The sequence below is a fragment of the Phyllostomus hastatus genome, unplaced genomic scaffold, assembly GCF_019186645.2.
Source record: "Phyllostomus hastatus isolate PE091 unplaced genomic scaffold, TTU_PhHast_1.1 phas_scaffold_760, whole genome shotgun sequence".
NCBI lineage: Eukaryota > Metazoa > Chordata > Mammalia > Chiroptera > Phyllostomidae > Phyllostomus > Phyllostomus hastatus.
In genome coordinates, this window is record NW_025334040.1 from 934,950 (window position 1) to 1,077,489 (window position 142,540).

Here is a 142,540-nt window from a genome sequence, read left to right on the forward strand (position 1 = left end):
CTCCCACCTCCGCCATTTGCCTTCTTTGCTTCAACTACAGCGGGTTCCTTCTGGCTCCCAAAACTGCATGTGCTCTTCCCTACCCTGCAACACTGTCCTCTTGGCACTGGCCTGGCATTTCAACAATGTCATTAATTTTTCGGTTGGCAAAGATCAGCATATTTCTAATACATTTTTTCAGTTTCTTGGGTCCAATTTCCTTGCAACAAAGAAAAAGGAATTCATGGCACGGTCTCTTGTAGGACACCATTCCCGTCAGGTGCGGGTTCCTCCTTACCCCCGTGCCCAAAATAATCTAAACAGGGGAAGATTTAGACACGCTGACCATCAGCTGAATGCAGACAACCAGATACGTCCAAGGGCAAACTCCCGTTTTCAACGACTGCCTGGAGGACACTTTGCCAACAAGGAGCAGCATCTTCAGGAGAAATGGTTTTGGACCCACGGAGTCACCACAGGCTGTGTCAGTAACCCCCTGCCGTCTGTGGACGCTCGGCACCCTGGCTGCCCTGCGAGTTCAGATGCCGGGACTGTGATTTCATATCCCGTGACCATGTTTGTGCCCAGGCTGTTCAAAGGGCAGATGGTGCCTTGGGACCTCTTCTCACACTGTAACTGTGTCAGCCACTACTACAGAGTCATAGGCAGTACCACTCCAACCTTGTCCCCTGGGTATGCCCCCAAGAGGGTCCACGTAGCTTTGTTGCCCAGGAGGGTCCCTGAGGTCAAAGGTGGGGGTCTCGGTGTCCAGAATTGCTTCTTGTTTGTATCATAAATCAATGAATGTCCTGGGCGCTTGGCCAGTCTTCTGCTGGCACCTGTGTGAATAGTGACTGCTGGTAAGTGCTCCAGTGCTAGAGCCACAGGTGAGAGTGACTGTCCCTCCTGGGGACACAGTCTGAGAGGGTTCCTGAGACTCACAGTCTGACAATTAGACCCTGAAATAAGTAGCATCACGTGTCAGGAATGAAGAATAAAGACAGAGGGACCCTTCCAAAGGCTGGTCTCTGAAATGTCCACAGACCTGGACAGAGGGTGAGGAGGGGGAGCACAAGGAAAGGAGCCCAGGTCATCGTGGACACTTTCCAAATCCCCTGGCCTCGGGCTGGGGCTGCTCTCTGCGTGTCCTTTTATCTCCTCCTCATCTCCCCTGTTGAAGGGCGTTTTTGGTTGTGCCTTATACAAAATGAGCTCACATTGCCATCCAACCCTGGGTCCTGGGCCCAGTTTGTAGCTTCACCTTCAGGAGGAGGCTGGGGTGGTTCTGAGCTCTGAGTCTCTCCCTTTGGAGGAAGCGCCTGCTTCCTCTGACTTGGGAAGCACCTCTAACTTGGGCCATGAGCATCAGCTCAAACTCCATTTAATCAGAACCATTGGAGTTTGATTCAGCCATTGTAGGCCTGAGAAGATCCACAGCGCCCCCTGCTGACATTGTCTTCAGAATAATTATGATGATGTGAGTGATTTCCACCACCAATCTATCAACACATAACAGAAAAATACATAAAATAACAAATAAGCATTCCATGTTCTTGCTCCCTCCAGACAGTTGTCTTTTTAAATGACATCGATTACATTTTCTGTTCTACATTTTCATCTGGTTTCTCTTTATGACTCCCCATCTACTGTGAGGTTCTCTCCTTTCCTGACCTACCCGGCCTCCGTCTTCACCCAGCACCTCGAATCTTGGGACGTGGTGCCAGAGATGCAGTTATCCTGGGCCCACCTGAGCGAAGGAGCTTCGAGCTCCAGGAACGTCTCTGCACTGACCCCCGAAGAGCAGAGCCTGTGCTGTGGGGGACAGTCCAGTAGACACACTGTGCATCAGCATCGCTTCCAAGGAGGGTTTGTGTGCATGCAGTTGGCCTTTAAAGGATTCAATCATCTTGAACAAGACTCCAAAAAAGCTTAATTTTTAAAAATAGTTCATTTGTTATTGTGTTTTCTCCATTTTCATTTGTCCCTCTACACCCTCTTCTACCTCCACCCACAGTCACCCTGGGCAGGACGAGGTTTTTGTCCTGCTTCCCCCTCTGTGTGTGTCACTGTGAGGAGCATTATTGTGACTGATCGCACAGTGATAGTCGGCCTCGTCCTCAGGCTGCAGCCCAGAGATGGTCAGGAGCCATGCATTGGCGGAGGCGTCTTTGGATCCAGAGAAGCGGCTGGGAACTCCAGAGCCCAGACCTGTGTCTGAGTCTGTGTGGTAAGTTCAGCAGATACCGGGGAGCGCTCCCTGGCTTCTGCTGGAACCAGCGTATCCTGTATCCACCAACACTGATGTCACTTTTCAGGGTGCAGGTGAGTCTGGCTGTGGCTCCCAGAGATGCAGAGAGGGAGGGCGGCTGAGTCAGCACCGCCTGGGAGAGGGAACCTGCAGACACACAGACACTCATGGCTCCTGGAGTCGGCATAAAGTTTTAGCCACTTAGGGATCTAAGCCTCGGGGGCTGACAGAGGATTGGTGGACACCCTGGGGATCTGAAGACTCACCGTACCTGTGCAGTGAGAGAGAAGCACGAACAGGAGAGGGGTCCAGGCCATGGTGCAGGCAGCTTCCTGGGGCCCCAGATGAGGTCTGAGGTGGGCCGGGCCTCTTTTATCTCCCCCGTTGGCTGGGAAGAGGAGGAGCTGTTCACTCTTATTTGTTTCCCCCAATGATGATGAACCTTTTCTACCCAGAGAACCAGCCAAGTCTGAGCCTAGCTGATTGGACAGAGAACCTGATGGGTGAAACTGGGTTTGACCCCTGGGAGGGTCCTGGGTGGAAGCAGCTGCTGGGACCTTACACAGACCAGTGAGCAGGAGGCTCTGCCCAGCCCAGTGGGGACACACTGCAGGGTCCCATCAGTAACCACAGGCCCCAAGCCACAGCGGGAGGCACCCATTGCCTGGCCCTGGAGGGCCCACAGCACCCCTGCTCTCACTGCTCAGAATTCATCTGTGGATGGAAACCTCTGGTCACTGTCGGTCCACAGACATCCGCAGGCACACCACATGCTACCTCCCAGGCCTCTGACAGAAAGAAACCACCTTTTCCAGTGATGGGTTCTCCTGGAGTACGAGGGGAATGAGATGTGGATCAGCACCACCATCGTATGTGGTGAAAGCAGTAGGAGGGAGAGAGCAGACGGCTCTCAGGAGCCACCCCTGAGCTGCCAGTTCAAACAGGGCCCCAGGTTGGGGCTGGGGATCAGGGTTTAGACTGCACAGTGGGGTTTTCCTGGAGAACAAAGCATTTCAAGAATACTGGCAGGTTTGTGAGACGGTGTACCAGGCTTGGCAAATACTCAGACGCATGAGAACATGAGGCACTGAGGCAGAGCCTGCAGACTGAGCGTCGCAGTGTTGGAGGGCAATGCACTGGCTGGATGAGGGAGCACATGGGGATCCAGGTTGCAAAGAACCTTCTCTGTCCTAATGAATAATAGTCAAATATGCACGACTGCTTAGGGAGGCATATTTGAGAGGCAATCAACTGCACATATTTAATGTGCACCATTTCATAAATTTGGCAATTATGTAAACGTGAGAAATCACAACCAATTGATCAAGACAATGAATGTACCTGTCAACCTCACAAGCATATCCATATCCTGTGAAATTCCTTTCTTTTCGAACTCTCTCCCCAGTTCCAAAGCCCGAATTGATGGGCATTTTCGCCACATTCAATCTCCTATTTTAGCATTGCATAAATTTGAAATAATACACTATGCCCTGTCTTTATATTTCATCTGGCACTTTGAAACTGAACCCACGCTACATCATACATCCATGTCTTTTTGTTGCTAACAGTGCCCAGTCTGTGGATATTGCACAGGGCCTTTCAACACCCGCCCACGGAGAGATGGGGGTCATTTCCGGTTTGCGGAGATTGGAAGGAAAGCTGCTCTGAGTGTTTGTATGGCCCCAGGGTAAGCACGTGCAGTGTGTGCGCCTTGCTCTCCGTACACGGCAGTGGGACGTGCTAGGAGGCCCGTCTGTAACGTTTGAGGAAGTACCAGACCGTCTTGTGAAGCGATTCCATCACTCTTGCTCCCACCAGCGGGGCCTGAGGGCGGGTCCTGTGCCGCTTCCCACTCGGCAGGATCACTCACGGGACCTTCAGACGCTCTCAGGAGTGTGGCGCCATCTCCTGTGGCTTCATCCGCACATCACTGACGCCTTCTGAGGCCGAGCATTTCTCCCCGTGCTTATTTCCCATCTTCATATTATACTCGGTGGGGCCTCTTTTGAAATAAACTTTTCAGCACTAAGTGATCTACATAATTTCTTTTTGTTTAAATCCGATAAATGACTTGCAAATGGTCTGTGGCTGAGGTGGCCATTCTGTGCACATTGTTTGTCAAAGAGCACAGTATTTACAACCTGGTAAAGCACAGTGGATTAGTCCCTGGTTTTTCTTCTGCTGTTCTAGCTCAGAACGTTTTTTCCAGCTTGAGATTTTGTAAACATTTCCTGGTGGAACTGTGTTTTCATCTTTAAATGTTAGCAGTTCTATTTCTAGCGCACACAATGTTTTTCTTATTTATAGCGATAATGCGTTCCCCTCCTTTACTCCTGGGTTACCACACGAGCTGGGGTTTAAAACCTGTCTCTCCTGACCCACAGATGAAGGAGTCAAAGGAGCCAGTGAGAAGAGAGGAATCCTCAGGGATTTTGTCACAGAGGCCGCAGCTGCTGGGTTCCACCCTGGGCACGTGAACAGGGGCTCTGCCGACCCTGGGGTGAGGCAGAGCTGCTCACACCTCAGCACCAGCTCCAGGACCATGGGGGTTCCCCAGACTCCACGTCAGCGGGGCCCCCTGGGTGTGAGCTCACCGGGTAAGAAGAGAAGAATTCTGGGAAGATGGTCCAAGGGGGCAGGGCCTGTCCAGAATGAGCTCCCACGCTGGGCTACGGCCTGGACGCACGGACTCCCTAAGTCACATCTCCTCTGGGCCTCTGCCCACCTCAGGTGGCTTCCTTCTCCCTCCGCATCTTCTGGACAGTTCTCTGCTGTCAGCAGGTGATGATACCTGTGAAGGTTTACCTGACTGTAAGCATGTTAGGGGGCTTCCTTGGACCCTCGTATCCAGGAAAGAGCCTCCCCGACTCAGGGAAGGGGGATGGGAGTGACAGCAGAGTCACAGACACAGACAGACAGGGACAGGAAGGGCTGGGCTGGGAGCAAGGTGGCAGGTCTGTCTGGTTCCCAGGGACCTTGAGGAGGAGCAGGAGGAGCTTCCCTCCTGGAAGGTTAGGGTTGGAAGGACTCCAGGCATCTTCACTGCATGGACCTCGCATACCTGACTCTAGGGGGCAGCAAAGCACCAATTTCCCCATCAACCCCCTGAGTCCTGGCTGACCATCTCCTGTGCACAGCATACAAAAAGGACTGATTCTGAAGATTTTTACTTTAGGGAAGACCTGCAAGACTAGCAGCTCTGAGAGAGCCATGGCCATAACTGAGACATCTTTTGAACAAAAGCTGCCTTAAAATTAGAACAGGCAAACAAACCAAAATAAACTAACAAAAAAAGTTTGCATGTGATTGCTCCATATGAATACAAAGCCCTTTGTAACACTCTTCATTGGGAACTGAGACTCTGCAAGGTACCCCCACCCCGCCCCTGGGAGGGTTAGTCATAGAGCTGAGCTTGCAGTGGCTGTACAAAAATGTTTTTATTCTGCTGCTTATAATGGGTGTTGGGAGAATCCGTGGGATACGCATGAAACCTCAAATTGGTGAGCTTGGTGTCAAGTTCAGGTATAACATCCCAATAAAAGGCCATATTTGCATCTTTTTAAATATATCTTTGAATTAATAAAATAATAGTGTAACTGTACTAGTCAAACCCACTGTTACCATTGTTCTTGTTTCCTGGGGAGCACAAATCTTATAATAAACAAAGTTGAGGCTTCTGAAGTGATGGGAATTTTTGGTTGTCACCAAAGTGATTATAAGTTCACCCCCTTTTTTGGTGGGGGAGTAGAAACCAGAGCCTATAATTCCCAGTGACCAGCATGTTATAGCTTAAGCACCTGGTACAGTCTAATCCAAAGTTGCCCATAGAAAAAGGCATTAAGCATTAGTCGGAGAACTTTCCACAAAGCTTTTAAGATTGCCTTCATTTCACCTAAAATGAGCTGTTGCATGAAATTCTAAATGGGTCCATGATGTTCTAACACTCATGCACAGCTCCATGGAACAGTGCAGACCTGAGTGTGGAGGCATGCCTAACCTGCCTCTTAGAAATCCAGGGGACTTGTCATTTCCATATTTTGTACAATTATATTAAATCATAATGTAATATTTACATCTGTGTGTGTGTGCATGTGTTCCTGCCCTACTTCCTGAAGCACAAATCCTGAAACACTTGAAAAGCCCTGGGTGGCATGAGTGACCATTTCCCTGACATGGTGACTCTGGGAGGGCTCCTGCATGGGGCTTGGTCACCATAGAGATCAACCCCGATTAGAAGGTTGGAATTTTCAGCTCCACTCCAACTCTCTTCACAACAGAGGAGGGCAGAGAGACCAGTTAATAATTAACCATGTCTATGACGTGAAAACCCCATACAATTCCCCAATGTATGAGCTTGTGGAGCTTCTGGTTTGACCAAGGAATCCACAGCAGGAGGTTGACACATGCCAGCATCACAGGGACAGGACCTTTTGTGCTCAGGACCTTCCCAGACCTCGTCACCCACACACCTCTTCATCTGCCTGTTCCTCTCTGTCCTTTACCCCACTCTCTAACAATGTGGTAGAGTAAGTGCTCCCCTGAGTTCCACGAGATGCTCTAGCAAACTAATCACACCCAAAGGCAGGATCATGGGAACCTCCCAATGCAGCCAAATCTCACAGAAACTGGGGGCAGTCTGCAGACGTCCTGTTGGTGATTGGCATCTGAATGGGGACAGTCTTGTGGGGCAGAGCCCTGACCTGTGCATCTCACACAGGCTCCAGGCAGATAGTGTTAGCACTGAGGTAAATCACGGGAAATACAGCTGATGTCTGAGAGAATCTCTTGCTGTGATGAAGAATTCCCTCACGTTTCATGGCCATGAGCATCAGAAGTGAAGTTTTCTACTTGAGCAGTAAATGAGTGAGACCTGGAGGATAAAACTGAGTTTCTAGTTTAAAAAATATTTCTTGTTGTTAATTTACTCCAGACAATGTGGGCCTGTGACCTCGGGCTCTGTGATCCCCCGTGGGTGTTCCTGGGATGCCCCGTGCTGGCTTAGGTGACAGCCCTAAGCTGTGGGCTATGCTTTCCCCCTCAAGGACAGGTGTTGCCACAGAGAAGCCTCCCCTGCAGGGCCATCACTGAAAGGGAAGCTCAAAGCCAAATTCTGTGGGCCCAGGGGTTTTTCTCTCACTTCCTCCTCATCTGAGCTGCTGTGAGTAACTGTAGCTGCTACCACTGCCATGATCTGTAGCACAGCAATAATAGTCGGCCTCGTCCTCAGGCTGCAACACAGAGATGGTCAGGAGCCCTGCATTGGCCGAGGTGTCTTTGGATCCAGAGAAGCGGCTGGGGACCCCGGAGCCCTGGTGCTTGTCTGAGTCTGTGTAGTAGTTAAGCAGAAACCCAGGAGAGCTTCCTGGCTCCTTCTGGTAGCAATATATCCTGTATCCTCCAACAGTGAAGCTACTGCTGAAGGTTCAGGTAAGTCTGGCTGTTGCTCCCGGAGATGCAGAGAAGGAGGGAAGCTGAGTCAGCACAGGCTGGGAGAGGGAACCTGCAGAAACAGACACATGTCAGTGATGAGGCAGAACCAGGGGAATTTTCTCAAGAGATGAAGCAGGAAGGGAATAAACTTGGAAACTAAGCTCAAGTCCCCGATGCCTGTCCCTACCTGTGCAGTGACAAAGGAGCAGGAGGAGGAGAGGAGTCCAGGCCATGGTGCACACAGCCCCTGAGCCCACAGTGGGGCTGGGCTACCCAGGCCTCCTTTTCTTCCCCACCCTCTGCCAGGGGAGGGGCTGTCCATGCAAATGTGTGTCCATCCAGGGGCTGCCCAGCACCTCCCTGAGCCCTGGTGCTGGAGCTCAGCTCACACCTCAGACAGTGGAGGATGGAAGTTTCCTTCACTCTTGAAGAATCACAGGGATCAGACAAGGTCGGGTGCATTCAGGGTAGCATGTCCTTGCAGAGCATCTGAATGAACCTCAATCACTAATTTGAAAGAACATAAGCACCATATGTTCATTGCCCCATTACTTACACTCACCAAGATATGGAAGCAGCCTAAGTGTCCATCAGCAGATGAGTGGATAAACAACTATGGGGCATTTATACAATGGAATACTGCTCAGCAGTAAAAAATGAAGAAAATTTTACCCTTTACAACAGTATGGATGGACCTGGAAAATATTATGCTGTGTCAAATAAGCCAGTCAGAGAAAGACAAATACCTTATGATTTCACTCACATGTGGAATCCAATGAACACCCTGAACTCAAAAAGAAAATAGACACAGACTCTTAGATAGAGACCAGGGTGACTGCTAAGGGGGGAGGGTCAGAGGGTGGAGGGACTGAGCAAAAAGGAAACAGGACTCAAGGTCAAGGACAATAGTAGGGTGATTGTAGGGGGAGGGGTGACTAAGGGGGACTGCATGGTAATGGAAAAAACTTAATTAAAGAAAGAAAAAGTCTCCAGAGGAAGCACCTGCTGAGAGAGCACAAAGGTCCTTGCTCAGAGGCTCTGCCAGCCCACAGAGGACCCATCTGCAGAGTAACAATCAGTTTGTTCTGGCCCCTCCCCCAGCCCCAGGCTACATTGAGTAAAGGGCCCTAGCTGAGAAGCTGAGTAGAGGCCACAGGACAGTCCCACAGCGCCCCCTGCTGGTCACAGTGCACACTCCTCACCATGGTCTTAAGCCCCAAGAGCCCTGCTGGTCTCTGCAGCTCAGCAGGTTGCACATGGTTCCTTGGGCTTCATTCCTAAAACTAGAACGACTTTATGATCCAGAATTCCACCTATGGGTATTTATCTGAAGAAAACTAAAACATCTCTAAAAGACATGTGCAATCCCAGACCCAGAACAGCATTCTTATACAACAGCCGACATATGGAAATCACCTAAGTATCCATTGATGGGTGAATGGCTAATGATCATGTCGTACATAATATATAATGTTAAATCAGTGTATAAACGAACCTTTGAGAGAAATGGAATCTTGTCATCTGACGCAACATGAACAAAAACTTGGGGACATTATGGCATGTAAATAAGTCAAACAGAAGGACAGACACCATGATCTCACTTATATGTGTAATCTGATCAACAACAACAAAAAAAAACGTAATAAACAAAAGATACAGAGAACAGATTGGTGGTTGCCAGAGGCTGAGGTGGGTAGGACTGAAATGAGAAGTTCAAAGGTACAAATTTGCAGTTGTAGCATAAATCAGGACCTGGCCAAGAAGCTCAGTGGGTTAGAACATGTCTTGATAAGGCAAGGCTGTGGGTTTGACCTGTAGTCAGGGCACATACAGGAAGCAACCAGTGAATGTGCAAACAAGTGGAACAACAACATCCACATCTGAGTGTGTCTCTCTCACTCTTTCTCTCCTTCTCTTTCTCCCTGTCTCTCTCCCACCCCCTTCCTGCCTCTCTCTCTAAAGTCATTTCTCCTAAGAAGCCATCATTATTTTTTTAGAATGTTATAAAAACCAATATCTGGGAAAAAACAGACGCATGACATTGGACACCATCATGTGCAATTCCACTCAATGGACAGGACAATAAAATATTTAGAGTAAACTAATGCAGTTACAGGCACATTTGTAAATATTTCCAACTGCAATCCTACATGCCCATGAACCAAACCTGAGTTCATTCTTGTATCTGCAACTCTAACAGGTCACTGCCGGGAGCATCACGCCTCCTCCCCCTGGGGATAAGTGTCAGTTTCCATCACTGGGGTGAGCAGTCTGCCTCCCACCCGTGCCCACCCACCCACGTGATTATGTAACAGCAGTGCACAGCACAGCCACACCTGCCCTGTTACCTGTATCCCCCGGGAACCCAGTTTATCACCTGGAGCACAGTTTTCTTCGCAGTTTCTTTTGCTGTGGGTGTGACAGGTGCCATCGCTGTCACAGGTACTTTGGTCAATAGATTTCCTTCCCCCACCCCAGAGAAGTGGCTCGTGCCTTCACAGTGCAAACTGATGGGCTCTTGTCACCTTCCGCATTCCACCAGGGGATCCTCAACCTCCGAAACTGCATGTCATGTGCACACGTTAAGGTTCTGTCACTGTGCTGTAGAGTTCTGAGTGCATTTCACAAGGTTGTAGTGCCATTTAGGTGACATTACATTGTCATGTAGAATAATTCAGTTGCTCCTTCTTTGTTTTCACATAGAAAAATTTACAGCAGATACTCATACTCTCTCAAGAGTTTTGCCCCTTCCGAAATGTGACGTGATTAGAATCATTTTAAAAATGACATCGCCTTTAACAAGAAGCCCCTTGTTGGAGGACCCCACTGCTGCCCCCAGCTTGGGGTGAGCCCACACACAGCTGTAATACACACCCACGCACGGCCTGTCGGTTGCTCTTAAGTTGGGGAGACTGTTAATAAAGACACTTTAAACTTTCACATGCAGGTGTTTCTGTGAACAGAAATTCTAATTTATTTTATAATTTCACTTTATTTACTGTAACGTTTTAATTGAGATATAATTGATATACAATATTATATTCCTTTCGCTACACAACATCACCATTCCATGTTGATAAATATTGCAAATTCATCACCAAGATGAATTTATTTAACTTCCACCGCTACACATGGTAACAATGTTTATTATTTCTTGTGCTGCGAATATTTGGGTTCTGCTGGTTTAGCTGCGTCCACACACTCATGATCCAGCATCTCCGCCCCAGTCCCCGTGCTGTCCACGATGTCCCCAGACCATTCATTTCACAACTGGGAGTTGATCCATTTCACTGCCTTTACCCACGTGGCCACCCCCTTCACCCCAGACCTGTGGAAACCACCGTTTGTTATAATTTTATACTTGTCAGTGGTCATATTTTGTACTGAAATCAGAAAACAAAACAGCAGGTCAGCAGGGAGTACACTGAAGGACATTATAAGATGAGATGCAAACGGCTGACTCATCCTTCACACACAGCACACACAGTGCTCAGGCTCCAAGGTAGGGTCAGGAGTCCAACACAATGTCACATTTTTGTTCTCATTACACAAAATAATAAATACAAACCAGTCTGAAAGTCAACTGTCCCCAGCTGGAGGGAGTTGGCCTTTCAGTTTTGTTTAGACCCTTAGTCTGGGAAAGTGCTGCTGTGAGTGACATTAAAGACAGAAGGGAGAGAAGCAACTTTCCCTCCCAGCATCCCTGGGGGAACCTGGGTCCAGGTCAGCAGCCAGAGAATGAGCAGAAGTCACAGGGCACAGGCCAAACCTGAGCTGCAGCAGCTGCAGTGTTCACCCAGCTCCCAGATGACACAGGGGTTCTTGTCTCACTTCCTCACAGGCCTGCAGCACTGTGCGAGCATTGAGATTGTCATCATAGGTCTGGCAGTGATAATCGGCCTCGTCCTCAGCCTGGAGCCCAGTGATGGTCAGGGTGGCTGAGCTGCCAGACTTGGAGCCAGAGAATCGATCAGGGACTCCAGACTCACGATTGCTATCACCATATATGAATAGTTTGGGGGCCTTTCCTGGGAGCTGTTGGAACCATTGCACATCATTATCCCCGATGTTGGAGCTGCTTCCAGTGCAGGAGATGGTGACCCTCTGTCCTGGGTTCCCCGACACTGAGGGCGGCTGAGTCAGCACAGACTGGGCCCAGGAACCTGGGGAAGAGAGACACATAGAGATGGTGATTCTGGGTCTAGAGACAAAGAAGAAAGTACAGCATGAGTTTTCTCAGGGTCCATCCCCTGCCCCCACATGCAGTCACCTGTGCAGTGAGCCAGGAGGCTGAGCAGGGGAGGGGACCAGGCCATGGTGGAGACCATCCTTGAGTCCTGCCTTCTGTGGCCCCACAGCTGAAGCAGAGCTTTCCCCAAACCCCTCCCTTCCCCTCTTCATACTCTGACAGAGGGAGGGCCCACTCATGCAAATGAGAACTGCTCCCCACCCCCTTCTCAGCTGTTTGATTCCTCCCTGGGCCCAAACCAGGTGCCTTGGCTTGAGGATGCCATGAGTGTCTGCAGGGGTGGGGCAGTGTGAGACCTGTGCATTAGGGAAGTCACAGCTCTAAGCCACAACTGAGCCCAGGTCTCTAGGCATTGGCAGGAGGCTGGTCCCAGCTCCAATCACCCCAGTTTCCTCAGGAACAACACCCGAGCGCCCTCTAGTGCCCAGCCCCAGACTCGCCGTTGCCTGTGGGGACCAGAACCTCTCAGACACAGCATCTGACTTCCACTTTCTGTCCACTGAAAACTCCCTTAGGGCCAGGCCAAGTGTCCCATCTTGTGGTCTTCCCATGACTGCAGGGAACATCAGTGTTGTCCTCAGAGTCCTCAGGGTGAGCTTCTCCACACCTCCCTGGGCTGTCAGTGTCCGTGCTCAGGAATATCATGGTGTCTCTTACATAAACCCTTAGACCAGTATCAAGTCCAGAGCAGTGACCGGCCCTAGGCAGGCATGTCCCCTTCTGTGCAAGACACGGGTTTGTTGCTGCCTGGTGTAAGATGTCTCCTTCCCTGTGGGTCCCCAGCAGAACTGAGGAGAAAGGGCCCCTTCTCTCTAGGGACGGGGCGGTTATGGGGAGAAAGCCCCCCTGCTCATCCCTAGTGTGGGACACTGTGTGACCCTTTGTCATTATCCCACCTGCAGGGGACCCTCGGTCCCCACACACAGTGAGCAGCGATCCCTCCTGGGAGTCAGCTCTCACTCTCACAGTGGACAGTTGGCCGGGACCTTGCCCTATGGCATTGTGTGTGGCAGGTCTCTAAGAGGAAAGGGCAAACCTGCAGAAATATCTAGGGAAAAACCTGTATTGCTGCCATAGGATTTTACTAATACAGTTTACCCAACTTAACTACAAGTATGTTATTGGATATACAAGTCACATCAATAAGGTTTAAAAATTCAGTGATGATAAATACTGATGGAAACTGTGTTCAGATACCCATAGTACACCACTGGAAATGCTGATCTTGGTTGAAACGGTGGCTCTGAGACAGATGTCCCAGGTCGCCCACTCCAGGGCTGCTGCTGTCCCCAGGCCACACTGTCCACCTCTGTGGTGCTGCTATAGGTGACCTTGTTCCTGAGACCTGTCCCCGCAGGGCGGGCGCATGTGCCAGCACAGCCCGAAAGCAGGAGCCTGAACGATATAACACACAGAGGAGCTGAGGTTTGTGGAACGGGGCTCACTTTGCCCACAGCTCAGTTCACTGGAGGAGTCAGAGCACAGAGGCCGGGATTGGCAGAGAGGCTGGGAAGTGAGCTTAGTGACCGAGGGATTTCTGAAAGGAGAGAGTCCCCTGTGAGGGAGCTCAAACCCCTCACAAACCCAGAGGAAGCCCTGTGTGAGGTGGGGGTGGGAAGATGTGAGCAATGAGTTACAAACCCTTCCTCAAGTTCTCACTTGATAAAATGATAAACTATTCTGCAAATGCAACAGTAATGGTAAGAATTGCCCGTCTCCCTAGCGCTGCTCAGGGGAGAAAGGCTGTGGGAGCCCCGGAGGCGGACTCACATTCCCCTGGGGCTGGGGCCCGGGAGGAGGACGGGGACACTGGGGTGTGCGGGTCGGAACGTTCAGCACATCCTCAGCTGTCGGCAGGGGCATCTGCTGTGGGTGACATGGGCACCTAGCAGAGCACCAACAACCCAAGGATGTGGTTGCCTCAGTGGGCCCGGAGTTTTCATGAGGCATCACCAGGGCCCACGTACCAATACCGCACCATGGCACCCAGTGCCGCTGCCTCTTCCTGGGCCCCAGGCCCTGAAGGAGGCTGGGTGAGCAGGGACAGATGCAGGGACCTGTGTGCACAGGGCAGGGACCTCACGGCAGGGAGGGGCCAGCGCTGGGCGGGACGCCTGCCTGAGCGTGAGCATCGGGAGCTTCACTTGCGTCGTGTGTAATGTCAGGGAAGGGGAGTCCCTCCCGTGGGCAGACAGTCTGAATCCCTGCCCCTTAGCCCTGGAGCCCAGGCCCAGCAGCCTCCCACCTGCAGTCCCATTCCACAGCCAGAGGAGAGGGAGGGGCCTGGGGCGCTTAATGCTCTGTCAGCGTCCACACCGAACTTTACTCTGGTGGTTTCTGTGAACATGTCTGAAGTGTGTTACTCCTGCAGCCATTAGGCTGAAGAACGCAGATTACCGTCTACAATGTGAGAGGGCCTCGGCCAGTCAGTGGAAGGGTGGATACAGCCAAGACGGACCTTCCCCAGGAAGACGGAGCTCTGCCAGCAGACGGCCTCAGAGCCAACCCACACGTGTCCTCGTCCTCCCCAGACCTCCGACCGGCCAGCCCACACCGAGGGCTTGGGGTTTGCGAGTGTCTCCAGCCATGTGAAGCAATCCCTTAAAATTATTTTCTTGAGATTATGTATAAATGTATGTTTGTACATATGTATATGTGTATATATACATTTATTCCTTTGAGATTTTGTGTGCATGTGTGTGTGTGTGTATATGGTTGTGTGTATGTATATGTGTGTGTGTATATGTATGTGTATAGGTGTGTGTATAGGGGTGTGTGTATTTGCGTGTATATGTATATGGGTGTGTGTATATACGTAAAGAGAGAGAGACAGGTCTTTGCCCAATCACTCCAGCCCTGCAGGAACACTAAGTCACACACAGCCCTTTATTCAAGTCTCTGTCCTACTTGACCTTTTTCTGAGGCCTCAGTCGACCCTGTTCCGTGGAACCACCTCTGATACGTGACACAGGGTGGCACAAATGGACCGCTGTGCTCTGGGTCCTGCAAAGGCCTGAGGGGTCGCAGTCACGTGGACCACAGGTTCCGGCACACGAGATTCCCACCATGCACATCAGCCGTCGCGACCCTGCCCATCGCCCCCCAGACCAGGCTGCACACACCTGGTCCGTCACAGGGCACGTCACTCAATCCAGTGACAGGCACAGGCAGCTCTGGAAGTGAAATGTGATTTGAGAGGAAGATCTTGGGAATTTTCCCTCCAGGGTCACAGATGCGGGTTGCGTGGGCAAGCCCTGGAAATTCGGAGGGAGACACCAGATTCCTTTATCAAGTGATAAAGTGGGCTTTATCACTTGAGTGAATCCTGCTGGGGAAGCACTTGTGAAACAACATAAGTTCCCAGCTCTGGGGACCATATAAGTCCTGAGAGGACACAGCTGCAGAGTCCCCATCACTAAACACTGGGCCCAGCCCCCAGGCCAAGGCTCCTGTTACTAAATGGTCCTTAATGAGCTCCTGGGGAAGCTGAACAGGGCAGCCCCACAGCGCCCCCTGATGGTCAGACAGCACACATGTCTCCCTGAAGCAAAACCCAGAGAGCACAGCTGGTTTCTGTAGCTCAGCAGGTCACTGGCTCTATTCATTCACACATCCAGGGTCTGGTTCCCAGATACTGTCACTCTGAAACACTGTACTGGTTCTTGATGCATCTCACTCCCAGAAATTCTCAACGGTGGGAGATGCAAACTTCTACCTAAAAGAAAAATTAATTTCGATTTACCGCCAGTGATGTTACTGCAAAAGTAAATGCACAGAGACTTTCATGTCCAATGTCACAGATGAGGGGACCTCTCTTTTGCTTGGAAGGGTCATAATGGCTGCTCAGAAAATTTGCCAGGAGCTCATGCAGGCGCACGTGCAGAGGAGGCCTATTCAGCACACATCTCAAGTCACCTGATGCACGCCCAGTTTTCACAGATCTGATGTGATTAAGTGATGGGCAACAATAATGGCTGTTGAAGGCTTCACACTTACCAGCGGAAATGTGGCATGCTTCTCCATTTCAGAAGTGGCCTTTTGACCTTATTTGGTGGAGTTCTGTGTACCTGTGTCACATGTTTCTTGTTAAGGTTTTGTCATAGGTAACCTAACATTTGTTTCTGTCACAAACAAATCTCTACCTACCTGTGTTCTCTTAGTGATTATCTTATTTTTGTAGCAAGATAAATCTGAGATGGAAGTATTTTTTATGTCAACTATTGTGTTTTTCAGTTCTTCCATTTCCATTGGGCTTCTTTTCATGATATTATTTCAACTCTGAGTTTTTTCTTTTTTGCCCATTTGAAACAAGCAGGCTTTATGATTGCTCATCAAATGGGTGTTGGGACTGTTCTATAAAAATACCAGTCACAACATTTCCTCACCTGAGTCAGCTCAGTGTCAGCATGAATAGATTCTCTTTCCCATTCAAGTTAATTTTTTTTTTAAACATCAATGATCTTTAATTTTTTTTAAGATTTTATTTATTTATTTTTAGAGAGGGAAAGGAGGGAGATAGAGAGAGAGAGAGAGTGAGACATCAATGTGCGGTTGCTGGGGGTTACAGCCTGCAACCCAGGCATGTACCCTGGCTGGGAATCGAACCTGGGACACTTTGGTTCCCAGCCCACGCTCAATCCACTGAGCTACGCCAGCCAGGGTCAAGTTAATTTTTCTTAACATGACAAGCCATGTATTTACCCTGGATTCAGGATCTCAGGGAGATGCCACTCAGAGGAGCTTAGCAGAAAGAGAGTGAGGCTTGGACTTCAGTCCTGCCCGGCACCCCACCCACCCACACTGGGCAGGGGCTCCTCGTCCCCCAGGCTCCTCCCTGTGCCGCAGGTGTCCCCGCACCTCACTCCTTCCTCTAAGGGGTGACCTCCCCTGTATGCTGACTTCCTCCTGCTCCTCCTACCACTTAGATAATTACATTGCTGGGACCATACAGGTGCCTGAGCCCTCAACTGAACATGTGCTCCACTCAGAGAACAGATGTCTGAGGGCATGGAGACCCCTTGCACACCCTCTGTTTCAGGGCCTGGGGTGATCGGCTCCTCTATCTCTCCTCATGCTTTACTTCCCACTGTGTCATCCCAGTGCCATAAACCTCATCAATTGTCCCATCGTCACCAGCAATGGGACCTGTGTCCACTTATAACCAGTCATAGGGGGACATCTATAGGAAGACACCAGAATCATTCAGAAGTGAGATCTGCTCTCTTGTTGTTTGCCCCCCTGTGACAGCATCCTCATCAGATGGTCACAGCACTTCCCCCCTAGGATGCAGCCAGGTCCCCCACAACCATGGACAGGTGCCTCCTATGCAACACACTGAGCTGATGTGCCCTGTGCCTTATTCAGAGGAGGCATCAGGCCGTCACAGGAGTACAATATGCACTCGTGGAGTCGGTGAGAGTGGAGTGGGACTGGATAAAAAAGTAAGTATGTGTACACACACACACACACACACACACAACCACAGGAATGTAGTAGATTACGGCACTAAGGGCATAATCGTGCTAACATTCTGTACATGAGTGGAAGACAAGTCTAACACACAGTGGAGTCAGGAGAAGGTGTGTTGAGTGAACACAGAGCCACTGTGGACAGTGAGGGAGGCTCTAGCGGGCCGCGGGGACATCAGGGTCATCATACAGATCACTCTCCCTGAACTTCAGCGCTTCTTTGACAGCCGTATTGCTACCATTTGCAGTTCAATGGTCACATTCAGTCTCGTCCTCGGGCTGCAGGCTGCTGATGGTCAGAGGGGCCGTGCTGCTGGCCCTGGAGCCAGAGAACTGAGTTGGGATCCCTGAGTGCAGAGAACTTCTGAGCATCACAGCTTTGAGGGCAGCACCAGGAGCCCGTTGGTACCAGCCTGCACCGAGGATCCCAACACTGTCGCTGTCTCCAGGGCAGGAGAGGTTAACCTTCTGTCCCCCTCATTTTATTCTCAATGCAGGTAGAGAGTGAGCATGACACCCCCATTTTCCTGGTGCCCTTCCTGCTTCACTTACCAACTGCCTGGCCCACAGCAACTTCCCTCATTTATCTGAATGATCCCTATCTTTTCCTTTGCATTCTTACTTGTTATTAGAACATTCTGGGCCCCACCCCATACATCCATACCACTCTTACTTATTCTGCCAATTCCAAACTGAAGACCAGTGTATTGATTAGGCCTGGTTGGCCCATCTCCCCGCCCACCCTCAGGCCCAAACCCACCCACATAAGCGTCTCCCATGTAGGTGCTTTCTTCCACCCTTTACACTTTCCCTCACAGCACAGCTTAGGGGCTGAGAGGAAGCAGATAGAGAGCTGAAAATACACAGCTGGCATAGTTTTGGTTTCAGTGGTAATTAAGAACAGATTTATAAGTCCTTCAGATAAAAATTCACTTTTATCTCATCCCTGGAACATCCAATGTGTATCCCAGCATGAATTCGAACTCCTCCCGCTTAGGACAACCCCACAGCGCCCCCTGCAGGGTCCATGTCTCAATCCTTCCAGGTCCTGTGACCCACCTGAGGAATGCAAGACAGTGTGCGTGATTTTGGATGATTTTACTAATCACTCTAAATCTCACTGGTTAGTGGTCCTGGAATTTTGGTCCACACAGAGAAGAGTAGAGACTGTTCTGTCTTCTGTAGGATACACCTTATGTGATCTCTGCAAAACATTTAGTTTGTGAGCAGGCTGAAAAGATAGTAACAATGGATTCACAAAATTTGTAACTACAGACAATAAGGAAAAAATTGCATATCCACAGGCCCTAGGAAAAGAGAAGCCAACTGAAGAAGCAACAAGAAATGCTACCCTCAGTTACACTTGGTCCCAGGCACCTCAGGGGTGACAGCCACAGGCAGAAAGAGCACAGGGAGGTTTCAGTCTCACTTCCCCATGACTCTGGAGCACCGTGTAAGTGTCAATGCTGCTGTCCCATGCACCGCAGTAGTAGTCAGCCTGATCCTCAGGCTGCAGCCCCGAGATGAGCAGGAGCCCTGCATTGGCTGAGGCATGTTTGGATCCAGAGAAACGGCTGGGGACCCCGGAGCCCTGGTGCTTCTCTGAGTCTGATTTATAACCCAGGAGGTACCAGGGAGGTCTCCCTGGCTTCTGCTGGAACCAGAATATATAGTAGGAGCCAACAACAAAGCCACTGCTCAGGGTGCAGGTGAGTGCAGCTATTGCTCCCGGAGACACAGAGATGGACGGCGGCTGAGTCAGCACAGGCTGGGAGAGGGAACCTGCAGAAACACAGACGCCCATTATACCCTGGAGGAACAACGAGACAGAAGAACATTTTCAGCTTGTGGGGAAAGGGATTCCAGGGAGGTGGGGTGTCAGGACATCCTGACCTGTGCAGTGAAGGAGGAAGATGAGGAGGGAGAGTGGAGTCCAGGCCATGGTGGGGATGCCCCAGTGTTCTGCTGAGGCTGACACCCTGCTGGTCCCTCTTATCCCTTGAGACACAATAGAAAGGGTTCTTTATGCAAATTCATTCCATCCTCTGCCCAATGAAATCCCTCCCAAGGCCCTCTGTGCCCACCAGTGTCCTGGGTGGGCCTGGGCTGGGCCTCGCCTGAGGCTCCCCAGGGGCCCAGTGAGCACAGACACTAGTCACCGCATACCTGCTTTCCCAGCTGACAGCCCACACAGACCACTCACCAGAAAACCTCAGAGCCCCTGCTGCCCCACCCAGGCCCGTCACGCCCATGACCAGGGGGCAGGTGACTGACTGAGACCCTGTCCTCATAACCGCCTTGTCCTCTGCCCACTCCCTGCCCAACGACAGAGCCTGGACCCACTCAGGGGCTGCCTGCTTCCTCCTTCCAGTCTGTTTTCTGTTCGGGCCCCTCCACCTGGAATCACCGAGATTCACTCAACTTTATAAGGAAACTCCGGGCAATGGCGCCTCCTGCACAAGCTGCACGTGACACAGACACACAGGAGCTGAGAACACGGGCAGTTCGGCCACGCAGCCACCGCCCAGGCTGCTCACGAAGGCAGGTTTCTCACCTGCTGCAGGGCCCTCACTACATCGGCTCTGGGGACTCACAGAGCAGGTACGGGGAGGTCTGTGGGGCGTGTCCTGTGTTTGCTCGTGTTCTCCAAGTGACGTGGGCTCTCTCCCAGGCTGACAGCGCTCTGCTTTGGGGGCTTTATGAATAAAGCCTGAGTTTCTTCTTTAATCAGACGACTTGATTCTCCTCCTCCAGACGTCTCCTCGGTTTCTGACTACCTTTGCCTTCCCTTCCTACCTGATACCAATCCGGTCAGTGTAATGATTTTTAAACCTGTATGTAGATATTTTTGGAGAAGGGAGCTTTTAGCTGCACTGTAGACCCGCCGATTCAGAATCCACGTTGCCCAGGCCCCGGAAGGTTCCCGTGCAGAGTGAAGTCGGAGGGGCTCCGGCCTCGCACACACGAGGGCCCTGCAGGGCTCGTGCTGGGCAGCGCTTCCCCTGCTCAGTCTCTCCTCTTCCCGGGCTCAGCCAGCAAACTCACGTCCTGCTTCCCCTGCCAGCGCCTCGCACCCAGACAGACATCCCCAGGCTTCCCCCTGAGAGAGGGTGGCATCGCCCCTTACCTCACAGAACACAGACAGATGACGGAGGGTGCAGATAATGCCAAGACGGGCTCCACTTAAGGACACTAGCAAACAGTGGGACCCATACAATAGCCACAATTTGCATTACTTCCTACAATCAAAATAATAGTAGCAATTGTTATATGTTTGTGTAGGTTTGAGACAGGAGAAATTAAGCTTCAATGAAAGAGTAATTGATAAAAGGTAAAGACGTGAGCACAAATTTGACAATAGTGTGGGAAAATTGAGAATGGAGGTTCTGGAACGTGTGCATGCTGGGGAACATGGTGAAGGTAATTGTTCGACGCTCTGGTTTCCTGGAGATGCCACGACAATGGGCCATTGCCCGGTGGCTCACATTCACAGAAATGTGCTGTCTCATGACCCTGGAGGGTCAAAGTCTGCGTCCTGGATGGTGGGCACCTGTCCCTCTGACACCTGCAGGGGACCCTTCCACGAGCCTCCACAGCTAACGGAGGTTTTCCTGACATGACTGGGGTTCCTCGGCCTGCAGCTGCACAGCTCCAGCCCCTGCCTGCGCCTTCCCACGGCAATCTCCTTCGCTGTCCCCATCATCACTGTGGTCTTCCATGGACACCAGTCATGTCCAACTAGGAGGCCACCCTACCTCACAGAGCCGCATAGTAACTAATTACACCTGCCAAATCATATTTTTAAATAAAAACGCACTTTGAATTAATGGGGGTTGTGATTTCACAGATCTTCTTGGAGTAACCAATTTAATGGCCCACATTTGGGAAGAATCATGCTTCCCCAAACCTTCTATTTTAAAATATTTTAAATGCAATACATACACTGCAATAAAATATTTCCTGAAGAGCAAACTTTGCTAATAAACAAAGGACGGTTTCCCCGGATTCCTGGGGGAACACCACTGGACAGGACCCTTCTGCAGGAAATGTGTTGGACTCCAGCCCTTCGTTCTAACTCAGCAGTCACTGCTCGTCCTGGACTGCGCTGCAGATGGATTCCACTTTCCGGGGCATGTTTGACAGGTTCCACAGCCCCGGGCCCCAGCAGTGGTCTCTGGCGTGGGTAAGGTGGGCGAGGAACAGGGCACAGGGTGAGGGAAACACCAGGGAGACAGGAGTCCAGGTCATGGTGGACATGTCCAAGGTCCCCTGGCCTCAGGTTGGGGCTGCTGTCTGGGTGTCCCTTGATCTCCTCCTCAGCTCCCTGGGTGAGGGGTGTGCCCCTCTTGGTGAGACGTCATGCAAATATGAGCTCACAGCACCATCCTATTCACAGTCCTCAGTCCGGTTTGAACCCTCACTCTCAGGAGGAGTCTGTGAGCTCTGAGTCTGTCCCTTGAGAGGAAGCACCTGCAGTCTCCTCTAACTCACACCAGTGACCATGGGTCAGGGCCATTCAACTGGAACCATTTGGGTTTGATTCAGGCCTTGATGCTCTGAGAAGACCCACAGCGCCCCCTGCTGACGTCCTCTAGCTTATTCATGGTGGTGGGAACTACAGAAGGAATTATCAATATAGGCCTTTATTTTCTGTCAAAAAGTAAAATAAATAAGTAAATAAGTAAGTAAACAAACAAATACATAAAGTATTACCTGATCTTGATTCCCTGTAGATCATTTTCCCTTTTATTTCAACTATTGGATCTTTCAATTCTACAATCTCCATTTGTTTTGTTTTCGTGACTTCCGTTTCGATTCCGAGTTTCTCTCATTTCCTAATGCTCGTAGTTTCCCGTCAAATGTACCTTACGAATGCCGCCTGAACACATCTGTCATTAACGTCGTCCGTCTCATGTCTGTGTTACTGTCAGCAGCTCGTCTTTTCTCTGAGTCTGTGTGAGACGCCAGATGCTTTTTTCTGAGTTCTGGACATTTTGGAAAACACATTAGGGTCCTCTGGGCCCCATCTACTCTCTGTCACCCGGTGACCCCTGTTCAGAGCAGCACCAGGTCAGGGGGCACGTTCGGTTGCCGCTGGCCCCAGCAAAGGTGGAGCCTGACTGCAAGGCCAGCTCTGTGCTGCTCTCACCTCCCTGGGCGCAGTGAAGCGGAGACTCTCCCCAGCAGGTGCCCATCAAGGGGAGTGAGAGACAAGCCCGCTGCCGGATGAGTGAGCTCCTGGGCGGCAGTGGGGGTGGGTGCTCAGCGCCCCACTGAGCCCTTTCCTGTCACCACACCAAGGACAGTCCAGGGCAACACAGTCCCAACTCCCCTGCCTCCCACTTCTCACTTAGTGCTATTAATGCAGGATGGGCTCAAGGTTCATTTCTCAGGGGCCCACATAGTCACCATCAGGGGGCACACGTGTGCAATGTACTGTTGGTCACAGTAGGGACAGGGCAGTGATGGGTCACCGGGGAGAGCTGGGCAGATGTTTCCCTCCCTTCCCCAGGTAATGGAAGCTCTTGGTGGCTTTAGTTTGTACTGAGCCCTGTCACAGTGATAATCAGACTCCTGATTGTGCTGGAGCCCGGAGGTGGGAAAGGAGGTGGTGAGCACCACCAAGGAACCAGAGAAGATGTTGAACCCCTGAGGGTCACTGACCTGTGTCCTAGGTCACAAGGTCAGAGACCTGCCTGGGAGCCCTGAGGACCCATAGGTTCACTGCTCCCTGTGCAGAAGAAGAGATCATGGATCTGGGCTCATCAAGAGCTTCCCAGGGGCAGTGAGCCAGGCACACCCTGGGGATGTCCTGCTCCTGCTGGCCCACAGCCCGGCCCACACCCTGGAGTGCTGGAAAGTTCCAATCACATCTGAGAGGAGAGGGGACATAGTCAGGGCCTTTGGGCTCAGGAAAACCACTCACAAATGTCCCCATGTTCCTGAGTGGTAGCAGGGGTGAAAGCACCTCATCCATGGACCCACTTCTCCCACGTGCCCTGCAGCAACAGGCTCAGCATTTCCCCAGCTGCTGTGGAGCCTGCCCCACCACCTTGGGACACAGAAAAACAGATTTTCTCACCCGGGGCCCCACATTTCCTGGCTGGGATTCCCTTTTCCCCTCAACTTCACAACTGAAAACGGGGGGTACCCAGCAAGTGTCACTGATTACCTGTCCTCTGGCATTTCTCCTGGGCCTCAGTTTCCACCCAGCATCTCGAGTCTGAGTTTCCAGGCCCTGAGACACGGTGCCTGGGCCAAGCCGAGCTCAGGGGCCAGGTGAGAATGGGTCAGTCTCCGCTCTGAGCCCTCACAGCACAGAGTTCGTGCGGTGAGCAACGTCCCCCTGCTGGGATGGCCCTGGGCTCGGACCAAGGAGAAAGGCAGGAAGGGCTGTTACCTCATTTCAAGGGAAGCAGTGCAGTTCCACAGGCTCTGGTTTTATTATTATATGGGCAATGTTTTTGTGTGATCATAAATATTTAGGTTTGGTTTTATTTCTGTTTTCTGGAGACTTCAGAGACAAAGATGGGAAATTGAGAGTAACACATGATGGGTCAAAAACTACTTCCACATATAATTAAAATATATACAAATTATTCAAAAAAGTTCAAATGTCATAAACCAAAAACATAACAGTTCGAGGTTTTTGTCCCACTTCCCCATCTGTGTGTGTCACTGTGAGGAGCATCACTGTGCCAGATCCTACAGTAATAGTCGGCCTCGTCCTCAGGCTGCAGCCCCGAGATGAGCAGGAGCCCTGCATTGGCTGAGGCATCTTTGGATCCAGAGAAGCGGCTGGGGACCCCAGAGCCCTGGTACTTCTCTGAGTCTGATTTATACCACAGGAGATACCGGGGAGGGCTCCCTGGCTTCTGTGGTGCCAGTGTATGTGGTACTCGACAACAGGGATATCCCCTCTCAGGGTGCAGGTGAGTCTGGCTGTGGCTCCCGGAGATGCAGACAGGGAGGGCGGCTGAGTCAGCACAGGCTGGGAGAGGGAATCTGCAAAAAGGGACACTGATGGGTGGTGGGGCATATGGATGCCTGGGTAAAAGTTATCAAGATACTGAGCACAATGGGACTGACATAGGAGGGTGCCAAGGGTGTCCTAATTCTGTCCTTACCTGTGCAGTGAGAGAGGAGCACCAGGAGGAGAGGAGTCCAGGCCATGATGCACACAGCCCCTGAGCCCACAGTGGGGCTGGGCTGCCCATGCCTCCTTTTCTCCCCACCCTCTGCCAGGGGAGGGGTTGTTCATGCAAATGTGTGCCCATCTAGGGGCTGCCCAGCCCCTCCCTGAGCCCTGGTGCTGGAGCTCAGCTCATACCCCAGGCAGGGGGGAATGCAGGTTACCCTCCTCATCTTTCAGTAGAGCCCACCTACACAGGAAGCACCTGTTGAGACAACACAAAGGTTAATGTTCAAGAGACTGAGGTGTGGCCACCTGCCTACAGTGAGCACAGAATACTGTGGATGGTTCATCGAAACACGAGAAAAACATACACAGAGACAACCAGGTCCTGTGGGGGAATAAGAACAGAAGGGCTACTCCTCCTGTGGGGAGCACCTGGGCCACCCTCTCCCCTGGAGGATGCTGCTTGGCTTCCCTCTCTCCTGGAGGGCATCATGGCCACTGCCTCTCGTGGGGAGTGCCTCCTCTCCCTGCACAAGCAGGGTTTTATTCTTGAATACCAATACAGTTTGCAAATTACAAGTACTTAGCTTTTGAAAGGTGCTGGCAGATTTCCTACTGGGATCCTAAGCCAGAGATGTTGGGGTTTTATCCTTTAAAAGGACTGCAGGACTTAAACCTTAGTTGTGTTTCCTGCCCGTGACTTCACATTCTAATTAAAGAGCATTCTCCAGCAAGCAGATTTCACAGGGTCTTTCATATTCTATGTCTTAGGCCTTATTACCCCGGGAGTCCACCTTTTCTGGTCAGGACTGTACAGCCCCTGTTACTTCCAACGGACCTGAATTGGGCAGAGGAGACAAAGGCAGCTGGGAGACTTGGATTTCTCATGGACTCAGGCTTTGGCAAAACTGGTGATTGATGTCGATTACCCCGTTATTTCCACAGCCCCCTGAGTCTTGTCCCTGTCATTCCTTCGTGATCACGTCTGTCTTAGATTCATTCTCTATCCAAGAGAATTGTTACCCATCATTGACTGCCATTCAAGCATGAAAAGGAATGAGGCATATGAACAGGCAGCGGTCATGCCAGGGAAATAAGTTTTGTTTCCTTCGTGGCTCCTGGTCCGGAAGTCTTTCACTCAGCCTAAGTCACAGGAGGTTATAGCTTCCTGAGACCAGGCAGGGTGGTCCTCAACAGGAGAATATGCCAGACTGAGAGGAGACACAGCAGGTGAGTCCCCATCAGGGAGCACAGGGACCAGCCCCCAGGCCCAGGCTCCACTGAGTGTACAGTCCTCACTGAGCCACTGTGTGGGGACCACAGTGCAGCCCCACAGCACCACCTGCTGGTCACAGGGCACACATGTCACCCTGGAACAAAGCCCTGAGAGCCCTGCTGGTTTCTGCAGCTCAGCAGGTCACTGAGTATTCACACATCCAGGGTCTGCTTCCCAGATATTGTGACTCTGATACACTGTAGTGGTTACAGCAGCATCTCACTCCCAGAGGTCCTCTCCTGTGGGAGGTAGAAGCAGGAATTACATGAAGAATTACTTTGGCTTCACCCCCAGTGGAGATGTGGCACAGCACATGCACAGGGAGCTTCCTGTCCCACATGGCAGATGAGGGACAGCTGATCCGGTTTGGAGGGCTCACAGGGGCTGCTCGGGGAAACGACACAGAAGAGGGTTGTCCAGGAAAACATTCAGTGACCTGTTCAGAGCAGAACAATGCAGCAAACGTTTTAATTCATGGGACGCATGTACGGTTTTTATGAAGATCTGATTTAATTTAGTTGAAATTGGTAAAAGGTAATGGCCTTGGTGGGCTTCACAAGTCCCAGTGAAGAATGCAAAATGCCTCTTGGCTTTAGAAATTGACTCAATATTCTGAAGTTTGCAGTATTCTCTTCATCTGTGTCACATGTTTCTTGCCAAAATTTTGTCTAAGGTGTCCTAAAAGTTGTTTACATTTCAAACAAAAGTGTCCTGTATGTTCTTACTCCCCATGTCAGTTTAGTAACAGGCAGATATGAGGCTGTGCTGTGTGTGCAGATGGGCCGGGTGTCTGCGCAGTGGGATGCAGGGGGTCCCCCTTCCCCCCGTGCCCCGGGGGCAGCTCTGCTTTACTGTGTCAGGGCTGCCCGGTCCCCAGACTCCCAGACCCTCAGGCCTTTCAGTGAATGGTTACTTAGGACCAGGAGACCCACTTCCCTAAGGCCCTCCTTGCTCCAGGCACCCGGAGGGAGAGATTTTTCTCCTTATGTCGGGCAGGTGCTCCCTGCTTAAAAAGATCATGAATTCTCTTGCTGCTTCTTGAACAAAATACTGTCTTCTTTGAGGAGAATCCAAAGCAGTTTGGTCACTTCAGCGAGGACGGTCCTGTGCTGGAGGTGCCCAAGGACACAGAGCCTGCGGTCTCGGAGGCCATTTATCCTGAACTGGTACCGTGTGCAGATTTCATGAGGGTGTTGGCCCTGGAGGAGGTGGTTCTGCTGCTTCAGTGCAGTGAGCATTTTGCAGATAATACTCAGAGCCCAGGCAGATATCAAAATGAGCCTTTCTCGTTGAAGAGGATTAGCTCAGGAGGAAGGATCCACCGGCTTCTAGGTCAGACCCTTCAGAGTAGAGGATTCAGCACTTGGCAGATGGGGCCCTGCTGCAAGCTGCATCCCAGAGGCAGGAAAAGCACAAGCAGGGACAGGGGGGGTAGTGACAGCAAGGTCACTCTGTTAGGGTCCAGGATATCAAGTTCCATCTCCCAAAGACCCACTGTTCCTAGAATTCCCTCAGCCCCTTCAGGGGGGCGAGCACCAGAATAGAGGCTGAACCTCATGGTACCCACTGCAGTCTGTGCAGCTTATGGGACTCTGGGGGCTGATGGGCAACAAAGTCTTTACATTTTTGTCCACACAGAGACAGTTTCCTCCTATCTTCCCTCTCAGTTTCCATCTCTGAGGGTCAATGTTAGTATTATGTTTCATGTCTCACAGTGGTGTTGCCTAGGCTGGCCCTGATGCTGTCACTATGGTGGCTCTGGAAGGGGCAGGGGTCCTCCTTGGGGCCCCAGTGGAGTCCCTGAGCCTTAAGATTTCATGATAGGGGGTTGTCCAGGTGCCATTGACCTTCAGGTTGACATGAGAGTGCAAATGCTCTCAGATTTCGGGTGCAGTGAGACCAATATTTTATGGATTTTTAAAGTCTCTTCATATTTATTTGTTAAAATATTGGCAGACTATTTACCATATGATATAGACAAAAAGAATCAAGACTGAGAAATTGAGTTCTCCCAGGTACAAAGAAGATGAAAAAGACCCATAAGAAACAACGTCTCCCCATCGTAATAAACGCAAACGCAGACGAATGCGACATCACCAACAGGAGCTCCAAGTGGCACATCGAGTTCATGTCCACACGGCAGATCAGAGCAACCACAGACTCTGGAGAAGAAATTGATAATGCAGAAAGCTTAAAGGAAATGAGGAATATATGAAAATGAAAAATATATTGAAAGAGATACAATATACATTTTCCCAGGAAGATAAAGGGGTTTCAAAAATGAGTAAAAAGAATACTTTCTCTACAAAATACAACATGTTATAAGAGAAGTATTCCACACAAAAAAGTGTGAGATAAAATTACTTTTGCAAACAACACAAAAAAAGTTTACAACAGGATCTTTCAAAAGTGTCTGCTACATAGACATTTTTCAAACCTTGAAAAACTGGAAGCTTTCTTGATTCCCACAGAGAGCAGGTGTAACAGTGACACCTGCACGGGACAGAACAATTGCAGAAAAGGGTAAATTACAGACGATAATGTGACACATGATCCAAATGTTCTAACTTCAGTATTAACTCAGGTCCAACATCAGGCTAGTAAGTGGATGCACCAGCATCACATTTGATTCACTCCATTATCCAACTTACGTTTCAGTTGATCATCCCTCTCACAGAGCACATCGTGTTACTAGACCAAAGGATAAAGTAAAAACCCCTCGATAGCTTCAGAAGAAGCCTTTGAACAAAGTATAAAAGTAACATAGTAAAAACACACACAGTAGAACAGCAGGTGCATTTGCAGTGCGGGACCTCACACTCCCTCCTCACACACACAAGTGAGCCCCACACTCAGCTCTCAGCTACTGAGGCAGGAGGACAACATTCCCACAAAGATCAGGAACTGGCCACTGTGACTTTACCTGAGTTGTCATTCAACATCACACAGCTAGTACTAACAATGCAGGTAAAGAAGAAGAAATTCATGGTTGGATAATAGCACTGATTACTTTTTACACGTGGTCATTTCCCAGCACCAAAGGTCGGCCACAGCCCGAGGTGCTGAGAGGCTGGTTCAGCCGGGACAGAGTCTTCACCCTGGGAGCTACAGGACAGGGGTTCACAGTGAGGGTCAATGAGAGGGCGGCAGCTCTGGAACATCCAGGAAAGAAGTCAGTGATCACTGACAGAGATGCAGGATGCCCAGTCAGAGTTTGGGTCTGAAGCGACCAGAGATGGTGCCCCCATTCCAGCACCTGGGCTTCAGAGCAGAGTCACTCTCTGTCCCCAGCTGACGGGAGCTGACTTCCTGTTCTGTCTGAGACCTGTTGTCCAGGAGGGGGCTGCGTGATGTGCTGTGAGGACAGGGGGTGGGGAGGCACATCCATTCCCCAGGGGTTGATCTGGAAGAACCTGGCCCAGGGTGGCAGTACTAGAAGCAGAAGCCACAGGTGTCCTGAGTGGCACATGATGGGACATCCCCTTCCTGCAGATGACAACGAGCTTCTACTGGTCACATGCCCCACAGGCTTGCAGCTCTGTGAGAGCACAGAGGACACTGTCACAGGGTGGCTGTGAGAGGCAGGCTTGTCATCAGCTCTCAGCCCAGTGAGGAATACGGACCCTAAGCTGCCTGACCTGGTCCCAGGAATGGATCAGGAACCACACAGGATGGATCTATCCTGAATGATGGGCAGGGTGCAGGCTCAGGGGAGACACGTTGGTGACAGCACACACTCTGGGCCTTCCTCATGTGCAATGATGGGTTCCTTGTCCCTGGTTCTTGCTGACCCAACAGGGACTCGGTTCCCAGCACAGGCTCCCTCTGACATTCAGGAACTTCCCCTCGTTTGAGAAAACTGCACAATGCATTACTGCCATAGACAGGCCTCAGAGGCAGCGTTCAAAGGATGTGACACATGTTCCTGTCACAGTCCCCTGTGGTGGGTCTCAGACCTGAGTTCAGACCAAGCAAACCGAGAAAGCTGCTGTCTTCTCAGAGGAGTGGGGACTGCACCAGGGAACTGCACTGCAGGGGACAGCAGGTTTTTGTCTCACTTCCCCACGGCCCTGCAGCACTGTGGGAGCACTGCTACTGCTGTCATAGGACTGACAGTAATAGTCGGCCTCATCCTCAGCCTGGAGCCCACTGATGGTCAGGGTGCCGACGCTGCCAGACTTGGAACCAGAGAAGCGGTTGGGGATCCCAGAGGGTCTACTGCTAGTATCATAGATGACGGTTTTAGGGGGTTTTCCTGGGACCTGTTGGTGCCAACCCACATAGTAACTGCCGATGTTAGAGCTGCTTCCAGTGCAGGTGATGGTGATGGTCTGTCCTGGGTTTCCCGACACTGAGGGTGGCTGAGTCAGCACAGCCTGGGCCCAGGACCCTGGAAGAGGGAGACACACAGAGATGGTGATTCTGGGTCCAGAGACAGGAGCAGGAAGAAGACCCCCAAGTATCTTCCCAAGGTCTCCTCCCCTGTCCCCTTATCCAGTTACCTATGCAGTGAGCCAGGAGGGAGAGCAGGAGAGGGGACAAGGCCATGGTGGAGTCCATCCTTGAGTCCTGCCTTCTGTGGCCCCACAGCTGAAGCAGAGCTTTCCCCAAACCCCTCCCTTCCCCTCTTCATACTCTGACAGAGGGAGGGCCCACTCATGCAAATGAGAACTGATCCCCACCCCCTTCTCAGCTGTTTGATTCCTCCCTGGGCCCACCCCAGGTGCCTTGGCTTGAGGATGCCAAGGGTGTCTGCAGGGGTGGGGCAGTGTGAGACCTGTGCATTAGGGAAGTCATATCTGTAAGCCACAACTGAGCCCAGGTCTCTAGGCATTGCCAGGAGGCTGGTCCCAGCTCAAATCACCCCAGATCCCTCAAGAACAACACCCGAGCGCCCTCTCGTGCCCAGCCCCAGACTCACCGTTGTCTGTGGGGACCAGAACCTCTCAAACACAGCCTCTGACTTCCACTCTTTGTCCACTGAAAACTCCCTTAGGGCCAGGCCAAGTGTCCGATCTTGTGGTCTTCCCATGACTGCAGGGAACATCAGTGTTGTCCTCACAGTCCTCAGGGTGAGCTTCTCCACACCTCCCTGGGCTGTCAGTGTCCGTGCTCAGGAATAACGTGCTGTCTCTTACATAAACCCTTAGACCAGTATCAAGTCCAGAGCAGTGACCAGCCCCAGGCAGTCATGTCCCCTTCTGTGCAAGACACGGGTTTGTTGCTACCTGGTGTAAGAAGTCTCCTTCCCTGTGGGTCCCCATCAGAACTGAGGAGAAAGGGCCCCTTCTCTCTAGGGACAGGGCGGTTATGGGGAGAAAGCCCCTTGCTCATCCCTAGTGTGGGACACTGTGTGACCCTTTGTCATTATCCCACCTGCAGGGGACCCTCGGTCCCCACACACAGTGAGCAGCGATCCCTCCTGGGAGCCAGCTCTCACTCTCACAGTGGACAGTTGGCCGGGACCTTGCCCTGTGGCATTGTATGTGGCAGGTCTCTAAGAGGAAAGAAGGCAAACCTGCAGAAATATCTAGGAAAAAACCTGTATTGCTGCCATAGGATCTTCTTAACACAGTTTACCCAACTTAACTACAAGTATGTTATTGGATATACAAGTCACCTCAGCAAGGTTTAAAAATTCAGTGATGATAAATACTGATGGAAACAGTGTTCAAATACCCATAGTAAAGCACTGGATATGCTGATCTTGGCTGAAACGGTGGCTCTGAGACAGATGTCCCAGGTCGCCCACTCCAGGGCTGCTGCTGTCCCCAGGCCACACTGTCCACCTCTGCGGTGCTGCTATAAATGACCTTGTCCTGAGACCTGGCCCCGCAGGGTGGGCGCATGTGCCAGCACAGCCTGGAACCAGGAGCCTGAATGATATAACACACAGAGGAGCTGAGGTTTGTGGAACGGGGCTCACTTTGCCCACAGCTCAGTTCACTGGAGGAGTCACAGCACAGAGGCTGGGATTGGCAGAGAGGCTGGGAATGAGCTTAGTGACCGAGGGATTTCTGAAAGGAGAGAGTCGCCTGTGAGGGAGCTCAAACCCCTCACAAACCCAGAGGAAGCCCTGTGTGAGGTGGGGGTGGGAAGATGTGAGCAATGAGTTACAAACCCTTCCTCAAGTTCTCACTTGATAAAATGATAAACTATTCTGCAAACGCAACAGTAATGGTAAGAATTGCCCGTCTCCCTAGCACTGCTCATGGGAGAAAGGCTGTTGGAGCCCGGGAGGCGGACTCACATTCCCCTGGGGCTGGGGCCCGGGAGGAGGACGGGGACACTGGGGTGTGCGGGTTGGAATGTTCAGCTTCATCCTAGATGTCGGCAGGGGCATCTGCTGTGGGTGACATGGGCACCTAGCAGAGCACCAACAACCCAAGGATGTGGTTGCTTCAGGGGCCCGGAGTTTTCATGAGGCATCACCAGGGCCCACGTACCAATACCGCACCATGGCACCCAGTGCCGCTGCCTCTTCCTGGGCCCCCAGGCCCTGAAGGAGGCTGGGTGAGCAGGGACAGATGCAGGGACCTGTGTGCACAGGGCAGGGACCTCACGGCAGGGAGGGGCCAGCGCTGGGCGGGACGCCTGCCTGAGCGTGAGCATCGGGAGCTTCACCTGCGTCGTGTGTAATGTCAGGGAAGGGGAGTCCCTCACGTGGGCAGACAGTCTGAATCCCTGCCCCTTAGCCCCGGAGCCCTGGCCCAGCAGCCTCCCACCCGCAGTCCCGTTCCACAGCCAGAGGAGAGGGAGGGGCCTGGGGCGCTTAATGCTCTGTCAGCGTCCACACCGAACTTTACTCTGGTGGTTTCTGTGAACATGTCTGAAGTGTGTTACTCCTGCAGCCATTAGGCTGAAGGGCGCAGATTACCCTCTACAATGTGAGAGGGCCTCAGCCAGTCAGTGGAAGGGCGGATACAGCCAAGACGGACCTTCCCCAGGAAGACGGAGCTCTGCCAGCAGACGGCCTCAGAGCCAACCCACACGTGCCCTCGTCCTCCCCAGGCCTCCGACCGGCTAGCCTGCACCAAGGGCTTGGGGTTCGCCAGTGTCTCCAACCATGTGAAGCACCCCTTAAAATTATTTTCTTGAGATTATGTATAAACGTATGTTTGTACATATGTATATGTGTATATATACATTTATTACTTTGAGATTTTGTGTGCATGTGTGTGTATGTGTGTGTATATATGGTTGTGTGTATACATGTGTGTGTGTGGGTGTGTATATGTATGTGTATAGGTGTGTGTATAGGGGTGTGTGTATTTGCGTGTATATATATATGGGTGTGTGTATATACATGAAGAGAGAGAGACAGGTCTGCGCCCAATCACTCCAGCCCTGCAGGAACACTAAGTCACACACAGCTCTTTATTCAAGCCCTGTCCTACTTGACCTTTTTCTGAGGCCTCAGATGACCCTGTTCCGTGGAACCACCTCTGATACGTGGACAGAGGGTGACACAAATGGACCATTATGCTCTGGGTCCTGCAAAGGTCCTGAGGGGTGACAGTCACGTGGACCACAGGTTCCGGCACACGAGATTCCCACCATGCACATCAGCTGTCGCGACCCTGCCCATCGCCCCCCACACCAGGCTGCACACACCTGGTCCATCAAAGGGCACGTCACTCAATCCAGCGACAGGCACAGGCAGCTCTGGAAGTGAAATGTGATTCGAGAGGAAGATCTTGGGAATTTTCCCTCCAGGGTCACAGATGCGGGGTGCGTGGGCAATCCGTGGATATATGAAGGGAGACAACAGATTCCTTTATCAAGTGATAAAGTGGGCTTTATCACTTGAGTGAATCCTGCTGGGGAAGCACTTGAGAAACAACATAAGTTCCCAGCTCTGGGGACCATGTAAGTCCTGAGAGGACACAGCTGCAGAGTCCCCATCATTAAACACTGGGCCCAGCCCCCAGGCAAAGGTTCCTGTTAATAAATGGTCCTTAATGAGCTCCTGGGTAAGCTGAACAGGGCAGCCCCACAGCGCCCCCTGATGGTCAGACAGCGCACATGTTTCCCTGAAGCAAAACCCTGACAGCACAGCTGGTTTCTGCAGCTCAGCAGGTCACTGGCTCTATTCATTCACACATCCAGGGTCTGGTTCCCAGATACTGTGACTCTCATACACTGTACGGGTTCCTGGTGCATCTCACTCCCAGAAATTCTCAACTGTGGGAGATGCAAACTTCTACCTAAAAGAAAAATTAATTTGGATTTACCCCCAGTGATGATACTGCAAAAGGAAATGCACAGAGACTTTCATGTCCAATGTCACAGATGAGGGGACCTCTCTTTTGCTTGGAAGGGTCATAATGGCTGCTCAGAAAATTTGCCAGGAGCACATGCACGGGGCACGTGCAGAGGAGGCCTATTCAGCACACATCTCAAGTCACCTGATGCACGCCCAGTTTTCACAGCTCTGATGTGATTAAGTGATGGGCAATAATAATGGCTGTTGAAGGCTTCACACTTACCAGCAGAAATGTAGCATGCTTATCCCTTTCAGAAGTGGCCTTTTGGTCTTAGTTGGTGGAGTTCTGTGTACCTGTGTCACATGTTTCTTGTTAGAGTTTTGTCATGGGTAACCTAACATTTGTTTCTGTCACAAACAAATCTCTACCTACCTGTGTTGTCTTACTGATTGTCTTATTTTTGTAGCAAGATAAATGTGAGATTGAAGTATTTTTTATGTCCACTATTGTGTTTTTTAGTTCTTCCATTTCCATTGGGTTTGTTTTCATGATATTATTTCAACTCTGAGTTTTTCTTTTTGCTCATTTGAAACAAGAAGGCTTTATGATTGCTTATCAAATGGGTGTTGGGACTGTTCTCAAAAAATACTAGTCACAACATTTCCTCGTCTGAGTCAGCTCAGTGTCAGCATGAATAGATTCTCTTTCCCATTCAAGTTATTTTTTGAAAAACATGACAAGCCATGTATTTACCCTGGATTCAGGATCTCGGGGAGATGCCACTCAGAAGAGCTTAGCAGAGAGAGAGTGAGGCTTGGACTTCAGTCGTGCCCGGCACCCCGCCCACCCACACTGGGCAGGGGCTCCTCGCCCCCCAGGCTCCTCCCTGTGCCGCAGGTGTCCCCGCACCTCACTCCTTCCTCTAAGGGGTGACCTCTCCTGCATGCGGAGTTCCTCCTGCTCCTCCTACCACTTAGATAATTACATTGTTGGGACCATACAGGTGCCTGAGCCCTCAACTGAACGTGTCCTCCACTCAGAGAATGGAGGGGCCGAGGGCATGGAGACCCCTGCACACCCTCTATTTCAGGGCCTGGGGTGATCGGCTCCTCTCTCTCCTCACACTTTACTTCCAACTGTGTCATCCCAGTGCCATAAACCTCATCAATTGTCCCATCATCACCAGCAATGGAACGTGTGTCCACTTGTAACCAGTCACAGGGGACTTCTCCAGGAAGAGACCAGAATCATTCAGAAGTGAGATCTGCTCTCTTGTTTGCCCCCCTGTGACAGCATCCTCATGAGATGGTCAAACCGCTTCCCTTCCAGGACGCAGCCAGGTCCCCAAAACCACGGACGGGTGCCTCCTATGCAACACACTGAGCCGATGTGCCCTGTGCCTTATTAAGAGGAGGCGTCAGGCCATCACAGGAGTACAATATGCACTCGAGGAGTCGGTGAGAGTGGAGTGGGACTGGATAAAAAAGTAAGTATGTGTACACACACACACACACATAACCACAGAAATGTAGTAGATTAAGGCACTAAGGGCATAATCGTGCTAACAACCTGTACATGAGTGGAATACAAGTCTAACACACAGTGGAGTGAGGAGAAGGTGTGTTGAGTGAACACAGAGCCACTGTGGACAGTGAGGGAGGCTCTGGCGGGCCCCGGGGACGTCAGGGTCATCATACAGATCACTCTCCCTGAACTTCAGCGCTTCTTTGACAGCCGTATTGCTACCACTTGCAGTTCAATGGTCACATTCAGTCTCGTCCTCGGGCTGCAGGCTGCTGATGGTCAGAGGGGCCGTGCTGCTGGCCCTGGAGCCAGAGAACTGAGTTGGGATCCCTGAGTGCAGAGAACTTCTGAGCATCACAGCTTTGAGGGCGGCACCAGGAACCCATTGGTACCAGCCTGCACCGAGGATCCCAACACTGTCGCTGTCTCCAGGGCAGGAGAGGTTAACCTTCTGTCCCCCTCATTTTATTCTCAATGCAGGTGGAGAGTGAGCATGACACCCCCACTTTCCTGGTGCCCTTCCTGCTTCACTTACCAACTGCCTGGCCCACAGCCACTTCCCTCATTTATCTGAATGATCAGTATCTTTTCCTTTGCATTCTTACTTGTTATTAGAACATTCTGGGCCCCACCCCATACATCCACGCCACTCTTACTTATTCTGCCAATTCCAAACTGAAGACCATTCTATTGGTTAGGCCTGGTTGGCCCATCTCCCCGCCCACCCTCAGGCCCAAACCCACCCACATAAGCGTCTCCCATGTAGGTGCTTTTTTCAACCCTTTACACTTTCCCTCACAGCACAGCTTCAGGGGCTGAGAGGAAGCAGATAGAGAGCTGAAAATACACAGCGGGCATAGTTTTGGTTTCAGTGGTAGTTAAGAACAGATTTATAAGTCCTTCAGATAAAAATTCACTTTTATCTCATCCCTGGAACACCCAATGTGTATCCCAGCATGAATTCGAACTCCTCCGCCTTAGGACAACCCCACAGCGCCCCCTGCAGGGTCCACGTCTCAATCCTTCCAGGTCCTGTGACCCACCTGAGGAATGCAATACAGTATTCGTGATTTTGGATGATTTTAGTAGTCACTCTAAATCTCACTGGTAAGTGGTCCTGGAATTTTGGTCCACATAGAGAAGAGTAGAGACTGTTCTATCTTCTGTAGGATACACCTTATGTGATCTCTGCAAAACATTTAGTTTGTGAGCAGGCTAAAAAGATAGTAACAATGGATTCACAAAATTTGTAACTACAGACAATAAGGAAAAAATTGCACATCCACAGGCCCTAGGAAAAGAGGAGCCAACTGAAGAAGCGACAAGGAATGCTGCCCTCAGTTACACTTGGTCCCAGGCACCTCAGGGGTGACAGCCACAGGCAGAAGGAGCACAGGGAGGTTTCAGTCTCACTTCCCCATGACTCTGGAGCACCGTGTAAGTGTCACTGCTGCTGTCCCATGCACCGCAGTAGTAGGCAGCCTGATCCTCAGGCTGCAGCCCCGAGATGAGCAGGAGCTCTGCATTGGCTGAGGCATGTTTGGATCCAGGGAAACGGCTGGGGACCCCGGAGCCCTGGTGCTTCTCTGAGTCTGATTTATAACCCAGGAGGTACCGGAGAGGGCTCCCGAGCTTCTGCTGGAACCAAAATATATAGTAGGAGTCAACAACAAAGCCACCTGCTCAGGGTGCAGGTGAGTGCAGCTATTGCTCCCGGAGCCACAGAGATGGATGGCGGCTGAGTCAGCACAGGCTGGGAGAGGGAACCTGCAGAAACACAGACACCCATTATACCCTGGAGGAACAATGAGACAGAAGGACATTTTCAGCGAGTGGGGAGAGGGAGTCCAGGGAAGTGGGATGTCAGGATATCCTGACCTGTGCAGTGAAGGAGGAAGATGAGGAGGGAGAGTAGAGTCCAGGCCATGGTGGGGATGCCCCAGTGCTCTGCTGAGGCTGACACCCTGCTGGTCCCCCTTATCCCCTGAGACACAATAGAAAGGGTCTTTATGCAAATTCACTCCATCCTCTGGCAAACCAAATCCCTCCCAAGGCCCTGTGTGCCCCCCAGTGTCCTGGTTCACACCTGGGAGGGGTGGGCCTGGGTTGGGCCTCGCCTGAGGCTCCCCAGGGGCCCAGTGAGCACAGACACCGGTCACCGCATGCCTGGTTTCCCAGCTGACAGCCCACACAGACCACTCACCAGAAAACCTCAGAGCCCCCGCTGCCCCACCCAGGCCCATCACGCCCGTGACCAGGCAGCAGGTGACTGACTGAGACCCTGTCCTCATGACTGCCTTGTCCTCTGCCCACTCCCTGCCCAACGACAGAGCCAGGCCCCCCTCAGGGGCTGCCTGCTTCCTCCTTCCAGTCTGTTTTCCGTTCGGACCCCTCCACCTGGAATCACCGAGACTTCACCCCATTCTCTAAGGAAACTATTGGCAATGGCGCCTCCTGCACGAGCTGCACGTGACACAGACACACAGGAGCTGAGAACACGGACAATTCGACCACACAACCACCGCACAGGCTGCTCACCAAGGCAGGTTTCTCACCTGCCGCGGGGCCCTCACTACATCGGCTCACGGCACTCACAGAGCAGGTACGGGGCGGTCTGTGGGGCGTGTCCTTCTGTGTTTGCTCGTGTTCTCCAAGTGACGTGGGCTCTCTCCCAGGCTGACAGCACTCTGCTTTGGGGGCTTTATGAATAGAGCCCGGGTTTCTTCTTTCATCAGATGACTTGATTCCCCTCCTCCAGACGTCTCCTCGGTTTCTGACTACCTTTGCCTTCCCTTCCTACTTGATACCAATCCGGTCAGTGTAATGATTTTTAAACCTGTATGTAGATATTTTTGGAGAAGGGAGCTTTTATCCCCACTACAGACCCGCCGATTCAGAATCCACGTTGCCCAGTCCCCGGAAGCTTCCTGTGCAGAGTGAAGTCGGTGGGTCTCCGGCCTCGCACACACGAAGGCCCTGCAGACCTCGTTCTGGGCAGCGCTTCCCCTGCTCAGTCTCTCCTCTCCCCGGGCTCAGCCAGCAAACTCATGTCCTGCTTCCCCTGCCAGCCGCTCGCACCCAGACAGACTTCCCCAGGCTTCCCCCTGAGAGTGGGAGGCATCGCCCCTTACCTCACAGAACACAGACTGATGACGGAGGGTGCTGATAATGCCAAGACGGTCTCCACTTAAGGACACTAGCAAACAGTGGGACCGATACAATGGCCACAATTTGCATTACTTCCTACAATCAAAATCATAGTTGCAATTGTTATATGTTTGTGTAGGTTTGAGACAGGAGAAATTAAGCTTCAGTGAAAGAGTAATGGATAAAAGGTAAAGACGTGAGCACAAATGTGACGATAGTGTGGGAAAATTGAGAATGGAGGTTCTGGAACGTGTGCATGCTGGGGAACACGGTGAAGGTAATTGTTCGACGCTCTGGTTTCCTGGAGATGCCACGACAATGGCCCACTGCTCGGTGGCTCACATTCACAGAAATGTGCTGTCTCGTGAACCTGGAGGGTAAAAGTCTGCGTCCTGGATGGTGGGCACCTGTCCCTCTGACACCTGCAGGGGACCCTTCCTTGAGCCTCCACAGCTAACGGAGGTTTTCCTGACGTGTCCGGGGTTCATAGCCTGCAGCTGCACAGCTCCAGCCCCTGCCTGCGCCCTCACACGGCAATCTCCTTCACTGACCCGTCACCACTGCGGTCTTCCATGGACACCAGTCATGTCCAACTAGGAGGCCAGCCTACCTCACATGGCCTCATAGTAACTAATTACACCTGCCAAATCATATTTTTATATAAAAACGCCCTTTGAAGTAATGGGGGTTGTGATTTCACAGATCTTCTTGGAGTAACCAATTTAATGGCCCACATTTGGAAAGAATCATGCTTCCCCAAAACTTCTATTTTAAAATATTTTAAATGCAATACATACACTGCAATAAAATATTTCCTGAAGTGCAAACTTTGCTAATAAACAAAGGACGGTTTCCCCTGATTCCTGGGGGAACACCACTGGACAGGACCCTTCTGCAGGAAATGTGTTGGGCTCTAGCCCTTCGTTCTAACTCAGCAGTTACTGCTCCTCCTGGACTGCACCAGAGATGGATTCCACTTTCCGGGGCATGTTTGACAGGTTCCACACCCCAGGCCCCCAGCAGAGGACACTGGTGAGGGTGAGGTGGGCCAGGATAGGGCACAGGGTGAGGAAAGCACCAGGGAGACAGGAGTCCAGGTCATGGTGGACATGTCCAAGGTCCCCTGGCCTCAGGCTGGGGCTGCTGTCTGAGTGTCCCTTTATCTCCTCCTCAGCTCCCTGGGTGATTAGTGTGCCCCCCTTGGTGAGACATCATGCAAATATGAGCTCACAGCACCATCCAGTTCACAGTCCTCAGTCCAGTTTGAACCCTCACTCTCAGGAGGAGTCTGTGAGCTCTGAGTCTGTCCCTTGAGAGGAAGCACCTGCAGTCTCCTCTAACTCACACCAGTGACCATGGGTCAGGGCCATTCAATTAGAACCATTTGGGTTTGATTCAGGCCTTGAAGCTCTGACAAGACCCACAGCGCCCCCTGCTGACGTCCTCTAGCTTATTCATGGTGGTGGGAACTACAGAAGGAATTATCAATATAGGCCTTTATTTTCTGTCAAAAAGTACAATAAATAAGTAAATAAGTAAGTAAACAAACAAATACATAAAGTATTACCTGATCTTGATTCCCTGTAGATCATTTTCCCTTTTATTTCAACTATTGGATCTTTCAATTCTACAATCTCCATTTGTTTTGTTTTCATGACTTCCATTTCGATTCCGAGTTTCTCTCATTTCCTAATGCTCGTAGTTTCCCATCAAGTGTACCTGATGAATGCCGCCTGAACACATCTGTCATTAACGTCGTCCGTCTCATGTCTGTGTTACTGTCAGCAGCTCATCTTTTCTCTGAGTCTGTGTGAGATGCCAGATGCTTCGTTCTGAGTTCTGGACATTTTGGAAAACACATTAGGGTCCTCTGGGTCCCATCTACTCTCTGTCACCCAGTGACCCTTGTTCAGAGCGGCACCAGGTCAGGGGGCACGTTCGGTTGCCACTGGCCCCAGCAAAGGTGGAGCCTGACTCCAAGGCCAGCTCTGTGCTGCTCTCACCTCCCTGGGCGCAGTGAAGCAGAGACTGTCCCCAGCGGGTGCCCATCAAGGCGGGTGAGAGACAAGCCCACTGCGGGATGAGTGAGCACCTGGGCGGCAGCGGGGGTGAGCGCTCAGCTCCCCGCTGAGCCCTTTCCTGTCACCACACCAGGGACAGTCCAGGGCAACACAGTCCCAACTCCCCTGCCTCCCACTTCTCACTTAGTGCTATTAATGCAGTGTGGGCTCAAGGTTCATTTCTCCAGGGCCCACATAGTCACCATCAGGGGGCGCACATGTGCATTTGGTCACAGTAGGGACAGGGCAGTGATGGGTCACTGGGGAGAGCTGGGCAGATGTTTCCCTCCCTTCCCCAGGTAACGGGAGCCCTTGGTGGCATTAGGTTGTACTGAGCTCTGTCACAGTGATAATCAGACTCCTGACTGGGCTGGAGCCCAGAGGTGGGGAAGGAGGTGGTGAGCACCACCAAGGAGCCAGAGAAGATGCTGAACCCCTGAGGGTCAGTGACCTCTGTCTTAGGTCACAAGGTCAGAGATCTGCCTGGGAGCCCTGAGGATCCGTAGGTTCACTGCTCCCTGTGCAGGAGAAGAGATCGTGATTCTTGGCTCACAAGAGCTTCCCAGGGACAGTGAGCCCACAGTGGGGCTGGGCTGCCCAGGCCTCCTTTTCTCCCCACCCTCTGCCAGGGGAGGGGCCGTCCATGCAAATGTGTGTCAATCCAGGGGCTGCTTAGCGCCTTTCTGAGCCCTGGTGCTAGAGCTCAGCTCACACCCCAGAAGGGGGGAATGGAGGTTATCCTACTCATCCTTCAGTAGAGCCCACCCACACAGGAAGCACCTGTTGAGACACCACGAAGATTAATGCTCAGGAGAATATGCCAGACCCGAGAAGAGACACAGCAGGTGAGTCCCCATCAGGGAGCACAGGGACCAGCTCCCAGGCCCAGGCTCCACTGAGTGAACAGTCCTCTGAGCCACTGTGTGGCGACCACAGTGCAGCCCCACAGCACCACCTGCTGGTCACAGGGCACACATGTCACCCTGGAACAAAGCCCTGAGAGCCCTGCTGGTTTCTGCAGCTCAGCAGGTCACTGACTCTATTCACACATCCAGGGTCTGCTTCCCAGATACTGTGACTCTGATACACTGCACTGGTTACTGCAGCATCTCACTCCCAGGGGTCCTCTTCTGCGGGAGTTAGAAGCAGGAATTACAGACAAATTACTATGGCTTCACCCCCAGTGAAGATGCGGCACAGCGCATGCACAGGGAGCTTCCTGTCCCACATGGCAGATGACGAACAGAGGATCCAGATTGGAGGGCTCACAGGGGCTGCTCGGGGAAACGACACAGAAAAGGGGTTTTCCATGAAAACGATCAGTGATGTGTGCAAAAACAACAGCAACGCAGCAAACATTTTAATTCATCGGATGCATGTACAGTTTTTACGCACATCTGCTTTAATTCAGTTGAAATTGGTAAAAGGTAATGGCCTTGGTGGGCTTCACAAGTCTCAGTAAAAAATGTAAAATGCCTCTTGGCTTTACAAATTGACTTAATATTCTTAAGTTTGCAGTATTCTCTTCATCTGTGTCACATGTTTTGTGTCAAAATTTAAGGTGCCCTAAAAGTTGTTTATATTTCAAACAAAAGTGTCCAGTATTTTCTTACTCCCCATGTCAGTTTAGTAACAGGCAGATATGAAGCTGTGCTGCATGTGCAGATGGGCCGGGTGTCTGCGCAGTGGGATGCAGGAGGTCCCCCTTCCCGCCGTGCCCCGGGGGCAGCTCTGCTTTACTGTGTGAGCGCTGCCCGGTCCCCACACTCCCAGACCCTCAGGCCTCTCAGTGAATGGTTACTTAGGACCAGGAGACCCGCTTCCCTAAGGCCCTCCCTGCTCCAGGCACCAGGAGGGATCTTTGTCTTTATGTCAGGCAGGCGCTCCCTGCTTAAAAAGATCATGAATTCTCTCGCTGCTTCTTGAACAAAACACTGTTTGCTCTAAGGAGAATCCAAAGCAGTTTGGACACTTCAGCAAGGACGGTCCTGTGCTGGAGGTGCCCAAGGACACAGAGCCTGCGGTCTCAGAGGTTATTTATCCCGGACTGGTACCGTGTGCAGATTTCATGAGGGTGTGGGCCCTGGAGGAGGTGGTTCTGCTGCTTCAGTGATGCAGGGGCTGCAGTGCAGTGAGCATTTTGCAGATAATACTCACGCCCCAGGCAGATGTCAAGATGGGCCTTTCTCATCGAAGACGATTAGCTCAGTAGGAAGGATCCACCGCCTTCTAGGGCAGAGCCTTTAGAGTAGAGGATTCAGCACTTGGCAGATGGGGCCCTGTTGCAAGCTGCATTCCAGAGGCAGGGAAAGGACAAGCAGGGACAGGGGAGGTGGTGAGAGCAAGGTCACTCTGTTAGGTCCAGGATATCAAGTTCCATCTCCCAAAGACCCACTGTTCCTAGAATTCTCACAGCCCCTTCATGGGGGCGAGCACCAGAATAGAGGCTGAACCTCATGGTACCTGCAACAGTCTCTGCATCTTATGGGACTCTGGCACTGATGGAGGAGAAAGTCTTTATGTTTCTGTCCACACGGAGATGGTTTCCTCATACTTCCCCTCTCAGTTTCCATCTCTGAGGGTCAATGTCAGTATTATATTTCATGTCCCAGAGTGGTGTTGCCCAGGCTGGCCCTCATGCTGTCACTGCTGTGACCCCGGGGGGGCAGGGGTACTCCTTGGATGCCCAGTGGAGTCCCTGAGCCATACAACTTCATTATAGGGGATCGTTCAGGTGCCATTGACCTTCAGGTTGACATGTGGGTACATGAAGAAAGTGTGCTCAGATGTGGGCTACAGTGAGATTCCACTAGTTTGTGGACTTTTTAAATCTATTCATACTTATTTGTTAAAATACTGGTAGAGTATTTACCACATGATAAGGAGAAAAAGCATCAAGACTGAGAAATTGAGTTCTCCCGGGTACAGAGAAAATGAAAAAGACACATAAGAAACAACGTCTCCCCATCGTAATAAACGCAAACGCAGACGAAGGAGATGTCACCACCAGCAGCTCCAGGGGGCACATCGAGTTCACGTCCACAAGGCAGATCAGAGCAACCACGGACTCTGGGGAAGAAATTGATAATGCAGAAAATTTAAATGAAATGAGGATAATATGAAAATGAAAAATATATTAAAAGAGATGCAATATACATTTTCCTAGGAAGAAAAAAAGAGGTTTCAAAAACTGAGTAAAAAATATACTTTCCTTGGAAAAAAAAGAACATATTATAATGAAAGCATTCCACACAAAAAAATTATAATATAAAGTTACTTTTGCAAACAAGAAGAAAAATCTTGCAATTCGATCTTTCAAAAGAGTCTGCTACATGCACATTTTTCCAACCCTTGAAAAAGCGGAAGCTTTCCTGATTCTCACAGAGAGCAGGTGTAACACTGACACCTGCACCAGACAGAACAAATGCAGAAAAGGGTCAATTACAGACGATAACGTGACACATGATCCAAATGTTCTAACTTAAGCATTAACGCAGATCCAACATCAGGCTAGTAAGTGGACGCACCAGCATCACATTTGCTTCACTCCAATGTCCAACTTACACTTCAGTTGATGAACCCTTTCACAGAGCACATCATATTACTAGAGCAAAAGATAAAATCAAAACCCCTCAATAGCGTCAGAAGAAGCCTTTGAACAAAGTATAAAAGTAATATATAGTAAAAACACACACAGTGTGAACAGCAGGCACATTTGCAGTGTGGGAACTCACACTCCCTCCTCACACACACGACTGAGCCCCACACTCAGCTCTCAGCTACTGAGGCTGGAGGAGGACATTCCCACAAAGATTGGGAACTGGCCAAAGTGACTTCACCTGCATTGTCATTCAACATCACACTGTAACTATTGACAATGCAGTTAAAAAAGAAGAAATCCATGGTTGGTTTTTTGTATTGATGGGAACAGACATGTGGTCATTCCCCAGAACCAAAGGTCAGCCACAGCCCGAGGTGCTGCGGGGCTGGTCCAGCTTGGACAGAGGCCTCTCCCTGGGAGCTACAGGGACAGGAGTTCACAGTGAGGGCCAACGAGAGGATGGCAGCTCTGGAACATCCAGGAAAGAAGTCAGTGGTCACTGACAGAGACGCAGGACGCCCAGTCAGAGTTTGCATCTGAAGTGACGAGAGATGGTGCCCCCATTCCAGCACCTGGGCTTCAGAGCAGAGCCACTCTGTGTCCCCAGCTGTTGGGGGCTGACTTCCTGTTCTGTCTGAGACCTGTTGTCCAGGGAGGGGCTGTGTGAGGTGCTGTGAGGACAGGGGGTGGGGCAAACACACCCACTCCCCAGGGGCAGCCCTGGAAGAACCTGGCCCACGGTGGCAGGACAACAGAAGCAGAAGCCACTGGTGTCCTGAGTGGCACATGCTGGGACATCCACTCCTGGCAGATGAGAAGGTGAGAACCAGCTCCTCCTGGTCTCAGGTCCCACCAGCCTCCAGCTCTGTGTGAGCACAGAGGACACTGTCACAGGGTGGCTGTGAGAGGCAGCCTTGTCCCCAACTCTCAGGCCAGTGAGGGTCAGGGACCCTTAGCTGCCAGAGATGATCCCAGGAATGGATTGGTGGCCACACAGAGTGGATCTATTCTGAGTGATGGGCAGGGTGGAGGCTGAGTAGGGGCATGTTGGGGAAAACACACACTGGGCCTTCCTGATGTGCACTGATGTGGACACAGCTGGTTTCCGTGTCCCTGGTTCTTGCTGACCCATCAGTGACTCTGTTCCGAGCACAGCCTCCCCCTGACACACAGGACCTTCCCCTCGTTTGAGAAAACTGCACTATGTGTAGCTGCCACAGGCAGGCCTCAGAGGCAGCGTTCAAAGGATGTGACAGATGTTCTCATCACAGTCCCCTGTGGTGGGTCTTAGACCTGAGTTCAGGCCAAGCAAACCGAGAAAGCAGCTGTCTTCTCAGAGGAGTGGGGACTGCACCGGGGAACTGCACTGCAGGGGACAGCAGGTTTTTGTCTCACTTCCCCACGGCCCTGCAGCACTGTGGGAGCACTGCTACTGCTGTCCCATGCTGTGCAGTAATAGTTGGCCTCGTCCTCAGCCTGGAGCCCACTGATGGTCAGGGTGGCTGAGCTGCCAGACCTGGATCCAGAGAAGCGGTCGGGGATCCCCGAGGGTCTACTGCTAGTACCATAGATGACGGTTTTGGGGGGTTTTCCAGGGACCTGTTGGTACCAGCCCACACTACTACCACGCCCAATGTTGGTGCTGCTTCCAGTGCAGGAGATGGTGACCGTCTGTCCTAGGTTCCCTGACACTGAGGGCGGCTGAGTCAGCACAGCCTGGGCCCAGGACCCTGGAGAAGGGAGACACACAGAGATGGTGATTCTGGGTCCAGAGACAGGAAGCAGGAAGATGACCTCCAGCTGTCCTCCCAAGGTCTCCTCACTGGTCCCGCTTATCCAGTCACCTGTGCAGTGAGCCAGCAGGCTGAGCAGGAGAGGGGACCAGGCCATAGTGGAGTCCATCCCTGAGTCCTGCCTTCTGTGGCCCCACAGCTGAAGCAGAGCTTCCCCCACACCTCTCCCTTCCCCTCTTCATACTCTGAGAGAGGCAGGGCCCACTCATGCAAATAAGACACCCCACCCCGATTTCTGATCCCTCCCTGGGCCCTCTGTCAGGTACTTGTGCCTGGGGATTTCCGGGGGTTAAGGGTGAGCCTGTGTGAAAGCTCAGGGCGTGGCAAGGTCACAGCTGTGTGCCCTGAGCAGAGGATACCAGGCAGTTCCAAGTCACAGGTTCCAGCTCTGATGACCCCAGACCTTCAGGAACAGTCCCTGAGCGCCCCCTGGTGCCCAGACCTAGACACACCACTGTGTGACATGCTGGCTGAGTCCCAGCACAGACAGCTCCTGCCTCCCCATAGCCCTATTCCCTGACCTGCACCCTTAGGGGTGGTCCCGATGCCCCCTTATGGAGGATCCCAGTCACTCCAGGACACTTTCGTGTCCTACTCAGATTCCTCAGGGTGAGTCTGGTCCACGTGTCCCTTGGCTGGTCTGTGTGGTCAGCACGGCGCTGCTGCTTTCCCTCATGTCGTCTTCCCTGGAGTTGGGTCAGGCCCAGAGCAGTGAGTGTCCCACAGTGGTGTGAGCCCTGTTTTCAGGACACTTTTATTTTTTACTGTGATTCCTCCCTTGTTAGAAATTAACTACTGTTTCTCCAAGGTACAAAAAAGTGTTTCAATGTCTTACCTTTTTTTCAGCAGACATATGTATATTTTCATGCATATAATTTTGCCCAAACTTTACCTATGACCTGGTGTGGGGGAGGTCTGCCTGCAGAGCCCTCCCCTCCACTGCGGATGAGAATGAGTCTGCCAAGGCAAGATCTGCTTGAGGAGGAAAGGTGGACGACCTCTCAAAGGAGAAGTACCCAGGAGCCTGTTCCTCAATGGGCTTTTATTGGGTTTATTTGCACAATAAATACAGGGCCACTACGTGAAGCTCATCAATCATTGTGAGGCAGTAATGATCAAACAAAAGATAACACTCAAAGAACTGCGAGGGCTTATTTGGGGCTTATTTGCGTCAGGGTCATATAGCTAAGGGGTCATAAAACTTTGGGGAAACTCCTTCTATGCTTGGACCCTTATCATTTAAATTGAGGGTATTAGCAAAGTAGGTTTCATGGGATTTTCTGCATTCTTTCTTAGGCCCTATCGACCATGGGAACCAGCTCTTTCCAGCACAGGGCCACACCCACCTCAGGCATTGCTTTCAGCTTAAGTTGGGCAGAGGAAGTATGGCAGCCAAGAAATTCAGAGACTTCTTGCAGACACAACGAGGACTCGGGCTATGTCAAAGCTGAGGAGCAAGGGTCCATCACCCCACTTTTTCTATAGCCCCCAAGTCCTTCCCTAAGGGCCCCTTAGTGACCATGCCTGTCTTAGGTCTTCCCTCCTTTGAGGAATCTTACCCATCATTGGCTACACAGTCATCGGCCTGGGGCCAAGCAGGGAGAAGAAAAAAGGGGCAGAGGTGGTGCCCCTGCCAGGGAGATAAGCTTTCTCTCCTTAATGGTCCCAAAGAGACAAACACTCATAGGACAGAAACTTATGGTCCCAAGGTCCTTTACTCAGCCTTAGCCACTCAGGATTAGAGCTTCTAAAATCAGGCAGGGTGGTTCCCAACAACCTGGTATCTTCATTATGTTATAAATTGACTAAGTAAACACTGGTCCTGTGTATGTTTGACTGAAAGCTGGGTATCGAATTTTTTACAGTCAGGTTCACTTTGATCCCATTTCCCTTGTTGGCTGTTTCCTAACCTGGTCCTGGCAGGACCAGCCCCACAGTGCCCCCTGCTGGTCTCTGATCCGGGGCCCACCAGCCCCCTGACCACACTCCACACTCCTGGAGGGCATCCTGATTTGGCCCTGGGACCTTTGGGATGTCACTACCAGGAACAGAAGAATGAGTGGGTTTCTCCATGGGGTTGGGACTAAGACATTGTTGTCTCCTGATAACCAATGACTTCCAGGTGGCTACAAGCAGGACGCATTCACCTTGTTCATGCTGCCAGATATTTCAGATTTTCCTGACAGACATGTTTCTTCTGCTTTTGCAATGCCACTTCACATATAGAAGCATTTTAATCCAAGTTCAAAGCTCAAAACCTTCACTGCACTCTGCTGGTTCACACTGACAGAAAGTCTATGGGATCTACACTTATTCGGTGACATTGTGTTGCTGGTGTGTGCTGGAGACACTGCTGTTCGATTCCCACCCCCACTGCCCAGCTGCTGGCGGGCTGTGTCCCTCTCGGTCTCCATACTCAACGCCGTCAGCGAGAAAGTGTCCTCCCGCTCTCCTCTCTGGCCTGTCACGTCCCCTTCAGTGCTATTCTGATACTTTATTCTTTCCTCTTCTGCCTCTATTATATATTTATGATGCTTTTCCCTTTACCCTTTTTTAGTGTAATCTTGAAATTATGTTCATTCTAAAGATTGAAAACTACACCTTTACTATAAACATCTCTTTTGTGTATATTGTTTGTCCTTTTCAATGTAATGGTCTCATTCCACGCTGAGTCATAACTAATTTGTGTGAAAATGCCTCCAGTGTTGACCTTGAAGAAAAACTCGAGCTTTCTTGAAATTTCCTTCTGTTTTTGATAATTGATGGAACTGAGGGTTGCCTCATAGGCTCTAGATGCCAAGAAACTGAAATGCTTTTAAAAACATTTAAATAATTAAGATTTGTGTTATTAAAATGGGTACTGGTAAAGGTTCTGAGCCTGACAGCCAGGGCCTTAAAGGGACATGGCTCCCACATGTGCCTGGGAACCTGGAAGTTCCTCAAGGATGCTACCTCAGGAGAAAGTGGACACTCTGTTGTGTGCAGATGTCAGAGCTCAAGGAATGATCTGCACATCCTGGGCCAGGCTCAGGGGACACATAGGAACTGGGCTGCAGGGGACCTGAAGCCCCTCCCTGAGCAGCTGTGCAGGTACTACAGCGAAATCCCACAGCGCCCCCTGGTGTTGGGAGGGCACACGTCTAAACATCCCCTAAAGGCCTTGGAGCCTAGGTGGCCCCTGCAGCTCAGCAGGTCACTGACTGCACCCCATGTCTATGACCTTACTTACTGATACTGTGATTCTGATGCACTGTGTATAGTCACAGCACAGTCCCTCACTCCATAATGGAGGCCCCACCTTTGCCTCATTCCTGACTGCTGAGACACACACATGCCTCTCAAATTCCGATGATGCTGCCTTTCTCAATGCTCTGCACACAGTATGTCCGCAGTCCCCACACCTCCCTGTCCACTCCCCGTGGCCATGGGCAGGTTCCCATCTACACTGTCTGGGACCACTCAGGTCCCCCTGTCTGCTGCTAGAATTTGTCCCCACTTTACTGTGTTTTTTGCATAATTACCAGTTATACTTCACATATACACATGTGGTGAGTCCCCTCACTGATGAGAAATCTCTCATACTCACTGTCTCTACATAAATTAAGGGAAAATCTTTAGTGTCTCCTTCAAGATATTTGGGGCCAATCAACACTGGGTCCCGTCTCCTCCCTCCCGTCTCCCGTCTGCAGCCTGTGAACAAGCACACGTGGACCCTGGGGGCTAAACTGAAACTGACATCTGGACCCTTTGGGGTTAAGCGATGGTCAGACCCTGCCCGAATTCCTAGCACTGTCCTTAGAGGAGACACGACACCCCTTCACCCTACTGCACCTCCAGAAACAGTGTCAGCTTAGACCTACTGCTGGATGACACTCAGCCGCTGGGCAAGGCAGGAGCAGTTCTAAAAGAGCTCACGGCAGAGCAGCCCTGCATGTGCTGGTGTCATTGCAGGCTGTTTGGACCCTCTAACATCTGACATATGTCCCAGGAGGACGCGCTCCAGGAATCCGATTGGCCTGTTTTCCTGAGGCAGGTGGGATTGCAAGGTGCCCTGCTTGGGAAGAACCACAGGCTCAGCTGCTCGAACTGGACTCTGGCTGTAAGGATGCTCGCTGTCCTCTTCTTCCACCTCCCATTCTGGATGCTCCGCCCCTTCACTGAGCACGTGGTCCAGATTTCTCCCTGGCAGGGGGTAGCAGACATCAGTTCCATATGCCCATATGCACCAATCCCATGTCCTTCTCAACATGTGGGCTATATTTTTATTGTTACTATTATGTTTCACTCTAACATTCCTCTTCATAAAGCATAGCTGTATAATATCACTGATGTTAACCTGAAAATTAAAAGCCAATGTGAGAGGCTACAAGCATGTATTTGCGATAAAAATGATTGCAAGCCTGGGGCATAGTTTCATGCACAAAGCCACATTGTGTGTAATTATGCTGTGAAGGCAGTGGTTTTCATGAGATATGGGGGGAATTAATGTCGTGGATAGAAGAGAAGTATTTCTATTGGTAATAATGATGCAACAAATAAATTTCTACAGTGAAAATAAGCAAAGTTATTCTTTAGCTAAACACAGTGGGGCCAGTTCTCAAGAACGTCTTGAATTGTGAGCCCTGTAGTCAGGCTGTCTGCTCTCCCGTCAGCTTTGCAAACAGTTGTCTGGAGCAGGCAGTTGCTTGACCCAGAACAAAGTTTGGGATTCCTGCCCTCAAGCACCACAGACGCTGGAGAAGGAAAACGAACAAGGAATCTCCTCTGGGACGGGGCTCCAGCTCCATTTCCCAGTAGCTCTGCCTCCTCTGCTTCTTTACACCAGATTGTGAAGTTGTCTTCGTTGTTAAAAGCCGCCAAGCCACTGTCTGACCTGACTGTCTGTGTGTGTGTCCTCTTGGGAATGACCTTTCCTTCGCTGTCCTGCCCATTCCCTGTGAAATTGCGGGTGACATTGGCTCCTATTTTAAAGAGAACTTTGTCTTCACAAAATGGTGGGTTAAATCCTGTCATGGCTTAGAAATGTTGATCCGATTGCACCCCCTGGGGCCATAGAGAACAACCCTTCTGAGTCCCCACCTGCGAGACCAGTCTCTATGAGCAGTAGACGGGGGATGGCAGAAGGAGAGGGTGCACTGAGCCCTGGGTTTTTGTCTCACTTCCCCCCTGCATGTGTCACTGTGGTGATGGTTGCTGTACCACATAACACAGTAGTACTCGGCCTCGTCCTCAGGCTGGGCCCCCGACAGGGTCAGGGCAGCTTTGCCCCCGAGGAGGGAGCCTGAGAACCGGGCAGGGGTCCAGGAGAGTTTATTGCTTGTATCATAAATCAGTGTCGTGGGGACTTGACCAGACTTCTGCTGGAACCAGTGTGGATAGTTACTGCTGGTGACGGCTCCAGTGCTGGAGGCACAGGTGAGAGTGACTGTCCCTCCTGGGGACACAGTCAGGGAGGGCTCCTGAGTCACCACAGCCTGAGACCCGGACCCTGAAATAAAAACAGACACATGTCAGGAATGAAGAATAAAGGCAGAGGGAACCCCTTTCAAAGGCCAGTCTCTAAAGTGTCCACGGACCTGGGCAGAGGGTGAGGAGGGGGAGCAGGAGGACAGGAGTCCAGGCCATGGTGGACACTTCCCAAATCGCCTGGCCTCAGGTTGGCACTGCTCTCTGGGTGTCCCTTTATCTCCTCCTCAGCTCCCTGGGTGAGGACTGTGTTTGGTGGGACATTATGCAAATATCATCACACAACACCATCAACTTCTGAGTCCTCAGGCGTGTTTTTAGCTTTCCTGTGAGCAGATCGTAGTGGTTGTGTGAGCTGTCAGTCTGTCCCTTGAGGGGAAGCTCCTGCCATCTGTCAGGTGTCACTCAGGCCATGAAAGTGGGCACAGGGCCTTTTCCATTAGAACCATCTGAGTGGTTGCAGCCATACACCTCTGAGAAGACCCACAGCGCCCCCTGGCGACATGCTCTGGGGAACATTTAGGGTGATGGGAACTGCAGAAAGATGGTGCCCATTTTGAATGGATAAATAAACAAAGAAATAAATGAAAGTAGTTCACCTATTCCTGATTTCTTGCACAGTTTTCTTTTTTAATTTTACATTTTGTGTTTTCAGTTCTATAATTCCCACTTGATTTGTTCTCGTGACTTCTATTTAAATTGTGAGTTTTTCCTTTTCGATTTGTACCAAGAACTTTCACTGTTGCCCTTCAGATGGATTTGAGGGTCACTGCCAGACTGATATCTGTCACTGTGTCTCCTCATCACAGTCCTCTCAGTGTCTGTGTCAGGTTAATCTCTTTTCTCATTCAAGTTTTTATCTCCTGCTTCTTGAAAAATCAGGTGGGGTTTTACTGGATCCTGGACTTTGGGGGGTCACAGGAGGAGCCCTTGAGTCCCATCTCCTCTGTGTTCCCTCAGGCCACCCTCCTGCAGAGCTGCAGCTCAGAAGGTCAGGGGGTGGGTGTTCAGCTCCCACTGGCCCCAGCGGGGAGAAGCCGTAATTCCACTGCTCTGTGCTCTGACACTTTCCTGGGGACAGTGAGGCAGTGACTGTCACCTGCTGGTTCCCTTCAAGCAGGTGACAATCACACCCCTGTCACCTGCTGGTCCCTGCTGACCTCAAGGAGAGAAGCACAGGGCTGAGGCGAGTTTCTGTGCTTACTCCCCACTAGACTTTTTGGGCCTAGTGACACCAAGGAGGGGAGGGGCACCTACAGTGCTAACTCTTCTCCCCCATCTCATCCAGTAACCTTTATTCAGTGCTGTTAATGCTGGTGGGGTTCTTTACTGTGCTCTCCATGGTTCCCACACTCACCATCAGGGGGCGCAAGGGAGCAGACTAGCTTTGCCTTGTGCCATTTCATTCAGTCTCAAGGCTGGCTGATGAAGTTCAAGTTCAGCTCACCCCTGAGTAGCTAGAATCATGGGTGAGAATTTTTTGTCTGGTTAGAGTAACAGGAAAACATGGTCTCACAAAGTATGTTGGGGAATGTTTCTTCTCTGTTTTCTTTCAAACTGTGTGTTCATTATTATTTCCCACTTACACTGTTTACTAAAATAAATTTAAAAAGTCCACCTGAGGCCAGAATTGCGTTTTTGAGCTTTGAAACTACAGCCGTAAAGAGCTGTGATGGCAAACAGGAAAGTAAACAGAACTCACCTCTCATTCTGTCAGACATCACAGCAGAAACACAGGGTGCGTCATCACTCACTTGTGATTCTACATCCAGTATCGAGATGACTGCAGATTCAAGATGAACTGCACATTACTTATAGATCAATTAGTCCAGGGATTTTGATTAAGGTGATGTATTCTGAAATATAAAAAGGCAATGCTGTTCAAATATAATATGCAATATCGTGTGAATCATTTCTCCAGTGTGGCCATGAGAGACGACACAGTGTTTCCTAACACTCCCAGGTCTCTGGGTCCCTGCCTGGGAGCCGGGGCCCCAGGGCAGCCAGGTCACAGGTGTGGGAACCCTGTTTTTGTTGTCATGCAACCAGGAACTCCAAAACCGGGTACACAGTGATCCTGTTTACATTAGGCAACCACGTAGAAAATCAGGCATTTATGTTGAGCCCATAAAGACAGACAGGGGTGAGACCATGAGGTCTCTGGGTTGACAGTACAAGTGATAACAGAAGCCGAAACCTGAATCAGTCTTGGTCACAGTTGGGGACAGGACAGTGACGGGTCAACAGAGAGGGGAGGGCAGATGTTCACTTCACATCCATGTGGCATGGGAGCTCTTTGTGGCCGGGGGTTATGAAGGCCTGTGACTGTGCTAATCAGTCTCCTCATCAGGCTGGTCCTCACAGGTGGTCAAAGAGGCTGTGAGCACCAAGTAGGAGCTGGTGAACAGGGATGACTCTCAGGGACCTTTGTCCCAGATATTATATTATTGTTATACGTAACTATACCAATCATGATAGCCAGCATTCCCCCTCAAACATAACAAATATGTCTGATAAAAAAGGTACTTTGATAATGTAAATCATAGGGGCTAAAATCCCCTTATTTCTATAGGAGTTGAACCTACACTTAAGAATTCAAATATCTTCATGCTACCACACTACACCCAATCCTAAATAAGGTAAGCTAAATAAGCTATCAGACCCATACTCCAAAAATGTTGGTTTATGTCCTCACTATATCTGACCTCAGATTTTGGGACCAATGCCATGGTAACACTCAATGTGTTTGCCGACATATGTTCAGGAGAAGGTCATGTCGTATCTGGGCTCATCAAGAGCCACACAGGGGGTGTGACACATGAACAGGGGGAGCGCCCGCTCCTGCTGTCCCACAGCCCAGCCCCCAACCCAGACTGTTCACACACTCCAGTGGGATACGAGAGGACAGGGGGACACAGTGCCTGTGGGCTCAGTCAACCCCACTCACCAGCGTCCCCAAGGCCCTGAGTGGTGGCAGCTGTGAGAGCATCTCATCCATGGACCCACTTCACCCACATGCCTAGAGCAGGCTCAGCATTTCCGCAGCAATAGCAGTTTTCTTACTCTGTGGGCCCTGGAGGAGGTGGTTCTGCTGCTTCAGTGATGCAGGGGCTGCAGTGCAATGAGCATTTTGCACATAATACTCAGACCCCAGGCAGATGTCAAGATGGGCCTTTCTCATTGATAAGGAGTAGCTCAGGAGGAAGGATCCACCGGCTTCTAGGGCAGACCCTTCAGAGTAGAGGATTCAGCACTTGGCAGATGGGGCCCTGCTGCAAGCTGCATCCCAGAGGCAGGGAAAGGACAAGCAGGGACAGGGGAGATGGTGACAGCAAGGTCACTCTCTTAGGGCCCAGGATATCAAGTTCCATCTCCCAAAGACCCGCTCTTCCTGGAATTCTGTCAGCCCCTTCATGGGGGCGAGCACCAGAATAGAGGCTGAACCTCATGGTACCCGCTGCAGTCTGTGCAGCTTATGGGACTCTGGGCACTGATGGAGGACACATTCTTTATGTTTCTGTCCACACGGAGACGGTTTCTTCACATTTTCCCTCTCAGTTTCCATCTCTGAGGGTCAATGTCAGTATTATAGTTCATGTCCCAGAGTGGTGTTGCCCAGGCTGGCCCTGATGCTGTCACTACAGAGGTCCTGGAGGGGGCAGGGGTCCTCCTTGGGGCCCCAGTGGAGTCCCTGAGCCCTAAGATTTCATTACAAGAGGTTGTCCAGGTCCCATTGACCTTCAGGTTGACATGCGGGTGAGTGAAGAAAGTGGCTCTCAGATTTGGGCCACAGTGAGATTTCACTAGTTTGTTGGTTTTTTATATCTCTTGACACTTATTTGTTAAAATACTGGAAGAGAATTTACCATAAGTTAAAAAGAAAAAGAATCAAGAGTGAGAAATTGAGAACTCTGCCATGTACAAGAAAATGAAAAAGACACACGAGAAACAGCATCTCCTCATTACACTAAATGCAAATACACCCGAAGGAGACATCACAGCAGTAGCTGTAACTGGCACATGGAATTCACGTTCAGATGACAGATGAGAACAACCACTTTCTAGATTTGGGGTGAAAATTAATAATGTAAAAAATTAAAAATGCTATGAGGAAACTATGAAAATGAAAAAAAATTATTAAAAAAGATAAAATGCAGATTTTTCTAGGAAGATGAGAAATGGTTTCAAGAAGCTGAATGAAATGAACAATTTCCTTAGAAAAATAAAACACATTACAATGGAACTAGTTCACAAAAAGACCATCAGGTGAAGTTAGTTGCGCAAAAACACTAACCCCTTCAGACACTGGATGTTTCAAATGTGTTTGATATATATGTATATTTATTTCCAAAATTTACCAAATGGGAGCTTTCATGATTCTTACAGCAAGCAGGTATTATGGAGAAACCAACACCTGACAGGGAAAATACAAAAAATAGAAAATTACAGAAAAAAACGCAAATTATTAATGCAAATGTTCTAATTAAAATGCTAACAAAAAGATTCCAAAATCAAACCAGTAAATAGATACAGCATTGTCACAGTTGATTTCTTCCAGATATCCAACGTAGGTGCCATATCAACAACCCACTAATAAAATACATCCTATTAATAGATCCAAAAATAAAATCATATGACCTCAGTAGATTCACGAAAAACCTTTGACCAGATTTTGAAATATATTTCTAGTAAAAACACAGGCAGTGTGAACAGCAGGCACATTTGCAGTGCGGGAACTCACACTCTCTCCTCACACACACAAGTGAGCCCCACACTCAGCTCTCAGCTACTGAGGCGGGAGGACGACATTCCCACAAAGATCGGGCAATGTGACTTCACCTGCGTTGTCATTCAACATCACACAGGTAGTACTAACAATGCAGTTAAACAAGAAGGAACCCATGGTTGGATCTTTGCATTGATGGGAACAGACAGGTGGGCATTCCCCAGCCCCAAATGTCGGCCACAGCCCGAAGTGCTGCGGGGCTGGCTCAGTCAGGACAGAGGCCTCTCCCTGGGAGCTACAGGGACAGGGGTTCACAGTGAGGGCCAATGACAAGGTGGCAGCTCTGGAACATCCAGGAAAGAAGTCAGTGGTCACTGACAGAGACGCAGGAGGACCAGTGAGAGTTTGGGTCAGAAGTGACCAGAGATGGTGCCCCCATTCCAGCACCTGGGCTTCAGAGCAGAGCCACTCTGTGTCCCCAGCTGATGGGGAGCTGACGTCCTGTTCTGTCTGAGACCTGTTGTCCAGGGAGGGGCTGCGTGAGGCGCTGTGAGGACAGCGGGTGGGGGAGGTACACCCATTCCCCAGGGGCTTCCATGGAAGAACCTGGCCCAGGGTGGTGGCGCACCAGAAGCAGAAGCCACAGGTGTCCTGAGTGGCACATGCTGGGAAGTCCCCTTCCTGCAGATGAGAACGAGCTTCTCCTGGTCTCAGGTCCCACAGGCCTGCAGCTCTGTGTGAGCACAGAGGACACTGTCACAGGGTGGTTGTGAGAAGCAGTCTTGTCCTCAGCTCTCAGGCCAGTGAGGGTCAGGGACCCTGAGCTGCCAAAGCTGATCCTGGGAATGGATCATGGGCCACACAGGGTGGATCTGTCATGAGTGATGGGCAGGGTTGGGGCTTAGTGGGACATGTTGGTGACAACACACACTCAGCCTTCCTGATGTGCAGTGATGCGAACACAGCTGGTTCCCTTTCCCTGGTTCTTGCTGACCCATCACAGATTCCGTTCCTAGCACAGCCTCCCCCTGACACACAGGACCTTCCCCTCATTTGAGAAAACTGCACAAGGTGTTGCTGCCACAGACAGGCCTCAGAGGCAGTGTTCAAAGAATGTGACAAATATTCCTGAAAAAGTCCTATGTTGGGTTTCAGACCTGAGTTCAGGCCAAGCAAACCGAGAAAGCAGCTGTCTTCTCAGAGGAGTGGGGACTGCACCGGGGAACTGCACTGCAGGGGACAGCAGGTTTTTGTCACACTTCCCCACGGCCCTGCAGCACTGTGGGAGCACTGAGACTCCTGTCCCATGCTGTGCAGTAATAGTCAGCCTCATCGTCCATCTGGAGCCCACTGACGGTCAGGGTGCCGACACTGCCAGACTTGGATCCAGAGAATCGGTCGGGGATCCCAGAGGGTCTGATGCTAGTACCATAGATGATGGTTTTAGGGGGTTTTGCTGGGAACTGTTGGAACCAGTACACATCTTCACCATACCCAATGTTGGTGCTGCTTCCAGTGCAGGAGATGGTGACCCTCTGTCCTGGGTTCCCCGACACTGAGGGCGGCTGAGTCAGCACAGCCTGGGCCCAGGACCCTGGAGGAGGGAGACACACAGAGATGGTGATTTTGGGTCCAGAGACAGGAGCAGGAAGAAGACCCCCAAGTGTCCTCCGAAGGTCTCCTCCCCTGTCCCCTTATGCAGTCACCTGTGCAGTGAGCCAGGACGGTGAGCAGGAGAGGGGACCAGGCCATGGTGGAGTCCATCCCTGAGTCCTGCCTTCTGTGGCCCCACAGCTGAAGCAGAGCCTCCCCCACACCTCTCTCTTCCCCTCTTCATACTCTGACAGAGGGAGGGCCCACTCATGCAAATAGATTTGCCCCCCTTGCCCCTGATTTCCATTCCCTCTCTGGGCCCTCTGTCAGGCATTTCAGGGGGATTAGGGGTGAGACTGTGTGAGACCCAGGGCGTGGCAAGGTCACAGCTGTACCCTGAGGAGAGGGCACCAGGCAGTGCCAAGTCACAGGCCCCAGCTCTGATGACCCCAGACCTTCAGGCACAGTCCCTGAGCTCCCCCTGGTGCCCAGACCTAGACACACCACTGTGTGACATGCTGGCTGAGGCCCATCACAGACAGACCCTGCCTCCTCACAGCCCTGTTCCCTGACCTGCTCTCCTAGCAGTGGTCCTGGTGCCCCCCAATGGGGGGTCCCTGTCACTCCAGGACACTTTCATGTCCTACTCAGACTCCTCAGGGTGAGTTGGTCCACATGTCCCTCGGCTGGTCCTTGGTCAGCACCACGCTGCTGCTTTCACTCATGTCCTCTTCCCTGGAGCAGTGACTGTCCCACGGTAGCATGAGCCCTATTTTCAGGACTGTTTTATTTTTTACTGTGACTCCTCCCTTGTTAGAAATTAATCTGTCTTTCTATAAGACACAAAAATAGTCTTTCAATGTATTTTCTTTCTTTCAGCAGACAATAAATATATTTTATGCATGTAAGTTTAACCATGCTTTACCTAGTAAGTGGGAACTTCATTGTTTCATACACTGAATAAGTAATTCCCACTGGTCCCATGTATATTGGAATGAGAGCAGATATCTGACTTTTTGAGTCAGGTTCTCTGATCCCAGCTTCCTGGACACAGAAGGGGACAGTGACGGTGACAGTACCACCTGTGACCAGGACCTTGTGAGTGGGGATCCTCAGTCATGACTTCAAGGTCACCGGGGGAAGCACTTTGGAAAGAAAACCAGAAGGGGATGCATCATGGATTGTGGGGCCCCAGGCCCAGGTGCTGGTCCTCTGGGACTGTCCTCACCTGAGGGAGGGGCAGGGGAAGCAGAGGCGCCCAGGGGATGTGGGCCTGGCCACCATTGCCACTTGTCAACCTGCTTTCCCCGTGCGAGTCCTGCTGGGACAGGAGGCCATAGTTTGGACTTTCTGCTGCCTCCTCCCTTTCCCAGGAATATGTCATTTCAGACCGTTCCTCACAGATGGGAGGGGGTGTGGCTCTCCTCAGAACTGACCTTTTGGGGAACATTAAAAATGTCAGGGGTCAGAGCTGCTCATTGGTGAGACTGGAACCACCTTGCCCGTTTCCCTGGCCAGTTTCCAGTGTCCACACACCCGACCCAACTGACCGATGATGAGGGTGGAAGGCAGTGACCCATGTGGTGGGACCAGTTGGGGAAACTGTTTGTCTTTGTTCTCCGATGGCCATCCAGGCCTGCCAGCCGTGTGTCAGCCTGTGACAGACCCAGTTCCAACCCCAGGGACAGGCTTCACCTTCCCAGGACCAGTCAGACAGTCCCCTCCCTGGGCACAGTGAAGGTGTCAGGGTGCTGCTATGAGGGATCTCCTGCAGGCCAGGGCTCCCAGTTGGCTGGGAGCAGGATCCCATTGTCCTCACGGGGCAGGCTGCTGTGGGGTCACATGCCTGGTAATACCCAGAGGTTTCTCTTCCAGGACAAAATTAGACTGGTGACACTGGGGTCAAATATACCTCAGAAAGTTCGAAAACTAGTGATTGTCCACTATTTTGTGGAAAAGAGACCTCCCTGAGTCACCACTGAACGAGCAGGGAAGTGTGGGTAAAGATTCCACACAAGGCTCACCTTGAGACAACCACACTCACTTGCCTGTGAGCTTCACCAGGAAGAGTAGCTACTCCCCTCCCACCCAGTTTCAAGGACCACCCTCTCCCACATCCCATCCTTCACTTCCTCCCTCTGAACCCTGAAAACCAGACTGTCCTTCTCCTGCTCCCCTGCTCTGTCTCAGACCAGCACCAGGCTCATCTCTCACCAAACCCCCGCCTCCTCCTGCTCACGCACCTGACTCTCATCCCCTCCCATCCTGCGCTGTGCAGCGACTGGAACTCGGACACTTAATCAGATTCTTTCTCTTCCCAGTCACATCCTCTAGTGCTCTTCACCCCTATCTCAGCCCAGCACACACCAGGTATCCACCTTGTGGTGAATTATATGGGCCCAGGAACACTCAGCCATCTGGAGTCAGACACAGCTGAGCTCTGTGTGTGTCCCTGGTGCCGTCCTGACCGGTCACGGATTCTCCTGGGAGGCCTGTGCCTGGCATCAGGAACTATCTGCTGGGTGACAGACTATCAAATGACATGTTGTTTTCTAAGACAAACTTTGCGGGTGTACATTGAGACAATGGGCTACAGGTTGTAGACTATGTTCCCTGATATGAGTGTGAAACACTAGATTCCGCTGAAATAAATAAACAATGAGGGATCTGTAAAAACCACACGGTGGTGGGGAAAGTCTTTGTCCCAGTGTGCAAAAGGCAGGAGAGCATTTCCCATGTTGGCGTTTCCCTAAGCTGGTCCTGGCAGGACCTGCCCCACAGTGCCCCCTGCTGGTCTCTGATCCAGGGCCCACCAGCCCCCAGATCACAGCCCGCACTCCTGCAGGGCATCCTGATTTGGCCCTGGGGCCTTTTGGATGTCACTACCCGCAACAGGAGAATGAGTCGGCTTCTCCGTGGATTTGGGAACTAAGACATTATTGTCTCCTGACAACCAGTGACTTCCAAGCCGCTCCATGCAGGACACATTCACTGTGTTTATGTTGCCAGACATTTCAGGTTTTCTTGACATGTGCTCGTGCTTCTTCTGCTTGTGTGGTGCCATTTCACATGGAAGAACTTCTTCATCCCAGTTCAATGCTCGAAACCTTCACTGCACTCTGCCGGTTTGTACTGACACAATGTCTGTGTGAATGACGGGACGTCGTGTTGTTGGTGTGTGTTGGGGACGCTGCTGTTCGACCCCCACCCCCACTGCCCAGGTACCTGCGGGTTGTGTCCCTCTCGGTCGCCACAATCCACACTGTCGGAGAGGACGTGTCCTGTCTTCCTTCTTTCCACTCGGGCCTGCCATGCCCCCTTCAGCACAATTCTGATGATTTATTCCTTGCTTTTTTCAATATATTATATATTTATGATTCTTTTGCCTTTCCTCCTGTTAGTCTAATCTTAAAATTATTTTCAGTCTAAAGACTGAAGAATTAGTCAGTACGATAAACATCTTTTTTTGGTGTGTATATTGTTTTCCCTTTTTCAAACTAATGCTCTCATTCCACGTTGAGTCCTAATTGACTTTTTTAAAAATTGCTCCAAGTTTGTACTTGAAGAGAAAATAGAGTTTTGTCGATATTTTCATGTAATTTTGATAACTGGTGTTATTGAGGGTAGCATTGTAGCCTCTAGATGCCAATAAACTCAAATGTATTTAGAAATCTTTAAGTAATTATGATTTGTGTTATTAAACTGGGTACTGCGTATAAGTTATGACCCTGAGAGCCAGGGCCTTAAAGGGACAGGGCTCCCTCCTGTGCCTGGGAACCCGGCAGTTCCTCAAGGATGCGACCTCAGGAGGAACTGGACACGCTGCTGTGTGCAGATGTCAGACTCAAGGAAGGATCAGCACATCCTGGGCCAGGCTCAGGGGACAGATAGGGGACTGGGCTGCAGGGGACCTAAAGCTCCTGGCTCTCACAAGCAGGGATTCTCTCTGTCATTCCCAGTCAACATGAGGGTGGAGATATTGTAGCTTCTGGTGACAAAGAAATGTTCTCTTCATTGCACGAGCAGGAAGAACAGGAGGGAATTTTGTGGCATTCCTAAATGTGGAGTGACTCAGAAGCATCAGTCCCTGCAGCTTCACTAGCACAGGGACAGAGAATCCAAATGTGAGCTGGTCCTGTCCACAGGCAGGGACAGATGTTTGGGGGTTCTAATGGGGGGAATGGAGGGCAGATGTTCTAGCACGTTCCATGGACTGCATGTTCCTTGGTCACTGGGTTGTCCTCAGCTCCCTTGACTGTGACCACCAGCCTCGTTCTCCCTCAGGCTGCAGCCCTGTGTGATCACGGAGGGTGTGTGCCCTGACCTGGCTCTGGAGAGCCGGGGTGGAACTCAAGAGGGTCCACCATGCCTCCGAGGTCACACACTTAGGAGCTCTGCCTGAGGGTCTGGACCGGCATCAGAGACTCCCACAGTGCCTCTGCTTCTCCCCTGGTGAGAGTGTCCACAGGACCTTCCTGGGTGGAGTCTCCTTCTGCACACCCTGGGAAGGCTGTACTCTCTGATTTTGCAAAGCTCACCTGGGAACCTATTATGGTTAAAAGCTACAATGGGACAGGAGGAGAGGGTCAGACATACTCCAGTTTTCGTGGACTCGCGAAACACACCTCATGTAAGTTCTTAAGGATTCTGAGAGATACGAGCTGTAGAACAGTCACATCCAGGGACCCACTTCACTCACCTTCTCTGGAGCAGACTCATGGTTTTCCCAGCAACGCTGTGGCCTCGCCTTCATCCTCTCACGTCCCACACAGGGGTTTCATGTCCTCAGGCCCTTGATCTGCACACCTATTCTTGCCTGATGCCCTTCTCCCTGACATCACAACCCAGGTACCTGCGTTAGAACCAGGCCTGCCCCGTGCCTGGATTCCTCCCAGACCTGCATCTTCACACAGCACCTGAAGTGCCTTGTCTCAGGGACCAGGGTACCTCAGGTCCCTGGAAGGGATGGGCAGGCTCTGCTGTGACCCCTTGATTGGACTCCTTAACCTCAGACCAACTTCTTATGCTGCCCCAGGCCTCCTTTCCTTCCCACCTTCTGCCACAGGATGGGCCGTCCAGGCAAATGTGTGTCCACCTAGAGGCTCCCCAGCCCCTCCCTCAGCCCTCTTTTGAGCCCAGAGCTCAGCTCACCCGAAAGACTGAAGGGGGTGGAGGGTGGCTTCTCCCCTTGGGAAAGCCCTGGGAGGAAGCACCTGCTGAGACCACACAAAAGTTCCTCCTCAGGGGACTCCACCAGGCCACAGAGGACACAGATGCTGATTCCCCAGCAGTGAGCACAGGGCCCAGTTTGCAAACCTGGGCCCCACTGAGTCAACAGTCCTCCGTGAGCAGCGGTGCACCGACCACAGCAAAGTCCCACAGCGCCCCCCAGTGTTGGCAGGGCACACATCTTTATGTTCCCTAAAGGCCTTGGAGCCCTGGTGGTCCCTGCAGCTCAGCAGGTCACTGACTGTACCCCATGTCTATAACCTTACTTACTGATACTGTGAATCTGATGCACTGTGTATGGTCACAACACAGTCCCTCACTCCACGGTGGAGGCCCCACCTGTGCCTCATTGCTGACTGCTGGAATGCACATGCCTCTCAAATTACAATGATGCTGCCTTTGACAAAGTCATGCACACAGTATGTCCACAGTCCCCACACCTCCCCGTCCCACCAGCAGGTGGCTACAGGCAGGTTCACATCTACACTATCTGGGACCACGCAGGTTCCCCCTCTGCAGTCTGTTATTTATCCTCACTTTATTGCATTCTTTGCATAATTACCAGTTATATTTCACACGTATACATCATGTGAGGCCCCTCTCAGATGATAAATCTTATGCATACCCTCTCTACAGTAAGTAAGAGAAAATCTTTTGCATGTCATTCCAGAGTTTCGGTGCTGGACAGCATTGGGTCTTGTCTCCTCCCTCCCATCTCCCATCTGTGTGCTGTAACGAGCACACGTAGTCCCTGGTGGCTCAACTGTAACTTACACGTGGACCCTATTCGTTACATGCTGGTCTGAACCCCCCAAATTCATATTACTGTTTTTACAGGAGACACGACAACACTTCACCCTACTGCACATCCAGAAACAGTGTCAGCTTAGACCTACTGGGGGATGACTCTCATCTGTCCAGTAAGGCAGGAGCAGTTCTGAAAGAACTGACATCAGGGCAGCCCTACATCCGCTGGTGTTGTCGCTGGCTCTGTTTGGACCCTCTAACTTCTGACGTAAGTGCCACTCAGACGTCCTCTGGGAAACCATTTAGCCTGTTTTCCTGAGAGAGGTGGGATTCCAAGATGCTCTGCTTGTGAAGAACCACAGGTTCAGCTGCTGGAGCTGGACTCTGGCTGTAAGGATGCTCACTGTCCTCTTCTTCCACCTCCCTTTCTTGATGCTCCGCCCCTTCACTGAGCACCTGGTCCAGCTTTCTCCCTGGCAGGGGGTAGCAGACATCAGTTCCATGTGCCCATATGCTCCAATCCCATGTCCTTCTCAAGATGTGGGCTACTTTTTATTATGTTTGTACTGTGTTTCACTCAAAGATTTCTCTTCATAAATCATAGCTGCACAATGTCACTCATGTTATCCTCAAAACTAAAAGCCAATGTGAGAGGCTACAACCATTTATTTGGGATAAAAAATAATTATAAATCTGGGGCAGAGATTCATACAGTAAGCCACAATGTATCCAATTATGGGATGAAGGAAGTGGTTTTTCTGCAAAAGGGGAAGAAATAGTCACATGAAAAGAAGAGATATATTTCTGTGGATGTATCTTTAATGAACCAACAAAGAAATTTCTACAGTGAAAATAAGCAAAGTTATTCTTTAGCTAAACATGGTGTGGCCAGTTCTCAAGAACATCTTGAATGGTGAGCCCTGTAGTCAGGCTGTCTGCTCTCCCGTCAGCTTCCCAAACACTTGTCTGGGGCAGGCAGTTGCTTTGACACAAAACAAAGTGTAGGCATTCCTGCCCTCAAGCACTGCAGAGGTTGGAGAAGGAAGACAAGCAAGGAACCTCCTCTGGGATGGCGATCCAAACTCCAAGAGTTTTGCCCCTTCCCAAATGTGGCATCATTAGAATCATGTTAAAAATGACATCGCCTTTTAAAAGAAGCCCCTTGTTGGAGGACCCCACTGCTGCCCCCGGCTTGGGGTGAGCCCACACACAGCTGTAATGCACACCCACGCACGGCCTGTCGGTTGCTCTTAAGTTGGGGAGACTGTTGATAAAGATACTTTAAACTTTCACATGCAGGTGTTTCTCTGAACAGAAATTCTAATTTATTTTATAATTTCACTTTATTTACTGTAACGTTTTAATTGAGATATAATTGATATACAATATTATATTCCTTTCAGCTGCACAACATCACCATTCCATGTTGATAAATATTGCAAATGCATCACCAAAATGAATCTATTTAACTTCCATCACTACACATGGTAACAATGTTTATTATTTCTTGTGCTGCAAATGTTTGGGTTCTGCTGGTTTAGCTGCGTCCACACACTCATGATCCAGCATCTCCGCCCCAGTCCCCGTGCTGTCCACGATGTCCCCAGACCATTCATTTCACAACTGGGAGTTGATCCATTTCACTGCCTTTACCCACGTGGCCACCCCCTTCACCCCAGACCTTTGGAAACCACCGTTTGTTATAATTTTATACTTGTCAGTGGTCATATTTTTGTACTGAAATCAGAAAACAAAACAGCAGGTCAGCAGTGATTACACTGAAGGACATTATAAGATGAGATGCAGACAGCTGACTCATCCTTCATACACAGCACACACAGTGCTCAGGCTCCAAGGTAGGGTCAGGAGTCCAACACAATGTCATATTTTTGTTATCATTACAAAAAATAATAAATACAAACCAGTCTAAAAGTCAACTGTCCCCAGCTGGAGGGAGTTGGCCTTTCCATTTTGTTTACACCCTTAGTCTGGGAAAGTGCTGCTGTGAGTGACATTAAAGACAGAAGGGAGAGAAGCATCCTTCTCTCCCAGGGTCCCTGGGGGAACCTGGGCCCAGGACAACAGCCAGAGAATGAGCAGAAGGCACAGGGCACAGGCTCAGCCTGAGCAGCAGCAGCTGCAGTGTTCACCCAGCTCCCAGATGACACAGGGGTTCTTGTCTCACTTCCTCACAGGCCTGCAGCACTGTGCAAGCATTGAGATTGTCATCATAGGTCTGGCAGTGATAATCGGCCTCGTCCTCAGCCTGGAGCCCAGTGATGGTCAGGGTGGCTGAGCTGCCAGACTTGGAGCCAGAGAATCGATCAGGGACTCCAGACTCACGATTGCTATCATAATATATGAATAGTTTGGGGCCCTTTCCTGGGAGCTGTTGGTACCATTGCACAAAATTATCCCCGATGTTGGAGCTGCTTCCAGTGCAGGAGATGGTGACCCTCTGTCCTGGGTTCCCCGACACTGAGGGTGGCTGAGTCACCACAGACTGGGCCCAGGACCCTGGGGAAGAGAGACACACAGAGATGGTGATTCTGGGTCTAGAGACAAAGAAGAAAGTACAGCATGAGTTTTCTCAGGGTCCAACCCCTGCCCCCACATGCAGTCACCTGTGCAGTGAGCCAGGAGGCTGAGCAGGAGAGGGGACCAGGCCATGGTGGAGACCATCCTTGAGTCCTGCCTTCTGTGGCCCCACAGCTGAAGCAGAGCTCCTCCAGACCTCTCCCTTCCCCTCTTCATACTCTGACAGAGGGAGGGCCCACTCATGCAAATGAGAACTGATCCCCGCCCCATTCTCAGCTGTTTGATTCCTCCCTGGGCCCAAACTAGGTGCCTTGGCTTGAGGATGCGATGAGTGTCTGCAGGAGTGGGGCTTTGTGAGACCTGTGCATTGGGGAAGTCACAGCTCTAAGCCACAACTGAGCCCAGGTCTCTAGGCATTGCCAGGAGGCTGGTCCCAGCTCCAATCACCCCAGTTTCCTCAGGAACAACACCCGAGCGCCCTCTCGTGCCCAGCCCCAGACTCGCCGTTGCCTGTGGGGACCAGAACCTCTCAGACACAGCATCTGACTTCCACTTTCTGTCCACTGAAAACTCCCTTAGGGCCAGGCCAAGTGTCTGATCTTGTGGTCTTCCCATCACTGCAGGGAACATCAGTGTTGTCCTCAGAGTCCTCAGTGTGAGCTTCTCCACACCTCCCTGGGCTGTCAGTGTCCGTGCTCAGGAATGACATGGTGTCTCTTACATAAACCCTTAGACCAGTATCAAGTCCAGAGCAGTGACCGGCCCTAGGCAGGCATGTCCCCTTCTGTGCAAGACACGGGTTTGTTACTGCCTGGTGTAAGATGTCTCCTTCCCTGTGGGTCCCCAGCAGAACTGAGGAGAAAGGGCCCCTTCTCTCTAGGGATGGGGCAGCTGTGGGGAGAAAGCCCCTTGCTCATCCCTAGTGTGGGACACTGTGTGACCCTTTGTCATTATCCCACCTGCAGGGGACCCTCGGTCCCCACACACAGTGAGCAGCGATCCCTCCTGGGAGCCAGCTCTCACTCTCACAGTGGACAGTTGGCCGGGACCTTGCCCTGTGGCATTGTGTGTGGCAGGTCTCTAAGAGGAAAGAGGGCAAACCTGCAGAAATATCTAGGGAAAAACCTGTATTGCTGCCATAGGATTTTACTAATACAGTTTACCCAACTTAACTACAAGTATGTTATTGGATATACAAGTCACATCAATAAGGTTTAAAAAATTCAGTGATGATAAATACTGATGGAAACTGTGTTCAGATACCCATAGTACACCACTGGAAATGCTGATCTTGGTTGAAACGGTGGCTCTGAGACAGATGTCCCAGGTCACCCACTCCAGGGATGCTGCTGTCCCCAGGCCACACTGTCCACCTCTGCGGTGCTGCTATAGGTGACCTTGTTCCTGAGACCTGGCCCCGCAAGGTGGGCGCATGTGCCAGCACAGCCCGAAACCAGGAGCCTGAATGATATAACACACAGAGGAGCTAAGGTTTGCGGAACGGGGCTCACTTTGCCCACAGCTCAGTTCACTGGAGGAGTCAGAGCACAGAGGCCGGGATTGGCAGAGAGGCTGAGAAGTGAGCTTAGTGACCGAGGGATTTCTGAAAGGAGAGAGTCGCCTGTGAGGGAGCTCAAACCCCTCACAAACCCAGAGGAAGCCCTGTGTGAGGTGGGGGTGGGAAGATGTGAGCAATGAGTTACAAACCCTTCCTCAAGTTCTCACTTGATAAAATGATAAACTATTCTGCAAACGCAACAGTAATGGTAAGAATTGCCCGTCTCCCTAGCGCTGCTCAGGGGAGAAAGGCTGTGGGAGCCGCGGAGGCGGACTCACATTCCCCTGGGGCTGGGGCCCGGGAGGAGGACGGGGACACTGGGGTGTGCGGGTCGGAACGTTCAGCACATCCTCAGCTGTCGGCAGGGGCATCTGCTGTGGGTGACATGGGCACCTAGCAGAGCACCAACAACCCAAGGATGTGGTTGCCTCAGTGGGCCCGGAGTTTTCATGAGGCATCACCAGGGCCCACGTACCAATACCGCACCATGGCACCCAGTGCCACTGCCTCTTCCTGGGCCCCAGGCCCTGAAGGAGGCGGGTGAGCAGGGACAGATGCAGGGACCTGTGTGCACAGGGCAGGGACCTCACGGCAGGGAGGGGCCAGCGCTGGGCGGGACGCCTGCCTGAGCGTGAGCATCGGGAGCTTCACCTGCGTCGTGTGTAATGTCAGGGAAGGGGAGTCCCTCACGTGGGCAGACAGTCTGAATCCCTGCCCCTTAGCCCTGGAGCCCAGGCCCAGCAGCCTCCCACCTGCAGTCCCGTTCCACAGCCAGAGGAGAGGGAGGGGCCTGGGGTGTTTAATGCTCTGTCAGCGTCCACACCAAACTTTACTCTGGTGGTTTCTGTGAACATGTCTGAAGTGTGTTACTCCTGCAGCCATTAGGCTGAAGAGCGCAGATTACCGTCTACAATGTGAGAGGGCCTCGGCCAGTCAGTGGAAGGGCGGATACAGCCAAGACGGACCTTCCCCAGGAAGACGGAGCTCTGCCAGCAGACGGCTTCAGAGCCAACCCACACGTGTCCTCGTCCTCCCCAGGCTTCTGACCGGCCAGCCCGCACCGAGAGTTTGGGGTTCCGCGAGTGTCTCCAGCCATGTGAAGCAATCCCTTAAAATTATTTTCTTGAGATTATGTATAAACGTATGTTTGTACATATGTATATGTGTATATATACATTTATTCCTTTGAGATTTTGTGTGCATGTGTGTGTGTGTGTGTATATGGTTGTGTGTATGTATATGTGTGTGTGTATATGTATGTGTATAGGTGTGTGTATAGGGGTGTGTGTATTTGCGTGTATATATATATGGGTGTGTGTATATACGTAAAGAGAGAGAGACAGGTCTTTGCCCAATCACTCCAGCCCTGCAGGAACACTAAGTCACACACAACCCTTTATTCAAGTCTCTGTCCTACTTGACCTTTTTCTGAGGCCTCAGATGACCCTGTTCCGTGGAACCACCTCTGATACGTGACACAGGGTGGCACAAATGGACCGCTGTGCTCTGGGTCCTGCAAAGGCCTGAGGGGTCGCAGTCACGTGGACCACAGGTTCAGGCACACGAGATTCCCACCATGCACATCAGCCGTCGCGACCCTGCCCATCGCCCCCCAGACCAGGCTGCACACACCTGGTCCGTCACAGGGCACGTCACTCAATCCAGTGACAGGCACAGGCAGCTCTGGAAGTGAAATGTGATTTGAGAGGAAGATCTTGGGAATTTTCCCTCCAGGGTCACAGATGCGGGTTGCGTGGGCAAGCCCTGGAAATTCGGAGGAGACACCAGATTCCTTTATCAAGTGATAAAGTGGGCTTTATCACTTGAGTGAATCCTGCTGGGGAAGCACTTGTGAAACAACATAAGTTCCCAGCTCTGGGGACCATATAAGTCCTGAGAGGACACAGCTGCAGAGTCCCCATCATTAAACACTGGGCCCAGCCCCCAGGCCAAGGCTCCTGTTACTAAATGGTCCTTAATGAGCTCCTGGGTAAGGTGAACAGGGCAGCCCCACAGCGCCCCCTGATGGTCAGACAGCACACATGTCTCCCTGAAGCAAAACCCAGAGAGCACAGCTGGTTTCTGTAGCTCAGCAGGTCACTGGCTCTATTCATTCACACATCCAGGGTCTGGTTCCCAGATACTGTCACTCTGAAACACTGTACTGGTTCTTGATGCATCTCACTCCCAGAAATTCTCAACGGTGGGAGATGCAAACTTCTACCTAAAAGAAAAATTAATTTCGATTTACCGCCAGTGATGTTACTGCAAAAGTAAATGCACAGAGACTTTCATGTCCAATGTCACAGATGAGGGGACCTCTCTTTTGCTTGGAAGGGTCATAATGGCTGCTCAGAAAATTTGCCAGGAGCTCATGCAGGCGCACGTGCAGAGGAGGCCTATTCAGCACACATCTCAAGTCACCTGATGCACGCACAGTTTTCACAGATCTGATGTGATTAAGTGATGGGCAACAATAATGGCTGTTGAAGGCTTCACACTTACCAGCGGAAATGTGGCATGCTTCTCCATTTCAGAAGTGGCCTTTTGACCTTATTTGGTGGAGTTCTGTATACCTGTGCCACATGTTTCTTGTTAAGGTTTTGTCATAGGTAACCTAACATTTGTTTCTGTCACAAACAAATCTCTACCTACCTGTGTTCTCTTAGTGATTATCTTATTTTTGTAGCAAGATAAATCTGAGATGGAAGTATTTTTTATGTCAACTATTGTGTTTTTCAGTTCTTCCATTTCCATTGGGCTTCTTTTCATGATATTATTTCAACTCTGAGTTTTTCTTTTTGCCCATTTGAAACAAGCAGGCTTTATGATTGCTCATCAAATGGGTGTTGGGACTGTTCTATAAAAATACCAGTCACAACATTTCCTCACCTGAGTAAGCTCAGTGTCAGCATGAATAGATTCTCTTTCCCATTCAAGTTAATTTTTTTTTTAAACATCAATGATCTTTAATTTTTTTTTAAGATTTTATTTATTTATTTTTAGAGAGGGAAAGGAGGGAGATAGAGAGAGAGAGAGAGTGAGACATCAATGTGCGGTTGCTGGGGGTTACAGCCTGCAACCCAGGCATGTACCCTGGCTGGGAATCGAACCTGGGACACTTTGGTTCCCAGCCCACGCTCAATCCACTGAGCTACGCCAGCCAGGGTCAAGTTAATTTTTTTTAACATGACAAGCCATGTATTTACCCTGGATTCAGGATCTCAGGGAGATGCCACTCAGAGGAGCTTAGCAGAAAGAGAGTGAGGCTTGGACTTCAGTCCTGCCCGGCACCCCACCCACCCACACTGGGCAGGGGGCTCCTCGTCCCCCCAGGCTCCTCCCTGTGCCGCAGGTGTCCCCGCACCTCACTCGTTCCTCTAAGGGGTGACCTCCCTGTATGCTGACTTCCTCCTGCTCCTCCTACCACTTAGATAATTACATTGCTGGGACCATACAGGTGCCTGAGCCCTCAACTGAACATGTGCTCCACTCAGAGAACAGATGTCTGAGGGCATGGAGACCCCTGCACACCCTCTGTTTCAGGGCCTGGGGTGATCGGCTCCTCTATCTCTCCTCATGCTTTACTTCCCACTGTGTCATCCCAGTGCCATAAACCTCATCAATTGTCCCATCGTCACCAGCAATGGGACCTGTGTCCACTTATAACCAGTCATAGGGGACATCTATAGGAAGACACCAGAATCATTCAGAAGTGAGATCTGCTCTCTTGTTGTTTGCCCCCCTGTGACAGCATCCTCATGAGATGGTCACAGCACTTCCCCCCCTAGGATGCAGCCAGGTCCCCACAACCATGGACAGGTGCCTCCTATGCAACACACTGAGCTGATGTGCCCTGTGCCTTATTCAGAGGAGGCATCAGGCCGTCACAGGAGTACAATATGCACTCGTGGAGTCGGTGAGAGTGGAGTGGGACTGGATAAAAAAGTAAGTATGTGTACACACACACACACACACACACACACACATAACCACAGAAATGTAGTAGATTAAGGCACTAAGGGCATAATCGTGCTAACAACCTGTACATGAGTGGAAGACAAGTCTAACACACAGTGGAGTCAGGAGAAGGTGTGTTGAGTGAACACAGAGCCACTGTGGACAGTGAGGGAGGCTCTAGCGGGCCGCGGGGACATCAGGGTCATCATACAGATCACTCTCCCTGAACTTCAGCGCTTCTTTGACAGCCGTATTGCTACCATTTGCAGTTCAATGGTCACATTCAGTCTCGTCCTCGGGCTGCAGGCTGCTGATGGTCAGAGGGGCCGTGCTGCTGGCCCTGGAGCCAGAGAACTCAGTTGGGATCCCTGAGTGCAGAGAACTTCTGAGCATCACAGCTTTGAGGGCAGCACCAGGAACCCGTTGGTACCAGCCTGCACCGAGGATCCCAACACTGTCGCTGTCTCCAGGGCAGGAGAGGTTAACCTTCTGTCCCCCTCATTTTATTCTCAATGCAGGTAGAGAGTGAGCATGACACCCCCATTTTCCTGGTGCCCTTCCTGCTTCACTTACCAACTGCCTGGCCCACAGCAACTTCCCTCATTTATCTGAATGATCCATATCTTTTCCTTTGCATTCTTACTTGTTATTAGAACATTCTGGGCCCCACCCCATACATCCACACCACTCTTACTTATTCTGCCAATTCCAAACTGAAGACCAGTGTATTGATTAGGCCTGGTTGGCCCATCTCCCCGCCCACCCTCAGGCCCAAACCCACCCACATAAGCGTCTCCCATGTAGGTGCTTTCTTCCACCCTTTACACTTTCCCTCACAGCACAGCTTAGGGACTGAGAGGAAGCAGATAGAGAGCTGAAAATACACAGCTGGCATAGTTTTGGTTTCAGTGGTAATTAAGAACAGATTTATAAGTCCTTCAGATAAAAATTCACTTTTATCTCATCCCTGGAACATCCAATGTGTATCCCAGCATGAATTCGAACTCCTCCCGCTTAGGACAACCCCACAGCGCCCCCTGCAGGGTCCATGTCTCAATCCTTCCAGGTCCTGTGACCCACCTGAGGAATGCAAGACAGTGTGCGTGATTTTGGATGATTTTACTAATCACTCTAAATCTCACTGGTTAGTGGTCCTGGAATTTTGGTCCACACAGAGAAGAGTAGAGACTGTTCTGTCTTCTCTAGGATACACCTTATGTGATCTCTGCAAAACATTTAGTTTGTGAGCAGGCTGAAAAGATAGTAACAATGGACTAACAAAATTTGTAACTACAGACAATAAGGAAAAAATTGCATATCCACAGGCCCTAGGAAAAGAGAAGCCAACTGAAGAAGCGACAAGAAATGCTACCCTCAGTTACACTTGGTCCCAGGCTCCTCAGGGGTGACAGCCACAGGCAGAAAGAGCACAGGGAGGTTTCAGTCTCACTTCCCCATGACTCTGGAGCACGTGTAAGTGTCACTGCTGCTGTCCCATGCTCCGCAGTAGTAGTCAGCCTCATCCTCAGGCTGCAGCCCCGAGATGAGCAGGAGCCCTGCATTGGCTGAGGCATGTTTGGATCCAGGGAAACGGCTGAGGACCCCGGAGCCCTGGTGCTTCTCTGAGTCTGATTTATAACCCAGGAGGTACCGGAGAGGGCTCCCGGGCTTCTGCTGGAACCAGAATATATAGTAGGAGCCAACAACAAAGCCACTGCTCAGGGTGCAGGTGAGTGCAGCTATTGCTCCCGGAGACACAGAGGTGGACGGCGGCTGAGTCAGCACAGGCTGGGAGAGGGAACCTGCAGAAACACAGACACCCATTATATCCTGGAGGAACAACGAGATAGAAGGACATTTTCAGCGTGTGGGGAGAGGGAGTCCAGGGAAGTGGGATGTCAGGACATCCTGACCTGTGCAGTGAAAGAGGAAGATGAGGAGGGAGAGTAGAGTCCAGGCCATGGTGGGGATGCCCCAGTGCTCTGGTGAGACTGTCACCCTGCTGGTCCCTCTTATCCCTTGAAACACAATAGAAAGGGTCTTTATGCAAATTCACTCCATCCTCTGGCCAACCAAATCACTCCCAAGGCCCTGTGTACCCCCGAGTGTCCTGGTTCACACCTGGGAGGGGTGGGCCTGGGCTGGGCCTCGCCTGAGGCTCCCCAGGGGCCCAGTGAGCACAGACACTAGTCACCCCATGCCTGGTTTCCCAGCTGACAGCCCACACAGACCACTCACCAGAAAACCTCAGAGCCCCCGCTGCCCCACCCAGGCCCATCACGCCCGTGACCAGGCGGCAGGTGACTGACTGAGACCCTGTCCTCATGACCGCCTTGTCCTCCGCCCACTCCCTGCCCAATGACAGAGCCAGGCCCCCCTCAGGGGCTGCCTGCTTTCTCCTTCCAGTCTGTTTTCTGTTCGGACCCCTCCACCTGGAATCCCCGAGACTTCACCCCACTCTCTAAGGAAACTCCAGGCAATGGCGCCTCCTGCACGAGCTGCACGTGACACAGACACACAGGAGCTGAGAACACGGACAGTTCGGCCATGCAGCCACCGCCCAGGTTGCTCACGAAGGCAGGTTTCTCACCTGCCGCGGGGCCCTCACTACGTCGACTCACCGCACTCACAGACCAGGTACGGGGAGGACTGTGGGGCGTGTCCTTCTGTGCTTGCTCGTGTTCTCCAAGTGACGTGGGCTCTCTCCCAGGCTGACAGCGCTCTGCTTTGGGGGCTTTATGAATAGAGCCCGGTGTTCTTTCATCAGATGACTTGATTCTCCTCCTCCAGACTTCTCCTCGGTTTCTGACTACCTTTGCCTTCCCTTCCTACTTGATACCAATCCGGTCAGTGTAATGACTTTTAAACATGTATGTAGATATTTTTGGAGAAGGGAGCTTTTAGCCGCACTACAGACCCACCGATTCAGAATCCACGTTGCCCAGGCCCCGGAAGCTTCCCCTGCAGAGTGAAGTCGGAGGGGCTCCGGCCTCGCACACACGAGGGCCCTGCAGGGCTTGTGCTGGGCAGCACTTCCCCTGCTCAGTCTCTCCTCTCCCCGGGCTCAGCCAGCAAACTCACGTCCTGCTTCCCTTGCCAGCCCCTCGCACCCAGACAGACTTCCCCAGGCTTCCCCCTGAGAGTGGGAGGCATCGCCCCTTACCTCACAGAACACACACAGATGACGGAGGGTGCTGATAATGCCAAGATGGTCTCCACATAAGGACACTAGCAAACAGTGGGACCGATACAATGGCCACAATTTGCATTGCTTCCTACAATCAAAATAATAGTAGCAATTGTTTGTGTAGGTTTGAGACAGGAGAAAGTAAGCTTCAATGAAAGAGTAATTGATAAAAGGTAACGATGTGAGCACAAATTTGACGATAGTGTGGGAAAATTGAGAATGGAGGTCCTGGAACGTGTGCACGCTGGGGAATATGGTGAAGGTAAATGTTTGACGCTCTGGTTTCCTGGAGATGCCACGACAATGGGCCACTGCTCGGTGGCTCACATTCACAGAAACGTGCTGTCTCCTGACCCTGGAGCGTAAAAGTCTGCGTCCTGGATGGTGGGCACCCGTCCCTCTGACACCTGCAGGGGACCCTTCCACGAGCCTCCACAGCTAACGGAGGTTTTCCTGACATGACTGGGGTTCCTCGGCCTGCAGCTGCACAGCTCCAGCCCCTGCCTGCTCCTTCACATGGCAATCTCCTTCGCTGTCCCCGTCATCACTGTGGTCTTCCATGGACTCCAGTCATGCCCGACTAGGAGGCCACCCTACCTCACATGGCCGCATGGTAACTAATTACACCTGCCAAATCATATTTTTAAATAAAAATGCCCTTTGAAGTAATGGGAGTTGTGATTTCACAGATCTTCTTGGAGTAACCAATTTAATGGCCCACATTTGGGAAGAATCTAACTCAGCAGTTACTGCTCCTCCTGCACTGCGCCGCAGATGGATTCCACTTTCCGGGGCATGTTTGACAGGTTCCAAACCCCCGAGCCCCCAGCAGAGGACCCTGGTGAGGGTGAGGTGGGCCAGGAGAGGGCACAGGGTGAGGAAAGCACCAGGAAGACAGGAGTCCAGGTCATGGTGGGTGCTGCTGTCTGGGTGTCCCTTTATCTCCTCCTCAGCTCCCTGGGTGAGGGGTGTGTCCCCCCTTGGTGGGACGTCATGCAAATATGAGCTCACAGCACCATCCAATTCACAGTCCTCAGTCCCGTTTGAACCCTCACTCTCAGGAGGAGTCTGTGAGCTCTGAGTCTGTCCCTTGAGAGGAAGCACCTGCTGTCCCCTCTAACTCACACCAGTGACCATGGGTCAGGGCCATTCAATTAGAACCATTTGAGTTTCTTTCAGGCCTTGAAGCTTTGAGAAGACCCACAGCGCCCCCTGGTGACGTCCTCTAGCTTATTCATGGTGGTGGGAACTACAGAAGGAATTATCAATATAGGCCTTTATTTTCTGTCAAAAAGTAAAATAAATAAGTAAATAAGTAAGTAAACAAACAAATACATAAAGCATAATCTGATCTTGATTCCCTGTAGATCATTTTCCCTTTTATTTCAACTACTGGATCTTTCAGTTCTACAGTCCCCATTTGTTTTGTTTTCATGACTTCCTTTTTCATTCCGAGTTTCTCTCATTTCCCAATGCTCGTAGTTTCCCGTCAAATGTACCTGACGAATGCCGCCTGAACACATCTGTCATTAACGTCGTCCGTCTCATGTCTGTGTTACTGTCAGCAGCTCGTCTTTTCTCTGAGTCTGTGTGAGACGCCAGGTGCTTTGTTCTGAGTTCTGGACATTTTGGAAAACACATTAGGGTCCTCTGGGTCCCAACGCTCTCTTTCACCCGGTGACCCCTGTTCAGAGCAGCACCAGGTCAGGGGGCATGTTCCGTTGCCACTGGCCCCTGCAAAGGTGGAGCCTGACTGCAAGGCCAGCTCTGTGTTGCTCTCACCTCCCTGGGCGCAGTGAAGTGGAGACTGTCCCCAGCGGGTGCCCATCAAGGGGAGTGAGAGACAAGCCCGCTGCCGGATGCCTGAGCTTCTGGGTGGCAGCGGGGGTGGGCGCTCAGCTCCCCGCTGAGCCCTTTCCTGTCACCACACCAGGGACAGTCCAGGGCAACACAGTCCCAACTCCCCTGCCTCCCAATTCTCACTTAGTGCTATTAATGCAGGATGGGCTCAAGGTTCATTTCTCAGGGGCCCACATAGTCACCATCAGGGGGCGCACGTGTGCAATTTACTGTTGGTCACAGTCAGGGACAGGGCAGTGATGGGTCACTGGGGAGAGCTGGGCAGACGTTTCCTCCCTTCCCCAGGTAATGGGAGCCCTTGGTGGCATTAGGTTGTACTGAGTCCTAATAATGAGGCTCCTGATAATCAGACTCCTGATTGGGCTGGAGCCCAGAGGTGGGGAAGGAGGTCGTGAGCACCACCAAGGAGCCAGAGAAAATGCTCAACCCCTGAGGGTCACTGACCCCTGTCCTAGGTCACAAGGACAGAGACCTGCCTGGGAGCCCTGAGGACCCATAGGTTCACTGCTCCCTGTGCAGGAGAAGGGATGGTGGATCTCGGCTCACAAGAGCTTCCCAGGGGCAGTGAGCCAGGAACACCCTGAGGATGTCCTGTTCCTGCTGGCCCACATTCCGGCCCACACCCTGGAGTGCTGGAAAGTTCCAATCACATCTGAGAGGACAGGGGACACAGTCAGTGCCTGTGGGCTCAGGAAAACCACTCACAAATGTTCCCATGGTTCTGCGTGGTGGCAGCTGTGAGAGCACCTCATCCACAGACCCACTTCTCCCACGTGCCCTGCAGCAGCAGGCTCAGCATTTCCCCAGCTGCTGTCGAGCCTCCCCCACCATCGTGTGACAAAGAAAAACAGATTTTCTGTTCCCAGGCCCTGCATTTGCCCGTTAACCACCCCATCCTCGACTTCACAACTGAACTGAGGGCCCCAGCAGGGCTCACAGGTGAGCCTGCCCCTGGAATTCCTCCTGCACCTGAGTCTTCCCCCAGCATCTCACCTCTGAGTTTCCAGGCCCTGAGACACGATGGCCCTCAGCCTGCCCGGAGCTCAGGGCAGGGTGGGAAGGGGACAGTCTCTGCTCTGAGCCCTCCCAGTGCAGATCCATGTGGTGAGGGACTGTCCCCCTGCTGGGATGGTCCTGGGCTGTGACCAAGGAGAAAGGCAGGAAGGGCTGCTCCCTTACTTCAAGGGACAAGGAAGTTCCTCAGGCTCTGGTTGTATTGCACACGGATGGAGGGCAACACTTCTATGAAAATGAATAATTTGTTTTTGTTCGTTTTTCTGTTTCTGAGACTTAAGGAATACAGAATAGAATATTGAGAGTACTCTCACAATGAAACAAAGGTACCTCCAAGTAGACTTTTCCTGTATACAGGTTACGTTATAATGTTGAATTGCCATGAACCAAAACTGTGTTAGGCTGAGGTTTTTGTCCCACTTCCCCATCTGTGTGAGTCACTGTGGTGAGCATCACTGTGCCAGATCGCACAGTAGCATTCGGCCTCGTCCTCAGGCTGCAGCCCAGAGATGGTCAGGAGCCCTGCATTGGCCGAGGTGTCTTTGGATCCAGAGAAGCGGCTGGGGACCCCGGAGCCCTGGTACTTATCTGAGTCGGATTTAAATCTCAGCAGATACCGGGGAGCACTCCCTGACTTCTGCTGGTACCAGTACATATTTTTACCACCAACACTTATGTCACTCCTCAGGGTGCAGGTGAGTCTGGCTGTGGCTCCAGGAGATGCAGAGAGGGAGGGCGGCTGAGTCAGCACAGCCTGGGAGAGGGAACCTGCAGACACAGACACATGGTAGAGAACAGAAGGGTCAGGGTGCAGTCTTTCTGGGTTGGTCTCTGGGGCCCATCCCTACCTGTGCAGTGACAGAGGAGCACGAGGAGCAGAGGGGCCCAGGCCATGGTGAGCACAGACCGTTCTCAGGCCACAGAGCTGGGGCTGGGCTGCCCAGGCCTCTCTTATCCCCTCCCTGCTCACAGACAAGGGGCTGCTCATGCAAATGTGTCCCCACCCAGAGCTTGTCACCTGGGGCCCTGACAAGTCTGTGGCCCTTGCCCGCACAGCCAGCCTGTTCTGCTGGTTTCCCCTGTGGGTGGGGCTGGGGGAAGCCTCTGCTGGAACCACACACAGGCCCACGTGCAGGGGACTCAGATACTCGCAGAGAGGACACACCTGCCCAGTCCTCCCAGGAAGCAAAGGGCCAGCCCTGCTGCCCCCTGTAAGAGCAGACCAGGCACAGTCTCACAGCGACCCCTGCTGGTCTCTTTAGACCACTCCAACACCTCACCTTTTCCTGCTTCCTTGACTCTCCCCTCTTTCCAACACAGGAGGGTCACCCTACAGGGACCACAGTGGGGCACTTCCGGTGTGAGCATCACTGATTCAGGCCTCCTCCATGGGCGGTGGTCCAGCGGAAGTACCACAGAATCCTGCGGAGGAGAGCGTGGGGACCACTGTGGAGCAGAGGCCACAGGGCCTGGATCTGAGAGCAAAGTGGACTTGTCCCCGTGGAGGGCCCTGAGGAGGGAACCTGCTCTGGGTGCTGAGTGTGACCAGGAGCTCACTGAGGGGACAGAGACCTTCACAGAGGAGGATATAGAAGGAGCAGGATGCTGACCCTTGCAGAGCAGGGTGGGGAGGAGTCTGCACAACCATGGGGCTCATCTGTATGGAGCAACAAAACAATAAGGGGTGTGGGGAGGGGGCAGGACCTGAGCATCCTTGGGAACCACTGTGGGACCCGCCTGCAACTTTGGCCCACGTGCTGGGACATTTTTATCCCACTTGAACCTGTCCTCAGAGCTGCATTCATTATAGTCATGCTCATACCTTAGGGATTTGCTCTGTGGGAAGTCCTAGGGAAGAACTTGGGACAGACACCAGCAAGGGCACATTCAGGGGGCCTAGGGGAGATGGCAGCAGAAGGAAGAAGCACAGGGTGGGTGGGCTGCTGTCCTGAATGGGACTCGGAGAGAGGAGCGACCTGACTCCACGGTGTGGGTTAAAACTCTGATGTGTTAGAGAAATGGTAACACAGTTCTTACGGTCACAGGTAGTCATGTTCTTACAGTCCCTCGTCACTCTGCCCCATGACATCTGTCCTTTCCCCGGCTGGCCAGGGGCTCTGGGACCAGACAACCTTTTGTTCAGTGAATCCCCACAGACACCCTCGCAGATGAGCAAACATCCATAATCTGCCCGCTGCAGGGTCCCAGGCTGACAGTGCTTGTCGTAAGAGCAACTTTCTGACGCCCCGCAGACCCTGATCCTGTGCTCCGTCATTATAGCCACCCACTGCGGCAGGTCTGACGTTCCTAGGAAACACGTATTCTCAGGAGGAGGAAGGAATGTTCGCATGTTCTGACTATGCAGCCCCCCTGCCTGTGTCTGTGACACGGAGACCAACATTGTGCAGGGACTGGGTGCATCTCAGGATGAACAATAAATTTACCAACAGCTTCTCTGTGCAAGTGAAACTGGAAAAGACAGCAGACCTCCTGCTGCCTGTCACTACCAAACCCAGTAACCAGAGGCAGAGATTGAATCTCTATGGGCGCTTTATTCAGATGGCCAGTGATCTGAGAAGACGGCAGGGTCCCACCCTGAAAGGCCCTGCTCACGTTTTCTTTCCAGGCCAACGTTTTTATAGCAGGGAATAAACAAGGTGTGGTGAGGGGTTTTGAAATTCAAGGAGAATTGGGTGAAAGAAACTGCAAGATTCTTGTCCTGGGCAGTTGGCTGTCTCCTGGGACAGGTGGTCCTCTGTCTCTCCCTGGAACTCAGTGGCCCGCATGCCTCCCCTTGTCCCCAGGGGTGGTCCTCAGCAGTGCCCCAGGAGGTCGGCAGTTTCTCCCAGGGGCCAGGATGGGCCTTCTCTGTATCTTCTGAAACAAAAGCTTTAACATATGCATTACTCACTAGCTTTATAACGATGTACCTTAAACTAACATATTCCAAATTCTGAGTCCCCTCTCACAAGTACTCAAAGGTGGATGGTTGCATCTTTTTAAAGAATCAGTAATTCTATTGTCATGTTACAGAGATTGGCTGTGGGTGGTGGAGAGTGGACGACACACCTGGGAGATGAGAGTAGGAAACACTTAGGACGGGAACTCAAGCTGGTCTACGGGGTTCACCATCCTCCCCAGACACAGAGCCCTGGGGAATGAAACTCCAGCAAGAACTTGTCCTTCTTCCTGGAAATGAATGTGGAGATGGAGTTCAGTCCTGCAGAGCGAGAGGGACAGAGGAGAGGGTGCGGGAAGCAGCAGCAGAACAGAGGAGGGGAGGGGCAGTGTGCAGAGCCTGGTCAGTGCGCATGTGCAGGACCCGGGTCCCTTCACCTGTGTGGGCTGCTCCGGGGACAGAGGGAACGGTGTCTATGACTGGGATCAGTGTTGACGTATCACTGTGGATGTGTCATTAGCAACACAATATTGTCACTTTAAGGTGTAAGATGTGTGGGCTCAAAACGACTGTCTTTCTTCTTTTTTCCTTTTTTCATCCTCACCTGAGGACATACTTATTAATTTTTAATGTGAAAGGAAGGGAGTGATAGAGAAAGAAAAACATTAATGAGAGTTGGAAACATGGGCAGGTTGCCTCCCCACTTGCCCTGGCCAGGGACCCAACCCACAACCCAGGCATGTGCCCTGCGGGGAAAACAATCCCAGACTCTTTGATTCTTGGGACCACACTACAGCCACCTGCACCACAGCAGCTGGGGAAACACTTCTGTCTTCATCACCATTTGTAGTTGCAGACACTGTGTTCATTTGTTACCTCACTCCGACCCTGTGGGCATGGACAGCGGGGCTCCACCACCTCACCACTGTGAGACCCTGGACTGGACTGTGCTCCCGGACTGAGTCACTCATTCCTGTTCAAGAACAGGACCAACAAAGGAGCGCCCCCTGCAGGCACCTCCATGCAAATATCTCAATACAAGATGCTCAGACACAAGGTCTTCGGGCCCAGGGGTTTTTGTCTCACTTGCTCGTCTTCTGAGCCACTCTGAGTAACTGATGCTGCTCTCACTCTGATGAGCTGTAGCACAGTAATAGTCGGCCTCGTCCTCAGCCTGCAGCCCAGAGATGGTCAGGAGCCCTGCGTTGGCAGAGGCGTCTTTGGATCCAGAGAAGCGGCTGGGGACCCCGGAGGCTTGATGCTTTTGTGAGTCTGAGTTGAACACCAGGAGATACCGGGGAGGACTCCCTGGCTTCTGCTGCAACCAGGCTATAGCATAACTACCAACACTGAAGCCACTGCTCAGGGTGCAGGTGAGTCTGGCTGTGGCTCCAGGAGATGCAGAGAGGGAGGGCAGCTGAGTCAGCACAGGCTGGGAGAGGGAACCTGCAAACACAAGTATTAATGGATGAAGAGGCAGGAACCCAAGTAAATGATCTGGGGTTTTTGAGTAATATTGGCCAATGCCCAGGATCCCAAAGTCCTGTCCCTACCTGTGCAGTGAGAGAGGAGCATGAGGAGGAGAGGGGTCCAGGCCATGGTGCACACAGCCCCTGAGCCCACAGTGGGGCTGGGCTGCCCAGGCCTCCTTTTCTCCCCATCCTCTGCCAGGGGAGGGGCCGTTCATGCAAATGTGTGTCCATCCAGGGACTGCCCAGCCCCTCCCTGAGCCCTGGAGCGAGAGCTCAGCTCATACCCCAGACAGACAAGGGTGGAGGTTATCCTCACCCTTTGGTAGAGCCCATGGAAGAAGCATCTGCTGAGACAGCCAATGGTTAATGCACAGGAGAATAGGCCAGACCCGAGGGGAGACATAGACAGACATAGCTGCCAAGTCCCCATCAGGAGCGCTGGGCCCAGCTGCCAGATCCTGGCACCCTTGAGTAAAATATCCTCACTGAGCAGCTGTGTAGGGAACACAGTGCAGTCCCACACTGCCACCTGCTGGTGACAAGGCACATCTGACTCCTTGGACCAAAGCCCTGAGAGCCCAGCTGCTTTCTGCAGCTCAGCAGGTCACTGACTCTGTTCACACATCCAGGGGTTGGTTTCCAGATATCGTGACTCTGATCACTGTTCACATAGTGCAGTATCTCACTCCCAGGGGTTCTTTCAGGTGCAAACATGTACTTATATGATAAAGCAATTCGTTTCCATCCCCACTGAAGATGTGGCACAGCACATACACAGGGAGCTTCCTCTCCCACATTACAGGTGATGGACAGCTGATCCAGTTTGAAGGGCTCACAGGGGCTGCTCAGGAAAACGACACATAAGAGGGTTTCCCAGGACTGCAGTCAGTAGCATATTCAAAAATGAACTATTAAGGAAATATTTTAATACATGGGATGCATTTGCAGTTTTTATGGAAATCTAATTTAATTTAGCATGTAACTGGTGAAAAGCACTGGATTTAGTTGGCTTAATATTTACTAGTGGATAATGTAGACTGCTCTTTATTTGAGAAATTGACTGAATAGTCTTATGTTTGCAGTGTTCTCCTTTTCTGTGTCACATGTTTCTTGCCAGAAGTCTGTCTTAGGTGCCCTAAAATTAGTTTATATTTCAAACAAAGTGTTCTTGCAGCTTCTTATTCATTCTCTTATTTTAGTAACAAGCTAAATGTGAGTTTTTGATGCGTTCGCAGCTGTGCTGAGTGTCTCGGCAGTTGGAGGCAGAGACCAGCATGACCCTCGGACCCAGGTCCACCTCGGCTGCACCTGTGCTCACGGTCCTATGGTCCCACACGTCTAGATTCACAGGAATCCTAGTCAATGACTCTGACCAGAGTCACTTGCTCACCTTGGGCACTGTGTCCTCAAGACACTCGAGGTGTCTTTCTCATGCAGCTCAGGAAGGTCACCCCTGCTCAAAACCCTCAGGGGCTCCCCACTGCTATTTGCACAGAACCCCAGTTCCTGAGGTCTGCCCAGGGGCCTCCATAGCCTCTCCCCCACCACCCATGGCTGTCAGCCCACCTTTGGCTCCTGAACAGCAAACTCCCTGACATCTTTGTAGCTGGAAAACCATGGACTCCAGTTTTTCCTATGGTCTCCATCCAAGTCCAATTCTTCTCTGTCGGTGTGAAAAGTGGGCTTAGACTTTAGATTACATAGGGAGAAAACACAACTTTTGGCAACTTTCAGTTTTTCTTAATGACAGGACATACACACACCATCATGCATAAAAAGAGAGAATTTAAATATATATATATAGTTATATAATTATATATATGTAAAGTGAGAATTTTGAAGTTACAAAACTTATAAAGAATAGTTCACAAAACCACCTGTCTCTACTCAGCGTCATCCACAGGGCCCTCCTGCCTGTCTGCCCTCCTCCGTGACTGTGGCCCACCCCCAGCTGCCTGTGAGAGCACACCACTCGAGAGCGCTCCGTCAGACCGTGCATCTGCTCATGTGCATGTTTCAGATGCCTTGAAACCCTTGCACGTAAAAGCAATGGATTACAACTACTCTCATGAACGTATGTGTGTTGTAATTCGCTCAGAGGAGCCCAGACTAGCTGGAAGGTTGGCCCAGAGCAAGCACAGAGAGGCTTGGGAGGATGACTGGTTCCTTATTAAAAGGGCAAGGTGCTTCCTACGCCTCAGATAACATGATGCCAGGGCACAAAGAGTTCTCTCTCTCTCTCTGTCTCTCTCTCTCTCTCTCTCTCTCTCTCTCTTTTGCCTGGTTCATGCACAAGTTCTCTCCATGGTGACATTTGGGTCCAGCAGCCAGTCAGGGCCCACAGCAGGCCCCATAGATCCAAAGGATGAACCTTCCATACGAAACAGAAACGCTGGATACTTGCCTGTGTTCCAGCCTTGCTGAAGCCACAGCCGAACGTTTTCCATGGCGGGACAGACGGACCCATGTGACACAGCAGCAGGCTTCTACTTCCACCTGAATAAATCTTGTCACCCCACAGTCCCCCATGAGTGAGTCCGAGAAGTGCTTTTCTCAGGGTCCCGTGAAAGGACACGATTTCCGCCGGCACCAGGAAGGGTCACTGGGTTCCCTGGGGTCACACCTGCTGCATGCAGGCCTTTCCTGCCCCCGCTCCACACTGCGGGAATGTTTCTCTCTGGAAACACGGCAGTTCTGTTTGATTTGGGAGAACTGTATTTTGAAACAGATATTTTCATTGACACCATAAAGATGAACAGATTTGAGGGAATGAAACCTTTCTGTGTTAATAGAACAAGTGACAGCAGAAGCAAACTCCTGAGCTGGTGTTGGTCACAGGGAAGGACAGGGCACCGATGAGCCAGGCAGGGGCCGGGAGGGCAGGTTCACCCCTTGCCCCGTGGGGCAGGAGAGCTGTGTGGCATCGGCTTGTGTTCAGCTCTGAACTGGTGATCACCAGCCTCTCCCAGGGGCTGCGACCCAAAGGTGGTCAAGAGGTTGTGGTGACAGCACTGAATTCGGAGAATGAGACTCAAACCCAGGAAGGTTCCTCACAGCACGTCCAGGTCACAAATATGGGGGCTCCACCTGGGAGGCCTTCGGAACATTGCCATAGTCACCCCCCATGTGTCTGCTGCTTCCTGTGCAGGAGAAGCTCACCTGGGGTCTGGGCTCATCAGCAGCTTCATGGGGGAGGAAAGACAGACACACACTGGGGACTTCCTGCTCCTGATGCCCCGCAGCCCAGCCCACAGCCTGGATGGCTGGGGAGCCCAGGGAAGTGCGAGAGGACAGGGGGACAGTCAGTGCCTGTGGGCTCAGGAGAACCCACTGACAGTCATGAGGTCACCAGTCATGGAGGGTGCCCAAGGGCCCAGAGTCCAGGGTGAGGCTGAAGGGCCTGGGGCCGTGGGGATGTGGAGGAAGTACCACAGGATTCACATGTATGGCATTAATTTGTGGGTGGCAGTGACTGTCTGGGTCATCACAGGTACTTGCAGACACAGTATTATGAGATAAGAGAAAATATATATTGGTCTCAGCCTCCTGCCCTTGAAATTTCCTGAGTGACAAGTTTTTCTTTTGTTCTAATACTGTGACTCTGGGTGGGCTCCTGGGGGAGGACTGCTCACTCATAGACAGAGGCAGGATGCAAAGCCTGAACTTTTCAGACCTGCCCCCCATTTCCTTGAGGAAGGAGAAGGGCTCAGGTGGAGTCAGCAAACTAACTGAAACCTCGGGAGGGACCCGGGAACCTGGGAGTTACAGCCAAGGCCATGAGTGAAACCAGGGGATGTCCTGCTAGTGACCGTCACCTGAGGAGCGGGCAGTCCCATGGGACAGAGCCCTTCACTGCGGCTCTGACACCATCTCCAGGCAGTCGTGTGGGAGCTGAGTTGTGTGGTGGGACATCCAGCTGGTGCAGGGAGAACTGCTTGTTGTGAAGAAATACCCCCGATACATTTGGTGACCAGATGTGACAAAAGTGAAGGGTTTTGTGTGAGTACAAAAGAAGACACAACAGTGCAGAAAAACTGTGATTTTTTTCTTAAAAATATTAATTTTGTTAAAATTTACTCCAACACTGTGGGGACAACACTGTCAGGCTTTGTCACCCCTTCAGGGAGAGTGACCAGGGACGCCCTATGCTCTCACTCAACTGTGTGCTGCTCCGCCCCCTTCCATGGACGTTTCTGACTGCAGAGGAGCCCACCTTGCAGAGGCCCCCACAGAAGCTCCCGTGAGGCTCAGAGCATAACCTCTGGGCCCAGGGGCTTCTGTCTCACTTCCTCAGCATCTGAGCCACTGTGAGTAAGTTAAGCTGCTCCCACTGCCATGATCTATAGCACAGTAATAGTCCCCCTCATCCTCAGGCTGGGCCCCCGAGATGGTGAGGGCGGCTTTGTTCCCAGAGATGGATCCAGAGAAGCGCTCAGGGGCCCCAGAGGGGCGGTTGTTTGTGTTGTAGATGAGCATGCGGGGAGCCTGGCCTGGGGTCTGCTGGAACCACTTAGGATAGTGAGTATTGGAGACTGACCCAGAGCTAAGGCCACAGGTAAGCGTCACTGTCCCTCCTGGAGACACGGACAATGATGGCTCCTGGGTCACCACAGCCTGAGAGCTGGACCCTGAAATGAAAACGGACACATGAGGAATGAGGAAGGAAGGCACAAGGTCCCTTCCAAAGCTGCTCTCTGAAATGTCCATGAACCTGGGCAGAGGGTAAGGAGGAGAAGGAGCAGGAGAGGAGTCCCGGTCATGGTGCAAATGTGTCCAGGACACGCTGGCCCCACAGCTGACACTGGACACTCTGGTGGCTCCTTTATCTCCCTCAGCTGCCTGGAGGGAGGGTTTGTGTTTGGGTCATGCTTGATGCAAATCTCAGCTCTTTATTTCCCCACCCTCAAATTCGTGCGTCCTCACCCAGGGCCAGCTCTACTGTCGGGAGTCAACAGCTGGCCTGCCTGTGGGCTCTGAGTTGGTCCCCTGGGAGGAAGCACCTGCTGTAAAATATACCTCAAGCCCCTGAGCTTGTTGCCTTCACGGTCATTAAATCTGAATTGACTGCAGGCCTTGTTCACCTCAAGTGGACCCACAGCACCCCCTAGTGACAGCCTCAGAAAATAATACCTATAGTGTGAATTATACAGAGCAAATGTTGTATTTCTTTCAAATATGTTGTAAACTTTGAACATCCCACTTTATTGTCCAGGTATCACCAGGCTCATGGTCTTCTGTCTTTGTGAATACTTGTTGGTTCTTTTCCTCCCCAATTCCTGAATTCAATGTAACTGTTAGTCTGTTCTTCAGCCCATCTAGTGGGGTTTTAGTCACCGAGTGTCATTTTTATTTCAGTAAGTTCCCTTCCATTTGAATTTATAATGTATATCTCATTTGTGACGTTCACTCCCTTTTCACTTGTTTAAACGATGACCACAATTGTTGTCAAGGTAACTTCATGATTGTCTCTTAAAATCCATGCCCCATGATTTCCACCTCTCAGTCTTCTCAAACCAAATTCGGGTCCATCTGCCAGTTGCTATGAAGTCAATACTGAACAAGCAAGTGCTGCTGGAGCCACATGGCTGCTATGAAAAGGAGTGAGAACATGTTACCGGGAGAGAGAGTCAGAGAGAGAGAGAGAGGGAAGGAGTCTTTTTAAAATAGGGATTACCGTATTTTCCATGTAAAAGCGCACCCATGTTTCTGTGGGCATTACTAACAGTGTTATTATACCCAATATTATACCATGGTATGTTACCATCATACCTGTGTATAATGACCATCCTTATTTTTTCCTCAAAAATGTGGGCAAAAAAATGTGCATTATACATGGCAAATACAGTACATTATCTTGGGCTTGGGAAGGACCAGGCACCTTTCCAAACTAACCAATCAACTTCCCAAGCTTTTCTGGGCTGGCTCAGACCCTCCCCTTAACCAATCTATTTCCTGGATAACCCAGGGTTCTGTGTCCCACATCCAATCCAATCCTTTTCCCAGGCTGGACACTAATCTGTCTTAGTTCCTACTGCACATGCTGCAAAGTGGAAGCAACCCCCACCCTACGCCATCTTGCCCTCTACTGGGCAAGTGCCCACCAGAGGAATTTCTTCAGGTGTTTTATTCCTCCCCGGGTAATGACCAGCAGCAATCCTTCCTGACCACTCTGTGGATTTAGAAGTCACCTGGGAAAGGAGTGGAGCTGCAGCTTGCTAACACAGCAGGCCCAGTGTCTGATCCCTCTCCACAGCCCATTAGGTTCAGCAATGTCTGATGCCATTGGCTCCCTTCCTTGATCAGCATCTGGTTACCGATGCTAACACGGCAATGAGATAAAGAGAGACAGAGAACGCAGAGGTGGACGTGTAGAAGGAGAGAGAGAGAGACAGAGGGAGACAGGGAATGAGCCCAGGACAGAGTGGACCTGTGCAAGTCAGGCTTCTCATAACCACACTGAATGGCCCCTTATCACTTTGTCCTACTCTGTGGTTAGAAAACAGTCAGAAAGTCCATCCAACCTCAAAGCAGAGGGGATCACACAGTGTGGGAGAACAGGAGGCGAGAACACTGGGAGCCATCCTGGGGCTCCCAGCACACAGGCCACAGGAGGCACTTGGCCCTGAGTCTGTCCACACTGGAGCCCTGGAAGGTTGCCCGCTCAAGGGATGATGTTGGAATTTCAGGTCCCTTTAACTTTCTCAGGTGCCTGGGATGCAGGCAGGAGGATCTGTGAGTGCCCCTTGATCCAGAGCAGACCCGGTCTATTTGCACTGAGTTCTGTGCTCTGCCAGCCTCCATGTGTCCCTCCCACTGCCAAGCCTGTGCTTGAGTCCTGAGCATCCTCCCCCAAGGTGACAAGCACCTCAGGTTTTTATAGCGCCACACACGCCTCAAGACACAATAGGAGGGAGATGCTGGAAAGCTCTCAATCACAGACTGGGAAACTAAGACATCTCAAGAAGATATAACTGGTTTAGGGTTCCCTCACTGCTGAGAAGGAAGAGCCTCATGCCAGGTCTGTGTCCTCAAAGCTGAGGCTCTGGCTGCACCCAGGTCCCCCCAGGGCTAGAGGTGGGTGTGATTTCACCTACGTTGTCACTCAACATCACACAGGTAGTATTAACCTGTAGTAGTAGTAGTATGGGGCCAGTGCAGCTGGGACAGAAGCCTCTCTCTGGGAGCTACAGGGACAGGGGTTCACAGTGAGGGCCAATGACAAGGTGGCAGCTCTGGAACATCCAGGAAAGAAGTCAGTGGTCACTGACAGAGATGCAGGACGCCCAGTCAGAGTTTGGGTCTGAAGTGACCAGAGATGGTGCCCCCATTCCAGCACCTGCTCTTCAGAGCAGAGCCACTCTGTGTCCCCAGCTGATGGGGAGCTGACTTCCTGTTTTGCCTGAGACCCGTTGTCCAGGGAGGGGCTGTGTGAGGTGCTGTGTGGACAGTAGTTGGGGCAGACACATCCATTCCCCAGGGACTGCCCTGGAAGAAACTGCCTTGGTGGAAGCACCAAAACCAGAAGCCAGAGGTGTCCTGAGTGGGACAGGCTGGGACGTCCCATCCCTGTAGATGAGAACAAGCTTCTACTGGTCTCAAGTCCCACAAGCCTGCAGCTCTGTGTGAGCACAGAGGACACTGTCACAGGGTGGCTGTGAGAGGCACCCTTGTCCTCAGCTCTCAGGCCAGTGGGGGTCAGGGACCCTGAGCGACCAGAGCTGATCCTGGGAATGGATCGTGGGAAATTCAGGGTGGATCTATACTGAGTGATGGGCATGGTGGAGGTCGAGATGGGACACGTTGGTGACAGCCCACACTCTGGGCCTTGCTGATGTGCACTATGTGGACAGGGAACACAGCCGGGTTCCGTGTCCCTGGTTCTTGCTGACCTGTCATCATGGACTCTGTTCCCAGCAAAGCCTCGCCCTGACACACAGGACCTTCCCCTCAATTGAGAAAACCACAGAATGTGTTGCTGCCACAGACAGGCCTCAGAGGCAGCGTTCAAAAGATGTGACACATGTTCCTGTCACAGTCCCCTGTGGAGGGTCTCAGACCTGAGTTCAAGCCAAGCAAACCGAGAAAGCAGCTGTCTTCTCAGAGGAGTGGGGACTGCACCGGGGAACTGCACTGCAGGGGATAGCAGGTTTTTGTCTCACTTCCCCACAGCCCTGCAGCACTGTGGGAGCACTGCTACTGCTGTCATAGGAATGGCAGTAATAGTCGGCCTCGTCCTCAGCCTGAAGCCCGGTGATGGTCAGGGTGCCGACACTGCCAGACTTGGACCCAGAGAAACGGTTGGGGATCCCCGAGGGTCGGCTGCTAGTATCATAGATGACGGTTTTAGGGGGTTTTCCTGGGAACTGTTGGTACCAGAACACATAGTAACCACCCCCAATGTTGGAGCTGCTTCCAGTGCAAGAGATGGTGACGGTCTGTCCTGGGTTCCCCGACAATGAGGGCGGCTGAGTCAGCACAGCCTGGGCCCAGGACCCTGGAGGAGGGAGACACACAGAGATGGTGATTCTGGGTCCAGAGAGAGGAGCAGGAAGAAGACCCAGAAGTGCCCTCCCAAGGTCTCCTCCCCTGTCCCCTTATCCAGTCACCTGTGCAGTGAGCCAGGAGGGTGAGCAGGAGAGGGGACCAGGCCATGGTGGAGTCCATCCCTGAGTCCTGCCTTCTGTGGCCCCACAGCTGAAGCAGAGCTTCCCCCACACCTCTCTCTTCCCCTCTTCATACTCTGAGAGAGGGAGGGCCCACTCATGCAAATGAGACCCCCCACCCCGATTTCTGATCCCTCCCTGGGCCCTCTGTCAGGTACCTGTGCCTGGGGATTTCAGGGTGGTTAGGGGTGAGCCTGTGTGAGCCCCAGGGCGTGGCAAGGTCACAGCTGTGTGCCCTGAGCAGAGGGCACCTGGCAGTGTCAAGTCACAGGTCCCTGCTCTGATGACCCCAGACCTTCAGGAACAGTCCCTGAGCGCCCCCTGGTGCCCAGTCCTAGACACTCCACTGTGTGACATGTTGCTGAGCCCCATCACAGACAGACCCTGCCTCCCCACAGCCCTGTTCCTCCACCTGCACCCTTAGGGGCGGTCCTGATGCCCCCTATGGGGCCTCCCAGTCACCCAAGTACACTTTCATGTCCTGCTCAGACTCCTCAGGGTGAGTCGGTTCACACGTCCGTCAGCTGATCTGTGTGGTCAGTACCGCACTGCTGCTTTCACTCATGTCATCTTCCCTGGAGTGGGGTCAGGCCCAGAGCAATGACTGTCCCACAGTGTCATGAGCCCTATTTTCGGACAGTTTTATTTTTTACTGTGATTCCTCCCCTGTTAGAAATTAATCACTCTTTCTCCAAGGCCCAAAAAATAGTCTTTCAATGTCTTTCCTTTTTTTCAGCAGACATTAGTATATTTTTATGCATATAATTTTGGCCAAACTTTACCCATGACCTGGTGTGGGGGAGGTTTGCCTGAGTCTGCCGAGACACGATCTTCTTGGGGAGGAAAGGTGGCCGATCACTGAAGGAGAAGGAGCGGGAGCCAGTTCCTCAATGGGCTTTTATTGGGTGTATTTGCACAAAAATACAAGACCTCTACGTAATGCTCATCAATCATTGTCAGGCAATAATAATCCAACAATAGATAACATTCAAAGAAATATGAGGGCTTATTTTGAGTCAGGGTCAGATAGCTAAAGGGCCATAAAAGTTTGGGGAAACTCCTTCTATGTTTGGAGCCTTATTTAAATTGTGATTGTTAGCAAAGTAGGTTTCATAGGATTTTATGCATTCCTTCTTAGGCCTGATCTCCCCAGAAAACCCAGGCTTTCCAACACAGAGCGCCACCCACCTCAGGCATTGTTTCCAGCTTAAGTGGAGCAGGGGAAGTAAGCCAAGAGACTAAGAGACTTCTTGCAGACAGAATGAGGACTCAGGCTATGTCAAAGCCAAGGGGTGAGGGTCCATCACCCCCTTTTTTAAAGGCCCCCAAGTCCTTCCCTGAGGGCCCCTTCCTGACCATGCCTGTCTTAGGTCTTCCCTCCTATGAGGAATCTGACCATCATTGGCTAACCAGTGATAGGCCTGGGGCCAAGCAGGGTGAAGTAAATGGGGGCAGAGGCAGTGCCCCTGCCAGGGAGATGAGCTTTGTCTCCTTAATGGTCCCAAAGAGACAAAGACTCATAGGACATAAGCTTATGGTCCCAAGGTCCCTTAATCAGCCTTAGCTACTCGGGATTACTGCTTCTGAAATCAGGCAGGGTGGTTCCCAACAACCTGGTATCTTCATTATGTTATACATTGAATAAGTAATTAACACTGGTCCCATGTATATTTCAATGAGTACTGGATATTAATTGCTTTAGTCAGGCTCAGTTTGATCCATTTACCTTGGCCTTTTCCTAACCTTGCCTTAGCAGGACCAGCCCCACAGTGCCCCCTGCTGGTCTGTGATCCAGGGCCCACCAGCCCCTGGACTACACCCCGCACCCCTGGAGGGCAACCAGATTTGGCCCTGGGACCTCTGGGATGTCACTACCAGGAACAGGGAATGAGTGGGTTTCTCCATGGGGTTGGGATTAAGACATTATTGTCTCTAGATAACCGATCACTTCCAGGCAACTACATGCATGAGGCATTCACCATGTTTATGTCGCCAGATACTTCAGGTTTTCTTGACATGTCCTCTTGCTTCTTCTGCTTGTGCGATGCCACTTCACATATAGAAATATCTTAATCCAAGTTTGAGGCTCAAAATCTTCACTGCACTCTGCTGGTTCACACTGACAGAAAGTCTATGGGATCTACACTTATTCCATGACATTGTCTTCTTGGTGTGCTTTGGAGACACTGCTGTTTGATTCCCACCCCCACTGCCCAGGTACTGGCGGGCTGTGTCCCTCTCGGTCTCCGTGCTCAACGCCGTCAGAGAGAAAGTGTCCCCCTGCTCTCCTCTCCGGCCTGTCATGTCCCTTCAGTGCTATTCTGATACTTTATTCTTTCCTCCTTTGTCTATATTTTATATTTGAGATGCTTTCCCCTTTAATCTTTTTCAGTCTAATCTTAAAATTATGTGCATTCTAAAGATTGAGAACTACACCTTTACTACAAGAATCTTTTTTGTGTATATTATTTCTCCTTTTCAATGTAATGGCCTCATTCTACACTGAATCATAATCAACTTGTGTGAAAATGCCTCCAATGTTGACCTGGAAGAAAAACCAGAGCTTTCTGGAAATGTCCTTGTGTTTTTCATACTTGATGGAACTGAGGGTTGCCTCATAGGCTCTAGATGGCAACAAACTGATGTTTTTTAAAACCTTTAAATAATTAAGATTTTTCTTATTGAACTGGTGCTGGTAAAGGTTCTGAGCCTGACAGCCAGGACCTTAAAGGGACAGGGCTCCCTCCTGTTTCTGGGAAACTGGAAGTTCCTCAACGAATCCAGGAATTGTTTCTCCAGAGATTTCTCAGGACAAAGAGAACACTCTGCTGTGTGCAGATGTCAGACCTCAAGGAATCATCAGCACATCCTGGGCCAGGCTCAGGGGACCTGAAACTCCTCCCTGAGCAGCTGTGCAGGGACCACAGCAAAGTCCCACAGCGCCCCCTGGTGTTGGCAGGACACACATCTCCAAGTTCCCTGAAGGCCTTGGAGCCCAGCTGGTCCCTGCAGCTCAGCAGGTCACTGACTGCATCCCCATATCTGTGACAGGACTCCCCGACACTGTGATTCTGATGCACTGTGTATGGTCACAGCACAGTCCCTCACTCCATAATGGAGGCCCCGCCTGTGCCTCATTCCTGACTGTGAGACACACATGCCTCTCAAATTCAATGATGCTGTTGCTCTCAATTCTCTGCACACAGTATGTCCACAGTCCCCACATCTCCCTGTCCCACTCCCAGTGGCCACAGGCAAGTTCCCATCTATACTCTCCGGGCCACGCAGGTTCCCCTGACTGCTACTAGAGTTTGTCCTCACTTTATTGTGTTCTTTGCACAATTCCCAGTTATACTTCACATGTACACATGTGGTGAGGCCCCTCTCTCATGGTAAATCTCTCATACACACCCTCTACAATAATTAAGGGAAAATCTTTGGTATCTCATTCAAGGTTTTGGTGCCGGTCAGCACTGGGGCCCGTCTCCTCCCTCCCGTCTCCCGTCTGCAGCCTGTGAACGAGCACACGTGGACCCTGGGGGCTAAACTGAAACTGACATCTGGACCCTTTGGGGTTAAATACTGGTCCAACGCCCCCTCCCAATTCCTAGCACTGCCGTTACGGGAGACACTAGCAACCCTTCACCCTACTGCACATCCAGAAACAGTGTCAGCTCAGACCTACTAGGGGATAACTCTTGGCCACTGGGCAAGGCAGGAGCAGTTCTGAAAGAATTTGTGGCAGGGCAGCTGTGCATCCGCGGTGTCGTCGCTGGCTCTGTTTGGACCCTCTAACTTCTGCCGTAAGTGCCAGTAACACGTCCTCAGGTAAACCATTTAGCCTGTTTTCCTGAGGGAGGTGGGATTGCAAGTTGCCCTGCTTGGGAAGAACCACAGGCGCAGCTGCTGGAGCTGGACTCTGGCTGTAAGGATGCTCACTGTCCTCTTCTTCCACCTCCCTTTCTGGATGCCCCGCCCCTTCACGGAGCACCTGGTCCAGATCTTTATCTTGCCGGGGGTAGCAGAAATCAGTTCCATATGCCCATGTGCTCCAATCCCTTGTCCTTCTCAAGATGTGGGCTATATTTTTATTGTTGCTACTATGTTTCACTCTAACATTCCTCTTCATAAATCATAGCTGTATAATATCACTGATGTTAACCTGAAAACTAAAAGCCAGTGTGAAAGGCTACAAGCATGTATTTGGGATAAGAAATTATTGCAAGCCTGGGGCATAGTTTCATGCAGAAAGCCGCATTGTGTCCAATTATGCTGTGAAGGCAGTGGTTTTCATGAGATATGGGAGGAATTAATGTCATGGATAGAAGAGAACTATTTCTATTGGAAATAATGACCTAACAAATAAATTTCTGCAGTGAAAATAAGCAAATTTATTCTTTAGCTGCACACCGTGGGTCCAGTTCTAAGGAACGTCTTGAATGGTGAGCCCTGTACTCAGGCTGTCTGCTCTCCCTTCAGCTTTGCAAACAGTTGTCTGGAGCAGGCAGTTGCTTTGACCCAGAACAAAGTTTGGGCATTCCTGCCTTCAAGCACCACAGAGGCTGGAGAAGGAAGACGAACAAGGAGCCTCCTCTGGGATGGGGGCTCCAGCTCCATTTCCCAGCGGCTCTGCCTCCTCTGCTTCTTTACACCAGATTGTGAAGTAGTCTTGGTTGTTAAAAGCCGGACAAGCCACCTCAGACCTGACTGTCTGTGTGTGTGTGTGTGTCCTCGTGGGAATGAGCTTTCCTTTGCTGTCCTGCCCATTCCCTGTGAAATTGTGGGTGACATTGGCTCCTATTTTAAAGAGAACTTTGTCTTCACAAAATGGTGGGTTAAATCCTGTCATGGCTTAGAAATGTCGATCCGATTGCACCCCCTGGGGCTGTAGAGAACAACCCTCCTGAGTCCCCACCTGCGAAACCAGCCTCTATGAGCAGTAGACGGGGGATGGCAGAAGCAGAGGGTGCACTGAGCCCTGGGTTTTTGTCTCACTTCCCCCCGCATGTGTCACTGTGGTGATGGTCACTGTGCCACAGAACACAGTAGTACTCGGCCTCGTCCTCGGGCTGGGCCCCCGACAGGGTCAGGGCAGCTTTGCCCCGAGGAGGGAGCCTGAGAACCGGGCAGGGGTCCAGGAGAGTTTATTGCTTGTATCATAAATCAGTGTCGTGGGGACTTGGCCAGACTTCTGCTGGATCCAGTATGGATAGTTACTGCTGGTGACAGCTCCAGTGCTGGAGGCACAGGTGAGAGTGACTGTCCCTCCTGGGGACACAGTCAGGGAGGGCTCCTGAGTCACCACAGCCTGAGACCTGGACCCTGAAAGGAAAACAGACACATGTCAGGAATGAAGAATAAAGGCAGAGGGAACGCCCTTCAAAGGCCAGTCTCTAAAGTATCCACAGACCTGGGCAGAAGGTGAGGAGGGGGAGCAGGAGGACAGGAGCCCAGGCCATGGTGGACACTTTCCAAATCCCTTAACCTGAGGCTGGCACTGCTCTCTGGGTGTCACTTTATGTCCTCCTCAGCTCCCTGGGTGAGGGGTGTGTTTGGTGGGGCATTATGCAAATATGATCACACAACACCATCAAATTCTGAGTCCTCAGGAGAGTTTTTAGCTTTCCTGTGAGCAGAACACAGTGGTTGTGTGAGCTGTCAGTCTGTGCGTTGAGAGGAATCTCCTGCTGTCAGTCAGGTCCAATTCAGGCCACGCAAGTGGGCAAAGGACCCTTTCTAATGGACCCATCTGAGTGGGTTTCAGCCATGCACCTCTGAGAAGACCCACAGTGACCCCTGGTGACGTCCTCTGTGGAACATTCAGGGTGGTGGGAACTGCAGAAAGATGGTGCCCTTTTTGAATGGATAGATAAACAAAGAAATAAATGAAAGTAGTTCACCTATTCCTGATTTCTTGCACAGTTTTCTCTTTTAATTTTACATTTTGTGTTTTCAGTTCTATAATTCCCACTTGATTTGTTCTCGTGACTTCTATTTACATTCTGAGTTTTCTCCTTTTCCATTTGTACCAAGAACGTTCACGGTTGCCCTTCAGATGGATTTCAGGGTCACTGCCAGACTGACATCTGTCACTGTGTCTCCTCATCACAGTCCTCTCAGTGTCTGTGTCAGGTCACTCTCTTTTCTCCTTCAAGTTTTTACCTCCTGCTTCTTGAAAAATCAGGTGGGGTTTTACTGGATCCAGGACTTTGGGGGGTCACAGGAGGAGCCCCTGAGTCCCATCTCCTCTGTCTTCCCTCAGGCCACCCTCCTGCGGAGCTGCAGCACAGAAGGTCAGGGGGTGGGTGTTCAGCGCCCACTGGCCCCAGCAGGGGTGGAGCCCTGATTCCACTGCTCTGTGCTCTGACTCCTTCCTGAGGACAGTGAGGCAGTGACTGTCACCTATTTGTTCCCTTCAATTGGAGTGAGAGACAAACCCACTGCTGGTCCCTGCTGACCTCAGGGAGAGAAGCACAGGGCTGAGGGCAGTTTCTGTGCTCAGTGGGGGTGGGCACTCACTCCGCACTAGACTTGTTGGTCCACTGACACCAGTGAGGGGAGGGGACACCTGCAGTGCTAACTCCTCCCCCCTCACCTCTCCCTGTACCCCTTATTCAGTGCTGTTAATGCAGGTGGGGGTCAACGCTGTGCTCTCCATGGTCCCCACACTCACCATTAGGGGGCGAAGGGGAGCAGACTAGCTCTGCCTTGTGCCACTTCATTCAGTCTCTCTACTGAGTGATGAAGTTCAAGTTCAGCTCACCCCTGAGTGGCTGGAATCATGGGTGAGCATTTTTGTCTGGTTGGAGTAATCAGAAAAACGCTGTTTCGCAAAGGATGTTGGGGAATGTTTCTTTCTCCTGTTTTTCAAAGTGTGTGTACATTATTATTTCCCACTTACACTGTTTACTAAAATTTTTTTTAAAAGTCCACCTGAGGCCAGATTTGTGTTTTTGAGGTTGGAAATGACGATAAAGAACTTACAGAGCTGTCACCGCAAACACGAAAGGAAACAGAACTCATCTGTCATTCTGTCAGACATCACAGCAGAAACACAGGGCACGTCGTCACTCGCTTGTGATTCTACAGCCAGTATCAAGATTAGTGCAGATTCAAAATAAACTGCACATTACTTATAGATCAATTAGTCCAGGGATTTTGATTAAGGTGATGTATTCTGAAATATAAAAAGGCAAAGCTGTTCAAATCTAATTTGCAATAACGTGCGAATCGTTTCTTGGGTGTGGCCAGGACAGACGACATAGTGTTTCCTAACACTCCGAGGTCTCTGGGTCCCTGCCTGGGAGCCAAGGCCCCAGGAAAGTCAGGTCACAGGTGTGGGAACCCTGTTTCTGTTGTCATGCCACCAGAATTCCGAAACCGGGTCCACGGTGATTCTGTTTGCATTAGGAAACCACATAGCACATGGGACATTTATGTTGAACCAGAAAGACAGACAGGGGTGAGACCGTGAGGTCCATGGGTTGACAGCACAAGTGATAAAAGAAGCCAAAACCTGAACCAGTGTTGGTCACAGGTGGGGACAGGACAGTGATGGGTCACCAGAGAGGGGAGGGTAGATGTTCGCTTCACGTCCATGTGGCATGGGAGGTCTTTGTGGCCGGGGGTTATGAAGGCCTGTGACTGTCCTAATCAGCCTCCTCAGCAGGCTGGTCTTCACAGGTGGTCAAAGAGACTGTGAGCAACAAGTAGGAGGTGGTGAAGAGGGATGGCTATCAGGGACCTTTGTCCCAGGTCCCAAAGTAGAGTAGGTGATCTGACTTGAGATTTTGGGACCATTACCATGGCAACACTCAATGTGTTTGCTGACATATATTCAAGAGAAGGTCACATCGGATCTGGACTCAACAAGAGGTCCATGGGGTGGTGGGTGTGACACAGGAAAAGGGGGAGCACCCTCTCCTGCTGCCCACAGCCCAGCCCCTACCCTGGACTGTTGACACACTCCAGTGGGTTATGAGAGGACAGGGGACACAGTCAGTGACTGTGGGCTCAGGAAACTCGACTCACAGGGGTCCCCATGGCCCTGAGTGGTAGCAGCTATGAGAGCATCTCATCCATGGACCCACTTCACCCACGTGCCTGGAGCAGGCTCAGCATTTCCCCAGCACTAGCGGAGCATTCTCACCCTATTGTGACCCAAACAGATATCTCTGGGCCACAAGCCACTAGTGGCCCCTTGGATAACCCTCTTTAGCTGATTTAGCTGAAGGCTTAGGGACTCAGAAAAGGCTCCAGGCCAGCTCTGTGCATGGAATTCCTCCTGGGCCTGAGTCTGTGCCAAGGATCTCACCTCCTAGCACCTCGTCAGTGCTACGCAATGCTTTTCAGCCAGCCTTGCACTCAGGAGCCTGGGAGGAAGAACAAGGTCAGTGCTCTGCCCTCCAGGACAGCAGAGTCCCTGCTGTGGTGGACAGTAACCCACTGAGAGAGTCCCTGGGCTCTGGGGAAGAAAAAGAGCTCTCTCCTTCTTTCAGCAGAGAAACAGCAGTGTCAAATGCTCTGGTTATACTACAATTGGGAAACAGGTAACACTTCAGTGACATCATGAATACTTTATTCTGTGTTGGTTCTGTTTTCCTGAGACTTCAGAAACATGGACTAAAAAGTACAGACTAGACCCACTGTAAACCAGGAGATGCTTCCAGGTAAAGTTTGCAAATAGAGGAGTTGTTTTTAAATGTACATTTGCTGTGAACCAAAAGTCTGCTAGGCTGAGGTTTTGTCCCACTTCCCCCTCTGTGTGTGTCACTATGAGGAGCACCACAGTACCTGATAATACAGTAATAGGCGGCCTCGTCCTCAGGCTGCAGCCCAGAGATGGTCAGGAGCCCTGCATTGGCCGAGGCGTCTTTGGATCCAGAGAAGCGGCTGGGGACCCCGGAGCCCTGGTGCTTGTTTGAGTCTGTGTGGTAGTACAGGAGATACTGGGGAGGGCTCCCTGGCTTCTGCTGGTACCACAATATAGCATAGCTGCCAACACTGAAGCCACTGCTCAGGGTGCAGGTGAGTCTGGCTGTGGCTCCAGGAGATGCAGAGAAGGAGGGCGGCTGAGTCAGCACAGGCTGGGAGAAGGGACCTGCAGAAACACAGACACTTGTCAGTGATGGGGCACAACCACTGGAACCTTCTCAGGAGATGGAGCAGGAAGGGAATAAACTTGGGAACTGAGCCCTGGTCCCCGAGGCCTGTCCTTACTTGAGCAGTGAGAGAGGAACATGAGGAGGAGAGGGGTCCAGGCCATGGTGAACACAACCCCTGAGCCCACAGTGGGGCTGGGCTGCCCAGGCCTCCTTTTCTCCCCACCCTCTGCCAGGGGAGGGGCCGTTCATGTAAATGTGTGTCCATCCAGGGGCTGCCCAGCCCCTCCCTGAACCCTGGTGCTGGAGCTCAGCTCACACCCCAGACAGACAGGGATGGAGGTTGTCTTCACCCCTTGAAAAATCACAGGGATCAGACAAGATCAGGTGCATGCAGGGTAGCATGGCCTTACAGAGTATATATCTGAATGAACCTCAATCACTAATTTCAAAGAACATAAGCACCCCATGTTCATTGCCCCATTACTTACACTCACCAAGATATGGAAGCAGCCTAAATGTCCATCAGTAGATGAATGAATAAAACAGCTATGGGACATTTACACAATGGAATACTACTCGGCAGTAAAAATAAAGAAAAATTTACCCTGTATGGATGGGTATGGATGGACCTGGAGAATATTATGCTGTGTGAAACAAGTGAGTCAGAAAAAACAAATACCACATGATTTCACTCATATGTGGAATCCAATGAACACCCTGAACTCACAAGGAAAACAGAGACGGACTCTGAGATAGAAACCAGGGTGACAGCTAACGGGGGAGGGTCAGAGGGTGGAGAGACTGAGCAAAAAGGAAACAGGACTCATAGACATGGACAAGAGTAGGGTGATTTTGGCGGGAGGGGTGGTTAAGGGGGACTGCATGGTAATGCAAAAAACATAAGTAAAGAAAGAAAAACCCTGGGGAGGAAGCACCTGCTGAGGGAGCACAAAGGTCTTTGCTCAGAGGATCTGCCAGGCCACAGAGGACCCCTCACCAGAGTAACAATCAGTGAGTTCCAGCCCCTTCCCCAGCCCCAGGCTCCATTGAGTAAAGGGTCCAAGGTGACCTGCTGTGTAGGGGCCACAGGACAGTCCCACAGCTCCCCCTGCTGGTCACAGTGCACACTCCTCACCATGGCCTGAAGCCCCAAGAGCCCTGCTGGTCTCTGCAGCTCAGCAGGTTGCACATGGTTCCTTGGGCTTCATTCCAAAACCAGAACGACTTTATGATCCAGAATTCCACTTGTGGGTATTTATCAGAAGAAAACTAAAACATCTCTAAAACACATGTGTAACCCCAGGTCCAAGACAGCATTGGTATACAACAGCCAACACATGGAAATCACCTGAGTATCCATTGATGGGTGAATAACTAAAGATCATGTCATACATAATATCTAATGTTAAATCAGTGTACAAATGAGCCTTTGAGAGAAATGGAATCTTGTCATCTGACGCAATATGAACAAAACTTGGAGACATTATGCCACGTAAATAAGTCAAACATCAAGACAGATACCATGATCTCACTTACACATGTAATCTCATCAACAAAAGAAAAACTAATAAACAAAAGATACAGAAAAAACATTGGTGGTCGCCAGAGGCTGAGGTGGGTGGGACAAAAATGAAAGAAGTTCAAAGGTACAAATTTGCAATTATAGCATAAACCATACCCTGCCCAGGTAGCTCAGTGAGTTAGAACATGTCTCGATAAGTCAAGGTTGCAGGTTCCACCTGTGGTCAGGGCACATACAAGAAGCAACCAATGGATGTGAAACAAGTGGAACAACATCCACATCTGTGTGTGCTTCTCTCTCACTGTCTCTCTCCTTCTCTCTCTCCCTGTCTCTCTCCCACCCCCTTCCTGCCTCTCTCTCTAAAGTCATTTCTCCTAAGAAGCCATCATTTTTTAGAGTGTTATAGAAGCCAATATCTGGGAAAAGGCAGATGCATCACACTGGGCACCATCAAATGCACTCCACTCAGTGGACAGGACAATAAAATATTTTCAGTAAACTAGTACAGGGACAGGCACATTGGTAAGTATTTCCGGTGCAATCATACGTGCCCATGAACCAAACCTGAGTTCATTCCTGTATCGGCAACTCTAACAGGTCACTGCCGGGAGCATCACACCTCCTCCCCCTGATGATTACTGGAATGAGCAGACTGGCTCTCACCCGCACCCACCCACTCACGTGATTATGTAACGAGAGTGCACAGCAAAGCCACACCTACAATGCTACCTGTATCCCCCTGGGAATCCACTTTGTCACCTGGAGCATAGCTTTACAGGCAATTTCTTTTGCTGTGGGTGTGACAGGTGCCATCACTGTCACAGGGACCTTGGTCAATATATTTCCTCCCCCCACCCCAGGGAAGTGGCTCGTGCCTTCACAGTGCGAACTGATGGGCTCTTGTCATCTTCCACATTCCACCACGGGACCCTCAACCTCCAAAACTGCGAAACTGCATGTCATGTGCACACATTAAGGTTCGGTCACTGTGCTGTAGATGTCTGAGTGCATTTCACAAGGTTGTAGTGCCATTTAGGTGTCATTACATTGTCATATCAAATAATTCAGTTGCTCCTTCTTTGTTTTCACACAGAAGAATTTACAATAGTTGTTCATACTCTCCCTAGAGTTTTGTCTCTTCCAAAATGTGACATCATTAGAAGCATATTCTGAATCACATCGCCTTTTAAAAAGAGGCCACTTGTTGGAGGACCTCACCGCTGCTTCCAGCTTGGGGTGGATCCAGAGAGAGCTGAACACACACCCGCCCGCGGCCGTTCGCCTGCTGTTGGGTGGGGGAGACTGTTGATAGAGCAGCTGTGAACACTCGCATGCAGGATTTTCTGTGGACAGAGACTTGAATTCATTTTTATCATTCATTTTCTGTATTTTATTTTTAATTGAGGTATAAATGACATACAATGCTATCTTAATTTTAAGGGTACAACATTATTGTTCTATATGGATATATTATTCCAAAAAATAAACCGTGAGAGTGAGTCTAGTTGACATCTGTCACTATACATAGATACAATTTGTAACATTTCTTTTGTTGAGAATGTTTGGGGTCTGCTCCTTTAGCTGCGGTCACACACCCACGATCACAGCATCTTCGCCTTAGTCCCCGTGCTGTCCACGACGTCCCCAGAAACATTTAATTCAAACCTGGAACTTTGCACCCTTTGACTCCCTTTGTCCACGTGGACCAACCCCTTCCTCCCCTATGTCTGGACACCACCAAATTGTTCTAATTTTATACTTTTTTAAAACTATATTTTGTGCTAAAAGCAGTCAGCAGTGATTACACTGAAGAACATTATAAACGAGACGCCAACAGGGCTGACTCATCCTTCACGCACAGCACACATGGTGCTCAGGCCCCGTGATAGGTTCAGGGGCCCAACACAATGTTTCACTTGTTTGAACTTCACAAAAAAACCTAAATACAAACCTGTCTGAAAATAAATTGTCCCTAGCTGGAAGGAGTTGGCCTGTTAGTTTTGTTTGGACCCTTAGTCTGGGGAAGTGCTTCTGTGAGTGACATTAAAGACAGAAGGAAGAGGAGAATCCTTCCTCCCAGACAAGGTTCCTGGGTGAACCTGGGTCCTGGACAGCAGGAGAGAATGAGCAGAAGGCACAGGGCACAGGCCGAACCTGAGCAGCAGCAGCTGCAGGGTTCACCCAGCTCCCAGATGGCACAGGGGTTCTTGTCTCACTTCCCCACAGGCCTGCAGCACTGTGGGACCATTGAGACTATCATCCCATGCTGAGCAGTAGTAGTCGGCCTCGTCCTCAGCCTGCAGCCCAGTGATGGTCAGGGTGGCGGAGTTGCCAGACTTGGAGCCAGAGAATCGATCAGGGACCCCTGGGTATCGATTGCTATTACCATAGATGAAGGTTTTGGGGGCCTTTCCTGGGAGCTGTTGGAACCAGTACACACTGTTACCCCCGATGTTGGAGCTGCTTCCCGTGCAGGAGATGGTGACCCTCTGTCCTGGGTTCCCAGACACAAAGGGTCGCTGAGTCAGCACAGACTGGGCCCAGGATCCTGCGACACAAAGACACACAGAGATGGTGATTCCGGGTCTGGACACAAACAAGAAAGTACAGCATGAGTTTGCCCAGGGCCCATCCCCTGCCCCCATATGCAGTCACCTGTGCAGTGAGCCAGGAGGCTGAGTAAGAGAGGGGACCAGGCCATGGTGGAGACCATCCCTGAGTCCTGCCTTCTGTGGCCCCACAGCTGAAGCAGGGTTTCCCAAAACCTCTCCCTTCCCTTTGTACTCTGAGAGAGGAGGACCCATTTATGCAAATGATTCCCCCACCCCGCCTCTTCAACTATTTCATTCCTCCATGAGTCCAAACCACCTACCTCTGCCTGAGGACTCCGTGGGTGTCTGCAGAGGTGGGGCTTTGTGAGACCTGTGCATTGGGGAAGTCATATCTCTAAGCCTCAACTGGCTGGTCCCAGCTCAAATCACCCCAGTTCCCTCAGGAACAACCCCCGAGCGCCCTCTAGTGTCCAGGCCCAGACTCACCATTGTGTGTGGTGACCAGACCCCAGAAGAGGCAACCTCTGACTTCTACTTTCTGTCCACTGAAAACTGCCTTAGGACCAAACCAAGTGTCCCCTCTTGTGAATTCCCCATCACCCCAGGGCACATTAGCATTTAGTGCTGTCCTCGGAGACCTCAGAATGAGCCTTTCCTCCCCTCCCTGGGCTGTCCGTGCTCACGAATGACATGGTGTCTCTAACATAAACCCTTGAGCTAGTGTCAAGCCCAGAACAATGACCAGCACCAGGCAGGCATGTCCCCTGCCATAGGGTGAGCAGAGAAAGCTTCTACTGCCCCACTCCTCTGCCCCTGTCCTGCCTTAGAGCCAGGCCAGCCCCGCCCTCAGGCAGCTTCGTCATTATCTCAGGGCAGACATTTTGCTCTACACAGACACCCCGGGGTGAGTCTGTCCGTGTCCTCCTTGGTGTTCTGTGGTCAGGACTGTGGTCCTGCATCTTATACAAACTTCTCTGAGATCAAGAACAAGTCCCGAGCATGACAGCCCCCATAATTCATGACCTCTTTTGTGTTAGACACACGTTTTTTCTTATATTGACCCCTCCTTTGTGATCAGAGAGCTCTCTTCCCTGTGGATCCCCTAGAGCCTGAGAAGATGGGGGCCCTTCTGTCCAGGGATCAGGAGGTGGAGAAAGGAAGCCCCTGTGGATGCCCAGTGGGCGGTGCTGTGGACCCCTCACTGTCTGCCAGGATCTCCACCTGGAACGAGTGAGCCCCTCACTGAGAGCGTGGTTCCCTGTGTGACTCTGTGCCCAGGTCACCGCCATCCGTCCTCAGGGGCCTCCCAACCTGACCTTGTCTGCTCCTTTTCCATGTGATCAAAGACCAAGAATGTGCACTAGGTTCCAGAAGAAAATGACTTTAACACTCAAACTGTTTTACAGGGATGGTTAAAACTGCGTGTGCACATTTGCTGAGAATGGTATAGGAGCCAATCTCTGGCAAAGGGCAGACTCATCACCATGGCGAGCCATCTCTTTCAACTCTGTGAAAGGACAGAACAATGAAACACAGAGGAGCACAGTGAGGCAGGAACACGCACGTTTATAAACACTCCCATGTGCAATCTCCTGCCTCCATGACCCTGAACAGGAGTTCCCTCAGCTATCTGCAGCTCTGACGTGTCACGACTTAAATTGGTCAGGCTTCTCCCCTGGTGATAAGTGTCAATTTCCATTACTAGAGTGAGCAGTCTGGCTCCCACCCGTGCCCACCCACTCATGTGACCATGTAACCACAGTGCACAGCACAGCCACACCTGAACTGTTACCTGTTCCCCCCTAGGAATCCACTTTATCACCTGGAGCACAGTTTTATGTGCAGTTTCCTTTGTTGTTAGTCTGATTGGTGTCCCTCACTGTCACACGAACTTCGGTCAGTAACTTTCCTCCCCATCTCCCCAGGGCGGGGCTCATACCTTCGCAGTGCAGACTGATGGGTCCCTGTCACCTTCCACACTCTACCACGGGACCCTCCACCTCCTAAACTGCAGGTCATGTGCACATGTTCAGGTCTGTCATGGTGCTTCACAGGTTTGAATGCATTTGATAGATTGTAGAGCCTTCAAGTGCCATCATATTGTCACGGAGAATAATTTTATCACTCCTCAAGAAATACTTTGTGTTCACATAGTGCCTCCTCTCCTTCTAAAACCATGTGGACCACAGGTGTTCCTTCTCTCTCTACAGTCGGCCTCTTCCAAGTGTGACATCATTAGATTCATACTCGGAAAAACATCCCCTTTTAAAGGAAAGCCACTTTGAGGGGTGCCATCACTGCGAGCAGCCAGGGGTGAGTCTGTAGACAGCTCACTACATATCCATGCACAGATGTTCAGTCGCTTTCAGATTGGGGAGATTATTAATAAAGATACTATACACTTTCACATGCAGGTGATGCTGTGGACAGAAATTTGACTTTATTTTTATAATTACATTTAGTTGTTGTGTCTTTTTATTGCGGTATAATTGGTGCACAACATTATGTCCATTTCAGGTGTACAAGATTGTCATTCTGTGTTGATAAATATTGCAAAATAATCACCAAATAAGTCTAGTTGACTTCTATCACTACGCCTGGTAACAATTTGTATTATTTTTTGTGCTGAGAATGTTTGGGGTCCACTCGTGTAGCTGCGTTCACACACACACGGCCACTGCATCTGCGCCCTAGCCCCCGTGCTGTCCACGACGTCCCCCAGACCATTCATTTCACAACTGGGAGTTGGATCCTTTCACCCTCTTTACCCACGTGGGCCACCCCCTTCACCTCCCACCTGTGGAAACCACCAATCTGTTATCATTTTATACTTCTAAGTGGCCAAATTTTGTACTAAAAGTCAGGAGACAAAACAGCAGGTCAGCAGTGACTACACTGAAACACATTAGAATATGAGATGCAAACAGCTGACTCATCCTTCACGCACAGCACATACGGTGCTCAGGCCCCGTGGTAGGGTCAGGAGTCCAACACAATGTTACATTTGTGTTACCATTACAAAAAATAATGAATTCAAACCACTCTGAAAGTCAACTGTCTCCATCTTGTGGGTAAGTGGAGTTTCATAGTCATGTAAGACTCGTAGTCTGGGAAAGTGCTGCTGTGAGTGACTCTGAGGACAGAAAGGAAAGAAGCATCCTTCCCTCCCAGACAGGGTCCCTGGGTGAACCTGGGCCCAGGACAGCAGGGGAGAATGAGCAGAAGTCACAGGGCACAGGCTGAGCCTGAGCAGCAGCAGCTGCAGTGTTCACCCAGCTCCCAGATGACACAGGGGTTCTTGTATCACTTCCCCACAGGCCTGCAGCACTGTGGGACCGCTGACACTGCTGTCCCATGCTGCACAGTAGTAACTGGCCTCATCCTCAGCCTGCAGCCCAGTGATGGTCAGGGTGGCTGAGTTGCCAGACTTGGAGCCAGAGAATCGTTCAGAGACCCCTGAGTATCGATTGCTATTATCATAGATGAGGACTTCGGGGGTCTTTCCTGGGTGATGTTGGTACCAGTACACATAATTACCCCCAATGTTGGAGCTGCTTCCAGTGCAGGAGATGGTGACCCTCTGTCCTGGGTTCCCCGACACTGAGAGTGGCTGAGTCACCACAGACTGGGCCCAGGACCCTGGGGGAGATAAAAACACAGAGACTGTGATTGTGGGTCTAGAGACAAACAAGAAAGTACAGCATGAGTTTGCCCAGGGTGCCACCCCCTGTCCTCATAAGCAGTCACCTGTGCAGTGAGCCAGGAGGGTGAGCAGGAGAGGGGACCAGGCCATGGTGGAGACCATCCCTGAGTCCTGCCTTCTGTGGCCCCACAGCTGAAGCAGGGTTTCCCAAAACCTCTCCCTTCCCTTTGTACTCTGAGACAGGAGGACCCGTTTATGCAAATGATTCCCCTGACCTGCCTCCTCTACTATTTGACCCCTCCCTGAGCCCAAACCTCCTGCCTTTGCCTAAGAATGCCAGGGGTGTCTGCAGGGGTGGGGCTTTGTGAGACCTGTGCACTGGGGAAGTCACATCGCTGAGCCACAACTGGCTGGTCCCAGCTCAAATCACCCCAGTTCCCTCAGGAACAACACTTCAGCGCCCTCTAGTGCCCAGGCCCAGACTACACTGTGTGTGGTGACCAGAACCCAGAAGAGACAGCCTCTGACTTCCACTTTCTGTCCACTGAAAACTGCCGTAGGGCCAGGCCATACGGCATCCCCATATGGCTTCCCCATCACCACAGGGCACATTAGTGATGTCCTCAGAGACCTCAGGATCAGCCTCTCCACACCTCCCTGGGATTTCCATGCTCAGGAATAACGTGGTGTCTCTTACTTAAACCCTTAGGCCAGTACCAAGTCCAGAGCAGTGACCAGCCCCAGGCAGGCATGTCCCCTTCTGTGCAGGACACGGGTTCCTTCCTCCCTGGTGTAAGAGGTCTCCTTCCCTGTGGGTCCCCAGCAGAACTGAGGAGAAAGGGCCCCTTCTCTCTAGGGATGGGGTAGTTATGGGGAGAAAGCCCCCTGCTCCTCCCTAGTGTGTGGTGTTGAGTGCACCTTTGTCTGTCATCATCCCAGCTGCAGGGGACCCTCGGTCCCCACACACTGTGAGCAGGGATCCCTCCCGGGAGCCTGCCCTCCAGGTCACAGTCTAAGGTTGCCCGGGACCTTGCCCTACGGCATTGTGTGTGTCACGTCTCTACGAGTAAAGAGGGCAAACATGCAGAAAGTTCCAGGAAAAAAATGTAATTGCTATGACAGATTTTTATTAAAACAGTTTATAATTAGTGACCACTTACCCAAATTAAAGTGCATGTATGTTATAATACATAAATGTCACCTGAATAAGATTGAGTTAAAAATACGATCATAGTAACTATTTATAGCAATTGTGGTGAAACTTGATAGAGAAGCACGGGGAATGCAGTCCCTTCTGTTCTTGGTTGAAGAGGAGTGCACAACATTTTCTACAATCCTTCCATTTTACAGCTGTGAGCTGTGCACTGTGGTCTGAGCTGCAGATAAAAAAGCTCCAGTTGGTGACCAGCCAATCCCTGTGAAGGACTGCATTTCTTTCTCTTCATTTCAGACCCTTCCCAGTAACAGAAAAGCCACCGCAGACACAGCCTCCAGGAGAGAGGGTGTTGGTTTCAGGCTTGTCTCTGGGGAGGGCACCCCTCCAGTCCCTGCCACTTGTGTCCAGAATTCTCAGAATAAAGAAATTGCCCCGGCCGGTGTTCCTCAGAGGGTTGAGCATGGGGCTGTGAACCAAAGAGTCACCCATTTGATTCTGAGTCAGGCCACATGCCTGGGTTTTGGGCCAGGTTCCGGTGGAGGGCGCCAAGAGGCAACCATGTGTTGATATTTCTCTCCCTCTTCCCTTCCTTCCTCTCTCTCTACAAATAAATAAATAAAATCTTAAAAAAAAAAGAAGTTGTTTACACAGCATCCCAATGACAGCCACACAAATCCAAGTACTCCCAGAACTTTCTGACAATGATCCCTTGCCTGAGTCACGAAAAAGTGCAAAGACATAAGGGACAATATACCTCATGCCACAGGCCCTTTTGAGAAAGAAGGGTTGAGAAGGAAGGTGTTGAGCCTGGCTAGAGGTGTCCCAGGTGGTGACTGAGTGAAGGACAGCCCAGCCCTGAGAGCACAGGGAAGTCGTGTCTCATGTCCCCATACACTGGGAGCACCGTGGGAGCAGCCCTGAGGCTGCTGTCCCACCGCCAATGCAACCAGCAGCCTCGTGCGCTGCCTGCAGCCCAGAGACAGTGGGGAGGGCTGAGCTGCTGACAAGGTCAGAGACTCACCAGGGATGCTGAGCTTCAGACTCATCCCAGTGGAGCAGGGGTCCCGGGCACTTCCTGGAGGACCTGGTAACAGGACCCACTGATACCCCTGTCTCTGGTGTTTCCTGCTGAGGGAGATTCTGCCTCCTAAGGACTCTGACCCTGAGGATGCTGGGTCTGCGCAGGCTGAACCCTGACTTCTGCAGGGACAGAGACCCTGAGACCAGCAGAATCCAGGATAATGTACCTCCAGGGAGAGGGGAGAGCTGAGTGTGTTTGTGAGAGTGTGTTTTTGTATGTGATTGCGCCCTGATCTGTGCATGTTATATCATCTTCATGCAAACAGTGCTAGAATCACATTCCAGAGTGAGAGACGGAGAGAGGTGTATGTCCAGTGCGCCCTCAAGGAGTCATTTCCTCAGAGATGAAGCATGAGGACAAGGGGCATTCTGTTCTCTTTTTTTCTGTCCCCTGAGGTTGGTTGACAGAGCAAATCCAACCCTGGGGCCAGTTCACTGAGACCTCCCAGGTCCTGGAGCCTGGAACTGAGGAAGACCACTTCCCTCGGCAAGATGAAGGCAAGAAGGAGGAAGTTGGTGCAGATTCGCTCTGATAACTATTGCGTTTAATCCCAAGGCCACGTCCCGTGGGGGCAGTGAAATCTGCCAGTACTCTGTCTGCAGGAGCAGACCCTGGCCATGGGGTCTTCAGGTCTCAGGGGGCGCAGGACAGGGGTAAGCACTCAGCCCCTTCCCCCTGCCCTGACCTCACAGCCAGGCCCACAGTGGCATGTGGCCCCCAGAGGCCCCCTGGGATGGCTAAGAGGAGATGGTTGACTTTCATCTTGGAAAAGGGCTGACGCTTGGCACTTCAGCAATCTGAGAAAACATGCATGTGGTTGAGTGAGTTCCAGGGGACTGAGGAAACCATATTTTGGGGACGAAGAAAACGGTGGCATCTGTAGAAATATGATATCCAATCCCCCCTTTGTTTATGGTGTAAGACAGACCTTGTGCAGAGTCTCAGCGTGTCTGACGGAGGAATGATACTTGCACCCAGAGCTTATTTCTGTAAATACTCAAACTTTGGGTGAAAACTTCATTTTTTTATTATAAACTATAATTGTGTTGTCATAAGACATTGAGAGCAGTAGGGAGTGAAAAAGAACTATGTAAGTTGTAAATAGGAATAATGTTAAAAGAAATTTTATGCTGGTCTTACTTCTGTTAAGTTTCCTCCCTAGAGATAGACAGCAGGAGAATGGACAGTACACCAGACACTGTTCCTTTCTGCGGAAATTCCATAGAGAGACAAAGGTAAGACCTTAAGAGCCAGAGGAGGAAATCAGGGGGGTGAGGATGAGATGGAAGAAGACACAAAAGGACAGCTGTGGGGGCAGAATTTAAAGGGTGGGGACAGGTTTTCCAGACAAGTTCACGGAGGTGCGTCTCGGGCCCCAGTTATGGTGAAACACAGGAAGCAGCTGGCTCGTCAGAGGAGCAGAGTGGGCCCACGGAGGCCCCATTTCAGAGGGACAGCAAGTTCTTGTCTTACTTCCCCACGGCCCTGCAGCACTGTGGGACCACTGAGACTCCTGTTCCATGCTGAGCAGTTATAATCGGCCTCATCCTCAGCCTGGAGCCCAGTGATGTCCCTGGGGGCTGAGTTACCAGACTTGGAGCCAGAGAGTTGGGCAGGGATGCCAGAGGGTCATTTGCCATAATCATAGATGCGCAACTTGGTGGCCGTTCCTGGGAGCTGTTGGCACCAGGACACACACTTTCCAGCCCCGATGTTGGAGCTGCTTCCAGTAAAGGACATGGGGACCTTCTAGCCCAGGTGACCAGACAGAGAGGGCAGCTGAGTCAGCACAGACTGGGCCCAGGATTCCGGAAGAGGTGCAGATGGTAGATTACAATCTAGAGACAAGAGTAGGAAGCAGAGCCCAGGTGTGTTTCTAAGGTCACTTTCCCTGTCCCCCCATGCAGCCACCTGTGCAGGAGGCGATGAGGGTGAGCAGCAGAGGGGACCAGGCCATGGTGAAGACCATCGCCGCATCATGCTTTCTGTGGCCCCACAGCTGAAGTAAGCTCTCCCCACATGTCTCCCTTCCCCTCTTCATACTCTGACAGAGGGAGGGCCCAATCATGCAAATGAGACCTCCTCCCCATTTCTGATCCCTCATTGGTCCCCGGTTCAGGACCCTCTATCTGACATCAGAAGGGTGGGCAGGGTTAGGGTTGTGTGAGGCTCAGAGCACAGGGAGGTCACAGCTGTGAGCCCTGAGCAGAGGGCACAGGCATTGCCCATTAGTCCCAGCTCTCAGGACAACCAGACCTTTCAGAAGCAGTCTCCAAGCGCCCCCTGGTGTTCAGACAGAGACACACCAGAGTGCCATAGGGTGAGCAGAGAAAGCTACTGCCCCACTCCTCTGCCCCTGTCCTCCTGCCTTACAGCCAGGCCAGGCCCACCCTCAGGCAGCTTCCTCATTATCTCAGGGCAGACATTTTGCTCTACACAGACACCCCAGGGTGAGTCTGTCTGTGTCCTCCTTGGCTGTTCTGTGGTCAGGACAGAAGGTTGATGTCTTGTACAAACTTCTCTGAGATCAGGAACAGGTCCAGAGCAGTGATCACCCCCATAAAGGCAAGTCCCCTTCTGTGCTGGACACACGTTTTTTCTTGTATTGGCCCCTCCCTTGCGACCAGAGCTCTCTTCCCTGTGGATCCCCCAGAGCCTGAGAAGATGGGGGTTCCTTCTGTCCAGGGATCAGGAGGTGGAGAAAGGAAGCCCCTGTGGATGCCCGGTGGGCGGTGCTGTGGACCCCTCACTGTCTGCCGGGATCTCCACCCGGAACGAGTGAGCCCCTCACTGAGAGCGTGGTTCCCTGTGAGACTCTGTGCCCAGGTCACCGCCATCCGTCCTCAGGGGCCTCCCAACCTGACCTTGTCTGCTCCTTTTCCATGTGATCAAACACAGCAAATGTGCACTAGGTTCCAGAAGAAAATGACTTTAGCACTCAAACTGTTTTACAGGGGATGGTAAAAACTGCATGTGCACATTTGTTGAGAATGGTGTAGGAGCCAATCTCTGGCAAAGGGCAGACTCATCACCATGGCGAGCCATCTCTTTCAAATCCGTGAAAGGACAGAACAATGAAACACAGAGGAGCACAGTGATGCAGGAACACGCACGTTTATAAACACTCCCTTGTGCAATCTCCTGCCTCCATGACCCTGAACAGGAGTTCCCTCAGCTATCTGCAGCTCTAACAGGTCACAACTTAAATTGGTCAGGCTCCTCCCCGGTGACAAGTGTCAATTTCCATTACTAGAGTGAGCAGTCTGGCTCCCACCCGTGCCCACCCACTCACGTGATTATGTAACCACAGTGCACAGCACAGCCACACCTGCACTGTTACCTGTTCCCCCCTAGGAATCCACTTTATCACCTAGCACTGTTATCTCCTTTGCTGTTGGTGTGACAGGCACCCTCACTGTCACAGGAACGTAGGTCAGTAACTTTCTTCCCCATCCCACCAGGGCGGGGCTCATGCCTTCGCAGTGCAGACTGATGGGTCCCTGTCACCTTCCACATTCCACCACGGGACCCTCCACCTCCTAAACTGCATGTCATGGGCACATGTTCAGGTCTGTCATTGTGCTTCACAGTTTTCAGTGAATTTGACAAGGTCGTAGTGTGTTTAAGTGCCACTACATTGTCACGTAGAATAATTTTATTACTCCTCAAGAAATACCTTGTATTCACACAGTGACAGCTTCTCCTCCTAAAGCCACGTGGACCAGAGGTATTCATGCTCTCCCTACAGCTGTGTTTTCCAAAACGGGACATCATTAGCATCACACTGTGAATCACACCCCCTCCTAAAAATGAGCCAGTTCTTGGAGAACATCTCCACTGCTCCCAGCTTGGGGTGAGTCCACACGCAGCTGTAATACACACCCATACACTTTCACGTTGGGGAGACTGTTAATAAAGACACTTTAAACTTTCACGGGCAGGTGTTTCTGTGGACAGAAATTTGGATTTATTTTCACCATTTCATTTTATGTACTGTAACTTTTTATGGAGTTATAAATGACATACAATCCTATATTAGTTTCAAGGGTACAACATTATCATTCTATATGAATATATTGCAAAATCAACACCAGAGTCAGTCTAGCTGACATCTGTCCTCAAACATAGTTACAATTATTATTATCTCTAGTCCTGAGAAAGTTTGGGGTCTGCTCCTTTACCTGCGTTCACACACGCACGGCCACTGCATCTCCACCCCAGTCCCCGTGCTGTCCACGACGTCTTCACACCATTCATTTCACAACTGGGAGTTGGTCCCTTTTCATTCCCTTTACCCACATGAACCACCCCCTTCATCTCCCACCAACAAACTGTTCTACTTTTATACTTTTTTCAGACTATATTTTGTACTAAAAATGGGAAGAGAAAGCAAAGCAGTCAGCAGTGATTACGCTGAAGGACATTCCAACACGAGACGCCAGCAGCGCTGACTCATCCTTCACGCACAGCACACACTGTGCTCAGGCCCCACGATAGGCTCCGGGCCCAACACAATGTTTCCTTTATGTGAACATCACAAGAAAATATTAATATAAACGAGTCTGAAAGTCAACTGTCCCCAGCTGGAGGGGAGACAGACTTTCAGTTTTACTTGGTCCCTTGGTCAGGGAAAGTGCTGCTGTGAGTGACATTAGAGACAAAAGGAACAGGAGAATCCTTCCTCCCAGACAGCGTCCCTGGGAGAACCTGGGCCCAGGACAGCAGGAGAGAATGAGCAGAAGTGACAGGGCACAGGCCGAGGCTGAGCATCAGCGCCTGCAGGGTTCACCCAGCTCCCAGATGACACAGGGGTTCTTGTCTCACTTCCTCACAGCCTTGCAGCACTGTGTGAGCATTGAGACTATTGTCCCATGCTGAGCAGTAATAATCGGCCTCGTCCTCAGCCTGCAGCCCAGTGATGGTCAGGGTGGCTGAGTTGCCAGACTTGGAGCCAGAGAATCGATCAGGGACCCCTGAGGGTCGATTGTTAGTACCATAGATGATGGTTTTAGGGGTTTTTCCTGGAACCTGTTGGTACCAGTGTACACTTCTACCCCCGATGTTGGAGCTGCTTCCAGTGCAGGAGATGGTGACCCTCTGTCCTGGGTTCCCCGACACTGAGGGTGGCTGAGTCAGCACAGACTGGGCCCAGGACCCTGAAACAGGGAGACACACAGAGATGGTGATCAAGAGTCTAGAGACAGGAGGAGGAACCCATCTTCCCAGTGTCCTTCCACTGTCCCCTTATCTAGTCACCTGTGCAGTGAGCCAGGAGGGTGAGCAGGAGAGGGGACCACGCCATTGTAGCAACCATCCCTGAGTCCTGCCTTCTGTGGCCCCACAGCTGAAGCAGAGCTTCCCCCAAACCTCTCCCTTCCTCTCTTCAAACTCTGAGAGAGGGAGGGCCCACTCATGCAAATGAGATGCCCAACACACTGCTATATTATTCCTCCCTGGGCCCAAACCAGGTGCCTCGGCCTGAGGAGGCCATGGGTGTTTGCAGGATGGGGCTGTGTGAGGCCCATGGGTGGGGGAAGTCACAGCCGTTAGCCCAGGACAGAGGGCACTAGGCAGTGCCAGGATATTGGTAACAGCTCAAAACACCACTGGCCCTCATAACAACACCCAAGCGCCCTCTAGTGTCCAGGTCAGGCACAGCATTGTGTGACATGGTGCCCAGAACCCATCAGAGACAACCTCTGCATCCCAGGGATCTCTGTCCACTGAACCCTTCCAGGCCAGGCCAGGGGTCCCCTCTTATAGCCTCCCCATCACCTTAAGGAATTTAATGCTCTACTCAGCGTTCTCTGGTAGTGTCTGTCCCCAGCTCCCTTGGGACTGTTCAGTGGTCAGGACTGAGGTGCTGTCTCTCACACAAACTCTTAGGCCAGTATCAAGTCCAGAGCAATGACCAGCCCCAGTCCTATTTGCTGTGTGACCAAGACTTGACCGTATCTATCATGGGGACCAGGCACTGTGACTTAGATCCTCGTCCCAGACCCAAGCACTCCCTCCCAACCCTCTGGGTCTGTGGGCAGAAGTGCCCTTGACAGCCCCATGTGCAGCCTCCTGATGCTCACTAGCACTTTCCACCTGAGCTTCAGCCTGTGGGGCCGTGACCAGGCTGGGGTGTCATCAGGACAGTCCAGTGTGAAGATGGGACCGCACCAAAGGCCACGGATCATGGAAGGACCTCTGAACTCTGGGTCCTGAGAGACAACTGACTGTGGGGAAGGCTCCCGAGTCTGGTGTCGGGCCCAGGGGTGAGGGGGGTCTATGGGCCTGGCTGGGGCTCTGATGGAAGGCTTGCATCTCCTTCTGCTCTTGGGCTGGTGTCCTGGCTCAGCCCGGGATCCCTGCAAGTCTCAACAGCCATTGTCACCCTCCTTCCCTTCCTGTTCCATCCGCCTACAGGAGCCCAGAGGTGTCAGGAGAATGAGTGACCAGGTCTGCACACAAAGGAACAGTTAGGGACCCTGAGGGTTCAGGACACCAGTGTGACTCTTTGGGGCTCCTGTGTGGGAGCCGCTGGTGCCTGGACACAGTGCAGCCCGACTCAGCGGCTCCTTCCAGGGCAAACGGAGCTGACGTTCCAACCAGAGGGTGGCCAGTCAGCTGGGAGAGTCCAGACCACCCACAGGGCCCTGGAAGGGACCACGGGGCACATCTGAGGAGGAGCCCAGCCCTGAGAAGGCCCAGTGACGCGGGCCGGTTGTCAGTAAGTGAAGTTTGCGACACACAGATCCCAGGAACAGCGAGGAACTTGTACTGACCGCCCCCCCCCCACCGCTGACACCCACTCGAGCGCCCTCCAAAGGGGAAGCGAGTTTAAATCAGCAATAACGTGAAAAGGAAAAGTGTTTGTATAACCTTCCTGCTCAGTGCTGACAGTTTACTGTGTTTGTGTGTAAACAGGTATTTCACAACACGTTAAAAATTCTTTTTTATTGATTGCTGAATATTGTGTTTATTTTCGTACAGACATTGTCAAAGAATTTTTTTAATATTGGGACCAGAATAACATATGTTATGAACTACTTTTTAAATTATACACTATTTTTATTAATTGTAGGCTAGAAATTTTAAAATTATTTTTAAGTGAACTATCAATTCGGTCTCTAGACTCCTATCTACAGATGGTAGTTTTCCTCACTTTAAACTTCAATTGACTCCTCACCTCCGAATATTTTCATTTTTCGTGCTTCTGTTACTGATTTGACACTTCCGCAGTCACACCTGTCACGGCAGATGTGTCAGCAGCCAGCACGAGGGCCCACGACTCACGGGCGACAAAGCTGCTGTGGGAGCTTTAGGCCCAACACCCCCCGGGTGGAAGGCACGCAGTCCTTAGTACGACAAGGAGGAACTCCTCATGTCCCCACGTCCGCATTTCCTTCTACAGAACCAATAGTTTCATGGAAGTGGCAGCTATTTAACATTTATGGAAAATGTCACATGTGTTTTTCTACTACTTAAGGCTGCTGCAAATTTTTTAAAAAACAGCAAAAAAAAACTTCGCTTTGAGACAAATATACTCCCTTCGCCCACGATGGATCCCACTTAAGTGTCTTTGGTTGATGACAAAGCTTCACAGTCACTCACATTTCAAGTTCCACTCCCAGCACCTGCTGTGGAGCCTTTTTCTTCCACTTGCAGAAACATCCCAGAATCGGACAGGCCTCACGAAGGGCCTCGAGTGACGACCTGTTGAGGACAACGGGCTCCTTTTGCCACACAAACGGTCACAGATCTCCTCTGCTCTGTGTGACGAGCCGCACACTGAAATCCCGGCGCAGCTGGAGGACCAGGGCGCACACAGCACTGAGGAGCAGGGTCCGCAGGCGTCCAGGCCCTGCCTTCCCACAGCTCAGCTGATCCCTGAGGCTCAGAGCAGTTGCCCCTGAGTTCCTGGGCCTGCAGGGAGCCCTGTCCTCACAGGGGGCCTGGGGGCTGAGGGCAGGTGCTGATGGGGAGCAGTGTGTGCAGAGCAGGGGTTTAGGCACAGGACATCAGGGGGGAGGGGACTGCCTGTGGCCTCAGGAGGACAGAAAGAGCCCACACACAGGGGTTGGTGCCAATGGGGAAAGGTCCTCACATCTGTGGGGTCCTAATAAAGACCGACATGAGATTATTTTGAGATGGATTTGACACTTCCACAGTCACATCTGTCACGGCAGATGTGTCAGCAGCCAGCACGAGATCTCATGACTCAAGAGTGGCCTTGTGTCAGATTCTGGTAGGTTCCTCACTCCTGAGCTGAGGACATTGGCATCAGCCTCCCACTGACCCCTCCCCTGCTTGTCCAGAAGGGACCTGTGTCCCTGGGTAAAGTATCTGCCTGGCAGAGTAAACAGACTGGGATGTGAAATCAGAAAGGATTCCTTTCTCCTCAACACCAGAGACACTGGGAAAGTCTTCAGATCCTCAAAGGACAGTCAGAGATTGCACAACCGAGTCACTTCTGACGTGAAGTCACATGAAGGGAAGTGACCACAGATGGTGGGACCACAGAGGGAGGGGGTGTCATATCTTCAATCCTCACGCTGGAACACACTGAGGAAAACATTTTCTATCAGGTCCTACACATCAGCCTCTTCTCGGGACTGGATGTAAAACTCGTGTGGGAAGTGTTCCTTGCCAAACCTGAAGCCAGACTTTCCATCGCAAAAGGCTCTGACACGCATGTCCCAGATCACCCACTCCAGGGCTGCTGCTGTCCCCGAGCCACACTGTCCACGTCTGTGGTGCTGCTGCTTCGGCAACAGGTGACCGTGTTCCTGAGACCCAGCCCCACGTGGTGGGTGCATGAGCCAGCACAGCCTGCAGGCGGGAACTGGAAGACACAAGTAAAGAGGGAGTGAGATGTGGGGGCCCTGCTTCTTTGTCCCCCGCTTAACTCCCTCGAGAACCAACATTCCCAGAGGTTGTGGTGGTTCCAATGGGCTCAGAGTGTTGATGAGATTTCAGGAACTTTATGTGTTAAAATCACCCAGTTGTATCCCTGCTGCTGCCTCTGCCAGGACAGTAGCTCTTGACTGTCTGTCCTGGTCCCAGGCCCTGAAGGAGGCTGGACGAGCAGGGAGAGATGCAGGACCTGCGTGCACAGGGCAGGGACCCCACTGCAGGGCGGGGGCGGAGCTGGGGCCCGAGGGAAGGTGAGCGTCAGAGAGCTTCACCTGTGTCAGGTGTGATCGGTGAGGAGGAGGGAATCCAGGATGTGGGGGGGGACGACCTGAGCCCTGCTCTAGGCCCGGGAACCAGCCTCACACCCACAGCCCCCTTCGCAGCACATGTGCTGGAAGACCTCACAGTTAACTAACCGCACATCCTTCCATTTGGGAGAAACTGTTGTCTCGCGCACACTGAGAATTTTGAACCACAAACTAGGATATTTACTTAAGTTTAAATTTCTTGTCACGTTTTGTTCTTTTCACTGTATCAGAGTATCCTTTCTTTCAGATTGACCCTTAAGTATTTCATATGTATGTCAAATAGTCCAGGCACCGAACAAGCCGGTTCTGGTGCCTGCTCCAAGGAAAGCCAAATTGGTGAGGCAGGAGCTGGTGCAAAAGACCGAGGTTTGTTTAGGTGCCATGCGACCTGGGAGATGGATGGACTCCTGAGTCCAAGCCCATCCCCCCTTCCTGCTCAAGCTAGAAGATCTTGCAGGTGTAGGAAGGGGAGGGCTCTTCTCTTCTATGCTATTGTCTTGTTGGTATTCAGTAGGTCAGGTGATGTCCATTCATCTTACCAGGTATTGGCAGCTCAGTGTAAGTGTGTTGCTTAACCTTTGTCAATAGGGAAGAGACTCCCCAAGTCCCTGACTCTCTGTGGTATCTGGGTCAGTGGGGAGGAGGTGGGGGCTGCAGGACACACTGTCAGGGACCCTGGAGACCCGCAGTCCTCAGCCCACATCCTGATGCTGGACAAGGTACCAGGCATCCTGGGGAGCCCCTTTGGAGTCCCAGGAGCATCCCTGGGTCCCAGCTGGCCCACCTGTGCTCTGTGATGCATCCACATGGCCCATGACTCACAGTGGGCAGCTGGGACCTCAATTCCACTGGCAGCAGCCTATGGTAGCAGTGCTGTTGTTATTTTTATATTCTGAAAGCTCACTGTTAGTATATACAACAGGGTAGAGTTTGCATCACCCAATTCAGACTTGAGCACTCAGACTAGAATCCTGTCTCAGTCGCCCCTCCAGCCTGAGCTGGCCTTGGCCGGGATCAACCTGACTTGACCTCCTCAAATGTCTCTGATGGGAAATTGTTCTCTCTCAGCAAGGAATTTCTGTCTGTGAAACAGTTAACACAGTGAGAACATATGGGCAAGACCCGTTCTAAAGGTTGCACTGAAGGAAAAGACGTGACATTGTCAGAACTACTGGTCCAAGGAAACTCAGGCACGGAAGGAAGATCTGACCGCACAGTCAGCGCTGAGCTAGAGGCGGTCAGAGCCACCGGCCGGGGCGGCTGCACCGGGACTGGAGAGCAGAGAGGAGGTTTCTGTCTCACTTCATACTGCGTATGAAACACTGTGCAAATATTGGCATTGCCGTCCCATGTATCACAGTAATAGTCAGCCTCGTCCTCGGGCTGCAGCCCAGTGATGTGCAGAACACCAGAGTTAGTCAAGGTGTCCTTGGATCCAGAGAAGCGGCTGGGGACCCCAGAGCCCTGGCCCTTGTTTGAGTCTGTGTGGTAGTACAGCAGATACCGGGGAGGGCTCCCTGGCTTCTGCTGCAACCAGGCTATAATATAGCTGCTAACACTGAAGCCACTGCTGAGGGTGCAGGTGAGTCTGGCTGTGGCTCCTGGAGATGCAGAAAGGGAGGGCGGCTGTGTCAGCACAGGCTGGGAGAGGGAACCTGCAGACACAGACTCTTGTCAGTGATGGGACACAACCAAGGAAAGCTTCTCAGGAGTTGGAGCAGGAAGGGGATAAACTTGGCAACTGAGACCTGGTCCCCAAGGCTTGTCTCTACCTGTGCAGTGAGAGAGGAGCACGAGGAGGAGAGGAGTCCAGGCCATGGTGCACACAGCCCCTGAGCCCACAGTGGGGCTGGGCTGCCCAGGCCTCCTTTTCTCCCCACCTTCTGCCAGGGGAGGGGCCATTCATGCAAATGTGTGTCTACACAGGGGCTGCCCAGGCTCTCCCTGAGTCCTGGTGCTGGAGCTCAGCTCACACTCCAGACCAAGAAAGGTGGAGTTTGGCTCTACCACCTTGAGAGCCCTGGGGGGAGATACCCGTGGGCCCACACAGGGTCTCTGCTCAGGGGACTCTTGTAGGGCAGAGGGGAAACAGCTGCTGCACCCTCTTCAGAGACCACAAAGCCTAACCACCAGACCCAGGTTCCTGGGAGTGAACAGTCCTCTCTGAGCAGCTGTGTGAGGACCACAAGGCTATACAGCAGCACAGCCTACTGGTCATATGTGTAAAAAAACATTTTTAAAATAACAAAGCTAAGATTTCTAACCTTTATTTAAAAATAGATAAAATGTATACTTTCCTAGGAAGATGCAACACCAACCACATCAAAAATAAAATAAATAACAGATCAAATTTCTCATAAAAGTAGAAAATGTTGTGGAACTGCCTCACAGAATGGATTTTTTTTACTGTAACATCCAACACATCATCACAGATAGCGTGATTCTGAATTATTTTTGTCATAATTTCCAGTAACACTTAAAAAGATATAAAACATATTTTTTCTTTTGGAAGCAGTTTTCACAGTGGGAAATGCAGCAGAAATTGTAGACCAGTGACATTAAGCACTGAGGCAGGTGCCCGAAATAAAATATGAACAAAGGGAACCAGAATAAGAAGTGAATGTGCAATTACAAAGTGTCATTTAATCCAAGTGTTGGATTTCATTTTGAGAAATATGTAGTATTATACACCATAATAATACAGTGATAGACAATATACATATTGCTTCCCTTTGTCGTGAAAAACATGTAACAAATTCAACAGCAAATCCATGCCAGCCATATATATGTATATGTCTTATATATTATCAGATAAATGTGTGATATGGCTTTAGACACCTGGCACGGGTGCAGAAGTGACAGCAGAGATCTCCCCAGTGAGTGACCTGCTAGCAACGCTACCTAGTCCTGGAAAGAGTCAGCGTCAGTGGGGCAATGGACGGAACAAGAACAATGGGGAAAATCACTGGCCCATGTGCCAGGGGGTAAAGAGAACCCTCTGAGCTCTGAGCCACCCCCCAGGTCTGAAGTGACAACCTGCCTCCCATTCAGGCTGAGTCCTCAGGAGCATAAATCATCCTATTATGGGGCTTCTGTCTCAGAGCCAGGATAACCCCCACTGCACAGACTTCCGGTGCAGGGAGGGGTGACTGTCTGCCCAGTGACCAATACACGGAGACAGAGAGCTGGGAGTCTGGGGTCACAGCACCTGGTCCGTGTGAAACTGAGGAGAAGTCGGGTCCTCTGGGGTCCCGGGAGCTCCTTTCTGTAAATTGTGACAAAGGCTCACTACATAAGCACTGACAGAGGAAGCCTCCAGGACACGGTGGTGACACCTCAGAGCTCTGTCTCCTCTGGTTCTGTGGGCAGATTCAGCCCAAGGCCGAGTCCTATTTCTGGAAGCTCACTTCCTCCTTGGAAATGCATTCTGACTCCTTGTTATCTATAAGCTCCAACCTGCCCCAGGTTTGGCCAAAGACTCCACAGTGAAAGAGGAGGAGAGGACCCACATTTGAAACACTGAGGTATGAGAGCTAGACCCAGGAATTCACAGAGTAATGGGGGTCTCCTAGAGGGAGGATGGTCACACATGAGTGAGGACACAGTTTGCCCTCTAGACACAGTGAGTGGTTTACCAGCTGTCTGGCTCAGCACCCACACTGTGACACAGCCCACTGCTCCCCCTGCTGGTCACAGGGGCCTCCTCCACCTCCTCTTCCTCCTCCTCCTCCAGCCGCTGGGTTGCCCATACACACACCACACAGACTGGTCTTTTTTACACTGGTCTTTACTGATGTTACTCCCAATAGGTGAGAGAGGACTTTTCTAAGTCTCCATGGGAACAGTAATGCGCTCACGTTTGAACATTCATCACCATGGAAAACTGTATTTTTTGAAAACGTCCATTTTTGCCCACTGCACACATACAGCTCCAACCTTGTTTGCTGTGGCAGACGCTGAACATTTATGTAAAAGGACAGGTGACAGGTGCAACAGGAGCACATGTGGTGACGTTTCCTCGTGTGTGTGTTGTGCTATTCATGGAGTAGGCGGGCCCAAGAAGCCTCTTCAAAACCTTAGATTGTAGCCTTGTCCAGGAGGCTCCGGTGATCGGAGCTCTGTCCCTTACACGAAAGGGTTGTGCCTTCGACCCCCTGTCTGGGTACGTACAAGAGGCAAGCGATCAATGTTTTCTTTCACATCAATGTTTCTCTCTCCCCCTCCCTCCCCTTCTAAGATCAACAAAAAACATATTGCGGGATGAAGACTGAAAAAAAATGGAGTGAAGTTGGATCTTTCGGATCAGGCAGGTGATCACCAGGGCAGAGTGGGGACGAGCCCTTGAGTCCGAGGGCAGAGCAGGTGCCCAGGCCAGACAAGGGGAGGCTGCTGCTGACGACCCCGGGGAACGAACAACCGCAGCAGGTCGGACAGGTGGGCCCTCTGAGCCTGCGTATCCGGGGTCTCCAATTGAAATTTAAAAACACTCCCTTACTTAAACATTGAAATCCATTTTTACCACTTGCTAATTTATATGAATATTTGATCATGTAGCCACAAATATATTCACCATTATGTTGTCTATATAAATTGGCTAACTGTGCAGGTATACTTTCTTTTTACTTACCTTATTCTTAATAGTCCCAAGTAGTGCACACTGCTGTGGGCTGGAACCCCACCCTTGTCTTCCCCTGGGGCAGTCGAGTGGTGGGTGCTCTCTGAGGTCCCCACAGTCAGGGTGAGGACGGCGGGCTCAGAGTTTGTGTCTCATGCCCCCACTGGCCTGGAGCTCTGTGTGACCATGGAGGCTGCTGTCCCGCGCTGAGAGGTAGTGCTCAGCCTCGGCATCGGGCTGGAGCCCAGTCAGGGACACCGTGCTGCGTCTCCCGGGGCCAGAGAATCTCCAAGAGACCCCGAGGGCCTGTTACTATTCTGTGGGTCAGGACTTGGGGAATGTGGCTCTGGTGTTGCTCCAGTCCCCTCAGTCTGGTAGCCAATGTAGTTTTTGTTTCTAGGTCAGGTGAGGGTGGCCATCTGTCCCAGGAATTTGGCCCCTGAGGGTGGGTAAGTGAGCCCTGCCTGGACCACAGACACTGTGAGGAGGACAGAGGTGAGGGAGGGCAGGATCACAGGTCACTATGAATGAGAGGGACCTGGGGCAGACCTGGGTGTGGATCCCACAACCCCAGGGAGTGTGGGCCTCCCCTGAGCAGGGGGTGAGGAGGGCGAGGAGGAGAGGAGTCCAGGGCACCTAGCAAACTTCGATCTGACCTCTGAAGCTCTGCTGTGCAGACTGAGCTTCCCTATCATGCCTGATACACCTGGAGGCAATGTTCGTTCATTCAGCTAAGCCCTTGTCATCTTCCTGCTCCTGGCCTCCCAGCCTTGGGTCCTCAAGAATCAAGAAGGAGTAAGAGGAGGAGGACATGAGCTGACCTAGAAGGCAGAAGTGCCTTGCTTTTGATCACCCTGGTAGTTAACTAGTTATTAATAAGAAAGAGAGCAAAAACAATTAGACATTGAGCTTAATAAACTGAGGAGCATAAGCCTGCTTGCCTAGCCAGGAAGCTAGAGCAATTACAGACTCATTCACACACTCCAGAGAGCCACTGCCAAGGAGCCCTAATCCTAGGAGCACAGGAAATATCCCCAGGAGCACTGTTCGCCCACTGATATTGGACTGTTGGGGGCGCAGTGAGAGGTAAGAACAGGAGCAACAGAAGTCACAACGGTGGAGGCGGAGGTGTTTGACCGTACAGACCTGTCAGTCAAAGGAGGGGTGGACCCATCATAATAAGCCCACAAAAGCTTGGAAAGTTGCTTGATTGTTTTGGAAAAGCTGCTGGTTATAACCACAGGGAACAAAGAAGCCCTCTTTCTCCCCCACTGCCCTCACTCTTGGTGACCTGCTCTTCCCTGTTTGGTCATGTAGTCACTGTCTTGCTCAGGAACACGAGCAACCATATGGTGTGGCAGCCACGTTGGCTCCCTGTAGACCACACAGAGTCAAAGGACTAAGCTTCAAAACGAAACAGAAACTCTGGACACCGGCCTTTGCTTTGGCCCGCTGAAGACACGGTTGGATGTTTTCCATGGAGGGACAAACAGAAACAGACATTTGGAACCCAGGGACAAATTCCTCCTGAATAAACCTTGCCGCACCACAGTGTCCTCCTGTGCGTGGGTCCGCAAAGTGCTTTTCTCACGATCCTGTGCAGGAGCCTGATTTCCACCAGCAGCCCGAGGAGCAGCAGTGTCCTGACCCGCTATGGAGGTGGGTGGAGCCTTTACATGCAGGGAGGCCCCCTGAAGGCTGGTGCTGGGCCAGGAGCAAAGTCTTTGTAAAGATATTTGGTCATGTAGACAACATTTTCTGGTGGGTTATAGACAGTTGCTTGATTGGTATTTTATCAGCTGATAGTCATCAAGCATGCATGGATTCATATAAAGGCCAAGAAGATTGAATTTGTTTGGGGAAACCAATGAATGGCCCTAAAAATGACCTAAATAACTAAACCATCATGGATATTCTCATTCAAAAGTTATGTAATTAAGTTATTTTGTTTTTGTCATTAATTTTATCCTCCTGTAAAATATCAGTGTCCCATGGGAAAAGGAAAATTACGTAAAATGAGCTTCTGACTTCAGCAGGCTGCTTTGGTCCAGCGTTTGTCTGAGACAAATCTTGTCATAAAAAAGCATTAAACAGGTAAGTATTAAAGATTAGAAAACCTGTTTCCCACCCCCCGAAGCGCGAAATGCGTTTATTTTACATGGGTAGCAAATGTGGGGTTTTTCTGTTTTGTTTTGTTTTGTTTTGTTTTTTTGTTGTTGTTGTTGTTGTTCATAGAACAAACAATCCACCTCAATTTTACTCACGGTCAGGCACAATTCCCAATGCTATTTAAACTGTGTAAACATACAGTGCACACTTATACTCTGTCTGTATGTGTTGGGAAACATGTTTCTACGTGGGGCCATGCTGAGGAATACAGGCTTGGTGTCCGTCTGCCAGCATCCAATGCTGGCTCCGTTCTTTAATAGTTTATTTCTTGACTGACCGTAAAATGAGAATAAAATGTGTACCTACTGTGTGGATTTTCTATAAGGTTTAATCACATGCGGTAAGTGTTTGAAGGCCCAGCACACTAAGTAAACGTTCACAATCTGCCCATTACTATTGCAAGTCGTGTACGTCCCAGTAATTACTGTGGACCGTGTGCGCTTCATTTTTAATTGTTCTTGGGCAGTTTCATGTTGCTGTCATTTTTAGCAGCAGAGCACGTGTGGTGAGTTTAGCGTCTCTTCCTTTCACAGGGGGCTTAATATTAGTAAAGAGATCAGAGGGGCTAAGGCTCCAGTCTTCTTGCATTTAAAGCCCACATTTGACATCTCTCTGCAATGCCGTTTTCCTTAGAGAATCTCTTGAGCAGGAAATAAGAGGGTACAGATTTCCACTCCCCCCAAATTCTCAAAACACTAAATGCCTGAACATTTTCTCAGAAGCTTAATGTAACAACCAATTGTATACTGTATACCGTAAGTAACGGTCTGGCTCTAACACAAAATTAAAAAGCGTGTTCAGAAATCTATGTACAAACACGTCCATGGGAAAGCACGTGACACCACCCTCACAGCGCTCAGAGATTCCAAGGAGCAGCGCTTGGGCTGCCACGGCGGACCCTGAAGACGAAGGAAGAGCGCCATGGAACGAAGCCAGCCAGCCAACACGGGGCGGGGGAAGCAAAGGTGAAGGATGTAAACCATGGTTAACAAAAAAGGAGACTCTGTATGAGAATAATGGGAAGCCACTGGAAAGTCTTAGGCAGAAGAATAATAGGATCTGACTTTCAGTTTTAAGAGCACAGTGGATTAGAGGAAGAACGAGGGGAAAGGGGGTACTCCTTGGGAGTGGGTGTTGTGTCCAGGAGAGAGACTGATCCCGTGTCCAGCGGCAGGAGTGGGGACGAGGGTGTTAACCGGGAGATGGTGAGAAATGGAGGAGGGGTTTGTCACCAGAACCTACCAATGGGGTGGGCCTGAGGGGACAGGAAAGATGTGTCAACGATGCCACCCAGGGTTTTGTTCTGAGTACCAGGCTGGGCGGTGGAGCTTTCAAGGGAGTCGATAAAGGACAGAACATGGATTCACCAAACAGCGTGGGGTCTGGGGACCTACACGTAGCTCAGTGCTGCTGAAATGCAACACGTGTGACCCTACCGGGCGAGTAAGAGCAGAGACTAAAATGGAGAAAGGCCACATTGTGGAAAGCCTCCTTTCTCGGTGGGCTGTTTTCATACAGGCAAATGGATAGCCTCTGGCCGCTTGCTTCCAAGAAACAGTGGCATGATGTTGAGAATGCTCTCTCAGGTGCCGTGGCCGAGTTCCGATTACTGGAAACAATGCTGACAGGAGGAGACAGGCGAGGAGGCTGGAGCGAGAAGTCAGGCTGACTAAACATGCTCTCCACTCACCCACTTGTCTGGGAGAGAATTCCCCATGATCAGACATTAGCATTCTTTTTTTGCTGAATCTCTTCATTTTCAATGCCAGTTCTAAGGTGCTTTCTGCTAGGGGAAATTATCTAATTCTCTGTTACCCAGTATGCACGGCATTCTCGTTTTCTCTGCTTTTTCCCCTTTGGAGAGTGTGCAGCTACTGGCTGGCCCTGGAAAGACGATGGGACACATCTCCTGTCAGCACGGCCTTACTGGGGATAAGACCTCATGGAAAAGGAGCTCCCCACTCCCACTGCAGGCACAGAGAGGTCATTGATTTCTAATTACTGAAATAGTATGTCTCAAGGAGGGGGCACATGCCCACTTTCCAAGGCTACAGGCAATGAGCAAATGGGTTTGAGGCACCATGCAATGGCCCAAGGAGAGAGATGGCCAAGAAGAATGAGGCTTTGCAATCACCCTTGAAGATTCACTTATGGCTTTTGCATGATGAGCTTCTCCCTATGAAGCCTGGAAGATGATGCAGCGGTTGGGACCGAAGGATGTCCCTCAACAGTGCGATCCTGAGAAGGGTGTCCCAGAGTCCCATGTGGTCCCCTGGTGGCAAGGGGTAAAGAATATCAAAGAAAGGGAAAGAAATAAACTGAGCCCTTCCCTTTGCTGTGCATGGACAGTTATGGTGTGACTGTGTGTGGTGTTGGGTGTAGGGTGAGCATCAGCACTCCAGAGGAGCCCTCGGGTGGATTTCATCTGGGGAGGAAGCCCAGGCTAGGGACACCAGGCAGTGACCTCACTTCAATCCTGGTAGCCGAGCAGCCACATTCTAGAGAAACCCCTATGCAGCTCACTTGACTAGAGACATTTAGACGGACAAGATGTTTTCTTGTTGGGGCCCCAGGTCACACAGCCATGGCCTCAGAAGAGCTTACAGTGACAGCCTCTTTAAATGTCACAGACTTTGGGCCAGCTCTCACTCCAAGAGTCTCTGGCCTTTTTCTTGCAGGGACCCAAGGGAAGCACAGGGAGACCCAGGGTGGTCCCATTCATACCAGGCCACCCTTCTGATCTCTCCTGGGCATCGCCACGCCCCACCTGAGAGTGTGTGTGTGTGTGTGTGTGTGTGTGTGTGTGTGTGTGAAGGGGAGAAGTTCCTTAGGGGAGGGCTTGCTGTGAGCAAGAGCAGGCTGAGTAGGGGTCAGAAGCCAGTCATGTTCACACCACAGATCAAGGCTGGCTGGGTGGCGGGATGTGGAGTATGGGGCGGCAGCCTCTGCCTGAGGTTTTTCCTGATCCCTGGAAGTGAAGCTCATTTCCCCCACCCCACTCAGTGGAAGACTGAGCAGACCCAGGGTTGTGCTTAATTTCAGAACAGAAGGTCAAATGGTCAGAAGAGGCAGCAAAGAACTGGCAGGGCTCGGATGCCTCCAGATCCGCTGCCGGTCACTGTCATTGCCGAGCTCCCCACAAAGGACCAGCAAGGGGATGGTCGATTGAGAAGTGAGCAGGCAAGTGTCTCAAACTGCCACCAAGGTCCCATGCAAGCTCAAAGTGACTGCGGCTACTATGGGATCTCCACAAACAGGGCCAAGGGACAGTTGGGGGAGGCCCATCCAGACGCTGCCCAGGCTGCTTCCCAGGGTCCTGTCCAGTTTCTCCGTGCAGTTCGGCTTCTGCATCCCTGGCCTATAGCACCACATCAACTCCCTTGTTCTTGGCTTGAGAACCTGGAGCCCTCAGATGCAGAGACTGATGGGGAGAAGGCAGTCGTAGGGGAAAGGGAGTGGTGCCTGTGAGCCTATGGGGAGGGTCCCCATCTGGACACCCAGGGAGGACCTCTGATTACTGACTTTGGGTCTGGAGCCAAGTCTGGCCTCAGACCACCCACCCGGAGGACTGCAGGCAGGGAAGACGTCCTGTGCTGGGTCCTGAGCTGACACTTCTCTGGAAGGCTCAGGCTGTGATCTGTCTTTGGGGGGCACACAGAAAGGCAGTCACGTGGGTGATCTTTTTTCCCCTCTTAGCTCCAGCCCCAGCCAGGAAGCAGAGCCGGCTCCAGCTTCAGCGCCTGCACATCTTGAGGTGCCAGGTGCAGTGGCAGAAGCCAGTGCAGAAATAAAGGCCACTTCAGAACCAGAGGAACGTCCACCCTCGGCATCCGCTCTAGAGCTGCAGGCAACAACAACATCCATTCCATCAGCAGCTCTGCATCAAGTGCCAGCCTGTGGGTGGATCCTGCAGGAGCTGACAGAGAAATCACCAGTCCTGCCAGAAAAACCATCACCTGCACTTGTACTGGATCGTGTGAAGACCATGAGCTGCCACATGATCCAACACCCAATCTGAGACAACCACCACCTGAACCTGCAGCCCAGAGCTGGCAAGATATCCAGCGCCCCTGTGGGGAGAACCATCACCTGCACCCACAACGGCTCCTGTGGGAGGGGAGAAGCTGGCACATTACTTAACACCCCTGAAAGCAGAGCTGCTTCTAGAACCTTCTACAAAGCCAGTTATGGAGCCTCTCCATCCACCTGCTCTCCCACAGAAACCCCCTTTACCCTTCCCTTTTCGAGCTTTGCTTTCACGTTCTTTATATTTTATATTTTTTACATGTTATGGTTTCACTGATTTCAAATTGAAAATTACACACACTAAAAGTTTTGTTTGAAATCGTACAAGTCACGGGCATCGTGCACCCTTGCGAGGCTGTGCAAACATCACCAAAATATATTTGCAGAATATTTTAACTCTGCAAGTGAAAACCTTTCAGCAAGAGTCTCACTTCCCATTCCTCCTCCCCCAGTTTGCTTCTGGTCTGCGTCCCTTGACCTCTCCTGGATGTTTCCTATAAACGGAATCTTACCATGGTTTTCGTTTTTGCAGCTGCTCACGTGTTTTAAGAAGGAACTCATTAATTTGTTTCCTGTTTTTATTTGAACTGTCACTTTTGTCATTTGAAAGGGAAACCCAGGGTAAATTAAAGATGAGGTATAAGAAGGCCCGTTTAGTCACTGTGTGCATGACCCCGGGGTGAGGACCACTGTGGAGAGGGTGACCCTAACCTGTAGCCAGGCAGAAAAAGGAGAACTGTCCATGTGCCCAAGCAAAACTAAGAAAAATGCAGAAAGCTGGAAAGAAGAACCACAAACTGGAAAGCAGCCTTATAACCCCAGGCCAGAGTAAGGTTCAATGATCTCCGTGATGCAGAAAACTCTCATAAGTCAGTGTTTTTAAAAATATAAGGACCGTTTGCACTTCAGTGAGAGGCAATGTGCATGCCAGGGCACGACCGAGATGCCTGGCCTCCCCGACGGGGACACACGCACTGTAAGCCCTGGAGGCAGCGCTGTCTCCGTCAGACTGGCAGGCTTCAAGTCTGGAGGGGAGCCGCCCTGGGGACAAAGTCAGGAAGCAGAGAACCCAGCAGATCCCCTGGAGAGAGGTGAGAAAGGCGCCTCCTCTGGGGGGATGCTATGCTGAACCCTTCAAACTGCCGCAGGTGCTTATCCCAGGAGGTTGCCCCACAGAAATACTGGCACAATTTTTCAAAGATGTATATTCAAGAGCCTGTCAGAGCATCGGTAAAACTGACACAAACTGAAGAAAACACAGTCTTTGGGGAGGGATTGGTACCCATCCATCCCAGACCACTTGGAGGAGTGAAGCTCAGCTGCTGCTAGAGTGGGCGCAGGGGTCTCCACGTGCGGACAGATAGAGACCTCAGGTGTCCACATGGGTGAGACACCCGGACCAACCCTGTGCCACCAGGATCCCCCCGTTAGACCACATACATGTGATTTCAATAGGCAGACCCGCATGTGAGTAAATGAGTTTGTGTGCGACAAAAAAAAAAAGACAGAATGAGAGGTTAAGCCAGAGAGATGCCCCTAAACTACGCATCACGGTCACTTCTGGGGGTGGCGCCTGCAAATCCCTCTTAGGTGGTGGTGAAATTTTTTATAAGGTGCATTACTTTTGTAACTCCAAAAAGATTAAAATATGTGAATATCCATTTATCACTCCTCTGTGGACTAAAGTACATTATTTAGCTTTCATTTTTAAAGTTGCTCATTACAAGGACAACAGGACTTAATACATAATCAAATAGTGAATTCTGAAAGAAATAAAAATGACCTAAACTTTAGAAAAGGCCCTTCCCTCAGAAGCAGCTCCCTCACCGGTGGCCTTTGGCAATTCAAGAACTAAAACCAGCTACAGAATCGGGTCGAGTCCAGTGCCAAAGACCCCCCAAACAGGTGTCCTGGCTGGTTATAAAACTCCAGGTAGAACCAATGAGTGACATTTACCAAGAATCTCAGAATTTATCAGCAGTGGCTTTGAAAAAGTAACCCCGGGCCAAGGAACAGGGGATACCCGACTTATGCTTAAAGTGAAGGTACTGTGAAAATTCAAGTTTTATTTTGGCTCATGATGAATAGTCATAGGATTTTTCATTTCCCATATGTAAGACAAAGCTGTACAAAAACCCTTTGTTGTGTGTCTTTCCTGCTCTCTGGCCCTCGTCGTTGGTCTTTGCCTCAGCAGAACACTTCAGCAGAGGCTCTCTCGCCGCCTGCACGCCCTCTGGTGCCTGGCTCACACCTGTCAACTCTCTCTAAAGAGTTCCCCTCGCCATCCCTCGGTGGATTTGTCATATAGGAAAGTCAAAGGCCAAGGGTCAGAATTCTCCAAAACCAGCCATCATTTCCGACAGAGTCCATCCATTAACAAGCTTCGGGAGAAAGCACCATGGAAATCCAATCATCTGCTCCTGTGTTTTGAACTCATAAAGAGTTAAAAAAAAAGTGGTGGTGAGAGAGGGGGCATCTGTGGCCGTTCTTTTCCAGATTTGGCCACGATGTGGGAACTGTTTTTATAAGGAAAAGGGTGGTTTCTGCTGTGAACACTCTCCTACATCTAAGTTGTTGAACAGCTGTGGCCAGTGGCAGGTGGCGCCCGGAAAGGGGACCCGAGTATGAAGGAATGCCTCAGCCAGAAGACGAGGGGACACTCCAGAGTGGCCACGGTACAGTAAGTGGGGAGTGAAAAGGCTTTATAGCAATCAAGTGTAAAACTGAGGCATTCTGGGCCCGCCGAGCGGCAGCTGTATATACCCATGCTGCCCGCCATGTTACTTGCACGGGGCACTAAAGTCCCCGCCATGCAGCTGGAGCAATTTTTAACCTTGGTACAACAAACTTGCCCTTGGTTTCCTGAAGAAGGCACGGGAAATGAATGTCCGTGGACTCAGGCAGGCCAGAAAACAAGAGAGAGGTATACAGCAGAAGGGCCCGCGAGCATTCCAGTCTTTGCTTTCCCTTTGTGGATCCTGATCAGGGAAGCTCTAGGTCTTGTGAAAGAGGGATGTAGGGCGCAAAAACCAGTGGCTGAAACCCTCACTACTACTGTAGAGGGATTTACTACTTTGAAGGCAACTGCTCCCCCCGCTGGAGCCTGGTAATCAGCCGCCGCCCCAGAGTTTGAACAAGAATTAGAATGGGAAGCCAGCTGCTGGGGACCAGCAGCAAAGGATGCAAGGGGATGAGTTCCCTGATAATTCTGATGAGGAGGATTCAGTAGTAGGATTTGTAAAGCAAATGTCTCAACTATCCTCTTGAAACCAAGCTAAGCTCACAGAAGTACTTTCTCCCACTAACCCCTCATCCCCAAAAGCTCCTCCTCCTTATCATAGTCCAGTAGGACCACCAGAAACTACTCCTTTACAAAAGGCTTTACTGATAGCCGCAGATCTGGAAGAGGACATACAGGGATTTATGCTGTTCCCTGTGTTCGAGGCTATGCCTTAGAGGCTATAGCCATTGGCTTAGGAGATAGGGTAGAAGCCTTGACTCCCTGCTCCAAGCTGCAACGCCATCCTCAATACACGTATGTCTGTAAAACTCCCGTCCCCTATGATACTTCTGTATGGGACTGAGGCACAATGAAAAACCACCTAATGGGAATTTGGAGTCATGAAAACATAAGTTTAGACCTAAAGCAATTACATTCTGAAATGCTGCAAATACAGAATGCGCATCTTTCTGTAACTGACCCTGCTCCAATAGTTCATAATCTGCTACAAGAATTACAGGGATTTAACCCCTTTAATTTGTTAAATCATTCCTTATGGTGTCTCATGGGCTTAGGTGGAGTGTTGCTAATTATGTTCTGTACTTTTTCCCTAGTCTGCCAAAAACTGCAGGCCCACCTGCTCCGTACGCGAGTAAAGCTGCATCAGGTGCAAGTAGAAAAAAGGAAAGCGGGAGGCCTGGAGGGCCAAGCACGATAATGCGTGCCAAGGGAGTTGGGAGCAGGCCTCGGGGCCAGCACAGCTGCCCTAGGCCGCAGAAGACTGCCTGATAGACTGTTGTAAGAAAAGAATGGCTTGGCTGCTTGCTACACCACTGTACCAAAAAGCAGGAAATGTTCTTAGAAAAAATTGTGCTTAGCCTTGAGGTTTGTTCTTCTCACGCTCTGCTTCAAAGCTTGCTCAATATACATAGCCCAATTTTCCCAATAAATAGTTCCCTCCTCTGCATCCCAGAGAAAGGACTCCACCTGACCCTGCTTTGACTTTGCTTCTTTATTTCTTAATCCCCCATCGCCTTCCCTCGGGATCTGGTCGATCCAGCTGCCCTGGTTGTGGCACACAGTGGCACCCCACGCACTCTCCAACCTCCTGCCGGGTCCCCTGCATGTTGCAGGCCCTGCAGGTGTGAAATCCAGGGCACCCATGGACTCCCCTCTCTCCTGCCACCCCCTGCCTTGCCTGCAGCCAGCTCTAGGGTTCAAGGCCAGTGGCGTCACCAAGCAGCATCGCCAGGACTATTACCAGGGGAAGAGGCATGGGCGGTGGTTCACCTAGTGCTAAAACAAACCCAAAGCACAAGCAGAGGCAGATATATCTCCTCTGGGTGTGAAATAGCATGCAACAAAAAGCATGTGTACCATGTCCTTGGGAAGTCATGTTACCTTATCAATAAGAAAAATAAAATGTACACATTCTGCTTTCTTTAAAAACAGAAACTTGTAAAAGTGCACAGCTTTTTTTTTCTGACCCTCCCAGTGTTTTCTTTACTACTATTGCAGATGCCTCAAGCATGAGGGATGTTAGTACTGATTCTGGAATGTCAAGCTGGCTGAACAGGGAAAAAATGGCTCTCGTCAAGGTAGCCACTCTACTTCGGAGTCCTGAAACAGGCGAGGGGGTGTGGCTAAAGAAAATGGTCCCCCCCCCCCCGCCCCATGTGGGAGGTTTATGCTGGGTGAGTCTCTACAGAAGTGCTGTGAATCCAGAAGAAAGAGCGTGGTGATCTGGTGTCGGCCAGCACAGCCCAACTGCTATCCGGCAGAAGGGGTGAGCCCTTTTCACTAATCAATTTGGCCATGATATAGCTGTTTTTACAGAGTGTATTTCAGAGGCTGTTAGTAATGCAATCTGTCCTTCTGGGTACCAACGTTCCTGGAAAATCCAATGTGGTGCGTTCCCAGGGACATTCAGCACACACTGACAGTGTATGAGAAATGTATGTCCTGCTCAGCACCCTGTGCACCAAGCCTGTGTTCAAACCAGGGGTGCCCAACCTTTCGGCATCTCTGGGTCACACGGGAAGAAGAAGAGTTGTCTTGGGCCACACATTAAACACACAAACACTAACGAAAACTGATAAGCAAGAAAAGTCTGTGTGTAATTATCATGATACCCACCAACACAGATAAGCAAAAAAGTCCTCATATAATAACCCTAAGTATGCAGCAGCCCTTTGGATGATCCTTTAAAAAAACATTCATCAGGTCCCAAGTTTGTGATTATTAATATAGAAAATGTAAATATCTAAGTAATAAAACTAAGTAATGTCAAGTAAAGTTACGATTTTGTGTTGGGCCACATTCACAGCCATCCTGGGCCGTATGCCACCACCGGGCTATGGGTTGGACACCCTGGTTTAAACTGAAGGTACTGGAAAATTCCAATTAATTTTTACATGATGAATCATCATAGGTTTTCAACTTCCCACATGCAAGAGAAAATGATACAAAGTCTTTGTCTGATTTCTCTCTTTTAGAATGTACTGGGACACGAAGGACCTAAGCCACCAGCTACACTGCAACAAAGGTGTGCGTCTCAGATGAACACCTGACCTCGGGTTCCCTGTTACCAGAGGCAACGGAGGCATAGCCTCTTGCACCCTGCTGGAAACCCATTGACTCCTCGCTGCCCCTCCCCTCTCCCTCAAGCTTTTCCCAGAGGCAAGGCGCATAAACCTGGACTTTAAAAGTCCTTGTATCATTCCCTGGCTGGGGTAGTTCAGTGGATTGAACTTGGGCTGTGAACCAAGGGGTCACTGGTTCAATTCCCGGTAGGGGCACATGCCTGGATTGACAGTGGGGGACACCTGAGAGGCAACCACACATTGATGTTTCTCTCACTCCCTCCCCCTCTTGAAAAAAATAAATAAGTAAAATCTTTTTAAAACCCCCGAATCAGCCATCCCTGATCAGAGAAGACATTGTCTTGCAAACCTGGAGCAGATCAGCCGGGTGACCCACCCTCCCCAGGAATCTGCTACACACCCTCCTCCACCCCTTCCCTTGCCGCTGCCATCTGCTCAGACTCAGTCCCCTGATCGCAGTGTCCCGCCTCGAACACAAGCCCTTAATTGCAACATTCTGGCTCCTCGCCCTTTCTTAGCCACCTCTGCTCCCTAACATGTTTCCTGCTCCTCTTCTTCGTCATCTATCCTTCACCCAGTAGGATGGTGCAGCAGGTCAGTCCATACTATTCACTAATCACCTTCATCCCCTCTGGCCCCTTGTCCAAACCAAGAAGAGTGCCCTGAGTGGTCTGGAATGAGCAGCCACCGAAGCGCTGACCGCTGTGGTGTGCTGTGTACCCCCCAACTCCGTCTGCCGCCCTGCTGCGGTCAGAAAGTCTGGGGTCCCAGTAAGTCCACTTTTACTGAAGCTACAGAGCAATGTGGCTTCAATAGTATTTTTCCTTTCCAAATTCAGACACAAAAATTCAATCTTGTGTAATTAGCAAGATAGAGTGCCTCTGACGTTAGGTTAATATTGACCTGTCTTTGACCATGTGATATCTGATTGAAGAGAACAGTTCGAAATGACAGAATCCATCACAGACTGGATGGTGGAGTCTTTCCTCACAAGTCCTTCCCCACCTTGGATTAAGTAGTTAGCCACTGGAATTCCAATGAACTTGAGTGATACTTGCTCCCCGAAAAGCTTCTGCCTTTCAACGGAGGCCGTCTCTACTTGTTTTTGTGGTCTTTCACCTTTGATTCAAACCCTGTTCCACTTTTTTTTTAACTCATCAAGAAAAAATAGCCCCATGTGAATCCTACAGCTTGGTCCTATACTCCCCAGTGATGCAGCTGTCTCAAGCATTGGGGATCTTGCCACGTACCCTGAAATTATTCACTGACTGAAGTCAAAACAGGAGTTGGCTTGTGTCTACACAGCCACCCTCATTCTGGATACGGCCACTGAATGAGCATGGGGGCGTGGTGAGAGAAACGGGCTTCACATGTGTACTTCTGTGATGAGACAGTCTCTAAGGAAATTGCTCTGAAGCCAGAAGAAAGGGCAGGGTGGTCTGGTGTCAGCCAGCTCAGCCTCGTTGGCGTCCGGAGGAAGTAGTGGTCCCCTTCCTCTAGCAACTCTCTTTCTGATGTCTGCATTTCAACAGAGTAGATTTGGGGGAGCATTAGTGATGATGAAATCTTTCTGGGCACCCTCATGCCGGATGGCACAACGGGGAACACTCCCAGCAGCAGTCAGAATGCACCAGCAATGGGTTGGAGAAGGGAACGCCCTGCCAAGCAGCGGGCTGCCCCCTCCCTGTGTTGGGATTGAAGTTACTGTGAGAATGTCAATGCCCACGTGATTCATGTTGAGTGATGGTAGGTCATTCAATTTCCGAAGAGAAAACTGTACAAAGCTTCTTTGTGGCCTTTAGCTCCTACTTCTCTCCTTTGCTATCTGTGTCTCACCCACTGGAATGTCCTCCACCAGCAGCAGCAGCAGCAGCAGAGACCTAACTGCTCAAACCACTTCCACACCCTCCAGTCGGACCACACCCAGCAAAGCTTCCTGCGTAATTCATAATTAGCAACCCCCGTACTGTTTTTCTGTGTCCCCCCAGCTCCCCGAACGTTGGTGCCCAGGGTACATGTCTGCATCACTGACACTCTGAGACCCTGTTGGAGGCAACTTCTGAAAAGGAAAAGTACCACTGCTCGAGCACGGCCCGCTTCACTTCTCATACACATGTTTGCCTGCTTGGCTTTTTGTTTTTACTTTTAGATCCAGTTCAGATATTATAATGGGACAGAGTATCATGTACATGACATGCACAGCACCGTAGTGTGCTGGCTTGGAATTTACTGTGCATCTCTCATTATTTGACAGCTGAGAGAAAACGCCTTGAAATGGAGCATCCGTCATAAACTAGATAGTGAGAGCTTTTGCTCAGGACCAATTTCTCTGCTTGGATTAAGTGTGTGCATTTTTGTAATTGGGAGTCCAATGTACTTGGCAGGTACGTGCTCCAGGAAAAGCACTTGCTTTTTAACTAGTTTCCTCTACACTTGTTTTTGGAGTCTTTGATCTTTGAGTTAGCCAGTGAGCCCCATCTTTAAAAAAAAAAAACACTTAGCAGAGTGAAAAAACAAATACCCCTCGTAAATGTCCACATCTTGATCTGCCCCTCACAGTGTCTTCCTTTCTACAGCTGCAGACCCCTGAAGCTCAGGGGTAATGGTATGTATACTGGAATTACTCACTGGCTGAGCAAAACTGTGTGTTGGCTGTTTTCTCTATAGCCCCCCTAATCCTGGGTCCTGAAATGGAATGGGGGTGCATCTGGTAAGAGAAAAAGAGCAGAGTGATGCGGTGTCAGCCATATAGCCTCCCTGGTGTCCAGAAAGGGTGCGAGTGAGCCCCTCTCCCTAATAAACTTTTCTCCTGGTATTTGTTTTTACGGAGATTTTAGAGAGTGCGAGTGGGGTTAAAATCTGTCCCGCTGTGTAATAAGTTTCTAGAAAGGTCCAATGAAGAATGGTTGCCAGGGGCAGTCAGAATATACGGACAATAATTTTGAAAAAATTACATCCTGCCAAAAAGAGGACCGATTATCCAAATGAAGTTACTGTGGAAATTATATTTGCATTGATTAAAAATAATGGTAGCTATTTAAGGCCTCATATGTAAGGGAAAACTGTGAGAAGGCAAAGCCATATTCTTTTCATTGGCATGTGGAAGATCCTTTTACTTAGCCAAACAATATTGCTGCAAGCACAGATGGAAAGATTCACTTAAGAGTCAAGTGTGAGGACAACCACTGCCAGGTTCATCAGGTCTCAGCCAAGGCTGCACAGAAAGTATTAATAGCTCAGAGATCGTGAGTCGGCCAAGTATCAGGACCCACAGACTTAGTCCATTAACCTGCCAAAGTGCCAGCCCAGGTAGCCACTTCCCCACTTTGTTGCATTAACTGCTCTTCCAGGGCTGGACAGTTGAAATAACTGCTGGTTCTTGGCAGAGCTATCATGTGACAGTTGGTTTAGAATGTTCTGGGTTCTGAGACAGTTTGAGAGTCAAGCAGACCCCTAGTTCTAATATGATCCTCTGATCATGAGAGGGACTCAGTTGGGCAAAAGATCCGACCCTAAATATGTCTGTGTGTGGCAACGGGCTTGGTTTTCCCAAGGGACCTCACTCAGAGAGGCTTTGGCTGGAGGAAAATGAGCAGGAAGGAGGCTGGTCAGGTTTGAGAATCTTCCTGACTCAGGTCTTTGCTTGTATTTCTTTTCCCAATTTCAGGCAGGTGGCCTTGATTTCCCCAGAAAGCCTGAACCAGTGACAAAGATGACAGGTGGGCTCTTTGGTAGAGAAAGAGAAAATACACAAGTATGCGGGAGCATAGTTTTATATAAATAAGCCAAAGATGCCCTGCTCATTGGCCCTGATGTTGACTGCACCATTTGTTAAAAAATCAGACAACCAACCAAGCTATACCCGCCAGAGCCAAACAAGGACATTTATTTTAATATAAACATTTAGAAGGGCCCTGGCTGGTGTAGTTCAGTGGATCGAGCACAAGCCTGTGAACCAAAGGATCGCCAGTTTGATTCCCAGTCAGGGCACATGCCTGGGTTGTGGGCCAGGTCCCCAGTAGCGGGGGTGTGAGAGGCAACCACACATTGATATTTCTCTCCCTTTCTTTCTCCTTCCCTCCCTCTCTCTCTAAAAATAAATAAATAAAATCTTTTTAAAAAAGATTTAGAAGGACACCAAGTCTCTAGGAAATTCCTAGAAACCCAGAGGAAAGAGCAGAGTAATGTGGTGTCAGCATCACAGCCTCCCTGGTGCCCGGAATGAGCTTTCCTCCGGATGCCAGTTTTTATGGAGGAGATTTTAGAGGGTGTTAGTGATGTTCAAATCTGCCCTGCTGGGTAGTAAGTTTCTAGAAAGGTCCGATGAAGAATGGTTCCCAGGCGCATTCAGAATATACTTGCAGTACGTTTGAAAAAATTACATCTAAAAGTCACATGTGGGTACAGCCACTGACAGCTTCTTCAGGTCTCACGGCAGGCTGAACAGGAAGTGGCTGAAATCCTGAGTCAGCCATATACCAGGGCCTACAGTCTTGATTCCTCAAGCCACCGAAGCTCCAGCCCAGGTGGCCGCTTTCCATTTGTGGCATTAACTTCTTTTCCAGGGCTGGTCAGTTGAAATAACTGCTGATTTTTGAGAGAGCTATCATGTGACCATTAGTTTGGAATGTTCCAGGTTCTGAGACAGTTTGACAGCCAGGCAGACTGTTGGTCACCAGTGTGGTCCCCTGATCGTGAGAAGGCCGAAGGCAAAAGATCCGACCCTGAATATGTCTGTGTGTGAGGGAAAGACGAAAAGGGGGTGTTACAGAACAGACCCCGGCGGGGCGGGGCGGGAATGATACACTATTACTGAAAGGACCCTCCCTTTTGCTCCGGAATCCCCTGACCCAGCACTTGGTTCGCCTTGCCTGCTGCCAGGAGAAAGATGTCTCTCAATACCAGAGACTGGTGAAAAGGGAAGAAATTATTTATTTAAAAAGTTATACAGACTTAGGGTAATGATGTAACGTCTTCATTAAAAATACCAAAGTCCTTTAGAATACCTACAAACGCACAGTCCTTCCTCCTTCCTTCTTCCCTCTGCCCTAATCTGGGGTATCGTATCTCAGGAAAAGAAGCAGAACTCCATGGCTCAGGTTCCCGGCACCATCAGCTGTGTCACCACCACGATCTTCAGTTAATTCAAAACCATGTGGCACCTTCTCGTGGCCCACCAGCAAGACTCCTTTCACCCCTTTTCTTCCAGGCAAAGTCCCTTCTGCTTCCTAAGCCATGTGGCAAAAGGGAGCACCCAAAGCCACATAGTCCCAACCCAGCATGGCTATGGTGCCTGGATTTAAATCCCAGTGCCAATCTTCCTTTGCAGCCCCATTTCCAACTCCTCCCACAATCATTTACACCTGCCAGCATTCCCGTATTCATCCAGCTTTACTCAGCTGCCATAGTAAGTCTGGGCAGGTGTGGCCCCAATCATCTCCAAGCTCTCACCCAGTCTCTGTAACCAGGGGGAGTTGCCTCCCAGTTACATCTTGGGTATAAGTCACTTCCATTCCCCTGGCTTAAAGTGTAGCCACAGCTATTTAACATATCCATGAAACCAGTTAAAGGTTATAGGTAAGTTAAATGACCACACCAGAGGTTAGCTGCAAAGCTGTTGTTACGCAAAATAGCTCTCAATGGCCTGCTTCATGTGTCACATCCCTTAGCTCAGACTTGTAGAGGTGAGGACATCCTATATATATTGTTTTCTAATATTTCCTGGACACCTTGAGTTCTGGATTCCATTACAAATCCTATTTGCCCTCCCTGCCTTGCCTGCACCCTGTTACAGGGATGCCTGAGTGTTTGTTTTTCCCCAGGGACCTCAGAGAGGCTTTGGTTGGAGGAAATGAGCAGGAAGGAGGTTGATCAGTTTTGAGAATTTTTTCCTGACTCAGGTGTTTGCCTGCATTTCCTGTTCAAATATCAGGCTGGTGGCCTTGATTGCTCCAAGGAAGCCTGAACCAGTGACAAGGACAACAGATATTGGCTATTCTATGGAGAAAGATAAACTACATTAGATGATATGTAAGCAGGGTTTCACATAAATGAACTAAAGATCCCAGATCATCAGCCCTGTGGCTTTTTCACTGCACAGTGGGCTGGACCATTTTTTTCAAAAACTACCTGTCCCAACCCCAATTCTGAGTCATACAATTGTTTAAATATAGCTGAAGTAAGCACATCTTAGCCATTTAATTCCTGCCCGCTTTATGCAGTGTAAAATCTGCACCACCATTTCCTGGCTGTGAATAAGATAGACCCTGGGGTTGTGAACAGATTCAACCCATGGCAGCCCTTGTGGGTTCTGTGACCCGGAGCCCCTCACTATGCTGCTGAGCAAACTCATGAGATACCTCAGGTCCCTGAAGGATTCCCTTCTCCCCCTGGAGCTACCTGCACTTTTTCATTTCTAGGTGGAACCCCATGCTGTCGGCTCTAAAAGGCCTCATCCTGGGAGGGTCTCCCCCTGCATGCAAACTTGTCAAAGCGCTCCCTAAATAAAGCCTGCTGTGTGTGACTACTTCCTTGTTGTGAACATATATTTCGCCTTGATCAGCATGAAATCCCTGAACTCAGTACACAGGAGAGTTGGCACCAAT

General features: G+C 50.9%; 3 pseudogenes and 15 gene segments (V, D, J or C); all 18 read right to left on the minus strand.

The window, feature by feature from the left end:
• Nucleotides 1-1,993: 1,993 nt before the first annotated feature.
• LOC123810872 lies at nt 1,994-2,544 on the minus strand (annotated as a pseudogene).
• Nucleotides 2,545-10,612: 8,068 nt separating this feature from the next.
• LOC123810789 lies at nt 10,613-12,044 on the minus strand. The segment is given in 2 exon segments: nt 10,613-11,820; nt 11,928-12,044. Coding segments are annotated over 2 exon segments (429 nt in total).
• Nucleotides 12,045-18,752: 6,708 nt separating this feature from the next.
• LOC123810873 lies at nt 18,753-19,339 on the minus strand. The segment is given in 2 exon segments: nt 18,753-19,156; nt 19,268-19,339. Coding segments are annotated over 2 exon segments (453 nt in total).
• A 4,652-nt stretch (nt 19,340-23,991) lies between these two features.
• Nucleotides 23,992-24,559, minus strand: LOC123810874 (annotated as a pseudogene).
• Nucleotides 24,560-28,811: 4,252 nt separating this feature from the next.
• LOC123810875 lies at nt 28,812-30,388 on the minus strand. The segment is given in 3 exon segments: nt 28,812-28,940; nt 29,847-30,178; nt 30,291-30,388. Coding segments are annotated over 3 exon segments (519 nt in total).
• A 14,297-nt stretch (nt 30,389-44,685) lies between these two features.
• LOC123810876 lies at nt 44,686-46,288 on the minus strand. The segment is given in 3 exon segments: nt 44,686-44,747; nt 45,731-46,057; nt 46,172-46,288. Coding segments are annotated over 3 exon segments (447 nt in total).
• A 1,387-nt stretch (nt 46,289-47,675) lies between these two features.
• On the minus strand, nt 47,676-51,852 carry LOC123810877. The segment is given in 3 exon segments: nt 47,676-47,705; nt 51,280-51,608; nt 51,697-51,852. Coding segments are annotated over 3 exon segments (408 nt in total).
• Nucleotides 51,853-56,950: 5,098 nt separating this feature from the next.
• Nucleotides 56,951-58,136, minus strand: LOC123810791. The segment is given in 2 exon segments: nt 56,951-57,906; nt 58,019-58,136. Coding segments are annotated over 2 exon segments (399 nt in total).
• A 7,741-nt stretch (nt 58,137-65,877) lies between these two features.
• Nucleotides 65,878-66,625, minus strand: LOC123810788. The segment is given in 2 exon segments: nt 65,878-66,398; nt 66,506-66,625. Coding segments are annotated over 2 exon segments (429 nt in total).
• Nucleotides 66,626-73,383: 6,758 nt separating this feature from the next.
• On the minus strand, nt 73,384-73,927 carry LOC123810878. The segment is given in 2 exon segments: nt 73,384-73,739; nt 73,851-73,927. Coding segments are annotated over 2 exon segments (405 nt in total).
• Nucleotides 73,928-78,395: 4,468 nt separating this feature from the next.
• On the minus strand, nt 78,396-78,892 carry LOC123810880. The segment is given in 2 exon segments: nt 78,396-78,766; nt 78,847-78,892. Coding segments are annotated over 2 exon segments (417 nt in total).
• Nucleotides 78,893-86,659: 7,767 nt separating this feature from the next.
• On the minus strand, nt 86,660-87,129 carry LOC123810881. The segment is given in 2 exon segments: nt 86,660-86,997; nt 87,081-87,129. Coding segments are annotated over 2 exon segments (387 nt in total).
• Nucleotides 87,130-90,432: 3,303 nt separating this feature from the next.
• On the minus strand, nt 90,433-91,095 carry LOC123810882. The segment is given in 2 exon segments: nt 90,433-90,863; nt 90,976-91,095. Coding segments are annotated over 2 exon segments (489 nt in total).
• A 4,928-nt stretch (nt 91,096-96,023) lies between these two features.
• On the minus strand, nt 96,024-96,491 carry LOC123810883 (annotated as a pseudogene).
• A 758-nt stretch (nt 96,492-97,249) lies between these two features.
• Nucleotides 97,250-100,297, minus strand: LOC123810884. The segment is given in 3 exon segments: nt 97,250-97,311; nt 99,818-100,132; nt 100,252-100,297. Coding segments are annotated over 3 exon segments (423 nt in total).
• A 3,538-nt stretch (nt 100,298-103,835) lies between these two features.
• LOC123810885 lies at nt 103,836-104,432 on the minus strand. The segment is given in 2 exon segments: nt 103,836-104,206; nt 104,314-104,432. Coding segments are annotated over 2 exon segments (429 nt in total).
• Nucleotides 104,433-107,478: 3,046 nt separating this feature from the next.
• Nucleotides 107,479-108,068, minus strand: LOC123810886. The segment is given in 2 exon segments: nt 107,479-107,849; nt 107,958-108,068. Coding segments are annotated over 2 exon segments (429 nt in total).
• A 6,792-nt stretch (nt 108,069-114,860) lies between these two features.
• LOC123810998 lies at nt 114,861-115,464 on the minus strand. The segment is given in 2 exon segments: nt 114,861-115,246; nt 115,347-115,464. Coding segments are annotated over 2 exon segments (429 nt in total).
• Nucleotides 115,465-142,540: the final 27,076 nt, after the last annotated feature.